The sequence below is a fragment of the Delphinus delphis genome, chromosome 18 (assembly GCF_949987515.2).
Source record: "Delphinus delphis chromosome 18, mDelDel1.2, whole genome shotgun sequence".
Taxonomy (NCBI): Eukaryota; Metazoa; Chordata; class Mammalia; order Artiodactyla; family Delphinidae; genus Delphinus; species Delphinus delphis.
The window spans coordinates 50,681,118-50,825,296 of record NC_082700.1 but is presented as its reverse complement, the minus strand read 5'-3'; the positions used below and the strand labels follow the sequence as shown (position 1 = coordinate 50,825,296).

The 144,179-nt window shown below is 39.3% G+C and overlaps 2 protein-coding genes across 8 annotated transcripts in view; both read right to left on the bottom strand.

The window, feature by feature from the left end:
* Positions 1–45,257: 45,257 nt before the first annotated feature.
* Positions 45,258–105,830, bottom strand: SLAIN1 (SLAIN motif family member 1). 2 transcript variants are annotated; one of them, XM_059995662.1, is made up of 8 exons: positions 104,998–105,830; positions 91,118–91,257; positions 67,560–67,709; positions 66,170–66,319; positions 63,192–63,533; positions 58,687–58,842; positions 47,564–47,846; positions 45,258–46,341 (listed from the first exon to the last, which is right to left on the bottom strand). In XM_059995662.1, the coding sequence occupies exons 1-8, from the start codon at positions 105,609–105,611 to the stop codon at positions 46,266–46,268; spliced, it is 1,911 nt and encodes a 636-aa protein (XP_059851645.1). In that variant the 5' UTR covers positions 105,612–105,830; the 3' UTR covers positions 45,258–46,265. The 2 variants fall into 2 exon arrangements, with proteins under 2 accessions (XP_059851645.1, XP_059851646.1); XM_059995663.1 differs by lacking the exon at positions 67,560–67,709.
* A 15,184-nt stretch (positions 105,831–121,014) lies between these two features.
* The window catches only part of SCEL (sciellin), a 147,351-nt gene continuing 124,186 nt past the window's right edge, over positions 121,015–144,179 (bottom strand). For 4 of the 6 annotated variants that reach the window (XM_059995656.1, XM_059995659.1, XM_059995657.1 and 1 more), the window contains 6 exons: positions 142,774–142,866; positions 141,976–142,047; positions 140,093–140,167; positions 136,043–136,151; positions 133,692–133,794; positions 121,015–121,532 (listed from right to left, as the gene is read on the bottom strand). In XM_059995656.1, the coding sequence (XP_059851639.1) occupies positions 121,258–121,532; positions 133,692–133,794; positions 136,043–136,151; positions 140,093–140,167; positions 141,976–142,047; positions 142,774–142,866 (727 nt within the window). In that variant the 3' untranslated portion in view covers positions 121,015–121,257. Of the gene's footprint in view, positions 121,533–127,836; positions 130,182–130,287; positions 132,232–133,691; positions 133,795–136,042; positions 136,152–140,092; positions 140,168–141,975; positions 142,048–142,773; positions 142,867–144,179 lie in introns of those variants that run through there. The other 2 variants (XM_059995661.1, XM_059995660.1) reach the window with 2 other exon arrangements.

The window sequence follows — 144,179 nt, the reverse complement described above, 5'->3', positions numbered from 1 at the left end:
CAAGTTCCTTAAATTTCCCCTCCCCACCACCCTTCACCTCCTGTAACCACAAGTTTGATCTATTTTCCTATGAGTTTGGTGTTTTGGGTTGTTTTAATTCCACACAGTAAGATCATACAATATTTACCTTCCTCTATCTGATGTGTTTAGTTTGTATAATGCCTTCACTGAGATTCATCCATGTTGTCACAAATGATGATGTTTTCTCAATTTTATGGCTGAATAAAATATATATATATATATATATATATCACAACTTCTTTATCCATTCATCTATCTATGGACACTCAGGTTGTTTCCATGTATTGGCTGTTGTAAATAATGCTGCTATGAACATGGGGATGCAGATATCTTTTCAAGTTACTGTTTTTGTTTCCTTTGGATATGTTCCCAGAAATGGAATTACTGGATCATATGGGAGTTCTATTTATAATTTTTTTAAGGATCCTCCATAGTGTTTTTGGTAGTAGCTATACCGATTTACAATCCCACCAGTGCACAAGGGTTGCTTTTTCTTCATATCCATGCCTGCATTTGTCGTCTCTTATGGTGGCCATTCTAACAGGTATGAGATGATATCTCATTATGGTTTTAATTTGCATTTCCCTAATGACTAGTGATGTTGAGATTCTTTTCATATAACTGTTTGCCTTTCATATATCTTCTTTGGAGAAATGTCTATTAGGTTCTTTACTCAGCTGTTAATTGGGTTATTTGATATTTTCTTTTTTTGCTATTGATTTGTATAGGTTCTTTATTTTTTTGATATTAACTCATCATATATGTGGTTCCCAAATGTTTTCATTCACTCTGTAGGGTGTCTTTTTACTTTATTGATGGTTTCTTTGGCTACACAGAAGCTTTTTAGTTTGATGTAGTCCCAATTGTTTATTTTTGATATTGTTGCTTGTGCTTTAAGTGTCCTATCCAAAAAATCATTACCATGATCCATGTCAAGGAGCTTTATTTGTATATTTTCTTCTAGAAGTTTTATGATTTCATGTGTTACATTTAAGTCTTTAATCCATTTTGAGTTTATTTTTGTGAATAGTGTGAGATATGCATGCAGTTTCATTCTTTTACATGTGAATATCCAATTATCCCAGCACGAGTTTTTGAAGAGATTGTTTTCTCTACTGAGGTTTCTTGATTCCCTTGTCAAATGTTAGTTGACCGTATATGCTTGGGTTTATTTCTGGGCTCTCCTTGCATTCCATTGGTCTATTTGTCCTTTTTAATGCCAGTAGTATAATGTTTTGATGAGTATATAGCTAGCTATATGGTTAGCTTGAAATCAAGATGCTAGATGAATTTGCTTTGTTCTCCTTTCTTAAGGTAATTTTGGTCATCAGGGTGTTTTGTGATTCCATATAAATTTTAGGTGTTTTTATTCTCCTCCTGTAAAACTAAATGCCATTGGATTCTTGATAAGAGTTGCATTGAGTCTATAGTTGGTTTTCATAATACTGACATTTTAACAATATCAATTCTTCCAATCCATGAGCATAGGATATGTTTCCATTATTTGTGTCTGCTTTGATTTCTTTCATCAGTGTCCTGTAGTTTTCAGAGTAGAGATCTGTCACCTCCTTAGGGAAGTTTATGTCTAAGTATTGTTTTTGATGCTATGTAAGTGGGATCAATTTCCTTATTTTTTTTTAGAAAATTATTTATTAGCGTATAGAAACATTACTGATTTTTGCATATTAATTTTGTATCCTGAAACTTTACTAAATCTGTTGGTTAGACCTAAAAGTATTTTGGTTGAGTCTTTAGAATATTCTATGTATAAAACTATATCATCTGCAAATAGAGACAACTTTACTTCTTACTTTTCAATTCATGACTTTTATTTCTTTTTTGCCTGATTGCCCTGGCTAGGACTTCCAGTAGTATGTTGAATAGGAGTGGAGTGAGTGGGTTCTCTTGTTCTTCATTTTTAGAGGAAAAGCTTTCAAACTTTCACCATTGAGTATGATGTTAGCTGTGAGTTTGTCATATATGACCTTTATTATGTTGAGATATGTTCCTTCTATTCCTAGTTTGTTAAGAGGTTTTATAGTGAATGAATGTTAATTTTTCTCATGCTTTTTCTGTCTACTGAGATGATCATATGATTCTTTCATTCTATTATTACGCCATATCACATTCATTGATTTGTGTATATTGAACTATCTTTCCATTCCAGGGATAAATCCCACTTGGCTATAGTGAGCAATCCTTTCAATGTGCTATTGAATTTGGTTTGCTAATATTTTATTGAAATTTTTATATCCATATTCATCATGGACATTGTCCTGTAGTTTTCTTTCCTAGTAGTGTCCTTTTCTGGTTTTTCAAGATAATGCTGCCCTTGTAAAATAAGTTTGAGAGTGTTTTTTCCTCTTCAGTATTTTGGAAGAGTTTGAAAAGGAGTGTTAATTCTTATTTAAATGTTTGATGAAATTCACCAGTGAAGCCATCTGGTCCTAGGATTTTCTTTGAATCAGCAATCAAAAATCTCCCAATAATCTCCTTGCTAGCAATTGGCCTCTACAGATTTTCTATTTCTTCGTGATTCAGTCTTGGTAAGTTGTATGTGTCAGAATATTTCCATTTCTTCTAGGTTGTCCAGTTTGTTGGTATATAGTTCTTAATAGTACTCTCTTATGATCCTTTGAATTTCTGTGGTATCTATTGTAATGTTTCCCTTTTCATTTGTAATTTTGTTGGTTTTGTTCCTTTCTCTTTTTTTCCTTGGTTAGTCTATCTAAGGCTTTGTCAATTTTCTTTATCTTTTGAAAGAACCAACTCTTAGTTTGGTTAATCTTTTATATTGTTTTTCTGTTGTCTAGTTCATTAATTTCTGTTCTGATCTTTTTAATTTCATTCATTCTGCTAACTTTGGACTCAGTTTGTTTGTTTTCTCCCTAGTTCCTTAAGGCATAGAGTTAGGTCAATTTTTTGGAATCATTCTTGCTACTTAATGTAGGCATTTATTACTATGAACTTCCCTCTTAGAACCACTTTTCTTGCATCCCATAAGTTCTGGTAAGTTTTCATTTTCATTTGTCTCAAGAAAATTTTACTTTAATTTCTCCTTTGATCCACTGGTGGTTCAGTAGAGTATTTAGTTTCCCTGTGTTTATGAATTTTCCAGTTTTCTGCTTATCGTTGATTTCTAGTTTCACTGTGATCAGCAAGATACTTGGTAATATTTCAATATTCTTGATTTAAGACTTGTTTTGTGACCTAACATATGGTTGTGTGGCCTAACATATGGTCTATCCTAGAAAATGTTCCACGTGTGCTTGAGAAGAATGTGTATTCCACTATTGTTTGATACGTTGTTCTGCATGTGTCTGTTAAATTCATTTGGTCTATATTGTTGTTCCAATCCACTTTCCTTATTCTCTGTTTGGATGATCTGTCCATTGAGAGTGTTTTTAAAGTACCCAACTATTACTGTATTACTGTTTATTTCTCCTCTTAGCTCTATTAGTGTTCCCTTTATATACTTAGATGTTCAATGCATAAATATTTACAATTATTTTATCTTCTTAATGTATTGACCACTTTATCATTATATAAAATCCTTCTTTGTCTCTTTTTGCCATTGTTAGTTTAAAGTCTATTTTGTGTCATATAAGTATAGCTCTCCCTGCTTTTTTTTTTTTTGGTTACCATTTGCTTGAAATGACTTTTCCATCCCTTCACTCTCAGTCTATGTGTGTGTTTGAGGCTAAAGTGAGTCTCCTGTAGGCAGCATTTTTCTTAAATTGAAGTATAATTGATATACAATATTGTGTTAGTTTCAGGTGTAAGAAAAGTGAATCACTTGTATGTATGTATTATTTTAGATTATTCCATTATAGGTTATTACAAGATATTGAATATAGTTCCCTATGTTATCTGGTAAATCCTTTTGCTTATCTATTTTATATATAGTAGTTTGTATCTGTTAATCTCTTACTCCTAATTTGTTTAGGCACAGCATCAACTAGGCAGAATTTAATGAAATGGAGTTTCTGTCTGAAAAGGCTGAGAATGGATAAACTGAGTCTTTTAACAATTATTCTTATCTGAGGCTTACTTTTTAGATGCTTATATTCATGGGTCTCCTTAATTTTATGTTTGTATTTCAAAATCACCAAAAGGAACAAAATATAATACGATAGACATCTGTGTATCTAGCCCCCCAATTTAATACATTTTAACATTTTGCCATTTTGGCTTCAGAATTTTATTTTAAAAAAATATGGCATTTATAGTTTTAGCTACAATCCCAATCCCCCATCTCCTTCCCCTCCTAGACCCTGGAAGATCAATCAGTATCCTGAATTAGGGATTTATCCTTCCTTGTAAGTATTTTCAAGTTTTGTTATGAACATATACAAATGATACAGTTTATCACTTTGTTTCAAATTAATTGACATAAATGCTATCATTTTGCATAAATCCTTTGCCACTTGCTTTCTTTATTCAAAATCATGTTTTCATTCTATGTCGATCACATTTCAATATAGCTGAAAAGATACTACATTTTCGAGATTTTTCCATGTTATTCTATGTACTGTAGGCCATTCAGTTTCACCACCATAGAGCCCACCACTGTGTCCCATGGTTTTTTTAACCCACATTCCTACTGATGCTCATCTAGATTATTTCCTATCTTCCATTATTATAAAAAATACCTCGGTGAGTGTTCTTATACTTGGATCTTTTTAATACATCATACATAAGCCTTACTTTTTAGTCATTTTAATGCCTCCTTTTAGGTATAGTTATGAAAAGGAAAATAATAAAGGAACTAAACTTAAAGGAGAAATGTTCAACTCACCCGTCTCCCTAATGTTTTCATATACGTAGGTAACAACCAACCTTCTGTGCCTTCCCAAACACTTAGTCTGAATCAAGAAAAGCTAAGTTTGCTGACAGCAACTGAAGTATCATCTGTGATAGCAGCAAAGCAACCAAGCATTTGTTTATTAACTTTCTGAGGGTTGTTATTTTCTAAGGGTTTGCTTTTCCACGACCAGAGAGATAAGATCTGCATTCAGAGAAAGTCTTCAATTTCCAGAATATGGCTCGTTTCTGGGGTTTAATAATAAGAGAGTTTTTTCCAAGGTATCTTCAAACTGTGGTTTCAAATGTTTGATTCTGGAATTCCCTAACTATGGAAACATCCACCATTCTATGTTCCTCACATGCCTGTCCTGACTGCTCTCCTTCAAACAAATGCCTACTTCCGTTTCAAGCACTAAAAAGATGATCTTACCACTGGGGTTGCTCGGACACTCTGGGCCACAGCAACCCTATTGGCCGAGCTCACTTCTGGGAAAGAGGAGAAAATGAGCTCAGAGTGGCTGGGCTGTTCCTGGAAACTGGTCCCTGAGCCTCTGAGGGGCTGAGTGTTGGTGTCACCTTTTTAGGTTCTAGGAGCTGGGAGAGTGTGTGTGACAAGAGGGATGCGATGCTAAAGAATTACAGTGAGGTGTTGTGTTGTTTTTTTTTTTTTGAGGGATTTGGAGTTTTATAATGAGGTTTTTAAAGAGTAAGAAAAGGAGCCTGCATTCTGGAGTAAAACCAGAATCAGAAATGCATAGCTCCAGCAACCTTGTAGTTTGGGGGATTTTCCACCAGGCAGTGTGTTACTCCCCCTCTGCTCCGGAACATCAGGTTCCTCCTCTCCATATGCCGCTCGGGGTCCAGGTCAAGCACCCACAAAGCAGAGCGTGGTGCTCTTCCAGTGTTGCCCTTCTCGGGGGGCACTTCCTCCCAGCCCCCAAGCAGCCAGCAGGCCTCCTGTGCTGCCTGGTGTTTGTGGCAACCGGAAAAAGGCCCCCAAGCTGAAGGCCTGATGCCTGTCCCTCCCAGAACCAAAGCAGCCAGCTGCATGTGCAACCAGTACCCCCAGACCCCCTCAGACTCTTGATGTGTCCACCATTAGCTCAACTTTCCCATCCCCACAGCTTCTTGACCTCACCTCATCGTACCTTGGATGTTGCTTCCATCCAAACACATCTAATCCCCCAGACCCCTGCCATACTGGCCCTTTCTACCTACAGGATCTTGTCTACCAACAGCCTGTCAAGTACCTTGTCTATCAAAGTTAACAAGAGCATCAGCAGTTATTTTTGACTTTTTTCGTACAAAAAATTTTCTTGTGCACCTACTAGGTGCCTGGCACCACCACAGGTCTAGGAAGAGGGCACAGCCTTGGTCTTGGGGGCTATCGTCTGTTGAGAGAGACCAAGAAGTCAACAGGCACCTATGATGCCAGCGGATGAGGGGCTGTGAAACACACCGGCCACAGGCCGCCCTTCCCAGAAGTGCTTTCAGTTGACTCCTGAAGCAGGGCATGGAGACAAGGAGAGGGCTGTAGGAACATGAGTTTCAGCAGAGCAGCAACAGAGGCAGAGGCTCAAAGGCAAGAGAAAGCAGGGCAAGTGCAACAACTCTCCACATGACACACTGGTAAGAAGAAGAGAGATGAAATCCACAAAGGTAGTTGCACGCGATGCCCTTCAGGCCCTTTAAAAATGTGGAAACACGATCTGGTTAACCCAACCTCTCCCAAAATAGAATCATCTGAAACAAATACACACTAAGGGTCAGTGTTATCACCTGTGACAATGTAAGCCTAAGTGAAACAAAAGGCAGGGATTTGTTCCATACTTAGCTAGGATGTTGGGGCCCTCCTGCCTATTTCCTAGTGATTGAGTCACAGGGTACTGTCAAATCAGACCACAATATTAAGGTGAGATCGTAGTGGGTCCAAAGTAGAGGCAAGAGAAATAGTACGTTTCCTTCTATATTCAGCATTACATTTAAGTCTAAAAGGCCTAACTGTCTAAGAACGTTTATTAGATGTGCTGACTCATCTCCAGGCAGGACTCCCCTCTCACACTAGTTAAGAGTGTGCTATTGGTCCACACAAGTGATGCAACAAGATCCACTGCTTAGCACAGGTAGCAAGCCAGGTGGTGGAGGTCAAGTTCAGCGTGGAAACTAAGAAAGGGACTTTACAAAGAATCGGAGTCGGCATCAAAAGTTTATTAATCCAATATTATTGATGGTAATTGGGTTTTACATGGACCACCTGTGCGAGAACATGGGCCAGAGACAGGACAAAAAAATGTAGGGAAAAAGAAAATGGAGTAAGAGAAACGCAAGGGGAAAGAGAATTCAATGGATTCTTTTGGATCAGACCAAAATAAATAAATAAATAAATAAATAAATTGTAGCTCTTTTGGTTTCAACAGGACTGATTCTCAATAGCCAAGCATAAACCACCTTTTGCTTACACTAGTACAGTATAAGTAATTCACTTAGAATTCCTATTCACTAGAAAACTGAGCACATTTAAGTTAAACCTAAAATATACCTGGAACAGATGCTGCCCTCCTGTGGACTGCAGTGGTATTGCTAATTGTCTTGTAATAATTTTTAGTCAACTTTTGAAGATTACACATTTGTTGACCCATCTATAATTTAGTCTATAGTAACTTACAGTATTCAGAAATAATTATTTTTTGTAAATATATTTGAGTGTTTCTTTCTATAAATAAAAATGTTTCCAGATTACTAATTAAAATAAAGTATGTCCCTTAACACTGTTTTTCCAATCATGCATCATGAAATCAATTTTTGCAATTCATTTTGTGAGTCATGATAAACTCTTTTAAAAGTTATGAAATGGAAAAGAAAAGAATAAGTAGAAAATATTAGAAAGGATTGCATAGATCCTTAGCGAGACCAGTGCACACCAAGAAACGGTCATTGTGAATGCAAGTGGTGCAAGACTCAACTGATGGAACAATGTGACATGCATATCTTAGTTAGGGAAGGTCTTTTGATCTTTTCTTCACTAGTGTCTCACTAGATTTTCTGACCTGCGATAGTTAATTTGGCCGTCAACATAATGCACCAACGTGGAAGACAGAATTCTAAGGTGGCTCCCAAGATTACCGCCCCCTAGTGTACAAACTCTGTATATCTCCCTCTTGAGTGCATTCCCAGCAGGTGCCTAAAATGGAGAATCACTCCTCTGATTAGATTACTAACCTGTTGACTTTTGAGCTAATCAAAAGAGAGATTATCCAGGTGGACCAAACCTAATCAAGTCAGCCCTTAACAGGACCCGGGCCTCCCCTTAAAAGGGCGTGGGCCTCTCCTGAAAGGCTGCTTTGAGGCAGAAGGAGGGAGCCAGGCAGCAAGGTAGGACCTTTAGGAGCTGAGGCCGACGCCAGGCTGACGGCCACCCGAACAGGGCCTTCTGTGCCCCAACTGCAAGGACCTGATTTCAGCCAACAGTATGAATGAGCGTGGAAGAAGACCCCGAACTTCAGAAGGCAAGGCAGCCCATGAGACGCTTTCATTTCAGCCTTGAGAAGCACTGAGCGGAGAACCCAGTTCAGCTGAACCTGGACTTCAGATCTACACAAACGTAAGATAATAATCTTGTGCTGTTCCAAGTCACTAAGTTTATGACAATTTATTATGCAGTAATAGAAAAATAATACAGTTCCACAATTTAATTTTACACTTAACAATTAATCATGAAGCTACAGCATAGCTTCCTCCTCTGCAAATATGTCGGGCCTTTCCACGGAGTCTGGGTTATGAACTTTCAGTATTACTTCAGGGTGCTTATCACGTCATGTGAGTTCTTAACAGTCATAACTGTGTCATTACAATAGTCCAGCTGTACTTCAAATTGATAAGTTATTAGAAGGTAAAAAGGATTACATGCAAAATACAGAAAGATGATCAGTTTCAGGTTTAACTCCTGGATCTAAAAGTATGAATTGTGTATTGTAAGATAAATATTGACTCTAATCAGCAAACTTTGACTTTATCTGCATCTCATTCTAAAAAGAAAAAAGTACAGGGTTTTATAATATTATCCCATATTTGTTTGATTTATTGTGCAATGAAAATAATAAGCCAGGCGGTATAATCTTTCAAATAGTCTTAAAAACAAAAGCTGAGGGCTTCCTGGGTGGCGCAGTGGTTGAGAGTCCGCCTGCCGATGCAGGGGACACGGGTTCATTTCCCTGTCCGGGAATGTCCCGCATGCCTTGGAGCGGCTGGGCCCGTGAGCCATGGCCGCTGAGCCTGCGCGTCCGGAGCCTCTGCTCCGCAGCGGGAGAGGCCACAACAGTGAGAGGCCATGTACCGCAAAAAAAAAAAAAAAAAAAAAAAAAACTGACACACTTCAAAATTAATGAGACACCTGGAAACACAAAATGCGAATTTATTTATGTCATTGAATATAGTTTTTAAAAAAGTAATGAAGCTATGGGAACTGTTTCTTAGCCATTCTATGACTATTAATTAGCCTCATATTTGTTGTACTTAGAAGTATATCATGTAGCAAAGGAAGAGATAAAGCTAGCAAAATAAAATTCTTCCTACATGTATAGATGTTTTACATAACTTTCATGTTATATAAGCTAATATGTGAAAAGCCATATCTCTTTTTTGTTTCTTTTAACCTTTTCACCACTTTCACTTATTTCTCTCACCCTACACCTCCCCGCTCCCATTTCTGGCAACCACCAATCTCTTTTTTATCTAAGAGCTTGATTGTTTTTATATTCTACGTATAAGAGAGAGCATACATTATTTCTCTATCTTTCTCTGACGTATTTCACTTAACATAATACTTTCGAGGTCTACCCATAATATGCCATTATGTGTGTGTTTGTGTGTATCACATTTTTTTGTCTATTCATACATCCATGGGCACTGAGTTTGTTTCCATATCTTGGCTATTGTAAATAATGATGCAGTGAACATGGGGATGCATATAACTTTTTGAATTAGTGTTTTCGTTCTCCTAGGATAAATATCCAGGAGTGTAATTGCTGGATCATATGGTAGTTCTATTTTTAATTTTGGGGGGAACCTCCATACTGTTTCCCATATTGGCTGCACCAATTTACGTTCCCAGCAATAGAGCACGAGGGTTCCCTTTTCTCCACACCCTCACCAACGCTTGTTATTTCTTGGCTTTTTGCTAATAGCCATTCTAACACGTGTGAGATACCTCATTGTGGCTGTGATTTGCATTTCCCTGATGATTAGTGATGTTGAGCCTGTCTTCATGTACCTGTTCCACATCTGCCCATCAGTGTGTCTTCTACGGAAAAATGTCTATTCAGATCTTCTGCACACTTTTAAATCGGTTTGGATTTTTGCAATTGAGTTGTATGAGCTGTTCATATATTTTGAATATTAACCCATTTATCAGACAGATGGTTTGTAAACATTTTCTCCCAATCAGTAGGTTGCCTTTTTACTGATGGTTTCCTTTGATATGCAGAAGTCTTTTAGTTTGATGTAGTCCCACTGATTTATTTATTTATTTATTTATTTATTTATTTATTTATTTATTTATTTATTTATTTGCGGTATGCAGGTCTATCACTGTTGTGGCCTCTCCCGTTGTGGAGCACAGGCTCCGGACGCGCAGGCTCCCTGGCCATGGCTCACGGGCCCAGCTGCTCCACGGTATGTGGGATCCTCCCGGACCGGGGCATGAACCCGTGTCCCCTGCATCGGCAGGCGGACTCTCAACCACTGCGCCACCAGGGAAACGCCTGTGCCACCAGGGAAGCCCCTACTTTTGTGTTTGTTACTTTTACTTTTGTTATCAGATTCAAAAAATTCATTGCTAAGACTGATGTCAAGGAGCTTAGTTCTTCTGGGAATTTTATGATTTCAGGTATTATGTTCAAGTCTTTAATCCATTTTAAGGTAATTTTTGTGTTTGAGTAAGACAGTGATCCTGTTTTATTCTTTTGCATGTGACTTTTCTTATTGAAGAGACTGTCCTTTCCCCATTGTATATTCTTATCTCCTTTGTGATAATATATTTGGGTTTATTTTTGAGCTCTCTATTCTGTACCATTGATCTATATTTTGTTTTTATGCCACTATCATACTGTTTTAATTACTATAACTTTGTAATAGAGTTTGCAACCAAGGGATTGATGCCTCCAGCTTTGATCTTCTTTCTCAAGATTTCTTTGGCTATTCAGGGTTTTTTTGTGGTTCCATACAAATTTTGGGATTTTGTGTTCCAGTTACATAAGAAAAGCCATTGAAATTTTGATAGAGATTGCATTGAATCTATAGATTGCTTTGGGTAGTATGGACATTTTAACAACATTAAATCTTCCAGTCCATGAGCACAGAGTATATACTTCCATTTCTTTGTTTCCTATTCATTTTTTTTCTTTAATGTCTTGTAGTTTCAGTGTGCAGATGTTTTACCTCCTTTGTTAATTTTATTAGTAGGTATTTTATTCTTTTTGATGCAATTATAAATGGGATTTTAAAAATTTCTCTTTCTGACACTTCATTATTAGTGTATAGAAGTGCAACAAGTTTTTAAGTATTCATTTTGTTTCCTACAACAAATTCATTTATTAGTCGTAACAGTTTCAGATGTTGTCTTAAGGGTTTTCTATGTGTAATATCATGTCATCTGCAAATAGTGACAGTTCTACTTTTTCTTTTTCAATTTGAATGCGTTTATTTCTTTTTCTTGCCTAACTGCCATGGTTAGGACTTCCAATACTGTGTTGAATAAAAGTGTTGAGAGTGGGCATCCTTGTCTTGTTCTTGATCTTAGAGGAAGAGCTTTTAGCATTTTACCACCAAGTATGATGTTACCTGTGGGCTTGTCATATTAATATATGGCCCTTATTATGTTGAGGTATGTTTCCTCTATAGCTGCTTTGTTGAAAGTCTTTTTCATAAATGGATGTTGAATTTTGTCAAATATTTTCTCTGCATCTATTGGGGTGATAATATGATTTTTACCATTCATTTTGTTAATGTGGTGTATGACATTGATTTGCAGATGTTGAACCAGTCCTGCATCACTGGAAGAAATCCCACTTCACCTTGATATATGATAACTTTTAATATATTGTTGAATTCAGCTTGCTAATTTTTATTCAGTTTTAGTGAGAAATAATTGACATACATCATTTAAGGCACACAGCATGATGGTTTGATTTACTTGTATTGTGACATAATTACCACCTTAAGTTCAGCTACCATCCATCTTCTCAAATAGATACAATAGAAAAAAAAGAAAAAAGGAAAACAATTTCTCCTTGTGATAAGAACTCCTAAGATTTACTCTTTTAGTATATGTATCATATGTCAGTGTCACCTGTAGTCATCATGTTGTACATTACATCCCTAGTACATATTTACCTTAAAACTGGAAGTTTGTAACTTCTGACCAACTTCCTTAAATTTCCCCTCCCCACCGCCCTTCATCTCCAGTAACCACATGTTTGATCTATTTTCCTATGAGTTTGGTGTTTTGGGTTTTTTTAATTCCACTCAGTAAGACCATACAGTATTTACCTTTCTCTATCTGACGTGTTTAGTTTGTATAATGCCTTCACTGGGATTCATCCATGTTGTCACAAATGATGATGTTTTCTCAATTTTATGGCTGAATAATATATATATATATCTCACAACTTCTTTATCCACTCAACCATCTATGAACACTCAAGTTGTTTACATGTATTGGCTCTTGTAAATAATGCTGTTATGAAGATGTGGTTGCAGATATCTTTTCAAGTTACTGTTTTTGTTTCCTTTGGATATATTTCCAGCAATGGAAATACTGGATCATATTGGAGTTCTATTTATAATTTTTTTAAGGATCCTCCATAGTGTTTTTGGTAGTAGCTGTACCAATTTACAATCCCCATAGCACACAAGGGTTGCTTTTTCTTTATATACATTCCTGCATTTGTTGTCTCTTATGGTGGCCATTCTCACAGGTATGAGATGATATCTCATTATGGTTTTAATTTGCATTTCCCTAATGACTAGTGATGTTGAGATTCTTTTCATATACCTGTTTGCCTTTCATATATCTTCTTTGGAGAAATGTCTATTAGGTTCTTTACCCAGCTGTTAATTGGGTTATTTGATATTTTCTTTTTATGCTATTGATTTGTATAGGTTCTTTATATTTTTGATATTAACTCATCAGATATGTGGTTTGCAAATATTTTCATTCACTCTGTAGGGTGTATTTTTACTTTATTGATGGTTTCTTTTGCTACACAGAAGCTTTTTAGTTTGATGTAGTCCCAATTGTTTATTTTTGATATTGTTGCTTGTGCTTTAGGTGTCCTATCCAAAAAATCATTACCATGATCCATGTCAAGGAGCTTTATTTGTATATTTTCTTCTAGGAGTTTTATGATTTCATGTGTTACATTTAAGTCTTTAATCCATTTTGAGTTTATTTTTGTGAATAGTGTGAGATATGCATCCAGTTTCATTCTTTTACATGTGAATATCCAATTATCCCAGCACCAGTTTTTGAAGAGACTGTTTTCTCTACTGAGTTTTCTTGATTCCCTTGTCAAATGTTAGTTGACCGTATATGCTTGGGTTTATTTCTGGGCTCTCCTTGCATTCCATTGGTCTATTTGTCTGTTTTAATGCCAGTAGTATAATGTTTTGATGACTATATAGCTCGCTATATGGGTAGCTTGAAATCAAGATGCCAAATGATTTGCTTTGTTCTCCTTTCTTAAGGTAATTTTGGTCATCAGGGTGTTTTGTGATTCCATATAAATTTTAGGTGTTTTTATTCTCCTCCTGTAAAACTAAATGCCATTGGAATCTTGATAAGTGTTGCTTTGAGTCAATAGATGGTTTTCATAATACTGACATTTTAACAATATCAATTCTTCCAATCCATGAGCATAGGATATATTTCCATTATTTGTGTCTGCTTTGATTTCTTTCATCAGTGTCCTGTCGTTTTCAGAGTAGAGATCTGTCACCTCCTTAGGGAAGTTTATGTCTAAGTATTGTTTTTGATGCTATGTAAGTGGGATCAATTTCCTTATTTTTTTTTAGAAAATTTGTTATTAGCGTATAGAAACATTACTGATTTTTGCATATTAATTTTGTATCCTGAAACTTTACTGAATCTGTTGGTTAGACCTAAAAGTATTTTGGTTGAGTCTTTAGAATTTTCTATGTATAAAACTATATCATCTGCAAATAGAGACAACTATACTTCTTACTTTTCAATTCTCATGACTTTTATTTCTTTTTTACCTGATTGCCCTGGCTAGGACTTCCAGTAGTATATTGAATAGGAGTGGAATGAGTGGGTTCTCTTGTTCTTCATTTTTAGAGGAGAAGCTTTCAAACTTTCACCATTGAGTATGATGTTAGCTGTGAGTTTGTCATATATGGCCTTTATTATGTTGAGATATGTTCCTTCTATTCCTAATTTGTTAAGAGTTTTTATAATGAATGAATGTTAATTTTCCTCATGCTTTTTCTGTCTACTGAAATGATCATATGATTCTTTCATTCTATTATTACGCCATATCACATTCATTGACTTGTGTATATTGAATTATCCTTGCATTCCAGGGATAAATCCCACTTGGCTATAGTGAGCAATCCTTTCAATGTGCTATTGAATTTGGTTTGCTAATATTTTATTGAAATTTTTATATCCATATTCATCAGGGACATTGTCCTGTAGTTTTCTTTTCTAGTAGTGTCCTTTTCTGGGTTTCAAGATAATGCTGCCCTTGTAAAATAAGTTTGAGAGTGTTTTTTCCTCTTCAGTATTTTGGAAGAGTTTGAAAAGGAGTGTTAATTCTTATTTAAATGTTTGATGAAATTCACCAGTGAAGCCATCTGGTCCTAGGATTTTCTTTGAATCAGCAATCAAAAATCTCCCAACAATCTCCTTGCTAGTAATTGGCCTCTACAGATTTTCTATTTCTTCGTGATTCAGTCTTGGTAAGTTGTATGTTTCTAAGAATATTTCCATATCCTCTAGGTTGTCCAGTTTGTTGGTATATAGTTGTTAATAGTAGTCTCTTATGATCCTTTGAATTTCTGTGGTATCCATTGTAATCTCTCCCTTTTCATTTATAATTTTGTTCATTTGGGTCCTTTCTCTTTTTTTCCTTTGTTAGTCTATCTAAGCGTTTGTCAATTTTCTGTATCTTTTTAAGGAACGAATTCTTAGTCGGTTAATCTTTTCTATTGTTTTTCTGTTCTCTAGTTCATTAATTTCTGTTCTGATCTTTATAATTTCATTCCTTCTGCTAACTTTGGACTCTGTTTGTTTTTTCCCTAGTTCCTTAAGGCATAGAGTTAGGTCAATTTTTTGGAATCATTCTTGCTACTTAATGTAGGCATTTATTACTATGAACTTCCCTCTTAGAACCACTTTTCTTGCATCCCATAAGTTCTGGTAAGTTTTCATTTTCATTTGTCTCAAGAAAATTTTACTTTAATTTCTTCTTTGGTCCACTGGTGCTTCAGTTGAGTATTTAGTTTCCCTGTGTTTATGAATTTTCCAGTTTTCTGCTTATCGTTGATTTCTAGTTTCATTGTGATCAGAAAAGATACTTGGTATGATTTCAATATTCTTGACTTAAGACTTGTTTTGTGACCTAACATATGGTTGTGTGGCCTAACATATGGTCTATCCTAGAAAATGTTCCATGTGTGCTTGAGAAGAATGTGTATTCCACTATTGTTTGATACGTTGTTCTGCATGTGTCTGTTCGATTCATTTGGTCTATACTGTTGTTCCAATCCACTTTCCTTATTCTCTGTTTGGATGATCTGTCCATTGAGTGTGTGGTTAAAGTACCCAACTATTACTGTATTACTGTTTATTTCTCCTCTTAGCTCTATTAGTGTTTCCTTTATATACTTAGATGTTCAATGCATAAATATTTACAATTATTATATCTTCTTAATGTATTGACCACTTTATCATTATATAAAAACCTTCTTTGTGTCTTCTTGCCATTTTTTAAAGTCTATTTTGTGTCATATAAGTATAGCTATCCCTGCTTTTTTTTTGATTACCATTTGCTTGAAATGACTTTTCCATCCCTTTACTGTCAGTCTATGTGTGTGTTTGAGGCTAAAGTGAGTCTCCTGTAGGCAGCATATTGGTTTTTTTAAAATTGAAGTATAATTGATTTACAGTATTGTGTTAGTTTCAGGTGTAAGAAAAGTGAATCACTTATATGTATGTATTATTTCAGATTATTCCATTATAGGTTATTACAAGATATTGAATATAGTTCCCTATGTTATATGGTAAATCCTTCTTGCTTATCTATTTTATATATAGTAGTTTGTATCTGTTAATCTCATACTCCTAATTTATCCCCCCTTCTTTCTTTCCCCTTTGGTAACCATAGGTTTGTTTTCTATGTCTGTGAGTGTTTCTGTTTTGTATATAGATTCATTAGTGTTATTTTTTGGATTCCACATATAAGTGATATCATATAATATTTGTCTTTCTCTGCCTGACTTACTTCACTTAGGGTATGATATTATCTAGGTCTAACCATATTGATGCAAATGGAATATTTCATTCTTTTTTATGGCTGAGTAATATTCCGGTGTGCGTGTGTGTGTGTGTGTGTGTGTGTGTGTGTGTGTATACGTGTATACTGCATCTTCTTAAGCTAATCATCTGTTAATGGGCACTTGGTTTGTTTCCATGTCTTGGCTATTGTAAATAGTGCTGCTATGAACACTGGGGTCCATGTATCTTTTTGGATTAGAGTTTTCATCTTTTTCATCCAGAAAAAGGTGAAAACTCTGGGAGTGGGATTGCTGGATCATATGGTAACTCTATTTTTCACTTTTAAGGAACCTCCATACTGTTCTCCATAGATACTAAATCAATTTACTTCACCACCAACTGTGTAGGCGGGTTCCCTTTTTTCCCCACCCTCTCTGGAATTTATTACTTATAGACTTTTTGATGATAGCCATTCTGACTAGTGTGAGGTGATATCTCATTGTAATTGTCTTTTGCATTTCTCTAATGATTAGTGATGTTAAACATCTTTCCAAGTGCCTGTTGGCCATCTGTATGTCTTCTTTGGAGAAATGTCCATTTAAGTCTTCTGCCCATTTTTTGATTGGGTTGTTGTTGTTGTCGTTTTTTGATATTGAGTGGTATGAACTATTTATATTTTGGGTATTAACCCCTTGTCAGTTGCATTGTTTGCAAATATTTTCTCCCATTCTGTAGGTTGTCTTTGTTTTATTTGTGGTTTCCTTTGCTGTGCAAAAACTTTTAAGTTTGATTAGGTCTCACTTGTTTATTTTTGCTTTTAATTCTTTTGCCTTGGGAGGCTGATCTAAGAAAATATTGATATGATTTATGTCCAAGAATGTTTTGCCTATGTTCTCTTCTAGTAGTTTTGTGGTGTCATGTCTTATATTTAGGTCTTTGAATCATTTTGAGTTTATTTTTGTATATGGTGTGAGGGAGTATTCTGATTTCATGGATTTACATGTAGCTGTCCAGCTTTCCTAACACCACTTGGTAAAAATATATTTTCTCCATGTATATTCTTGCCTCCTTTGTCAAATATTAATTTACCATAGGTATGTGGGTTTATTTCTGGGCTCTATTCTGTTCCATTGATCTATATGTATGTTTTTGTGTCATAACACTGTTTTGATTACAGTAGCTTTGTGGCTCTGTTCTCTTTCCTCAGGATTGCTTCAGCAATTCTGGGTCTTTTGTGATTCCTTATAAATTTTAGGATTATTTGCTCCAGTTCTGTGAAAAATGTCATGGGTATTTTGATAGGGATTACATTAAATCTGTAGATTGCCTTGTGTAGTATGGCCATTTTAACAGTATTAGTTCTTCCAAAACAAGAGCATGGGATATCTTTCCATTTCTTTGTATCATCTTAAAGTTCCTTTTTCTGTGTTTTATAGTTTTCAGTGTATAAGCCTTTCACCTTCTTGGTTAAGTTTATTCCTAGGTATATTATTTTCTGACACAATTCTAAATGGGATTTTTAAAATTTTCTCGTGCTGATATTTTATTGTTAGTGTAAAGAAATGCAACAGATTTCTGTATATTGTATCCTGCTACCTTGCTGAATTCATTTATTCTAATAGTTTTTGTGTGGAGTCTTTAGGGTTCTCTATATAAAGTATCATGTCATGTGCAAATAATGACAATTTTAACTCTCCCTGCCAATTAAGTTACCTTTTTTTTTTCTTGTCTGACTTCTGTGGCTAGGATTTCCAGTACTACACTGAATAGAACTGGTGAGAGTGGGTATACTTGTCTTGTTCCTGAATTTAGCAGGAAGGCTTTCAGCTTTTCACTGTTGAGTATTATGTTGGCTATGGATTTGTGATAAATAGCTTCTATTATGTTGAGATATGTTCCCTTCATACCCACTTTAATGAGAGTTTTTATCATGAATGGATGTTGAATTTTGCATCTGAGATGATCATATGGTTTTGTCTTTTCTTTTGTTAATGTGCTGTATCACATTGATTGATTTGCCTATGTTGAAACATCCTTGTGACCCCTGTGAATCCAACTTGATCATGGTGTACGATCCCTTTTATGTATCGTTGGATTTGGTTGGCTAATATTTTTTTGAGGATTTTTGCATCTATATTTATCAAAGATATTGGCCTGTAATTTTCTTTCTTTATAGTGTCTTTCACTGGTTTTGGTATCAGGATGATGGTGGCTCTATAGAATGAATTTGGGAGTGTTCCTTCCACTTCAATCTCTTTGTATGCTTGTTAGAATCCCCCAGTAAAGCCCTCTGGCTCTGGACTTCTGTTTTCAGAGAGTTTTTTTAAATTACACATTCTATTTCATTTCTAGTGATCAGTCTGTTCAAACTATCTGTTCCTTCTTGACTCAATTTTGGAAGGCTTTATGTTTCTAGAAACGCGTCCATTTCTTCTAGGTTGTCCAGTTTGGAATATATCCTTTTGTAGTATTTTCTTATGATTTTTTGTATTTCTGTGGTATTGGTTATTTCTACTCTTTCATTTCTTACTTTATTTAGATCCTCTCACTTTTCTTCTTGGTGAGCCTGGCTGGAGGTTTGTCGATTTTGTTTATCCTTTCAAAAATCCAGCTCGTGGTTTTATTGATCTTTTCTATTGTTTTCTTAATCTCTATTTTATTTCTTTCCCCTCTGATATTTATTATTTTCTTCCTTCTGCTCACATTAGATTTTGTTTGTTCTCCCTTTTCTAGTTCTTATAGGTTAGGTTGTTTATTTGAAGTTTTTCTTGTTCCTTGAGGAAGGCCTGTGTTGTTATGAACTTACCTCTTAGAACTGCTTTTGCTGCATCCCATAAATTTTTGTAAGGATGTGACTTCACTGTCGTTTGCCTCAAGGTATTTTCTGATTCCCTCTTTGATTTCATCATTGACCAACTGGTTTTTTAGTAGCATGTTGTTTAGTCTCCATGTAATTGGTGGGGCTTTTTTTCTCATTTTTATTTCTATTGTTGATTTACAGTTTCATATTACTGTGGTCAGAAAAGATGTTTGAAATGATTTCTATCCTCTTAAATTTGTTACTTGTTTTGTGTCCTAGTGTGTGCTCAACCCTACAGAATGTTCTATGCGCACTTGAAAAGAATGTGTATTCTGTCTTTTTGAATGTAGCATCCTGTAGATATCAACTATGCCCAACAGTTCTGTTGTGTCATTTAGGATCTCTGGTGCCTTATTGATCTTCTTTGTGGAAGAGCTGTCCATTGATGTCAGAGGGGTATTAAAGTCTTCTACTATAATTGTATTCCTGTCAACTTCTCCCTTTATGTCTGTTAGAATGTTTTATATATTTAGGTGCCCATATATTGGGTTCATATATGTTAATGAGTGTAGTATTCTTCTAATAATCACTTTATCATTATATAGTGTCCTTCTTTGTCTTTCTTTATGGACTTTGTTTTAAAATCTATTTTGTCTGATATGAGTATTGCTACCCCTGTTTTCTTATAGTTTCCATTTGCATGAAATATCTTTTTCCATCCCTTACTTTCAATCTATGTGTCTTTCAGCCTAAAGTGAGTCTTTTGTAGGCAGCATATTGTAGGTTCTTATTTTATTATCCAATCTGCCACTCCAAATGCCCCAAACAAAAGATAAAGTCCATTGACATTTAAAGTTATTATAGATAAGTATGCATTTATTGCCATCTTAAACTTAGTTCTCCAGTTGATTTTGTAGTTCTTCCTTGTTCATTTCTTCTTTTTGGTTTTCCTTTTGTAGTTTGATGGTTTTCTTTTATATTTTGCTTGAGTTCCTCTTTTGTAGTTTTTGCAGATCTATTTTTTGTTTTGTTTTGTGGTTACACTGGTTTTCAAGTATGTTAACCCATGACTATATCTACTTGCTTTAGACAGTTCGTCAAACAAGTTCAAACACATTCTAAAATATCTACATTATTTTTTACTTCCCTCTCCCATATTCTGTGATTTTGATGTCCTATTTTACATCTCCATGTTTATCTTTTTGCTACTAATTGTAGTCATAATCATTTTTACAAAATATTTTGATTTTTTATTCTATGTACTGGCTTATTTAAGTGATCTTCTGTCCTTTTATATATTTGCCTTTTCTACTGTGATTTTCCCCTTTACTATAGATTTTTGTTTCTTTTCTACTTAAAGAAATATTGAAAGGTCTTCTCTAGGTGAGGTTTAGTATTGCTGTATTCTTTTAGTTTTTGCTTGTCTAAGAAATTCTTTAACTTTCTTTCTATTCTAAATGACAACATTGCTGGGTAGAATATCCGAGGTTGCAGGTTTTTCCCTTTCAGGACTTTGAATATATTATGCCACTCCACTCCAGCCTACAGAGTTCCTGTAGAAAAAATCAGCTGACTTGCCTTATGGGTGTTCCCTTGTAACTGACTCTTTATTTTTCTTTTGCTGCCTTTGGAATCCTCTGTTTACCTTTAATTTTTGCCATTTTAATTATGATACATCTTGGTGAGGGTCTGTTTCAGTTCATCTTGTTTGGGACCCTCTGTGCTTCCTGTACCTGATATCTGTTTTCTTCTTTTAGTTTGGGAAGTATTCAGCCATAATTTCTTATATATTTTCAATCCCCTTCTCTCTTTCTTCTTATGGAACCCCTATTATGCACAAGTTGGCACACTTTATATTAGCCCACAGATCTTGTATGTTGTGTTCATTTTTTAAAATTTGTCTTTCTGTCTGCTGTTCTGATTGGGTGATTTCCATATTCTATCTTCCAGATCACTTATTCACTTTTCTACATAGTCTGCTATTCATTGCTTTTAGATTGGTTTTTATCTTGGCAATTGAGTTGTCTAATTTTGATTAGTTCCTTTTTATAGTTTATAGTTCCTTGTTACAGTGATATGCATTTCTATCAATAATCTTTCTTAATTCCTTAAGCATTTTTATTAACCTCCTTTTGAACTCATGGTCTAGTACACTAGAGAGGTCTGTTTCATTCTTCTTTCAGGGGATTTCTCTTATTCTTTTAATTGGTAGTGGTTCCTCTGCTTTTCATTTTACTTAGATTTCTCTGTCTCTATGAATTTAGGGAAAATGGTTGTCTACTGTGGTCTTGAAAGGCTGTTTTTATGTGGGAGGCTTCCTTATATACTGTGTAAGTCCAATATTTTTGGTGTGAAGGCTGTTTTTGGTATGGATGCCTGCCATGTCTTCCCTCAGAGTGTGCTGGCCATTTTCCCCTGATGGTTGTGTGGTTGGTGCTGTAGTGTCCAGAAACTGCACTGGTTGTTAGGTGGGGCCTCCTCTTTGTTCCATGGCTGTCACAGCCTTGTCGGGGGTTGGGTCTGCTCCCCAGTTGTTGGAGTAGAAACCCTGAGGGTCAGGCTTAATAAGACTCAATTGCCCTTAGGTGTGTGCTCCATCCCCAAGGAGGTGAGCATTGAAGCAAGTGAGGCCCATGTGGTCATGGTGAACATATATGCCACCTGTGCAGGTGTCTGCAGTTTTGCCCAGAAGCAGCCCAAGGTTGTGTTCCTTCCCCCTTGTGTTTGTCCCAGACCTAGTTCTAGGCTGGTGGTTGGGGTCCTGGTGTTGTGGCTGCAGGAATCGAGGTGTTTGTGCTGCTGCCACCTGGTACCTGGGCTGCCTCTATGGTAAGCCTCTCCTGGGACCTGTCTGCCCCATATCCAGCTCCAAGCTGTGGTGTAATGTGAGCAGTACTGGAGTGCTCCCACTGGGAAAGGAACCACTGTGTACTCCTCCCCAGGGGCTGTCCACCAGGGACTTGTGATTCTGTGATGGCACCTGCCACCAAGAGTGTGTGCTAACAAAGCACGCCACTGTCAGACCCTCCCCCACTGTGGGAGGGCTGTTAATGGGCTCAGATATCAGCCCTGTGCCCTGCTGTGTGCATGCAGACAACGGAGTTCCATCAGTGGACCTGTGCCCTGCCCTGTGCTATGCTGGTAATAGGGCTCCAATGGTGAACCTGTGCCCCATACCATGCGAGCTAACAATGGCAGCCTGGACCACACTGCAGACTCTCCAGGCTGTCTCCGCACACCTTGACTGAGTCCTCTCCCAGGGTCCCTCTGCCTGAGTTAGCACCTAGCTGCTACATATACTAGCAGCCCCACCCAGCACATGTTTTGGGCTGGAAAGTATGGCAAGGGGGCAGCCATCAGCACTGGTTTCACTCTGTCCTGATTCTTTTTTTTCTTCTTGCTTCTCTGACTGGGTAATTTCTAATGCCCTATCCTCCATACTGCTAATTATTTCTTCTGCATGTTGAATCTACTTTTGAAGCTCTCTATTGAGTCTTCAGTTATTGTATTCAACTCTAAGATTTCTGTTTGCTTTTTTTTATGCTTGCTATTTTCTTGTCAAACTTTTCATTTTGTTCAGGCATTGTGTTTTTTTTATTGTTCGCTAAACTTAGGAGGATTATTCTGAATTCTTTGCATAAAACTTTATAGATCTCCATTTTGTTAGGGTGAGTTATGAGAGCTTTATTAGTTTCTTTTAGTGCTGTAATATTTACCTGATTTTTTTGTGATCCTTGATTTCTTACACTGGTATCTGTACTTGAGTAATTGGTCTCCTCTTCTATACTTTACAGGTTTGCTTTGGTAGAGACAGATTTTCACCAGTCAGCTCAGTTTGGGTTTCTGGATATGTCTGTTGGTAATGTCCTTGGGCAAGTTGCACCTGATATTATGGTCTATTTTCGAGAAAGGCATATGTTCAAGCTCTGAGGATGGAGCTTGGGGGTGTGCCTCTGGCTGACTACAGTGAGATAGGACTTCGATCTTGGTTTCCTACACAAGGGAAGCTGTAGGATGGTCTCTGCAGTTGCCCAGATTCTCTGGGTAGGCTTACTAAGTGCTTGGGAATGGATACCATATTCAGTCATAGATGGGACTGTCTATAAATTAACTTCCTTGCCCTGGAAAGGCAGCACCGCCAACCCAGCACCCATACAGCTCATTGTGTGGGGACTTGCGTCAGGCCAGAGTGTACACAGAATTCCCTGATCACCAGATTTGCTCTGCAGATGGGAGAAATCATAGGCTATGCTCTCTATTCAAGTACCACTAAACAAAGGGCTATTAAATGGGCTAAACAGCTTCACGTGTGCTTTGGTTAGGTTCCCTAGTTAGACAGGCTGAAGGCTGTATTCAGTGATATGAATGTGACTACAAAATCGATTTCCCTGCTTGGGTGCATGGGGAGAAGCAGTTCTAAAGCTGGTAAAGATCTTTGTTTGTTGTCTTAATTCAAGCCAACCTGCACCCAAAGTTCCCTGGCCAAACAGGGCCACGGGCTTTACTTTGCAGACTATTGGCTCTGCCTGTCCTTCTATAGACTCCAGTACCACTGGGTCCCACAGCTTCCAGAAGTTGTCACCAGACCTTCTGGTCAGATGGGGCTGGAAGATACTCTCCATAGTGAGTGGAGCTTTGTCTCAGCTGTCTTGCCGGGACAGGAAGGGGAGGGGCAGCTCCAGGCTACTCTCAGTTTCCCAAACATACTCTCCTATTGGGAAGAGTCAGGAGCTGCCCTCAGTCTTGGCTGTAAATTAATCTCCCTGCCCGTGTGTAGCATGGAAACCCTCCACACTCCATACTGGCTTTGCTCTGGGGGCAGTCAGCTCTGCTCACCCACCTCTTGGTTGGAGCACCATTGTGCCACACAGCTTCCAGAAGTTGTTGTCAGCCCTTCTGGGGCCAGAAGACAGTCTCTACAGCAGGTGGGGCTGTGAATCCATTCCTTGCACAGGAATGGGCAAACCTGACTCTAGGGCCAGCAAAAGTCTTCATTTGAGTATACAAATCAGACAGATCTGCACCCCACCAAGTTCTGTGATCAGAGTGCATCACTGACTTGGTTCTACTGGTAAGCAAAGCCACTGGGTGTGATTATGACTTCGGCACTGTCGGTATGAACTTGGTCTGCCAAGATTCATATGCTGGTTGTTGAAAGTCCCTCCCCCTTCTCTACTAAAGTCAGTTTCCCAGTGGTCCTACAGATTCCCCTGCAGTCCCTTTGGAGTGAGATGAGAGTAGTAGCTCCCACAAATAGACCCCAGTGCTGATGGGGCCCATTGTCAGGAATGACTTATTTCACCATCTTGGTGAGGTTTGTGAATATTTCATTGAGGATTTTGGCATCTATATTCACCAGGGATGTTGACCTGTAATTTTATTTTCCTGTGGCATCCTTGTCTGGTTTTGGTATTAGGGTAATGCTGGCCTTGTGAATTTGGAAGAGTTCCCTCCTCTTCTATTTTTTGGAAGAGTTAAGAAGGATTAACCTTAATTCTTCTTTGAATGTTAGGTAGAATTCACCAGTGAAGCCATCTGGTCCTGGACTTTTGTTTGAGGGGTTTTTGATTCTGATTTGACCTCCCTACCCGTAATTTGTCTGTTCAGATTTTCTATTTCTTCTATTTCAGGCTTGGTATGTTGTGTATTTCTAGAAAATTTTCTGTTTCTTCTAGGTTGTCAAATTTGTTGGCATATAATCGTTCATAGTAGTCTCCTATGATTCTTTGTATTTCTGTGGTGTAAGTTGTAATACTACTCTTTCATTCCTTATTTGTTTGAATCTTTCCTTTTTTTTCATGGTGAATCTAGCTAAAGGTTCATCAATTTTGTTTATTTTTTCAAAGAGCCAGCTCTTAGTTTCATTGATCTTTACTATTGCCTTGTTAGTCTTTATTATTTGTTTATTTATTTATGGCTGCACTGGGTCTTCGTTACTGCACGCAGGCTTTCTCTAGTTGCGGTGAGCAGGGGCTACTCTTGGTGGCTATGCGCGGGCTTCTCATTGCGGTGGCATCTCTTTTTGCAGAGCACAGGCTCTAGACTCATGGGCTTCAGTAGTTGCGGCACGCGGGCTCGGTAGTTGTGGCTCGCAGGCTCTAGAGCGCAGACTCAGTAGTTGTGGCACACGGGCTTAGTTGCTCTGCGGCATGTGGGAGCTTCCCAGACCAGGGCTCAAACTTGTGTCCCCTGCATTGGCCAGCAGATTCTTAACCACTGTGCCGCCAGGAAAGTCCTGTCTTGTTAGTCTTTATTTCACTTATTTCTGCTCTAATCTTTGTTACTTCCTTCCTTTTAATAACTTTGGGTTTTGTTTATTCTTTTAGTTCCTTAAGGTGTAAAGTTAGGATGTTTATTTGAGACTTTCTTGTTTCTTGAGGTAATCACTCATCACTATGAACTTCCCTGTTAGAAATGCTTTAGTTGCATTGCATACATCTTGATATTTCATATTTTTATTTTCATTTGTTTCAAAGTATTCGTTTTATAGCTTTATTATTTTTTTTCTGGGGCCACACTGTGTGGCATGCAGGATCTTAGTTCCCCAACCAGGGATCAAACCCATTCCCTTGCAGTGGAAACTCAGAGCCTTAACCACTGGACAACCAGGGAAGCCCCTTCAAAGTATTCTTTTATTTCTGTTCAGTTTCTAAAATGTGGCCATCTCAATGTACCTTCTTATCTTTTTATTTTTTATTGAGGTATAGTTGATTTACAATATTAAATTAGTTTCAGGTGTACAACATAGTGATTCAAAATTTGTATAGATTATACTACAAAGTTATTATAAAATACTGGCTATATTCCCTGTGCTCTACAATAGGTCCTTGTAGCTTATTTATTTTATACATAGTAGTTTGTACCTGGTATACCCTTACCACTATACACCCCTTCCCTATCCCTAGTTTGTTTATATTTGAGTCTGTTTTGTTTTGTTATATTCATTTGTTTGTTTAATTTTTTAGATTCCACATACCAGTAACTGAGTTATTCCACTAAGCATAATACCCTCCAGGTCCATCAATGTTGATGGAAATAGCAAAATTTCTTGCTTTCTGATGGCTGAGTCATATTCCATTGTGTACATATATTGGGTTGTCCAAAAAGTTCATTTGGGTTTTTCTGTAAGAGCATACAAAAAACCCAAATGAACTTTGTGGACAGCCCAATATATATATGACTTTATCTACTCATCTGTTGATGGATGCTTAGGTTGCTTCCATATCTTAGCTATTGTAAATAATGCTACTATAAACATTGGAGTCCATGTATCTTTTTTTTTTTTTTTTTTTTGCGGTACACGGGCCTCCCACTGTTGTGGCCTCTCCCGTTGCGGAGCACAGGCTCTGGACACGCAGGTTCAGTGACCATGGCTCACAGGCCCAGCCGCCCCGTGGCATGTGGGATCTTCCCAGACCGGGGCACGAACCCACATCCCCTGCATCGGCAGGCAGACTCTCAACCACTGCACCACCAGGGAAGCCCCCATGTATCTTTTTGAATTAGTTATTTCATTTTCTTCAGAGATATGCACAGGAATGGAATTGCTGAATCATAAAATAGTTTTATTTATACTTTTTGAGGCACCTCCACACTGTTTTCCATAATGGCTGCACTAATTTACATTCCCACCAACAATGTACAAGGGTTCCCTTTTCTCCACATCCTTGCAAACATTTGTTATTTGTGGTATTTTTGACGACAGCCATTCTGACAGGTGTGAGGCAATATCTCATTTTGGTTTTGATTTGCGTTTCTCTGATTAATGTTGAGCATATTTTCATGTGCCTGTTGGCCATCTGTATGTCTTTCTTGGGAAAATATCCATTCAGGTCTTCTGCCCATTTTTTTAATCGTTTTTTTTTTATATTGACTTATTTGAGCTGTTTATATACTTTAGATATTAACCCCTTATTGGTCATATCACTTGCAAATATTTTCTCCCATTCCATAGGTTATCTTCTGGTTTGTTGAAGGTTTCCTTTGTTGTGAAAAAGCTTTTAACTTTAATTACGTCAAATTTGTTTACTTTTAATTTTGTTTCTTTTGCCTTAGGAGACAGATCCAGAAAAATATTGCTACAATTTATGTCAAGGAGTGTTCTGCCTAGGTTTCCTTCTAGGAGTTTTGTGGTTTCAGCTCTTACATTTAGGTCTTTAATCCATCTAGAATGTGTTTTGTATTTGGTGTGAGAAAATGTTCTAACTTCATTCTTTTACATGTAGCTGTCTAGTTTTCCCAGAACCATTTATTGACAACACTGGCTTTTCCCCATTGTATATCCTTGCCTCCTTTGTCATAGAGTAATTGACCGTAAGTGTGTGAGTTTATTTCTGGGATCTCTATTCCATTCCATTGATTTCTGTGTCTGTTTTTGTGCCACTACCATACTCTTTTGATTGCTGTAGCTTTGTAGTATAGTCCGAAATCAGGGAGCATGATACTTCCAGTTCTGTTCTTTCTTAAGATTGTTTTGGCAATTTGGGGTCTTTTGTGTCTCCATACAAATTTTAACATTATTTGTTCTAGTCCTTTGAAAAATACCATTGCTATTTTGAGAGAGATTGCACTGAATCTGTAGATTGCCTTGGGTATTATGGTCATTTTAACTATGTTAATTCTTCTAATCCATGAACATTGTATATCTTTCCATCTGTATGTGTCATCATCAATTTCTTTCATCAGTGTCTTATAGTTTTCCAAATACAGGTCTTTCACATCCTTAGATTTATTCCTAGGTATTTTATTCTTTATGATGTGATTGTAAATGAGATTGTTTCCTTAATTTCTCTTTCTGATAGTTCATTATTAGTGTATAGAAATGTAATAGATTTCTGTATATTAATTTTGTATCCTGCAGTCTTACCTAACTCACTGAGGAGCTCTAGTAGCTTTTTGGTGGTGTCTTTAAGGTTTTCTATGTATAGCATTGTGTCATATGCAGGCAGTTTTACTTCTTCCTTTCCAATATAGATTCCTTTTATTTCCTTTTCTTGTCTGATTGCTGTGGCTAGGACTTCCAATAATATGTTGCGTAAAAGTAGAAAGAGTAGGCATTCTTGTCTTTTTCCTGATCTTAGAGAAAATGCTTTTAGTTTTTTACCACTGAGAATAATGTTAGCTGTGGGCTTATCATATATGGTATTTATTATATTGAGGTATGTTTCCTCTATACCCACTTTGTGGAAAGTTTTTTATCATAAATGGATATTGAATTTCATCACAAACTTCTTCTTCTATTGAGATGATCATATGATTTTTATTCAGTTTGTTAATGTGGTGTATCATATTGATTGATTTATGAATATTGAACTATCCTTGCATCCCTAAGTAAATCTCACTTGATCATGGTGTATGATCCTTTTTATATATTCATTGAATTCTGTTTGTTATTATTTTGTTGAGGAGTTTTGCGTCTATATACATCAGATATATTAGCCTGTAACTAACTTTATTTAGTTATTTATTTTGTAGTGTCTTTGTCTGATTTTGGTATCAGGGTAATGGTGGACTTGTAGAATAAACTTGGGAGTATTCCCTCCTCTTCAGTTTTTATAATAGTTTGAGAAGGATAAGTATTAGCTATTCTTTGGTAGAAGTCCCCTGTGAAGCCATTAGGTCCTAGACTTTGTTTGCTGAGAGTTTATTACTAATTCAATTTCACTGCTAGTGATTGGTCTTTTCAGATGGTGAATTTCTTCCTGGTTCAGTCTCAGAAGATTGTTTCTAGAAATTTGTTCATTTTTTCCTATGTTGTCCAATTTGTTGGCATATAAGTCTCCATAGTATACTCTTCTGATTTTTTTGGGGGGGGGTATCTCTGTGATATTGGTTGTTATTTCTTCTCTTTCATTTCTTATTTTGTTTATTTGGGTCCTCTTTTTTCCTTCATGAGCCTGGCTAAACGCACATCACTTTTGTTTATCTTTTCAAACGCACGTCAATTTTGTTTATCTTTTCAAAAAACAGCTCTTGATTTCATTGAGTTTTTTCTATTTCTATTGTGCTTTTTTTCTCTATTTTATTTATTTCCTCTCTGATCATTATTATTTCCTTCCTTCTGCTGATTCTTCTTTTTCTAATTACTAGATGGTAAGTTAGGTTGTTTGAGATTTTTCTTGTTTCTTGAGGTAAGCCTCTCTCACTATTTACCTCCCTCTTAGAACTGGTTTTGCTGCATCCCATAAATTTTGGAAAGGTTTTTTTTTTTTTTCTTATTTTTCTTGAGGTATTTTCTGATTTTCATTTTGATTTCTTCATTGATGCATTGGTTTTTTAGTAGCATGTTGTTTATTCTCCACTTGTGTCTTTGCAATTTTTCTTCCTGTAATTCTAGTTTCATGTCATTGTGGTTGGGAAAAAATGCATGATATAATTTCTGTCCTCTTAAATTTGTTGAGACTTGTTTTGTGTCTAGCATTTGATCTACCCTGGAGTACATTCCATGTGGACTTGAAAATAATGTGTATTCTTCTGTCTTTGGATGGAATGTCCTGTAGATATTAAGTCCAAATGGTCTAATGTGTTATTTAAGACTACTGTTTCCTTATTGATTTTCTCTCTGGATGATCTGTCCATTGATTAAGTGGGGTGTTAAACTCCCTTAGTAATATTGTATTATTGTAAATTTCTCTCTTTATGTCAGATAGTATTTGCTTTGGATATTTAGGTGCTCTTGTATTAGGTGCATATATGTCAATGAGTGTTATATCCTCTTCTTGTATTGAAACATTTATCATTGTATAATACCCTCCTTTGTCTTTTGTTGTAGATCTTGTCTGTTTTGTCTGGTGTAAGTATTCCTACCTCAGCTTTCTTGTCATTTCCATTTGCATGAAATATCTTTTTCCATCTTCTCACTGTCAGTCTGTGTATCTTTAGCTCTAAAGGGAGTTTCTTGTAACCAACACATAGATGGATCTTTTTCTAAATCCAGTCAGCCACCGTATATCTTTTTTTTTTTTTGCTTTTTTTAAATATAGTTGATCTAGTTGATTTACAATGTTGTGTTAGTTTCAGGTACCCAGCAAAGTGAATCAGGTGACCCCACAACTTTTGATTAGAGAATTTAGTCTATTGACTTTTCAACTAGTTTTTGGTAGGTATGTACTTATTGCCATTGTGTTACTTTTCTGGTAGTTTTTGTAGTTCTTCTGGTTTTTTTCTTCTTTATTTAGCTTCTTCCCTTATGGTTTGATGATTTTCTTTAGTGGCATGCTTGTGTTCCTTTCTCTCTAGTTTTTGTGTATCTATTATAGGTTTTTGATTTGTGGTTACCATGGGTTCATATATGTTGACCTCTGTCTATTTGTTTTAAACTGACAGTCACTTAAGTTCAAACACTTTCTCCGTTTTTTATGTCCCTCCCTCATGTGTTGTGTTTTCGATGTCATATTTTACATCTTCATGTTTATCCCTTCACTGTTTATTGTAGTTATAATTGATTTTACAATTTTTTTCTTTCAGTCTTCATACTAGTTTATTTAAGTGGTTTATCTACAGCCTTTACTATACATCTGCCTTTACTAGTGGTCTTTTTCCTTCCCTTTACTTACTTCTGTTGTGGCCTCTTCTTTTCTACTTAAAAAAGCTCCTTTAACATTTATTTTAGGGTAGGTTTAGTATTGATGAACTCTTTTAGTTTGGGGTTGCCTGAGAAGTTCTTTATCTCTCCTTGAATTCTAAATGATATTCTTTCTGGGTAGAGTATCCTAGGTTGCAGGCTTTTCCCTTTCAGCAGCTTAAATATATTGTGCCACTCTCTTCTGGCCTACAAAGTTTCTTCAGAGAAATCAGCTGATAGCTTTATGGAGATTCCCTTGTATGTGATTCTTTGTTTTTTTCTTAATGCGTGTTTCTTAATCTTTAACTTTTGCCATTTTAATTATGATATGTTTTGGTGTGGGTCTGTTTTGCTTCATCTTATTTGGGACTCTCTGTGCTGCCTGGAACTGGATATGTTTCCTTCTTCAGATTTAGGAAGTTTTCAGCCATAACTTCATCAAATACATTTTTGCTTCTTTTCTTTCTCTCTTCTCCTTCTGAGACCCCTATAATGAGAATGTTGGTACACTTTGATGTTGCCTTAGAGGTCCATAAACTGTTCTCATTTTTTAAATTTCTTTTTTCTCTTTGCTGTTCTGATTGGGTGATTTCCATTATTCTGTCTTCCAGATCACTTTGGCCTTCTTCTGTATCACCTAGTCTGCCGTTAATTCCTTCTAGTGTGTTTTTTTAATTTCAGTTATTGTATTCTTCATTCTGGTTACTTATATTTTCTAGATCCTTGTTAAAATTCTCACTGTGTTCATGTATTCTTTTCTGTAATTCAATTAGCATTCTTGGTAGTAATGCTTGGAACTCTTTTTCTGGTAAATTATCTATTTCTGTTTATTAGTTGTTTTTTTTCAGGTGTTTTCCCTTGTTCTTTCATTTGAAATAAATCCCTCTGTCTTCTCATTTTGCTTAACTTTTTGCCTCCTTTCTCTGACTCATGAAGGGGTGTCCTTGTGTGGGACCATTCCTATTTAGTCTGCATGTGCCCAGTGGCTTCGGTGTGAGCTGGACCTTCTCCTCTGCTCAGTGACCAACAATGCCCTACTGGGGGGCAGTGTTTGGTTTGAACTTGCTGGAACAGAAGCCCTGAGTGTTGGGGTCAATCTGGCTCTGTGCCCTTTATGTGTGTGGTCTGTCCCCTCCTAGCATTGACATCTTTCCCTCAGAGGAGAGCAATGCTGGAGCAGAGGGGCAGCAGTAGGTGCTTAGTATGGGTTGAGGCATGGGCTGTGGTGGTCCTGGCACCAGAGTCCCAGACTTCTCTTGCACCCTTGCCTTCTTGGGTGCTAGCAATGGCTGCCATTGCTCTGTTCAAATGCTGTTCTGGGTCCAAGCCAGTTCTGTCACAACCTCACATTCCTCTCAGTTGCATCAGCCCTCACCCTAGTGTGGAGCTGGGCCATGGAGCAAGAGGGGTGAGAGCAGGTGCTTGGAGTGGGTCGGGGCACAGGCTGTGTTAATCCCAGCACCAGTCAGTGTCCCTGACCCCTCTTGATCTGTTGTCTCCTTAGGTGCCAGCAATGGCCACCCTTGCCCCATTCAGATGTTCTGGGTCAAAGTTGGCTCTGTTCCTCATAACCATTCACTCCTCTCAGCCACAGCAGCCCTTATCCTAGTGCAGAGCTGCACCATGGAATGAGAGGGGTCGGGGGTGAACTCGGCTCGGGTTGGGGCACCTGCCGGGGTTGCAGGAAACTGGTCAGAGGCCTGGGCAGTTTCAATCTGCTTCCTCCACCTTGTTTTGGGAGTAAGCAAGTGTGTTTGTACTCTTCACAAGTGGAGTCTAGGTTTCTATGGCCTCACCATCAGTCCCACTCTTTTTTAAACCAGCTAAGGGGACTTGTTTTCCCAGTGTCAGATCCAAGGGCTGGGGTGCCCAATAGGTGGTTCGCACTACTCACTCCCCAAGAAGTATCTCCACACCCATGGAGTTCCCCTCTACTCCGTGTTCCATCCCAGGGGTGCAGATCCCAACCTGATCACGTCTCTTCCCTTCCTACCCAATTCCATGTGGATTTTTCTTACAGCCTTCGTTTTTTTTTTTTTTTTTTTTTTTTTCCCCGGTACGCGGGCCTCTCACTGTTGTGGCCTCTCCCATTGTGGAGCAACAGGCTCCGGACGCGCAGGCTCAGCGGCCATGGCTCACGGGCACAGCCGCTCTGCGGCATGTGGGATCCTCTCAGACCGGGGCACAAACCCGTGTCCCCGGCATCGGCAGGTGGACTCGCAACCACTGCGCCACCAGGGAAGCCCCAGCCTTCTTTGTATAAGAGTCTTTCTGCCAGTCTCCAGTTTGTTTTCAGTGAGAATTGCTCTATATGTAGAAATATTTTTGATGTGTTCATGGGAAGAGGTTAGGTCTGTGTCCTCCTACTTCATCTTTATCCCCCTCCTGTGTCCTTCAATTCTGCATGTCAGCTTTGCTGGGTAGAGTATTCTCGGTTGGAAGGTTACGGGAGTGTCATGATATATTCAGTGTCTTCTAAAATGCTGCTGATAGTCTTATGGAGGTTCCCTTGTATATAACAAGTTATTTTTCTCTGGCTGGTTTTAAGATTCTTTCCTTGTTTTTAACTTTAGACATTTTAATCATAATATGTCTTGACGTGGGACTTTTGGGGTCATCTGATTTGGAACTCTATGGCTGTCCTGGATCTGAATGTCTATTTCCCTCAGTCATTATTTTTTCAAGTATGTTTTCTGCCCCTTTGTCTCTTCCTTCTCCCTGTGGGACCCCTTTAAGGTGAATGGTGGTCTGCTTGATGTTGTCCCTTAAGCTATCTTCACCTTTCTTTTTTTTTTTTTTCTTTTTTAGCTTCTCTAATTGCTGAGTTCCACTGCCCTGTCTTCAGGTTCACTGATCCTTTCTTTGCGTCATCATCTAGTCTGCTTTTGAGCCCCTCTAGTGTATTTTTCAGTGCAGTTATTGTATTCTTCAGTTCTATGACTATTTGGTACCTGTGTTTTCTGTCTCTTTGAAGTTTTCACTGGGTCCCTCCATTCTTCAAAGTTCAGTGAGAATCTTTATGATTGTTTTTTTAACTCTTGATCAGGTAAATCACTTACCTCCGTTTCCTTAAGGACTTTTTCCGAGGCTTTACCTTGTTCTGTGTTTAAAAACTATTCCTCTGTTTCTTCGTTTTGCTTGACTGTGTTTGTTTCTGTGCATTAGATAAAACAGCCATCTCTTCCAGTCTTGAAAGAATGGCCTTGTATAGGAGAGGAAACTTTTTGTTCAACCCTGCCCTAGCTCTAGGTTGTCACTCAAACCTTTGTGATTGTCCAAGCCGCCTATTTTATTTTTAGCAGCTCCCAGTAGTTATGGGTCATCAATGTCCCAAAGAAGAGGATCTAAGTTAGGACCTCAGTTCAAGCTGATTGAAAGCCAGACCCTCAGGCAGCAGCTTTTAAAGTATGGAAATATATACAGTTCTCTGGGATCACAAGCGTAAGTCCTGCTGGCCACCAGAGCCAGGTGACCTAGAAGTGTCCCCTGGGGGCAGCCACAAGAACCAGGGTGCCAGAGGAATGTACAAGCTCCTTACTGGAGATACTGGCAAGCTGAGGTAAGGCAGAGGAGGAGTGCAGAGGTGCTTTCCACCAGCCTTTATTTCCTGAGAGAACCTCAGTAGGCTGCTTGATCTGTGCCAGCACCTCATACCAAAGCTCCAGGACAAACAAATAAGCCTCTTTCTCAGAAAGACGGTGTGTATTTCACTTGCCTGTGTAGTGCCCTGAGGGTGGTAACTGGCCAAGAACTATGTCTCTGATTGTTACAGTCCCATGGGATCCAGGAATGCAAGCCCTCCAGCCAGCAGAGCTAGGGGATCAAGGGCATCCCCTAGGTGGCATCCATAAAAGCTGTGGCACCAGACATAAAAACCAGGGCACCAGGCACGTGTAAAATCTTCCCTCTGGAAGATACTGGCACTCTGGAGCACAGTAGAGGGAGGAGTGTGAAGATGGTACCCAACAGCCTCCTTCCCCAGAGAATACCCCAGCAGGCCCCCAAATGTGTGTTAAATTAGATGCCTGCCCCTCAAACTGATGATTTAAGATAAGCAAATAAGCCTCTTTCAGGTAAGGTCTGTGCACCTCTCGGCCGGCTGCTCTCACACTGCTTCCTGGGGCAAGTCAGTCTGAGCACGTGAGCCCTTTAAGAGCCACTTCTCAGTGCACTGTAGCCTTTTGGGTCTCGTGGACATAAGCCCCATTGGTTTTCAAAACTGGTATTTCGGGGGGTTTTCTCTGAAGTCCAGGTCTTAAGAGTATGGGTGCCCAATGTAGAGTTCAAACCTTTTTTTCCTCAGAGAGAAGCTCCCCAGCCACTGCTGACCACCATCCTCCTTTCTGTCTCGATGTGTGTGACTAATCTAGGCATCTCATATAAGTAGAATCATACAGTATTTGTCCTTTTATGTCTGGCTTATTTCACTTAGTATAATGACCTCAAAGTTTATCCATGTTGTAGAATGTGTCAGAATTACCTTTCTTTTTAAGGCTGAATTCCACTGTATGGAATTTTATTTATCTCCAGATGACCACTTGGGTTGCTTTCACTTTTTGGCTATTGTGAATAAAGGTGCTATGAACATGGGTATACAAATAACCTGATCGAGTCCCTGCTTTCACTTCTTTTGGGAATATACCTAGAGGTGGCATTGCTGGATGTATGATAATTTTAGTTTTAATTTTTGGAGGAAACTCCATAATGTTTTCCATAGCAGCTGCACCATTTTACATTCCCATCAGCAGTGCGTAAGAGTTCCAATTTCCCCACATCCTTGCCAACACTTGTTTCATTTTGTGTTGTTTTTATTTAGTTTATAAAAGCCATCCTAATGGGTGTGAAGTGCTATCTCATAGCTTTGATTTTCATTTCCCTAATGATTAGTGATGTTGAGCATCTTTTCGTGTGGAAGAGGCTCCAGAAGAAAAATGTCTTCAGGGAAAATGAAGAAAAAATGGGATTAATAGATGCCTGATAGATTTGACTATGTGGGAGAAAAGTATTTTACAGAGCTCTGTGGACTACAAAACACTCAGCCACAGGTTCGAAGAACTCTAAGAAATTTTTGTTTTAAATGAAGCAGTTGTTAACTCCAGGAAAATATAATATATGAAGTCAATAAATATTGTTTAGATTAAAAACTTGTTTAATTATATTGGGAAAATGGAGGGAAGATGCGAAAGAGCGCTGGTAGCTGTGAGCAGTGTTCACCAATGTTCCCAAATCTCTTCCACTTCTTGGACTCAGAATAGCATGTTTCATGCTTCCTGTGCAGCTAGAGAGGCCGTGCGGGCAGCTCTGGTCATATTCTGAGGAGATGGCATGTGCCCCTCTCAGTGTGGAGCACTGAAGTCTTGGTCTCTGATTCTCCGTTCTCTCTCCCTGCTGTGATGAGCTCTGGCGCCCCCTGTTGACATGGCCGTGTTATAGGAAGGGGCAGAGTGACTACCTTTGTAGCAAAACCCTCCTCTGACTCCATTGGACCCTAGAGTGCACAGGAGAAATGGCTGTTTGTAGCCTGAGATGTGGGGATTCTTTGCTACTGCAAGATAATCTACGTCAGGGGCTAGGAAACTTTTTCTGTAAGGGGTCACAAAGTTAATATTTTAGGCGTTGCCACACATAATCTGTTACACACGCTCTTGTTTTTTTAAACAACTCTAAAAATGTAAAAATCATTATTAGCTCATAAGCTGTATGAAGATTGTACGAAGATGGGCTGTGGGCCAGGTTTGGTAGTTTTCAGACCCTGATCTAGATGACTGTAGTGGGTACCGACCGCAGATCGGCTGGGTCTTTGAAGCTGGGGAAGACAGCTATGTCGCCCAACACAGAAGGCCAGGAAGACTTAACACCCACTGACTGATGGGAGCTGGTGAATAAATATCTCAGCTCTGTGTGGGAGACCCCAAGGAGTGTGTTCACACTATTTCCTAGAATATCCTTATGGGCTTAAGTTCCAGCAACTGGCCAAATAAATCCCCTTTAGTGCTTGCTTTCCCGGTTCTTCCCTGATTCCACTCACCTACAGCATGTCCTGTACCTCCCAGTTAAACTGCTGACCTTTGTCTAGAATCTGCCTCTGGGGAAAGTCAAATGAATATATCTATCCTTAGTAGCACAGCTATTAGTGCAGGAATGTAGTGCTTCTGTGCCACGGGCTTAACAGTCAAGCAGTGAAAGATGAGGAAATGGCATCGGAGTGAGAAAAGTGGTGACCCGTGTCTTGCCCACGTTACGGCAACACATCTATGATAGCTTCTTGGCTAGGAGGCTGTGGAGAGCGGACCACAGCCCTCACTCACCTCTAATCATAGGATGCGATGTTCCCTAAAATGAATCTGCCAAGTGCATGTGCTAAATTGGCTTAGCTCTGTTTAAAGTCTTTTTAGTAAGTGACCAAGCCCGGCCTAGCTTAGCTTCTCCACGTCTCCCATGTCTTTCCCTTCCGGTCTGTCCAATGTCCACGGGGCAAATACAGTCGTCTCCCCGGTGGATGTGGATATGGTGCTCCGTTGCGGGAAGCTCCCTATACTGCAGAGGACAGAAAGCTAAAACCCTCAAACCTCGGGCTTTCTTGCTGCGAGAATTCCAGATGCAGTCAGGGGTCCACTGACTTGCAGGGAAGTCTTGCAGGGAAGGGTGACAGTTCGGGAACGTCTGACGTTTTGTGGGCAAGCTGTGGAGGCACTGGCTTTATTCTGTGGCAGCGTTAGCAGAAGTCCCTTATCTGGTCACTACTTTCATGTGTGGGACACATGGGGACCCCTGTGGTCCATCTGCCTTTTGTTGGTACAGACCTGGAGGGCATGGTGACACAGCCTGAATGCAGCGTCCTGGTCTCTGCAAGGGCAGCGTGGTAGTGGAGCTAAGGGTTCCGGGGCAGCTTCTCATTCCCCTCTGCCCCATATCTGGCACCGTTAGCCCATCTCCTGGTCTGCGATGCTGTGTGACGAGCTGTTCTCAGAGGCCTATCCTGGGCTGGCCCACCTGTCTTGCCAATTATCTTATAGGCACTAATTTCTTCCATCAAATCCCTTCTGCTTCAACACAGCTAGGGTAGTTTGTGCCCCGCACTGAACCGGGGCTAACACGGTCTGAGATGGCATTCTTGCCTTCCAGTCTTCCCTTGGAGAGAGCCGGCATCCCCGCCCTGTTCTTACTTTGCATGGGCTACAAGGCCCTCCCCAAATTAGCTCCGGCCCACGCCTTCAGCTTAGTTCCCTCCGGCACTCCCTTGCACCCTGCAGGCAGCTGAAAGAAACAGTTCACCAGATTGGCCACGCAAGTTAACACCTGTTCCTTGCACACTCCGTTTCCTCGCACATCTTGCCCCCTCTACCAGGAATGCCCACCCCAGCTTTGTGCTTGCTTCCACCCTTGGCTCTCTTTAGTCCTTTCTCCATAGACCATGAGTTTTAACTTCACATTTATTCAAGTTATCTTTTGGTTCAAAGCCAGGGTCCAAATCCCAGCTCTGGCCCCTCATAGCTCTGTGACCGTGGGCAAGTTGTTTAACCTCTCTGTTCCTGAGTTTCCTCATTTTCAAAATGGGGACAATAGAAAGACAGATACCATATGAGCTCACATATATGTGGAATCTAAAAACCAACAACAAAAATGAGCTCACAGATACAGAGAACAAACGGGTGGTTACCAGGGGCGTGGCGGGGGGGAGTGGGTGAAATGGGGTCAAAGGGTACAAGTTTCCAGGTATAACATAAATCCTGGGGATGTAGAAGAAATAAATGGGAATGATAACAGTACTTCCTTCAGTGGGCGTTTTAGCTGCACTTTCTTAGATTTGTTAGGTCTGTTTTCATCACAGGCAGCTCTTCATCACAGGGCCACAAACTACCTACCGAAGTGTTGACCTCTTCCCTGTGAGTCGGCCTGCGTGTGCAGACCGTTTGATCCAAGGCCAAGTCCCCCACCCACTTCTTATCCAGTTCTCACACACCCAAGCAATATTCCCCCTGCCCTAAATCACCCTAGGACCAAGTACTGGGCAACTGGAGACCACCCCTATAGCTCGAAGCCCCCTGGAATTATTCAGATCAGCCAATCCTAGACTGTTTACTCTGCCTTGCGTTGCCTTTCCTGCAGAAACCCCAGCAAAGGCTCTGGCCTAGACTTCCACCTCCTGACCAAAACCTGCCTCTGTGTGCCGTGACCTGCCCCTTCCTTTCAGGAAACATGAGTAATAAAAGTCTTCTTTCAGTGGCATCGACCTCTTGATGTCATCACTCAGTCACTTCCACAAATTAAAATCCCACAGGTGTAATTTTAGAACAATAAGATCGTGTGAGGATTAAATTAGTAAAAACTTCTAAAGAACTTAGCTGAGTGTCTGGCACATAGGAAGAGAAGTATGAGTGTTAGTGTTACTATTAATAAACAGCTTCCCATTGAACTTGGAATAAAATTCAAAGCCCTTCCTTACTTGAGGTTCCACGGGCTCATGCCCCTCCCTCTCCCGTGGTCCTGGGACCTGTGCAGTGGCACGTAGGCCTGTGCTCAGAAGGGCCCTGTGATTTGGTTTAATGCTGGACTGTTGCCATCCTGAAATTCTTAGTATGTTCTCAAAGTTCATTTCCTACTGGACCCCACAACACATGGAGCCAGCTGAGCCACCAGCACACTAAGATCCAGCCCCACCAGCCTTCTTTTGGCCCTTTATACCCTCCAAATTCTTCCCTCTCTCTACCTGAAATAATCTGTCCCTTTCTCTTCATTTGATGAGTTCCCATACATCCTCAGCTTAAATGTCCTCTTCTCAGACAGGCCTTTCTGGAGCATCCTTGCCCCCCTGCTCCCATCCCGTTATTCTGTGTCTTAGCTCCTTGCTGCTTCCTTTATAGGAAGGACATGGCATTTGTTAGACGTGAACCTGTCTCTCTTACTAGAATCAAGAATGTCACTTCCATGAAGGTAGAACCACATCTGACTTGTTGGCTGTGATATCCTCTGTGTTTTAGCACAAAGCCTGACTAATAGTAGGCTCTCGATAAAATATTTGTTGGATGAGTGAACACGGGACCTGCTTTAAGATCAAATTGCTGACCTCACCAAAGCTGATCATTCCCTTGGTCCCATCACCACTCTTTCTCTAAACATCTTTTAGCATAGTGTTGCACTGTTTACATGGCTAATTCTGATTTCTCTGACTTTTAGACAGCCCAAAGATCTATATATGGTCATTTCTCCCTAATCCCTGGCTGAATCATGAATTTAAGGATTAGATGTAGGGAGATTTGGGGCTCCTTCTGTTACCTACAAGGATGATAAAGGTAGATTATTCTTTGACAGGTTAAGGACGCAAATTGTCATTTCTCGGGTAACCACTAAAAGAATAGCAAAGGAGGATTAGGGTATAATTTTCAAACTAATAGGAGAGAAAAGCAGAATTAAAAAAAACAATCTAAAGGAAGACAAAAATGGGGGGAAAAGGAACAGATGTAACAAACGAAGCTCATAAGAAGGTGGTAGATTTATATCTAAATATGTCAGTAATTATTTTATATACAATGGCTTAAATGATCAAGTTCAAGGGCAAAGATTTTCATACTAGGTTTAAAAAACCCTGAACTGTATGTTGTTTAACACAAGAATAAAATTTGAAAGCAAAGGTTTAAAAATATGTATCATATAAACACTAAAAGAAATATGTAGCTATTTAATATCTGAAAAATAGATTTTTTAAGACATTAAAAAGAAAGGTAAAGAAGACTAGTTCCATGATAACAGGTTCACTTTGCCAGGAAGATAAAAGATATTTAAATATGTATACACCAAATCATGTGGCCTAAAAAGACAACACAAAATTTGATAAAACTACGAAGAGTAGAGGAGCGTATAGATAAGCCACCAATAAAGTAGGAGGTTTAATCATGCTTTTGGAAGCAGAATAAACACAACATCAGATTTTAAAAACATGACTTGACTGGACTCCAGGCCCCAGTGGCTTTACCAGTGAGATTTATCACATATGTAAGGGAGAAATAACTCCAATATTACATAAATCCTCCCAGCTAGAAAAACACATAGTACTCCCCAATTCATTTTATGAGACTAATACTGTCTTCATTCCAAAACCTAATAGGGACAGTTTGAGAAAGAAAAATTATAAACCAATTTTATTCAAAAATTGGACAAAACTCCTAAATAAAATATTAGTAAATGAAATCAATCTATTTTAAAAAGGAGTAATGCAACATGACCAAATTGGATTTATCTCAATAATTCAAGGTTGAGTCAACATTAGAAAAATCCATTATAAAGTCAGCATATTAACAGATTAAATGAGATAGTCTTATTTTAATAGATGCAGAAAGTTTGTTTAAAATTCATTCTTTTATGATAAAATACTGTTAGCAAATTTGAAACCTAATGGTAAGAAAAGAGAAAGCTTTCCTTTTGAATTAGCAAAGAGATAGATATCTATTATCATTTATATTTACTACTGCATTGACGACCATAGGCAAGAAAAAGGAAAAGATATAGGAAAGAAAGAAATCTAACATTCATACATTTTGACTGTGTATATAAAGATTCTAAGTATAAATTAACATAACATAAATTTAAGGTGGTTGAATAAAACATTTGAAATGAAATTTTAAAAATATCATAAGTATCACATAGCATAAAAAAGTATCACATACCTAGAAATTAATCTTGCAAAAGGCATTTCAGTCCTCTGGGAAGAACTTGCACAATTTTATTGAGAGAGATTAAAGAATACCTCAATCAATAAAAGAAGAGGTAGACCATGTTCATGGATTTTTAAGACTCAGTATGTAAACAGTCAATTTCCAACATATTGAATTATAAATTCAATGCAATCCAATCAAAATTCCAACAGGATGTTTTTCTGCCTAGTTTGTTTAAAAATACATGTGGAAATGCAAAGGGACAAGAATATCCATGACACACTTGAAGGAAAAGATAGTAAAACTACTCTATTTAGCAAAATGTAATTATAAGTCTATAGAGATTAAAACAGTATGGTTCTGGTACAGGAATAGACAGTTCTGAAATAGACACATACACACACAAAGACATCTGATTATGACAAAGAACAGTGAGGTAAGGACAAAGTTTTCAGTAAGTGTTACTAGGACAACTATAAATCCACATGAACAATATAAAATATAGGTGAAAAGTAAAATAATAAAACGTTGAGAATACAGGAGATTATAGTCACGATTCCAGGGTCAGGAAATACTCTTTAAACAAGACATAAAACGGCTAATCTTTAAAAAAAATGGTAAATATGTACTATGTTAAAATTAATAATTCTATCAGAATACCTCATTAAAAGAATTAAAAGGTAAGCTACACAGGGTGAAGATATAGTTTTAACACATATAATTGACAAAAGGTTTGTAGCAGACTATATAAGTAACTACTACAAATCGGTAAGGAAACCCCAATAGAAAAATGGACAAAAGACCTGAACAGGAATCCATAAAAGATGATACGCAAATGTTCAATAAACAAATCCAAAGGTATTCTATCTCACTACAACCAAGGAAATGAAAATTAAGACCATGAGACACAACTAGATACCCACAGACTTAAAAGTTAAAGATGTTTTAACAATACCAAATATGTGTAGTAACAGGAATTCTCATAGCCTCCTGGCAAACATGTACAGTAGTAATACAACTAATGGGAAATTAGATTGGCATTATCTGGTAAAGTGGTTGGCAGTGTTTTGCAGGCAGCTTCTAGGATGGCCCCAATGACCTTTGTCTCCTGGTATTAACATTTTTGTGTAATCCCCTCCCCTTAAATGAGGGCTGGACATAGCGACTTGCTTCCAATGAATAAAACATGGCAAAAACGATGGGCTGTCACTTCTAAAAATTAAGTTACAACAGAAAAATTTCCAGCTTTCTGGCTCACGCGCGCTCTCTCTCTCTCTCTCTCTCTCTCTCTCTCTCTCTCTCTCTCTCTCTCCCCCCCCCTCTCTCTCGTGCTCATTCTGATGAAGCAAGCCACTATGTTGTAAGCTGCCCACGGAGAGGTCCATGTGGCAAGAAAGCAATGGTACCTTCTAGTCAATAGCACACAAGGAAATGAATCGTCCCAACAATCACGTGAGTGATCTTGGAAGCAGATTCTTCCCTAGTGAGTCTCAGGATGACTGCAGCCTTGTGAGAAACCCTGAGCCAGAGGACCCAGCTAGGCTGTGGCCAGGTTCCAGACCCACAGAAACTGAGATAATAATGTTTTAAGCCACTTAGTTTTGTGGTAACTTGTTATGCAGCAATAGCTAACTAATACAAATGTCAGCCAGGGTAGACTGTCTGTGTTAACTCAGCACCATAGCTCCCTTTCATGTTGCAGAACTAAGCATCTCAGGATCCCTTTTCCTGTATGAGTCCTGGTTTGTTACAGTCTGAGGAATGCACATGAGATACAGGGCGTAACTTTTTTTTTTGGAATGTGTCACATGGCTTATGGGATCCTAGTTCCCTGACCAGGGATCGAACCCAGGCCCTGGCAGTGAAAGCACCGAGTCCTAGCCACTGGACTGCCAGGGAACTCCCTAGAGAGCATAACTGAGCTCAGCCAGAATCATGGTTTTCCAGCCTACTCCACCCACAGCTTCCCCGTCTCTGTTGGAGGAACTCCATCCTTTTAGTTGCCAGCCCAAAACACCTGGAGTTTTTCTTTTGGTCTCTAACACAGTATATCCAATCCATAAAGAAATCCTGATAGCTGTAGTTTTAGAAGACAGCCTGAATCTGACCATTTCTATCTCCTCCATTGCTATCCTGTCACCTTCACGGCATCTTCATTTCTTAAGAGTCTAGTCTCACCAAATGCGAGTGATGCTTTTAAAAAGTCAAATCATAAACTCTGCTGCTCAAAACCATGAATAGCTCCCATTTCCAGAGGAAAATCAAAGCCTTATTGTGGCCCACATGCCCTACGTGATCTTTCCCTGTCTCCCTTCGGACCTCATCTCTACTGCTTCCCTCCTTGTTCCCTCTGCTTGCAGCCACAATGGCCTCCTTGCTCTTCCTCAAACACCCCAGGCACGCTCTGCCCTAAGCCGTTGCCTAGGCTGCTCCCTCCTTTCCAGCAGCTTTCCTCAAAGGGGGCTCTGTAAATCACCTAGATGGCTGATTCAATAGGTGTGGGGTGAGCCTGAGGATCTGAATTTTCTAATAAGTTTCCAAGAGATGCTGCTGCTGCTGATGTGCGGACCATACCCTAGGGCATCTATTGATGCAATATATTAAATTCTCTCCTATGCATCTAGAATAAATGTTACTACCATCCTGGGGAGAACTGTGAAAATAATCGCCAACACCATTTTGTCTTTGTTCAGGTGTCACCTTCTTAGTGAGATCTACCCAGATGATCCTACTTAATACTGTGATCCTCCCCATCTCCATTTTCTCACCTCCCCCCTTACTTTCATCTCCTTTTCTTTTTTTTGCCATAGCACTTAAGACCTGTACTGTGATGTACTTACTTGTATGTGGTTTACTGTCTCTCTACTAACTAGAATGTAAATTCCAAGATACAGGCATCTTTGGTTTTTATTCCAAGGGCTGAACAGACTTTTTTGAATATAAATGAAATACTTGATTTGCAAATGAGTTGAATCCTTTCACCTTCTCAGAATATAAACTCATTTTTAAAAAATGTACTAACTGAACTACATATGTTCATAGGAAGAGCACAGTTGTGGCAAAAACAGACTTTTGAGATCAGATACACCTGGATTCAAAAGTCAGCTTCACTATTTACTAGCTAGATGTTTACACTAGGTTAATGTCACATCCCTTGGGCTCAGGGTCTTTACTTTTTAAATGGTGGTAATAGGAGGTGATTGTTAAAAATTAGACAAATATATAAAAAATTTCTAGCACAGTCACTAGCAAAGTGACTAAGAAAGTGCTTGTCACTAACAAAGTGCTCAATAAGTATCACTTCTCCTTTGATACCTCACCTCCTCTAGCCCACATTTCATTTAAAGGACAGGCTAATTAAAAGCCAGTCTTTTAGTTCCCCATGGAACTATGTAGAAAGGCACATTTCTTAAAAATAAAAATCCCTAATGACCTTCAGGAGAACTCTGTTTTAAAACTTAACATTGACACCTTTTACCTAACCTTTCCATAGCAACTTGAGGTGAAAAGTTTTCCAGTGTACATCAAATATAGTGTAGACTAATGATAATACTTCTGACACTGGGAAAAGAAATACTTCAAGTTCAACCCCCCAAAAATATTGGAATCTCCACTGACAGTATTCATCCACAAATGGGTTTCTGGGCAAGAGGCTCCTTGGGTTCTAGTGACCATCCTAAGTGGTACCGAAACCCCACTGCAGAACTAAAACCTCACATCTCTTCTCCCAAGCATTTTAGAGAGAGAGAATTGTCTACAAATGTGAACATTCTGCCTACCCGCCTCAGGTATAAATGCTCTGTACGAGAGCATAACAATGACAATACTTTCACAGTCGTGGTGAAACGTAGGCGTGGTATTCGTACTGTTTATGCTGCACATTCATGCGTGACCTGATACTGCTGAAATAGTCTTTATTTCTGAACATTCCAAAACAGCAGTGTACACAGTAACAAATATGAAGTCATATACCATAAGAAAGCATTCATTAGTGCAAATGGATTTTGTAAAAGGTCTATCAAAAAGATTTATTTGCTTTAAAATGCGTTCATTTCCAGAAGCATTATTAATAAAATGTTACAGTTTCATCTTCTGTAAAAGTATTGAAAATCAATTGTAGTACAGTAGCAAACATTGCAGGTATTAAGTGCAATGAGCTTGTGATGCCATTATAAATATGAAACCCACGTATGACAATAAATTAACAATGAAAACAACAAGACCATTTCACTCTGTTGTCTGGCTGTCTCAGTGTTCAATGCTTCAGATTACATTGTGCTCATTCAACATAATTTTATGTCTCTCAAATTGTTATGATGGATTTTTGCTGATATATCCCTAGAGCTAAAAAAATAGTACCTTACCACAAAAATATTTTTATGGCACAAAATTTAAGTTGTTCCACAGTGGTTCACGTAGGTGTAAAAAGAAATAGGCACAAAAAATAAAATTCCTGTAAACTATAAAAAAGTGAATTTCAAAGCATACGTTATAGAACCTGGTTGTAAAGATGCAGTGTATTAAAATACAGAACATGTAATGGGAAGATGTTTAGAACATGTAAGTAAATTGAACAAGTTACTTTAAGAAACTCAGATGGCAAAGAAAGCATTATGGATACATCTCAATTCTCTCAAAAAGGATTCAGGTACATATCAGTTCTACAAAAACTTCCTAGCTCTAAGTGTCACAATACTGCAACCATGGATTTGTGAACGCTGCAGTATCTCAGGCAAATATTTAAGTGCAATAATTAGTCTCTGGTGATTGGTCCATTGAAAAACAATGCAGTAAATATGTTAAAACGCAGAAGGGAAAGAATATCCCGACACCCGCTGTTACCCAGCCAGCTAGGTAACACGACCCTCATTTCCACTTCTTTCCAGCTGTTCAAACGTACATAGAACTGCATCAGTAGCAACCATCTCTCCAGTTTCCATCCCTCAGAGTGCTGAGTGAAGACAGAGGCTTTGGAGGCTGAAGGAAACTATAAAGGAATGAAAAAAGGACACGGCTTGTAAGTAATCCCACGAGTCCCATCACTTACTTTGATCTACTCTCCGCCACTCCAGCAGTGACAACGTGCTGGCACCTTCCCAAGTGTGCCTTGTATTTCTGGGCCTTCAACATGCTCATCTGATGGAAAGCCCAGTTCTCGGCACGTTGCCACGCATGTTGTATGCACAAGCAGATTTGCAACCTAAGTGGAAAATGATCAATACCCTTAGTGTATAAAGAATATTTTAAAATCAGAAACAGATAAACTCAGGAGAAAAATGGCCCAAAAACATAAGTGGTTACTTCATTGAATACAAATTGAAAATTTCTTCATGTTATTCTGTCTTACAAATAATCAAAGATTTGCCTATTATATTGGCTGAGAATTTGAAAAGAATGATAATACCCAATGTTTGCCTAAGTTTGTGGAAACAGACCCTCTCATTGTCTGGCAGTGACAGCCCTTCCAAGAGGTTAGTTTGAAGACATATATCCAAGGATAAATGGACTGTCCACAATGACCTACATATATCAAATTATGTGATTCTATTCAGTCACAACTGCAACACAGCCTGGCATTGAACAAACATGCACCAAAATGATTTCTATCTGGAGAGTAGGATTATTTACTTTTCTGTGTTTGTTTTACAATAGTTTCTGAATTTATTTTTGATCTGAGCACCTATTTATCGGAAAGGAAAAACTATTTATAGCTACCCGATGCATAAAGAAAAAGTACTTGTTCTCACATCCTGCCTCTTCTACTCTGTCCTCAACTCGCTTTTATGGAATTGTTTTTAACCATAAGACACTCCAGGAGATCCAGTTCAAGAAGGGCACGTCACAACCATAAGATCATTGAACAGGTGCCCTGCAAGCAGGCTGGAATGTTGAAAGAAAAAAAAAAAATTCTACCTGGAACATACCAAACTTACACCAACATAAGCTAATAAAGCCCCAGTTAAATATCACTAAGATGCTTTTAAAATCACGACTGTTGGGGGAGGGTGTGTATGTGCATGTGCCTAACGACATTTTTGCCCATTTTGATTACAAATTGATTAAAAAGGTATTAAACGCAGAGGCAGGAGGTCACGAGTCAGGCCAGAAGGCGCAGAGTGACCTCCCAGGGTTAGACAAAGGCAAAGTCAGGATGGTTCCCAGAGCAGTTTCCAAGTGCAGACTGCAGACGAACGAGCAAAGGTTCTTACCTTCTGACAGGCTGTGCAATTTTGCTTCGAGGCAGGTTACTCCCGTTTATTGCCAATGAAGGTCTTGGGAGTGCGCTGCGGCCCACTATCCCAGAAGCTGCAGCTTTGTTGGGGGCAGGGATCCCCGTGTTGGAGTATAACTGTAAGCCGTTGGATAAAGGCATGTTACTGCTGCCTTGAACGGTTGGACTCACGTAGGCTGTGGCTTTAAGAGGCTGCCGGACAGACACTGGGAAATGTCCCACGCTGTGGATTCTGTGTTGAAGCTGCCCCGGTGACGGAACTAGAAGAACAAAGGACGCTCACGTGAGAGAACGCCTACCACTATGTACACGTGTGTTATGTTCAAAGCAGCTGATACTGTTGAAAGGGTTTTACATGTATAGAAATTTATCTACATATATGCATGTAGATAAATGAAACACGAGTTCCAGACTGCATTTAGTATTGGAAAATTCTACTTCGTGACAAGCGTCTCCTTCTCTGTCAATCAGCAGCAACATTTTTGAGTGCCTGACTATATTTAGAAGCCAGCTGGAACAACAACCTTCTTTCCTTTAACAAATTTGAGCATCTCTGAGTTCTCACAGGATTTCTTCCTTGCTTGCTTGCTTGCTTGCTTGCAAGACATTAGGATTTCTTGATGGTTGCACCGGGGATGGTTTCATGAGGATAAAACAAGGGGACAGGGCTTCCCTGGTGGCACAGTGGTTGAGAGTCCGCCTGCCGATGCAGGGGACACGGGTTCGTGCCCCGGTCCGGGAAGATCCCACATGCCGCGGAGCGGTTGTGCCCGTGAGCCATGGCCGATGAGCCTGCGCATCCAGAGCCTGTGCTCCGCAACAGGAGATGCCACAACAGTGAGAGGCCCACGTACCACAAAAAGAAAAAAACAAGGGGACAATTTAATAGCAGTAATTATAGAAGGGTAGACAGGTGGCATTGGTAGGCACAAACAGCTTATTACAGACTTTTTTTTTTTTTTTTTTGCAGTACACGGGCCTCTCACTGTTGTGGCCTCTCCCGTGGCGGAGCACAGGCTCTGGACGCACAGACTCAGCGGCCATGGCTCACGGGCCCAGCCACTCCGCAGCATGTGGGATCTTCCCGGACCGGGGCACGAACCCATGTCCCCTGATCGGCAGGCAGACTCTCAACCGCTGCGCCACCAGGGAAGCCCATACAGACATATTTCTTAAATAATTTTCATCATGACATTTATCTCATAGGGTTGGTGGGAAGACTAAATGAGTTAATCCACATAAAGCCTTACAATGGCTGAGTAACCACTCAGCAAGTACTACCTTGATAACAGCAGCAGAATCTGTGAAATGAAGGGAGCTCTCTGGGTAAGAACCCTTAAGAACTTTATCAATATACTGGCCCATCATTGTGCACTATTTCACATTAAAAAACAATGAACTGTTTGGCAGAAATTTTAAAATTTTATAAATCCTTTTCTCCAAGGAAAAAACTGAATCACAAATTTAACATAAACTTATACATACAACATTACCTGTTGTTTACTAACCACTCTAGCCTCTGCTGCCTAGTACACCTCTGATGCGGTTAACACAAACAGACCCTGTTTTCTAAAACAGTTTAACTGATTTTGAACTTAAGCACAGAATATACAACAGATATCTCTGATAAAAAGTGAGGAGAAAGACAAAAAAGTCTGTTTTTTTTAATATCTCTTGAAAGTATTTCCTTAAATTAGCTTTGTTCAAGTATACATTAGTGAAATCTATATGTAGGAATGCTGATGTATGTGTATGGTAGCCAAAAAATTCGATGAAAAGTGAGGTCTCTAAGATTCTGCTATAGTTCTGTTTCCATCAAGCTTTAGGGACACAGTAAACTTGTGTTGGCTGGCAAATCATCTCTAAGATCCTTTCCAACCAATTCTGCAATTCCTTAATTTAGTAGCATCTAACTGTGAATGTTCCAACATATTGGCTTATCAACTGTAACAAACATACCCCACTACTGCAAGATGTTAATAACAGAGGAAACTGGAGGAGGGGAAGGGGGACATGCGGGGATATATGGGAACTCTGTACTTCTTGCTCAATTTTTTTGTAAACCTCAAACTGCTCAAAAACAAAGTCTTAATTTTTTAAAAAAACTCAACAGGTGAATTCGGCCCAATTTCTTCTGAAACACAATATACATAAAGTACCTAAACGTTAAGCCTAGAGCAGAATGAAATTCTGAAGTGAACACACGCGTGTAACCATATCCACAACAAGACGTGAAACACTGCCAGCACCACAGCAGGCTCTCACATACCCTCTCCCAGGCAGCACTCCCCCAAAGTCACTGTTATTTGCACTTTTATCACCACAGACTAGTTATTCCTATGTTGAACTTCATGGAAATGGAATTATATAGTATGTTCTCTTCTTTGGCTCAATATTATGTTTTTGAGATTCATCCATATTTGCATTGCTATGGGTATTCCATTGAATGAATGTCAAAATCCATTCTTCTGATGATGAAAAGCTTGGTTATTTCTAAGTTTGGGGTTTTATGAACATTCTTGAATATGCGTTGGTGTTCAGATGCATTATGTTATGGGTATATTCCAAATTTATAACTATTAGGATAAATGAAGTTATTAGCAAAACTGCTGAATACAACATCAAAATACACAAATCAACTGTATTTCTAAACACCAGCCAACTAGTAGAAACTAAAATTTGAAAAAGATACTATTTATAAAAAACATTTTAAAGGCCTGTGTCCTTGCCACTGAGCCACAGCCACCCCTGCCGCCACAGAGGACCCTCCTAAACTAGTAGATACAATTCAAGACTGAGTGAAAGATCAAGTGGCAACAAAATCTGAACTTGCCGTGTGGATGAAAGGCTCTTGGTGCTGCAGCCAGGAATCAGTGCTGTGCCTCTGAGGTGGGAGAGCCAACTTCAGGACACTGGTCCACAAGAGACCTCCCAGCTCCACATAATATCAAACAGCGAAATCTCCCAGATATCTCCATCTCAACACCAGCACCCAGCTTCACTCAACGACCAGCAAGCTACAGTGCTGGACACCCTATGCCAAACAACTAGCAAAACAGGAACACAACCCCAGCCATTAACACAGAGACTGCCTAAAATCATAAGTCCACAGACACCCCAAAACACACCACCAGACGTAGACCTGCCCACCAGAGAGACAAGATCCAGCCTAATCCACCAGAACACAGGCACTAGTCCCCTCCACCAGGAAGCCTACACAACCCACTGAACCAACCTTAGCCACTGGGGACAGACACCAAAAACAATGGGAACTATGAACCTGCAGCCTGTGAAAAGGAGACCCCAAACACAGTAAGATAAGCAAAATGAGAAGACAGAGAAACACACAGCAGATGAAGGAGCAATATAAAAACCCACCAGACCTAACAAATGAAGAGGAAACAGGCAGTCTACCTGAAAAAGAATTCAGAATAATGATAGTAAAGATGATCCAAAATCTTGGAAATAGAATAGACAAAATGCAAGAAACATTTAACAAAGACCTAGAAGAACTAAAGATGAAACAAACAACGATGAACACCACAATAAATGAAATGAAAAATTCTCTACATGGGATCAATAGCAGAATAACTGAGACAGAAGAACAGATAAGTGACCTGGAAGATAAAATAGTGGAAATAACTACTGCAGCTCAGAGACCTCTGGGAGAACATTAAACGCACCAACATTCGAATTATAGGGGTTCCAGAAGAAGAAGAGGAAAAGAAAGGGACTGAGAAAATATTTGAAGAGATTATGGTTGAAAACCTCCCTAATATGGGAAAGGAAATAGTTAATCAAGTCCAGGAAGCACAGAGAGTCCCATACAGGATAAATCCAAGGAGAAATACACCAAGACACATATTAATCAAACTGTCAAAAATTAAATACAAAGAAAGCATATTAAAAGCAGCAAGGGAGAAACGACAAATAACACACAAGGAAATCCCCATAAGGTTAACAGCTGATCTTTCAGCAGAAACTCTGCAAGCCAGAAGGGAGTGGCAGGACATATTTAAAGTGATGAAGGAGAAAAACCTGCAACCAAGATTACTCTACCCAGCAAGCATCTCATTCAGATTTGATGGAGAAATTAAAACCTTTACAGACAAGCAAAAGCTGAGAGAGTTCAGCACCACCAAACCAGCTTTACAACAAATGCTAAAGGAACTTCTCTAGGCAAGAAACACAAGAGAAGGAAAAGACCTACAATAACGAACCCAAAACAATTAAGAAAATGGGAATAGGAACATACATATCGATAATTACCTTAACTGTAAATGGACTAAATGCTCCCACCAAAAGACACAGATTGGCTGAATGGATACAAAAACAAGACCCATATATATGCTGTCTACAAGAGACCCACTTCAGACCTAGAGACACATACAGACTGAAAGTAAGGGGATGGAAAAAGATATTCCATGCAAATGGAAACCAAAAGAAAGCTGGAGTAGCAATTCCCATATCAGACAAAATAGACTTTAAAATAAAGACTATTAGAAGAGACAAAGAAGGACACTACATAATGATCAAGGGATTGATCCAAGAAGAAGATATAACAATTGTAAATATTTATGCACCCAACATAGGAGCACCTCAATACCTAAGGCAAATACTAACAGCCATAAAAGGGGAAATCGACAGTAACACATTCATAGTAGGGGACTTAACACCCCACTTTCACCAATGGACAGATCATCCAAAATGAAAATAAATAAGGAAACACAAGCTTTAAATGATACATTAAACAAGATGGACTTAATTGATATTTATAGGACACTCCATCCAAAAACAACAGAATACACATTTTTCTCAAGTGCTCATGGAACATTCTCCAGGATAGATCATATCTTGGGGCACAAATCAAGCCTTGGTATATTTAAGAAAACTGAAATTGTATCAAGTAGCTTTTCCGACCACAACTCTACGAGACTAGATATCAATTACAGGAAAAGATCTGTAAAAAATACAAACACATGGAGGCTAAACAATACACTACTTAATAACGAAGTGATCACTGAAGAGATCAAAGAGGAAATTAAAAAATACCTAGAAACAAATGACAATGGAGACACGATGACCCAAAACCTATGGGATGCAGCAAAAGCAGTTCTAAGAAGGAAGTTTATAGCAATACAAGCTCACCTTAAGGAACAGGAAACATCTCGAATAAACAACCTAACCTTGCACCTAAAGCAATTAGAGAAAGAAGAGCAAAAAATGCCCAAAATTAGCAGAAGGAAAGAAATCATAAAAATCAGATCAGAAATAAATGAGAAAGAAATGAAGGAAACGATAGCAAAGATCAATAAAACTAAAAGCGGGTTCTTTGAGAAGATAAACAAAATAGATAAACCATTAGCCGGACTCATCAAGAAAAAAAGCGAGAAGACTCAAATCAATAGAATTAGAAATGAAAAAGGAGAAGTAACAACTGACACTGCAGAAATACAAAGGATCATGAGAGATTACTACAAGCAACTCTATGCCAATAAAATGGACAACCTGGAAGAAATGGACAAATTCTTAGAAATGCACAACCTGCCAAGACTGAATCAGGAAGAAAGAGAAAATATGAACAGACCAGTCACAAGCACTGAAATTGAAACTGTGATTAAAAATCTTCCAACAATCAAAAGCCCAGGACCAGATGGCTTCACAGGCGAATTCTATCAAACATTTAGAGAAGAGCTAACACCTATCCTTCTCAAACTCTTCCAAAATACAGCAGAGGGAGGAACACTCCCAAATACATTCTACGAGGCCACCAGCACCTTGATACCAAAACCAGACAAGGATGTCACAAAGAAAGAAAACTACAGGCCAATATCACTGATGCACATAGATGCAAAAATCTTCAACAAAATACTAGCAAACAGAATCCAACAGCACATTAAAAGGATCATACACCATGATCAAGTGGGGTTTACTCCAGGAATGCAAGGATTCTTCAATATACGCAAATCTATCAATGTGATAAACCATATTAACAAATTGAAGGAGAAAAACCATATGATCATCTCAATAGATGCAGAGAAAGCTTTTGACAAAATTCAACACCATTTATGATAAAAACCCTGCAGAAAGTAGGCATAGAGGGAACTTTCCTCAACATAATAAAGGCCATATATGACAAACCCACAGCCAACATCATCCTCAATGGTGAAAAACTGAAAGTATTTCCACTAAGATCAGGAACAAGACAAGGTTGCCCACTCTCACCACTCTTATTCAACATAGTTTTAGCCACAGCAATCAGAGAAGAAAAGGAAATAAAAGGAATCCAAATCGGAAAAGAAGAAGTAAAGCTGTCACTGTTTGCAGATGACATGATACTATACATAGAGAATCCTAAAGATGCTACCAGAAAACTACTAGAGCTAATCAATGAATTTGGTAAAGCAGCCAGAAACAAAATTAATGCACAGAAATCTCTGGCATTCCTATACACTAATGATGAAAAATCTGAAAGTGAAATCAAGAAAACACTCCCATTTACCATTGCAACAAAAAGAATAAAATATCTAGGAATAAACCTACCTAAGGAGACAAAAGACCTGTATGCAGAAAATTATAAGACACTGATGAAAGAAATTAAAGATGATACAAATAGATGGAGAGATATACCATGTTCTTGGATTGGAAGAATCAACATTGTGAAAATGACTCTACTACCCAAAGCAATCTACAGATTCAATGCAATCCCTATCAAACTACAACTGGCATTTTTCACAGAACAAAAAATTTCACAATTTGTATGGAAACACAAAAGACCCCGAATAGCCAAAGCAATCTTGAGAACGAAAAATGGAGCTGGGGAGGAATCAGGCTCCCTGACTTCAGACTATATTACAAAGCTACAGTAATCAAGACAGTATGGTAGTGGCACAAACACAGAAATGTAGATCAATGGAACAGGATAGAAAGCCCAGAGATAAACCCACGCACATATGGTCACCTTATCTTTGATAAAGGAGGCAGGAATGTACAGTGGAGAAAGGACAGACCTCTTCAATAAGTGGTGCTGGGAAAACTGGACAGGTACATGTAAAAGTATGAGATTAGATCACTCCCTAACACCATACACAAAAATAAGCTCAAAATGGATTAAAGACCTAAATGTAAGGCCAGAAAGTATCAAACTCTTAGAGGAAAACATAGGCAGAACACTCTATGACAAAATTCACAGCAAGTTCCTTTTTGACCCACCTGCTAGAGAAATGGAAATAAAAACAAAAATAAACAAATGGGGCCTAATGAAACTTCAAAGCTTTTGCACAGCAAAGGAAACCATAAACAAGACCAAAAGACAACCCTCAGAATGGGAGAAAATATTTGCAAATGAAGCAACTGACAAAGGATTAATTTCCAAAACTTACAAGCAGCTCATGCAGCTCAATAAGAAAAAAACAAACAACGCAATCTAAAAATGGGCAGAAGACCTAAATAGACATTTCTCCAAAGAAGATATACAGACTGCCAACAAACACATGAAAGAATGCTCAACTTCATTAATCATTAGAGAAATGCAAATCAAAACTACAATGAGATATCATCTCACACCAGTCAGAATGGCCATCAACAAAAAATCTAGAAACAATAAATGCTGGAGAGGGTGTGGAGAAAAGGCAACCCTCTTTCACTGTTGGTGGGAATGTGAATTGGTACAGCCACTATGGAGAACAGTATGGAGGTTCCTTAAAAAACTACAAATAGAACTTCCATATGACCCAGCAATCCCACTACTGGGCATATACCCTGAGAAAACCATAATTCAAAAAGACTCATGTACCAAAATGTTCACTGCAGCTCTATTTACAGCAGCCCAGAGATGGAAACAACCTAAGTGCCCATCATCGGATGAATGGATAAAGAAGATGTGGCACATATATACAATGGAATATTAGCCATAAAAAGAAACGAAATTGAGCTATTTGTCATGAGGTGGATAGACCTAGAGTCTGTCATACAGAGTGAAGTAAGTCAGAAAGAGAGAGACAAATACTGTATGCTAACACATATATATGGAATTTAAGAAAAAAAATATGTCATGAAGAACCTAGGGGTAAGACAGGAATAAAGACACAGACCTACTAGAGAACGGACCTGAGGATCTGGGGAGGGGGAAGGGTGAGCTGTGACAAAGCGAGAGAGAGGCATGGACATATATACACTACCAAACATAAGGTAGATAGCTAGTGGGAAGCAGCCGCATAGCACAGGGAGATCAGCTTGGTGCTTTGTGACCCCCTAGAGGGGTGGGATAGGGAGGGTGGGAGGGAGGGAGATGCAAGAGGGAAGAGATATGGGAACATATGTATATGTATAATTGATTCACTTTGTTATAAAGCAGAAACTAACACACCATTGTAAAGCAATTATACTCCAATAAAGATGTTAAAAAAATTTTTTTTAAATAAAATACTTAGGAATAAATTATAGATGTATTAACCTCTATATAGAAAGCTATAGAACTTTGACAAGATGATCTAAATAAATGAAAGAATGTTCCATGTTAACGCATTAGAAAACTAATATTTTTAAGATACCAATTCTAAAATTTATCTACAGATCCAATAAAATTTCAAAATCATTTGAAATGAAATTATTCATGAAGATACTCCCATTAATTCTCCTACACACAAGATAGATAACCACCCTTGAGTTTAAAAAAATAACAAAGAGAAACTAGTTAAGATCAATAGACAGAATCCTAATTTTACAAATGAGAAAACAAGAATCAGAAAGGATATGGAGCTTTCCCATGAACTTATGATTAAGAAAAGACCCAGGGACTTCCCTGGTAGCACAGTGGTTAAGAATCCGCCTGCCAATGCAGGGGACACAGGTTCGAGCCCTGGTCCAGGAAGATCCCACATGCCGCAGAGCAGCTAAGCCCGTGTGCTACAACTACTGAGCCTGCACTCTAGAGCCTTCAAGCCACAACTACTGAGCTCGCATGCCACAACTACTGAAGCCCGCGTGCCTAGAGCCCGTGCTCTGCAACGAAAGAAGCCACCACAGTGAGAGGCCCGCGCACTGGAAGGAAGAGTAGCTCCCGCTCACTGCAGCTAGAGAAAGCCCGCGCACGGCAACAAAGACCCAAAGCAGCCAAAAATAAATAAAATAAAATAAATTAAAAACAAAAACACCCAAACTCAAGTATTTGACTGCTAACCCAGTGTCTTCCTTCTATATCAGGCTGCCTCTCCAACTTTCTGTATCCTACCTTTGTTAACTCCAGAAAGTATAATGGCCCAGAACTAGGAATCTTCATGATACACACTTAGAATGTACAAAGATATTCTCTTACAATGCTTAGGAATAAAAGTCAATGAGAGCAGAGTCCTGATATCTGAAACAAGTTCATGACTGACCTCCTCTTACACATGAACATTGTTCTCGGGTTTTTTTGTTTTCTCTCATTATTATGCTTGACTTACAATGGTTTTTCTATTTTCTTCACTTCTCTTGTGTATCAATTGCAATTCTTCTATAAAGAAGAATTTCCCCTCTTCTCCATTTATTTTATTCAATTAAGTATGGACCCACAGTTAAATAACCTATGGGTTATAATCCTTTAATATAAATATTTATTCTGCGGCTCAAACTGTCCCAGATTTGGTCTCTGGGAGTTTCTTCAAGTTGTTTCCTATATCCTTTTGACATGTTCCCGTCATTTCTTAAGCACTTCCGTCAAAACCTGCCATGGTTTGTAGTGTATGTTCTATTCTATTTTGGGTTACGTGCATTTTTCTGGCACTCGAATCGTGCTATTAACCCACACTGAATTAGAGTTCACAAAAACTCCTAATCATTACCCTATTTGCTACCATCACAACTGTATTTTCCCTTCTATGCTTATACTATTGACTTTTGTACTGAAGTGTAGAATTTTTATCTCAGTTAAATTTCATCATGATATATTTGGCCAATTGTCCTAACCTCCTGACATAAAATTAGTAGTCTTCTCAGTTTCTCACCATTAGTTCACAGGTTGTCTTCTCTGTCTTTAAACAAGCCATTAATTCAAATATTAACAGATCAAGCCCTAAGATACAGCCCTATGGCATTCATTTATACATTCGTTCAAACATTTACTGAGAGTTCAATGTACCCGGCAGCATGCCAGGTGCTGGGGACAGAAAATCAGATGCACTATGGTCCAAGCCCAGAGGGAGCCAGTAGGCTAGTATGGAAGACGACATAATGACAGTAAAGTGTAACACTTTACTGAATGACAGAGGTAGGCACCAAAAATCTAACCCATTCTAGACATGTGTTGGAGGTACACAGGGTAGTCTGTTAGGGCCACCAGGGAGTCTTCTGGGTGCAGACTTAAGACATCTGGTTGATGGCGCTTGGCCACACACTGAACACACTTCAGGCCTCCCGGGTTTGGGCATATCAATACTGGGACTGTGACCTTGGATCTGCCACCCAGGGGTCAGCCTCAGACTTAACCCCAACTACCCCTACAGACTGCATGAGTAGGAGGTGGGGGGGCGCCCTGGAGCCAGCACATCCCCACACAAAGCGAACACACACACACACACACACACACACACGATTTTACTTTCACCGTGCTGCTCATCACTGGGTAAACTGTACAGAGGATGAATGACACACTGTGGGGCAAACTGAAATGAAGTAGATGAATCCTACTTTAGACACACTAAAATAGAACTTCATTTGCCAGGGGAAAGCTCTGGACTGGTGAAAAATAAGACCAAAGTAACAGCTAGACAGAGTAAGTGTGCTTTCCTCAAAGTAAATAGATCAAGTACACAGCTAAAAAGAGGCAGATCTGCAAAGAAAACATTTTTGTATGATGAGTAAACAAATCAATCACCATTTAGTGCTTCTACTGCTATCCCTGGGTATAAAGGATTGCATATAATTTACTAATTATTAATTGGTGACATAGGCACCAGTGAAAATACCACTCAATTATCATGGTGAAAGACAAAAAAAAGTGTCACAAGGAGAAAAGTTTCCTGTAGTGTTCTTAAGAGAAAGAAAGAAATGAAATAGTAAGATTTTCCTAATGGTGTTACAACTAATTAAAATTACATATAAAAATACTGTCATACTTACTACAAGACTGTATTCTTGAAATTCCATTTGCAGCTCCATGCAAGCTTGAGTCAAAACTCTGACTATTCCGCACGGTGACTGGAGAACTACCATTGCTACTAACAGCGGTTGTACTTGGCATCCGAGCTAGATTAGGCATACTTCTTCGGAGCTTATCTAGAAAGGAATTTTACTAAGTTAAAAATCACAACTTTTATGCCAATTAAAACACTAGCTTTCAAAATTAAATACAAATAGAAATTATATTTTGTTCAATGACAAACAGAAATTATCACGTGTGTTATGAACTCTAGCAAGCTAATTAATTACCCCCAGTAGAGACAAACACACTCCATGTCTCCAGAAAGGTTCCACCAAAGAGACTGCTAAAGTAAAGCACTTGTTCTATAAAAAGAGGGAGGAGTTAGGTAATCAATTAGCTGTTTGTTTCTATACAATAAGTGGATAAAACTGAATCGAAGTGAGGATAGAAAATAATCTTACAGTTTAAAAGGAAAAAAAAAAGCTAGGAATTGTTACATGTTAATAATAATAAAAAAACCTAGAAGTGTCAAACCAGCAATTACTGAATCTTTTGCTAGCATATCAAAAGAGGAAGAAATTCTTAAAATTCTAACTTGAGATGTTTTGACATATCCACTCATCACATCAACATGACCACATTAACTTCTGGAAAGTTTTAAGGGGCATGAGTACACCACCAAACCTTTGGAGACTTGAACAAATGCTTCCCTTTCTTTTTCCTTGCTGAGAACATCTTCCGCCACTAAGGGGCAGCAGAGAGTCAGTCACGCACAGACCTCAGTGCTGCTGAGATTTGAATTCAGCCACAAGAGGGCAACTCTACAATGTAGACAGTTTTCTCTTTAATACACACCCCGCCAAAACTAAAGTACACATATCAGGTCACTCAAGCTCAGAAAACACAGGATACATCTGAATATTCAGTAAAAACCCATTCAATTACAAAACCAGATTCATTTTTCTCCCCTTCACACACAGCTCCTTCTGCATCACTTAGATCCCTTGATCCCTACTCATCAAGTCACCTAATCCAAAAAGCGGCGGAATCTTCCAAGTCTCACCTCCCTTCTTCACCCTCAACTCCCAAGTCCTCTCAATTCTGCCTCATAAATATTTAACAAATCTCCCACTACCACCTAGTTTAGACCTCATTATTTGTCATCCACATTTTCACAAAATTTTCCTCTTAACTGGTCTCTGTACACCCTGTCTTGTTCCTCCCCATCTTCCATACAGCCAGTGACTTCTAGCCAGCCACTTGCTAAAAACCCTCCAGTCACTGTCCCTCCCCTTCCTCTGAAAGCCCAAGCTCCTGGACTGAGACAAGATCCTTCTAAGATACAGGCTCTGCAGCCATCTCTAGACTCATCTCCTGCTGCCCTCGCCACACAGCCTACTTGCCAACCACAGTGGAGAACGGAATTTCCAAATACTTCACACTCTCTTGTACCCGTGAGCGTGCTGGTCCTTTCACTTGGACACCCTTCCCCACTTTGTGGAAGGAATGAATGAATGAACGAGTATTTCCTGTGTATATATACTATACTGTGTGTTAGACAAGGGAGTTCCCGACTCTCAGTGGGGTTATAGTCTAGACCATTGTTTCTCTATCTTTTCTTCTGCTATCAATCTTTAGGAATCCTTTAAGGAATAAAGGCAGCAGCCAGCTACCCACCAAACATCTAAATCTAGCCTTGCAGTAAGTACAGGGTTCAGGGGAGGTCCCCAGGCTAACACTGATTACACCATGCCACTGATAACCCCTGCCATAGCCTAAAAATCACAGTTAGCAAATGTTCTGCAAGCTTTAAGCACTTATCATACCTGGCAAATTATTCAAATACAGTAGCCCTACCCTGCCCCACCTTATGGGCAGGGGATACGTTCCAAGACCCTCAGCGGGTGCCTGTAGCCACTCATAGTACAGAACCTTATATATACGATGTTCTTCCTATACAGGTGCTGACAGGCAGGAAGCACACACAGCGTGGATACACAGGACAAAGGGATGATTCACGTCCCAGGTGGGACAGAGCAGGAAGGCACAAGATTTCCTCATACTACTCACGACAATGCACAGTTTAAAACTTACGAATTGTTTATTTCTGTAATTTTCCATTTAACATTTTCAGACTGCAGTTGGCCATGGGTAACTGAAGTCACAGGTAAGAGTGGACTGCTAGGGGCTTCCCTGGTGGCGCAGTGGTTGAGAGTCCGCCTGCCGATGCAGGGGACACGGGTTCGTGCCCCGGTCCGGGAAGATCCCACATGCCGCGGAGCGGCTGGACTGGTGAGCCGTGGCCGCTGAGCCTGTGCGTCCGGAGCCTGTGCTCCGCAATGGGAGAGGCTGCAACAGTGGGAGGCCCGCGTACCACCAAAAAATACCAAGAACTTTCAAGAGCCATCCCTTTGGAAACCAGGCAATGTAGGAGCTATGGAAGTAGGAAATATTAACACGCACTTCTATTTATAATTATTTTCTTTTATCCATATTATTTTAATAATTTAGAAAAATATTTGAGAGATTGGTTTCAAAGTTACGCCTCTCATTCCACAAATTTTGTTCAAATAATCCTCTGGTAACAAATGAAGGCTCAGATATCTGAGCCACATTAATAAAAGTTTAAAAAAACAGTGGGGCTGGGGAGACCACCTTTACTTTTTCAGCACTTTGAACTTTTCCAGCGTTTTTATTCCAGGCAATGGAATGGTCATTATTTCATTTATTCCTTATGACAAACTTAGGTTAAAGGATTACATGTTACATAAAGGAGAGTGTACCGGATGATCTGATGTCCAATTATACCTAAGTTTTCTAAGAAAGGGATGTTATTTGTTTACATTTTGTAGCCAAATAAGTGAGAGCTCAGAGGCATGAGAAGCCTGGGAAAGGTGTAAGTGGTAGGCCAGGAGGGAAACTCAGCTCGTACTGGCCTTCAGAGCCTGTGTACTCAGCCATTAAATTGATTAGTCAGAAGTCCAATCCAGAGAACTGCTGTTGTATTCCATTTTCCTTTACGTGTGCAGACCAGACCTTTTAGAGAAATAAAACTACCACAGTCAGACACCAGGCTGAGAAATATTTCCACTCTCCTAACAGGAACCATCATAACACAGATTTAGGGACACCTAACCCTTTTCATAATGGTGTTGAATATAAGTTAACACCACTTTTCTAAGGTAGGACAATGATCCCATTGACAGCTAATCAAGATGCAGAGGGAGCATCTGCTTGACAGGCAGGATGTGATGCTCTAAGACACTTGACAAAAAAAGCCTTTGCAGAAACAACTCTGTGCCCTCTCCCGCAGTTTTAATGATGCTGTAATTTTCGTTAAGCACATAAAATATTGTCTTCGATATTATGGGCTTTAATAAATTACTCACTAGTGGCAGTCACTTTACCTGCCACTGTTTTCTGTTAAATTTGAAATCTGAAGGTATTAAAAAAGAGAGACTATAAAACCTTAAATATTTTCAAATGGTCTCTCAATTAGCATGAATAATACAAGTGCAGAGGAAGAAAAAGTAAACACTAAGTACATGATAGCAGGTGATGACTAGTATGATTTGTATTTGGCCTTGCAATATTTTTAAATAATTTGTTGGATCATTTCTGGGCCCAGGTTTGAGAAATGCTGCTGTATAATAATTAACAGCTATAACTCTATAAATATCGTTGGTTTCTCCACACTCTACAGGATTTGTGTGTGAGGGTCAGACTGATCATCAGTGCAAAAACATACCAGGCTTAGAATATCACATGATTATTCTCCCTATAGTTCTTGTAAGTCAAGATCTATAACTCCTGGGAGTGGGGAAGGAAGATAAATGATGAAGAGGGAAATAGAAAAAATTACAAAAAAAGAACGACACATATTCCAACCCACCGTGCTGCCATCAGGACAAATCAACTTGCCGTTACCACGCCAAACATCAGCTTCCATAGCCCCACTGCTGCACAGATCTTAATTCTAGATGTCAGGACACCAGAGGGAAAGACGCATCCCAAACTTCCCCTAAATCTCGATGTGCACAGCAGCATCCTCTCCAAGCACCACGGTCCACACTTCCCATCCATCACTGTGGGCTAGGAGCAGGCCGTCAGAGATGGGGGGTTTTAAGAAAGATGAGAGAAGATGCGGCTCCGTGCCTCCGACTCCATGGAACTAGGAACTCCTCGACTTCCACAGCCCTGCTCTCCTACAGCTTTACCAGCCACAACACGAAGATACTCCCCCATTTCTGACTCAGTCTGGTACCTCACAACGGTTTTCCTGAAGCTATAAATCTGGGACACATAATCAGAAGCTGGTCAATTATAGATTTAAATGTACACCAACCAAACTGATAAGGTCTTAAGGATGTACTTAATAAGTCTTGGAAACATTTACCAGTTATTTATATTGACCTTGAAACCATTTCTTGACCACGTATGAAAGATCCAAGCACATCGAACACCAACGGCGCGTACAACTTACCTCCGTTGGTCCTATTTGGTTGCTGATCTGGAGTTTGGGCTTGAGGTGAATAATACTGTTGCTGCTGGTAATTATTCGAAGGAAAATACTGGGACCCGGGGCTCCTCCTACACTCCCGAATGCTGGAGAAAGTCTGTGAATGGGGGATTCCTCTTTGGAAAGGTGAGCATCTTGGAAGACGAGGCTGAGGTGGTGGCAGGTGATCAAATTCCTCCTCGTCCTCCAGGCTGAATCGATCGTATTCTTGATCACTGCATGTCCCTTTTTTTCCTGAATTCAGTGACACACTGGAACTAGGTCTCGACACAGATGCTGAAGTAGAAGCATAATCTTGCCTGAGACCTACGGAACAACAGGGACTGGTATTTTATCTTACGAGGCATTTCAATCTGGCTTAATTATTAAGTTCCAATTCATCAAATATTTGAGGAAAATTTGTGTCAAGCAAGTGATTCAAGTGGAGACCCACTATCTTGTTCTTGGTTTATTAAATCCCAAGAAAACAGACAAGTTTACCTACCAAACAGACAGCTAATACTGGACTATTCTGTTCTGGAAAAAGATTGCCCCAATTCCAGTGAAGATGAAATATACCGCTACAGTTCATCTATCAGTATCTGTCGATTTCCCCGAGCCATTCCTTCTGGAATCTGGAGAGATACTTAGGAAGGCTACTTAGGAGACACTATTCATCATCATCTGGAAGTTTCTCGTTATCTCGTTGCCAACCCACACCTTTTTTTTTTTTTTTTTTTTTTTTTTTGCGGTACGCAGGCCTCTTCACCGTTGTGGCCTCTCCCATTGCGGAGCACAGGCTCCGGACGCGCAGGCTCAGAGGCCATGGCTCACGGGCACAGCCGCTCCGCGGCATGTGGGATCCTCCCGGACCGGAGCACGAACCCGTGTCCCCTGCATCAGCAGGCAGACTCTCAACCACTGTGCCACCAGGGAAGCCCAACTCACAACTTTTTTTTAAAGTAGTCTATGCCTGACTGACTACTTAACTTCCGAGACTGACATCCAATCTTTCAGCCATACGTTTTTTTAGAAAGAGTTACTGTTACTGTACTGTTACTTAATAACAACATAAAATAATCGTTTTTCCTCTCAAAATGTATCTTATTAAATCTTGCATAAGCATTACAATCTTTCTCATAGTAGCCTTGCCCAATTCTGAAAGCAGGAAATTGTTATGCTTAAATGATACTTGGCTGTTTCTACTTATGTTGGCCTCAGAAGATAATTCCAAAATAAGCTTAGCCCAGGTCTGTGATCTACATCTTCTTTTGCCTTTTGATACCAATAATAACCTTGAAGTAGTTCACTCTCAGATTAACTGTTGTAACCTTATTGCAGAACCAATAACTCAATGTTATTGGAAATAACATTTCCAATTATCTCTCCTGCAATAATTATGTATCTTGAAAAGTACAATTTTTATGGAAGTATAGTTGACTTAAAATGTTTTGTTAATTTCTGCTGTACAGCAGTTATTCAGTTATACATATATATATATACACATAATTTTTTATATTCTTTTCCATTATGGTTTGTCTCAGGATACTAAATATAGTTCCCTGTGCTATACAGTAGAACCTTGTTGTTTAACCATTCTATATATAATAATTTGCATCTGAGAATGCATTAATGCATGTTTAATTGAATTTTTATTAAGATAAGTACACACTCACATGCAGTTCTGGGAATAATAGAGATCTTTTGTGTACTCTGTCCAGTTTCCCTTGATGGTATCATTTTGCAAAATCATAGAATAATAGGACAACTATGATATCGCCACTTATATAAACCCATCTGATTTAGATTCTCCAGTATTACTTTTATATGTGTACATGTGTTAGTATTAAATTCTATACAATTTTATCACCTGTAGGATCATATAGCTATCACCACAGTCAAAAACAGAGCAGCTCCCTAAATCCCTCATGTTGCGCTTTTATAACCACATCTACCTCCCTCCTGAGAGCCCACGCCATATCCCCAAGCCCCGGCAACCACTAATCTGTCCTCCATTTCTAAAATGTTGTCATTCCAAAATGTTATATAAATGGAATTATACAGTATGAAATCTCCTGAGATCATCTTTTTCACTCAGCATAATTCCCTGGAGATTCATCCAAGGTGGTAATGTCTATCAAAATTTATTCTTTTTTCTTGCTGAGTAGTACTCCACAGTATGGAGGTACCCCCAGCTTAATTAACCACTCACCTACTGAAGGACATCTGAGCTCATTCTGGTTTTTGGCTATTATTATAAATAAAGTGCTATGAACATTCATATACAGGTTTCTGTGTTTCTGAACACAAGTTTCCATTGCCCTGGGATAAATGCCCAAGAATACAATGTGCTGGGTCTTATGGAAACCGCATGTTTAGTTCTCTGAGAAACTGGCAAACTGTTTCCACAGTGGCTACACTGGTGATGTTTTACATCAATGTATTTTGCCCAGAGTATGTGCTAATATTTTACAATGGTCATGAGACTGTGAGAAGCATTTAATTGCGCCACCTACAAAGTAGGATGGGAGGAGAGAACAAATAGAATTGTTTGCCCATTACCTGGGGAGAAATCCCTGAAACCTCCCCACCCCCTTAGATTTCAAGTAGAAGCCTCTAGTTTAAAACGTTTTCTAGTTTAAAAAGAGGAACCGGGGCTTTCCTGGTGGCGCAGTGGTTGAGAATCTGCCTGCCAATGCAGGGGACACGGGTTCGAGCCCTGGTCTGGAAAGATCCCACATGCCGCGGAGCAACTGGGCCCGTGAGCCACAACTACTGAGCCTGCGCGTCTGGAGCCTGTGCTCTGCAACAAGAGAGGCTGCGACAGTGAGAGGCCCACGCACCGCAATGAAGAGTGGCCCCCGCTCGCCGCAACTAGAGAAAGCCCTTGCACAGAAACGAAGACCCAACACAGCCAAAAATAAATAAATAAATTAATTTAAAAAAAAAAAAGAGGAACCTACTTTCTTCTTGCAGACGAGCCATGATCTGAACATCAGTGAGGTCCTGTAACTTATATCCCATGGAGATAGAATCATCCTCCAGCTCTGAAGTACTCAGCTCACTGTCTATGGATGACTGGGGACTGAGAGGGGAGCCCCTGGATGTGTAACCTAAAAACAAGGGAAACATGTTTGTTACTTAGTCTAAAGAACTGCTATCTGCATGTGCTTTACAGTTCACATATCAACAGTCAGCACTTCAAGGCATTCTCCAATCAAAAGGCACAGAGTGGCTGAATGGATTAAAAAAAAAAAACAAGACCCATCTATATTTTTCCTGTTTTCATTAAGTCACCAAAAAACAACCAACACACCACTATGACAGGAGAACGGCAAGACAGTATGCACCTCTTCACATGTTCATAATTCATATATACAAAACCACTTGTTTTGTTTTCTCAAATTCAGTTTTCATAATTCAAAAATCCACTCTGTGCTGTACACTAAAAAAAATTGTTGAAAAGGTAGATTTCAGTAGATTTCATGTTATACGTTTTTTTTTTACCACCGTAAGACAAGAAAAATCAATAATGCTAAATCTGCATCCCATTAGCTTAAGTATATATCTAAAGGCATGGTATAAGAATACATATCCTGTACACTTTCGATGAAGAATCAGACATGCTTGTCTCTGGTAGTAATGGAGTATATATTTTAAACTAAATTTTAATCTGGTCCATTTTTTAAACAGGTACAAACAGCAGTGCTATACATGGATAAGAATATCACACATAAACGGCACACGTCCATACAGGGAAGCACATACAAAACCTTCATAATTTAGAACCGTCACAGGAGACTTGTAGTCACTCATGAAAGTGAGAAAGTAATGGCCTGAGATAGGAGAACCAAGGAAGAAAGGGCTGAAGGGAGAAAATTATAGGGATGGAATCACCAATGCTGAGACAACTATGAGACCGTCATCTCATAAAAAGCTACTATGACTATTCTTTCTACACAGCCCTGACTTAATAAAAAGCACCAACAATTTTTTAAACAGCAAGATATAATAAAAGTCTGATAATCTTCAATCATAATGAAAATCATAAAGACCTTTATTTTGTTCAACATTTAATTTTAAAAGCACATTATGCATTTGGAAACACATAATTATATATATATGCATTTGATAGAGTGAAGGCTGCCTACTGTACACAATTGAGAGCAGATTAATGACGTTAAAGTACAAATTAACCCTCGCCTTTGTCATTACCCAAAGTAAGCGTGCAGCAGACTCCCCATTGTGATAAGTAAGATTACCCTCAAGCTTTTCAATGAAAGGTGGATATTTAAGCTGTGTTTAGTGACTGATTTATAAAGCAAGCCGCTAGACGAGAAGTTGAAATATTACCTGTTCTTTCAGGTGTTAGTATTGCTTTATTTGAGGTTTTAGAGAAGCTGGGAGTATTAATGCCATTGCTATAAGGGCTGAGTCTTGCCACAGGGCTATAAGGAAAAGCCAGTGAGACATTTGAAGGGAAGAGACTCCGCCATCGGCTAGCTGTCACAGAAGCAGAAAATAAACAGCAGCGGTTAGCTATACAGAAGCAGACGTTGACTTGTCAGAGGGAGAAAGGGAAGAGGTTAACAAAATGAAGAGACAAAGCAACTTTTCATTCTTAACTGGCTCTCACTTATCTAAGGGAAAACATATGTAAAAGCGGGCTATTTGTGAAGCAGGGCCCTATTTCTACCTTCATTAAGAACCATTCAATCAGTGCCACCTTGATTACAGTCAGTATGTCTATATAACAGTGAAAAGTTGTTTTTAATTTCCTCATTACGAATATTTTCTATTTCTGAACAAAAATTTAACTGTTTTAATAATATAAAATGTTAATGTCAAAAGAAAAACTCAAGGAAACTTATCTTTAGAATTATGGGAAATAGTTCTTAATATTAACTGTTCATAGTCCTATTTTTTTCCCTAAGTTTTATTTTCAACCCATTTAATATTAATAAATGTTGACCAAAGAATTATTATGGAAACTTGTTCTTGGATTATGGAAGAAACTTAAAATGACTACTGTATCTTACTGCATCTCTGCTTGAGTCCAAAACAAGCTTTATGGAAAAATGATCTACAAAAATCACAGAAGGGTATATATACACCAAAACTTAGTGATAGTTATTTCAGGTGGCAGGCATAGAGGTAACTGATAATCTGCTGGATTTTTTCTTTATAAAAAATGTTTTCCACATTTTCTGCATTGAACATGTGTTATTTAGGTAACTTTTAATGGTAGGATTATACCTATTATTAATTTAATACTATAAAATAAGGAACAAAAAGGAATTTTACCTGCATTGGCAGATGATCTAATTGCACATTATCTCTCCTGTCCTAATTAACATATTTCCCTCCTCCAAAATTACCAGCCCCTTGGATCTTGGGATCATAAAAAGACCCTAACTTGTAAACAAAACAAAACAAAACAAAACAAAAAAAAACTTCAAGTCACACCTAAAATCACTTCCTCTCTCTTCATGACATACAAATTACTGTGCTAGTCAAAATCCACTTTTCTAAAAAGCAATGTGCTAAAGCAGGACAGGAGGGAATAGATGAAAAGTATAAATTAGGTTAAGTTTCACTTTGAGCAATAACTTCGTTACATTTGCTGGAAATTCGACAAAACTTGAAGAAACAAGTATAAAAGGAACTGCTTTGAAATGCACTCCCAGGACATTTTTAATGAGAGATGCTAATGAGCAAATAGCTAAAAAGTGTTCAAAGATGGGCAGTGGGGTTGGAGAGGAAGAAACTGTGGGCTGTGGGCAGGCAAAAAAGTAACAAGCTCCAATCCTGAGACTGGTAAGGTCCTTGCATATTAGCACCACGGTTATTTATAAGAGCAAATGCTTCCTGTTACTTCAGCAAGAATTCTTGAGAAACAGCACCATCCCATTCAAACAACTACTGAAGAAATAACCTTTTCCTTATGCAGATGGAAGAACTAGTTGAGGAAACTACATTCACAGTGATTCTGCTTTCAGAATCCACAAGTTTCACGAAGGGGTCACTGCCAGGAAGCCTCATTCCTAGTTGACACCAGACACGTCACTTATCCAACATGCAATTCCCAATCTGTGCCAGAGCAGAGACGTGCAGAGCTGGCACTCCCTTCCCTAAACCACCAGATATGTAAACCTGATCCCAAAACACACTGAGAAGTAGGGGTTAATATGCAACACACACCAGGTAGCTCTTCTCACATCTTCAATCTCTATAACTCAAAGTTTCTCATTAAAAATTCTATATTAAAAAAAAAAACCAATAGTTCTTTGTGACAGCTGACTTGCTTAACAGTTGACGTTATGTTACACCAATATGATCACTCGCCAGGCAAATTACAGTGACTGCGTGTTCTCACCCACAGATGCAGGCGACAACGCATCACCACTAACCAGCATTCATTACTCTACACAATAGCTACTGTGACCCGGGCCTCCCAACACGATGGCACAGCGACTGTGGCTATGACAGGAAGATCCCAACGAAGAACACAATTAGCATCTATTCCAAGAAAGAATGCTTTGCATTGTCCTTTGGCATGGAGGCTTTTAAGAAGAGGGAGGAGAATTATTGCAGAGGCAAGCTAACAAAGTAACGATGTTATATTAGTGCCCGAGGTTGTGGTGGAGAAGGAGAGTGGAGGGGAGCGGAAACCTCCGCATCCTAGTTATTCTTCAGTGTGTAGCTAAAGAATTGTAAGAACTGCAACAGGAAGCATTTCCTTAGAGGATAAAAACAAACACAAAGAACTTTTCATAGGGCAATTTTGTTTTTTCCATTTAATTAAATGGATTTTCTGTATACACGAGGATGTCAAATTTTTTGAGAGGCTTGATGATGATCAAAATGACGCTAAGAAAGGAGCAAGACAGCTTCTGATAAAGGAGAAAAAGGGTGATGAACTTCTGAACAGCTAAGCTTTCCTATCCTCCTACTCTAAAGTTCTATCGGTAAGTACAGGGCTTCTCCAACTTGGATCAAACGTATCATACTTGGCAGGGCTTTCATTCCCAAATACCTAAGTTAAACTCTCTCCCAGAACACTTCTGTCTGCACACTCTCTGTGGTCCTACTGCCACTTCCTTCATCAAGACCTCGCCATCTCTCACTAGATTATCGCAATCTATTCTTCAGCCAAGTTCCGGCCACCAACACTGCCCTCAGAAAGCTTGCTCTGAGCATCGCTACCAAGCTTGTGTTGGTCATTGATTATTTTAACTGTGTTGCTCTCTTCCTTTCTAAAGTAGCACAGTGGCTTTTCATCCAATACTAGATCTCAGGTACTCCAGATCACCTCACTAGGACCCTTACCCAATGCCCTATACCTCACTTCCCACATCTAGAGTGTTTCTAAAGCTTCCTTGTTAAGAATACAATTGGTATTGGTTAAACTTTCGACTTTGCCACCTTCTGTCTAGTAACCATTTTCTATTGAAATAAATGTGACAAAGTACTAAGTTGTGGACAGATACCTCATCTTTCGGCAAGAAACTAGTTTGAGTGTCCAATGGTCTACTAGGTTATTTTTTTTGTACACCTTCAAAGTTGTCTAACTTAAAAAATAAATTACACTGTATCTGTGAAGCTATTTTTTGTACATTAGGCAAAGTATAACCCCCCTGCAAAAATCAATTTGATAAATGCTCCAGTGATGATAATATCAAGAAAAATCATAAAGGATAGGTAATGGGATAGGTTTAAGAAAGAATCTAATTTTTTTAAATTTTCCACACTAAAAATTATTCCTAACAAAAAAGTTCCCAGAAACCATGACCCTCCTACCATGCCTTGATCATCTTTGCCTACACTCATAGTATATATAGTAAATATTCAAATTTTTGTTGAATATATATATCCATGCATATAATCAAAATCTAATTTAAGAATGCAGTATGGCTTAATTCACATAAAATGAAAAAGAGTAACTGATCTAATATGTAAACCTTAGTGATAATCCTCAAAAGGACAGTACTGCATCTACCTAAAGGAGTTCAAAATAAAGCAACACTCTATTCTGGAAATAATCATTTTCACACTTTCCCCTTGTTATAGACAGAGCCAGTTGAGTACCTAATACAATGTCTGGCACATAGTATATAATTGATAAATGTTGAATGTGGTCAAAATCTTGGCAGGTTCACTAATACTCCCCTATTTCAAACCATTCTACCATTCCTACCTTGACATCTAAATGATTTTGCCAAATTTCTTAAACTTAATATAACTATAATTTAGTATATCTTTGAAGACAAAGGTGAGTCTAGACATTTCAGCCTAGCTTGAGGCCCAGTGAAGAAATATACCTGTAGCAGCACTTCGTTAATACTTCCCAGTAACCGCTAAATTGTTGAACTTTATGTGTGTGAATCTTCTGGTTTCGAGCTAAATGATTTTATATCACTAACGGCCAGGTCCTGTGCGGAGTAACTGATGCATCCGGAGTAAACAGGCTTCACCCTAGATGAGCTAGTTCCTACAATGCACAGTTAAAGTGAAGGATTGTGCCAGGAACACTAGTTGGCAGTAAACCGTGCAAGAAGGCTACAAAGCTTCCTCAAATTCTTGAGATGCCAACATTTCTTAAAATCAAAGAAACCATATACAAAAGAGCTGAAAGTGTGTTCAGTGGAATTTCTGTACACCCCACTATCAGCGTAGCATCTGAGTTGGGTGAGTCCTGGACTCTTACTCTGTCTAGTGGCTTCTACCAGTACAGACACACTTCTAACCAGGTGCTGTGGTTTGATTTTTTTTGTGTCCCCCTAACATTCATACGTTGAAATGCTAAACCCCAAAGATGATGGTATTAGTAGGTGCGGCCTTTGGGAGGTGCTTAAGTCCTGAGGGTGGAGCCCTGAATGGGAGTAGTGCCTTATAAAGAGGCTCCAGAGAGACCTGCCATGTGAAGACACAGGGAGAAACCTGCAACCTGGAGAGGGCCTTCACCAGACCACGCTAGCACCTGATCTCGGACGTCCGGCCACCAGAGCTGTGAGCAATAAGTTTCTGCCATGTATAAGCCACCCAGCCTGTGGTGTTCTGTTATAGAGCAGCCTGAACAGACTAAGGCATGGGAAGTTATCCTAAAAACAAGCCCTACTCTGCTTCTCCCATCTTTTTTTTTTCTTTCTTTCTCATCCAAGAATAAGACTTTAAAAGTCAAAACTGCAGTTTGCAGAGACCATGGCTCACTAATTTCCCACATCCTGTTACTTGTCTCTCTCACAAAGCAGGTGATCTGGAACATCACTCCAGAAGGTTGGAATGATCCCAGCAGTGTGAGGAAATCAGTCTAAAGCAGCCCTAGAAATGTTTTCTTTCTGCAGTTTTTAATAAGCCCGATGAAAACTCATTAACAGCAAATCTGAGTTCTGTTTTACTAAAATTCACACAACTGCCTTCTACATTAAGTCATATTTTTGCATCTCCTTGCTCGTGGCTCTTCTCAGCTACCCAAATTTATATTCTCCATCATTCCCTAAACCAGGAGCTGCTTTGAGGCCAACTATCTGTGTACTCCTGAGCCAAAAAAAAAAAGGGCCTAGTGCTCCAGAATAATTCAGACGCCCAGCATTTACAGACCACACCCAGAGTCCGTCCTTTATTCAACATTTACCAACAGATACCAAAACAGTAAAGGTCAGTCTCCTGGAGCGATCTCTTCCATAGGTACACACAGCACAGAGTTCTTTTCCTGCTCAATTCCCAGTCATTCTGGGAAATCTGCCTGGCCCCTATGCTCCCACCTGATTCTCTAAAATTCATTTTTCTATTCATTTGAGTAGGCACCCACCATGGTGGCTCTCCAGTGCCAGATGCTACAGATACTGAGCTGTGTAAAATATGGTTACTGTTCTCCCGTCCTTCCCACTTCAATTTCTAAAGACCAGTAGTGCAAAAGACAGGCAAGTAACAAGAGTACAAGCGCCATGACAGCACCATGAAGTGCATGCAAAGTGAGGAAAATGGTCACCTTTGAGGGAATCCAAAGACTTCACCAGAAGACATGATGTTTAACATGGCCCTTGAAGGTTGAGGAGCTTATCTCCCAGGGTACAATGCCATTCTACATATTCATTCTGGATAACACATGTGAAGTCATGGAGGCATGAACAAGCAGTGCATATTCAGGGAATGGCCGACGTTAGGACTGAAGCATAGGGTATATGTGGAGAAGAGTTAGGGCTGGAGAGCTTGGGAGGATCCGTTTCTGCACTGTCATGTATAGTAGAGGCTTTAATATTCAAGTACTGTCTTGACTTTGAGAAGGAGAAAGTCATGATCAGATTGTATTTTCTGACGACATATAGAATGATGGACTAATTGGGTAGAGATTGATGATTGGGGGACCAGTTAGGAGGCTTCACAGTGCAGCTGGTGAGACACCACAAGGTACCAAACTAAAGTACTGGCAGAACATTTGGTGAGAACATGTTAAGCCACATCTGAGCTGAAGTGGAAATATCTGGTGAGCCAATGAACACAGGGAGTGGAGAAAAGGAGTAAGGCAAAGCTAACACCATGGATTCTAAGACACAGATGCCATCCACTAAGACAGGAAACATGAGATAAGCATGCTTAAGAAAAAAATGAATTAAATTCGAGATACTTGTAGGACATGCCTATGTGCTCGTGTCCAGTAAGGAGTCAGAATTCAGGAAAGAGGGCAAGAGACAAAGAGATCAGGGTACATCAACAAGTAAGTGTTAGATGAAACCGCAGGCATGAGTGAAATCACCCAAGCAGAATATAAAGAAGGAAAAGAGAAGAGGCCTAAGGAAGGAACGTTTAAGAGTGGGTATGGGGAGGATCAGTGGAGGTGGCGGGAGATGAAGGTGGGTTTTGTGGCCTCTTACCTGTAGATCAGAAGGCAATAAACATGCTGAGAAGGCAGAGGCTGGAATTGAGAACCTGGCAAGTATTAACAGTAATGACCAGCCCACCACTAAGACAAGCACAGATTATTACCTAGGTGAGTCTGGAGAGCATATCTCCGTGATGATACTAATCTCAACAGGCAAGCCTAAACAAAACACCTGAAGATGTTAGCAAGCGTCCTTTTTATGATTCTCTAAAGGGCATTTATGTCCTACTGCTTTAGGTTTAGATAGCTGAAGTGTGGTGGCCATATTACTCACGGAAATGTCAAAGTGACACCACCTGTGTCATAAATAAGGGAAAAAAGCCCTAGTGATTGAAGGTTATTTGCCACTGGGGAATTTTAGAGATCTAGGGTAAGATCTTGGTAAGAAGAGTTAGATGTGGGTCTGGAAGGGCTAGGTGGCTGTATTCAATGCCTATGAAAGTCAGAGATGAAAGTCACAGCAACAGGCCAACACAAGAGTTGGCAAACATTTTCTGTAAAGGGCCAGGCAGTAAACATTTTAGGCTTTGCTGTCATATGGTCTCTGCTGCCACCACTCAACTCCGCCAACTCTGCCATCACAGCATTAAAGCAACCACAGACAATACATGCATGAATGAATATGGCTATGCCCCAACAAAACTTTATTTATATATATACCAAGAGCTGAATATCATAGAAATTATGGGTCATGAAATATTACTGTTCTTTTAATTTTTTTCAACCGTTTAAAAATGTGAAAGAGGCCATATAAGAACAGGCAGAAGGCCAGGTATGGCCATAACTTGCCAACCCTTGGACTACTATACATACAGGTTTTGTAATATTCCCTCTGATAAATGCACAGGATTCTATTGCAAGGGTATGTCAAGGGTTAAGACATAACAATAGCCAATAGCATTCTTCTCTACTGTCACTTTTCATAACATACTGTAATAAAGACCAACAAAAGACTAAAAAGACATTGGACACCAGAGTTCCAGTCTCCATCCTGCCACATGCTAGTTCTCAGATCTGGGGCAGATCAATGTAACATCCTTGTGTTGCAGCGTTCTCATCGGAAGAGAAGGTATGTTTGTCAGAGGGTAATAAGCAGGGCTGTGGTGAGTATAAGACAAAAGTTTACACCATGTATTCACAAACTACAAAGCATTTTTTTTTTTTTTTGCGGTACGCGGGCCTCTCACTGTTGTGGCCTCTCCCGTTGTGGAGCACAGGCTCCGGATGCGCAGGCTCAGCGGCCATGGCTCACGGGCCCAGCCGCTCCGCGGCATGTGGGATCTTCCCGGACGGGGGCACGAACCCGTGTCCCCTGCATCGGCAGGCGGACTCTCAACCACTGCGCCACCAGGGAAGCCCCAAAGCATTTTTTAAGGAAAACTAGTGAAAAGTTACAGCAAGTTGGGGCAAAAACGTCTTCTAAATTCTGACGGAAAATGTTCTGGAAGCTAGGTGGGAGAAAGGAGAGTGCAGAAATGATCCGCTCTTCCACTCTTCCTAATACTCAGGCCGTTTAACCTGCCTTCTCAAAATGATGGGCATGCTTTTTACGTTCTAGCTCATCTAGACAATTTCACAGGCTTAATCTTTCCTCAGCTGTTAGCAACTCAGAAGCAAAGTACTGAACCTTGAACTTTCAACAGTTTGACCAGGATGGGTCAACAGTTCTCACTTATTTACCCAAAGGCTATCTCAGAGGAAACAAACGTCCCAAATGACACATTTTTAAGAAATATGGTTTCTTCAAAACCACAAGCTTCTAAGTCATATCTCTGAGTCTTAAACAATGATGTTCTTTACCACAGAGTCCCGGAAAGTAAAGGAAAAGGAAGCAAGGAGAGATTAACAATCATTCAATCCTTCCGCTTTTATTCTTTCTTTTATACAACAGGTAGGCAGGCAGGCCTCAGTTCCAAGCCAAATAATTAGAGGAATTCAACTACGTGGCCCTTTACTAACACCAGGTACAGAGTGGTTTAGGATCAGCGAAGGACAGGCGACATCAGCTCTTTTAATACTTTCTGTTCTCCTTATATTGGCAGGAAGCTGTATCCAGACCACAGCATTTTGCTCTAAGCCCACAAACCACCGGGGCAGGAAGAACTCCATTTTCACAAACCATCCTCTCCAGAATAAACTTCCTAGGTGATTATGTTACAGCTTTACATACCTACAGCCTACAGAAATGCTTGGACTAAGCTTAAACGGGGGAATTAAGAACCCTAGGAAAGACAGTATTTTATTGGTTCACTCTTACAAACTCTGACTGCACAGACTGAGGTAAAGGTTTTCTGGAATAAGTTCACAGGAAGTAATAAGCACTGCTGACTTGGCTCCAACCCGCGCCAGCCCCCTGAAGTAGTAACATATGGTTTGCAGCTTATCTGATCCACTATTTTTACTGGGTGAACCTGAGCAGCATTAATTTCTCCACAGCTCTCCCCGGCCTGATAAATAAGCATATGGGATCTAGGAGGTCCTTCTACTGCTCTGAAACAGGTGGTCATACTGCTCTTTCCAGACATACAAAAAGTAAAGAGGATTCAACTATTATGCACACGCCAGTGCACTGATATAAGGAGAAAGGCTAAAGAACTAGCAGATGAGGGCCTTAATTGGTGTAACTGGTATTCTTAGGGGCTTTTTTTTTTTTTCTTTTTTCTTTTTTTTTTGCAGTACGCAGGCCTCTCACTGCTGCAGCCTCTCCCATCGCGGAGCACAGGCTCCAGATGCGCAGGCTCAGCGGCCATGGCTCACGGGTCCAGCTGCTCCGCGGCATGTGGGATCTTCCCAGACCGGGACATGAACCTGCGTCCTCTGCATTGGCAGGCGGACTCTCAACCACTGCGCCACCAGGGAAGCCCTCTTAGGAGCTATTTAATCAGAGTAAGTTACTCATCACCCCCAAGTCTCTCAATCTTCAAATTACAGCTAGAAAAACCTACTAAGTTAATTTGAATCTTTTCCCACAGGTTCAGTCCATTCAACCTACAATGACAAATGTAATGATTTAAAATTATATGTTTTATATATATATGATACATATACACCTATGATCCTGGAACATTGTAGATACTCAGTATTTAAACTTCCAGTTATATTCAAAATGTAATAATTTATAAAAACATGACTTACATACCACCTTCAAAAAACATCTAATAAAACAGTTCATTTACGCATATAAATAATACCTAGAGCTAATCAAGAAAGTCACTTTCAACATTAGGATTAAGTTTAATATATTAGGTTTGAAAGTAACTAAAAGATGGTGTATACCCTCAATGATTGGCATATAAATGTTTAATATTTGTTGAATGAGAGTTACAAAATTTCACCACGAAGGAGTGTTACTTGATAACATTTATTCCACAGGGATCAGAGTTTTATAATTATTCTTGATCTGAATTTCATCGTTAAAGTAATCTAGCTGGTTAAAGTATCTCATCATCATGAGTAAGGCACTAGACCTTTTCTACTTCTCAGACCCTAACCAGTCCCGAGACCACACGCCGAATGCTCTTCTCTCCCAGCCACTACTGGATCCTTCTCAGGTCTTCTCTAACCAGGACAATGGTCTAAAAGTAAAGCTGGAAAATGAGACTTGGGAAGGGAAATTCTGTGGACTGTCCACTTGTTTCCACTTAATCACTGGTCAGAACTGAAGATAAGCTGTCAGCTTTAGGCACACATGGACCAAATCCAGTGTTATCCGGGACTGGAGTGACCTCTATGACTTCACAAGTCACCATCGTCATCAGACTTCCCATCTGCAATTAACAGGGGAGGTTAAAAATAAATCTAACTTCAGTAGTAATTAGACTTCAAAGGCATGTTTAAAAATTCCCTTGTACAGAAGTCATTTCTCCCTTGGGCCTGACTGCTATGGCTTACAGCAAATTTAAGGACAGTGAAAATGGCCACAGAATGTGAGAAGAGGGCCCATGTGAAAGTAATAATGTAACCTGCAAAGAACAAGGGAAAAGAGTGACCTAAGAATCTGTCAACCATGCGATGTTGTCATGCGGATTGCAGACGGCTGCTCTCAAGTTAGACTACAGCCACAACGCAAGCCGTGACAGCCGGCTGGAACAACTTCCACGTTCGACACGGCAATAATGAGAGAAGGAAGATGCTACAGAATCCAATTCTATGAAGAAATAGGCTAGACGATCTTGACCTTTGAATATAGTGGCTTCCCCCCAGCGAACTCTAAGGATAGACTAGATCACCAATAAGAGTCCCCCTGCCCTTGAACATGTACAGTGTGGTAAGAATCCAAGCCCAGTAGGCTAACAGAAAGCACTAGAAGCTCCTGAATAGAAGAGTGATGGAAATGGAATTTGAACCATCCTTCCTTTTAGCATCTCCTGCGCTAGGGTACTCTTCTGCCAGTAAGGGACACAATGTGTGTGGCCTACATTCCAGTGGCAGAAAAGGCCTCTGACCTACCAGTCTTGAGTGGTAGTAGAAAGTAAACATATCAATATAAATAGCTTTGACAAAGCAAAAACTTTTTTTGGCCCTAAAACTAACCACTTCCATGATTTTATTAAAATACCTGCACGTAGAAGAACATTCAAATATACATAAAGGTTATAACAACCAGATCCATTTGGCAGGAGTTTTGCTTTGGAATTTGGGGACAATTATATAATTCGTATAAAAGCGCAACTTTAAGTAGACAAACCAGCACCAGCTTGTTGGTGCCTGACTCCCCGTGGTGAAAAGGTTAGACATTTCGTGCATGCTCCCCCTCTCGTACCTTCCACCTCGGTTTGACGGTTCTATCTGGACACTGTCAAGGTTTATTGTATTTTCGTTCTGTGCAATAGCTGTGCTTCGGACAAGCTTTAAGGTGATCACTGGATGTCAAGCCACATAAACGTGGCATTTCAGTGTTTTGGTGTAGTAAGTACAATTAACTGGAGAACTGAGCATTGTGAAAGGACAGCAGCCGAGAAAAGTAACTGGACTAGACCCCAACAACTAGGGGAAGGACATCGTAAGCCCTCAGAGTCAAATCACTTTCTTATTGTATCTTTCTTGGTTTCTCCTAGGTCATCTTGGTGACCTAGGGTTTGTAGATCTCATGGATCTCTCTCCTGGTACTTTTCCCGCCATTAAGCTAGGGTGCATGAAGTAAAATTTTCTAAATCTTTGCAGATCCAAAACCCTCTCCCACTTGTCTCCACAATTTACTATTTGCCTGGGTACGAAATCACAGTTTGAAAATAACTTCCCCTCAAAACTTTAAAGACAATATTGCCCATCTAGCATCCAATATTACTTATGAAATATCTGAGGTCTGTTACTGTTGTAGATAACCTATTTCTTCCTTTGAACATTTTTAGGATATTCTCCTAAGCCCTGGAAAATCTGAATTAAACCAGGATGTCTAGGTGTAGGTCACTTTTCATCTATCCCAGTTCATGCTGAGGGCGTGTCTTTCTTCAGCTCAAAGAGATCTTCTTCCGTAATTAACTGATTCTTTCTTCCTCTAAACTATCTGTTCCAGCTTCTAAAACTTAAAGATCAGAGGTTGCAGATCTGTCCTCCAAGTGCCCTAACTTCTCTCAATTTTCTCTCTTTTGGGGCAATTCCTTTGTCTAATTCAGATAAGCAGCTTGGTTCTTAGCCCTGTCCATTTTTATTTCAGTACTTCCAAGAAATTAAAAATGACTAAAAGTAGTAATCATTTGACTACTGCTCTTCCTAGCAATCTGTTCTTGTTTTAAAATTGTATTACTACTCTCTTGAATCTGAGCACACTGAGCTCTCTATTCCCCTAGTTACTTCTTTCCTACAAAGTCAGCTGACCTTTTTATTTTGTTCATGCTATTAGTTTTCTCAAAAAGCAAGTGAGACTTGGTTGCTGGTTCGTATTTATGAATAAAGGCTAAGTTCATCTGAATACAGGTAACTGGCGTTGAGTTTCTTTTGCACCAGTGTAGGTATTACACCAAGAGGCCTCTAAGGAAACTAACAACAGACAGTATGTAAACAGGTGGATTATTTCATAAGCAAGTTCTCCATACGTGCCTGGACATGCAGCAGTAGAGTGGCTGAGATCCCAACAGCACAAAGGAAGGAGGTCTCTATCTTAGGGTGGAAGGTAGCAGGCTTCCAAAGTTCATCTAATACTCCTCCCACTCTCTGCTCAGTCTAATGTAGATACCTGAAGTCACCTCGAGCTCTGCTTCTCAATCAGATCTCTCTGCCATCTTTAAAAATAGGTATCTGGGGGCTTCCCTGGTGGCGCAGCGGTTGAGAGTCCGCCTGCCAATGCAGGGGACACGGGTTCGTGCCCTGGTCCGGGAAGATCCCATATGCCGCGGAGCGGCTGGGCCCGTGAGCCATGGCCGCTGAGCCTGCGCGTCCGGAGCCTGTGCTCTGCAACGGGAGCGGCCACAGCAGTGAGAGGCCCGCGTACCACAAAAAAATAAAAAAAATAAAAATAAAAATAGGTATCTGGTTTGACCCTGAAGATTAGACATCCCCACCACTTGCAGTCATCATCTTTAGCACATGCCAGCAACTCCTACTGCTAGAGTATCCTTTTCCTGATCCCACTTTCCTTATTTAAAAATGCTATGAAAATGGAAAATCACACACGATTACACTGCATGTGCATATATACACACGTATATGAATACACAGGCACGCACACTAAAACCTGAATTTCAAAAACTGATACTTTTACACACACACCCCGTTCACTGAAATATATCTTACAAGTGGAAAAATATTAAACTCACAGGTACAAAATGACAAGAGCTCCAAAATTCAAACACATGAAACTTGTCATTATATAAAAGTATAAAGCTCCATGTATTATAAATAAATGAGACTATCAAAGCCTTATATTTTCAAAGTAAATTAAGCACCATGAAGTTTGGCCACATTTTAAACTACTGCTTCCCATAGGCGGTCACGCAAGAAATTCAGGATATTAATGAGAGAAACAGGAGAAAACATTTCCAAGTCTAACTAAGTTAAAGAATCATCCTAAAAAATGCTAAAGCCCAACTGCAACATCCCAAAGAATTTCTAAAATCACTATTTCAACTCTCCAAATTTTGCCAGATTTCAAAAAAGGGTCAGTCTTGTAAGACAATTCAGGTAATACCCTGTAGCTTTCCTGTCCAAAGTCATGTCACTCCTTTGCTTAAAACTATTCAAAGGTCTCCCAACCATCTCAATAGAAAGTCCAGAGTCCTTAACTCTAGTTTCCTTTAGAATCACTCAGCTCAGGTTTTCTCCCTGCCAGTGGTCTGCCAGTTCGTCTCACTTCACGAGTCTCCTCCCATCTCAGGGCCTTTCCACATGCTGCTCCTATGGTCTGAGCTGCTCCCCTGCCCTCCTCTGCTACAGAGTTACCTGCTGAACTTTTGCTGACTCTTCAATATGTCACATCCTCAGGAAAGCATTTCCTGGCCATACCCCTCAGACTCAGGTCCATGAACATCATCATGCTTGTTTTAAGGGAAAGGAAGAAAAAAGAACAAGAGCTGCCATCTGTGTCATCTGTTCCCTGTACTAGACTGCTTGCTCCAAAGGCCAGATGCTGAGTTCATCTTGCCACTGTACCCTTAGTCCTTAGCACTGAGCGCTAGCAAGTGCTCAATACACATTTACTTCATGGTTTAGCATCTGAATCATCTCTCTGGTCAAGGCCCAGTGTCTCAGGAAAGGTTGTCTACAAATTCTTCCAGAAATTGACTGTTTGGTAGAGGTCCCAAGAAACAGGTAAAATAAAATTTTACTGCCATAAAGGCAAGTGTAATCAATCATCAGAGTAGTGTGAAAGCAGGAAACAACTGCTTTGGGAGAATCTCTATCATTTCTTCTCATTGGGGTGGGTAACAAAATAGCATGCCAATTATGTGTTCATTATAACAAACATCATGCACTGTCATAAGTTATTGCTTATTTTGATAAACACCTTTCTAATCATGGTGGAAATGCAAAAGAAAAAACAAATAGAAACACATGCATAATTGGCAAAAGAAAGGAAAGGACAATTGTTTAGGAATATCTGGCAAATACATATCTATGTTTGTTGGCTATAATGGTATAGAAACTGTGAATTTCATGGGAACACAGTCCCTAATTATGTGTTACTTTACTGTACTCAACACCATTCCTAATAATGAAGCAAATACACTGATGCTATTCGGAGCCTAAGAGCAAAGCAAGGATGTGATGGAAGCACACAGACGTGATGTATCTTCAACTTCCAGCGCACAGGGATAATAGCAAATGTCAAGAAACCCTGTTTCTGCACAAAAATTTCAGTGTGATTCCAGATTACTTTTCCAATGAGAAAGGGAATCCTTTACAGAGCTTACCTAAAATGAACCGCACAGACTAAGTTTTAATTTTGTGTTCCAAATGTGACAGAGCACCTCAAGACTGGAAACACGAGCTGGCGGAGATAGCATCTTGGGCCCCGCAAGGAGAGACTGGGCAGGCTCCAGGAGACAAGACACTCGATAAGCTTCTTAATGTCTCAGTTCAATCTGTGTGGCTTTTGCAAATGAAAAAGGCCACCTTCAGAGCCCTGGGTTAGTCGACAACTTTCTTCTTCATTGGCTAAATTTAGAGAGAAACACTCCATCATAACAACTGAGACAAGAATGGGAACTGGTGTCATATGAAGATAAGAGAAAAACTCAGCTAAGAGGTAATAGCTATTCACATTTGCTTAGTATATAATCCCAGAGGAAATGAGAGATGGTCCCAGGGAAACATGACCCAAGATAGCTAAGTGTGCAGAGCTACACTATTGGTGCAAACTATACCCACACTCCTCAAATGTGACCTGTCCTGATTCAATAGTTATGGACATTCAAGAATCTTAAGGCAAGATAAGCTTTTATTAACTGGCCCCAAATTAACTGAGCCACATATTGGGTGTTTCAAATTACTTAGATAAGCTTTTGGATCATTATTTGGTTATCTAACATCCCAGCCTCATGACATGGACTTAACAAAAGAGTCTAGATTAGCCTTATTCCAATTTAGAATATCATGTGAGTTAATGCTACCCGTGAAAGTTCTATGGGTATTTGTTATTTACATTCTAAAGGGGTGGAGGAAGTGGGGAAGAAGAAAGAAAAGCATGTCAGAAATGAAATATTAATACATATAGATCCGAGAAGCAGCAGGAGAAAAAGAATAGACCACAGAGGTCCTCTTGAATTTTCTACTATTCTTGAATAAACTACACTCATAAAACTTCAATTTGAGATCCCTAACTCTACCAAGTATCTTTATTTATAGGGAGAGAAAACAGACCCACTCCCCCAAAGAAAAAAATACTCTTCGCTTTCTATAAATAGCCGAACTAAGAGGATTCCCTGTATTTTTTTGGGTTCAATCTCTGAATAAAGAACTGTGTATTAGGAACGTGTCCCTGTATTTACATGACACTTCACGTTTTTCAGACTAATTTCACATTCAGCATTTCCTGAAATCTTTGTAACAGCCCTGTGAAATCTGTTAAACGTCCCCACTCATAAGCAAGACATTGGAAACAAGTGATGTGCTCTTAACCACAGAGTCAAGTAGGGCTGAGGCACTAGATCTAACTACTAGATCAAAAACCCTTCCCCCATGGGGCTTCCCTGGTGGCGCAGTGGTTGAGAATCTGCCTGCCAATGCAGGGGACACGGGTTCGAGCCCTGGTCTGGGAAGATCCCACATGCCGTGGAGCAACTGGGCCCGTGAGCCACAACTACTGAGCCTGCGCGTCTGGAGCCTGTGCTCCGCAACAAGAGAAGCCGCGACAGTGAGAGGCCCGCGCACCGCGATGAAGAGTGGCCCCCGCTTGCCACAACTAGAGGAAGCCCTCGCACAGAAACGAAGACCCAACACAGCCAAAAAGAATAAATTAATTAACTAAAAAAAAAAACCCTTCCTCCAAATTCATTCATTCAACTATCAGCATTTAACGCCTACCAGGTGACATTCCAGGCACTGGGAGGGTGACAGCAGGGAACCAAACAGACTCAAATCTCTATCCTCAGAGCTAACACTGTAATGAATATGACTACATAATTATTTTGTGTGTGGCTTTGGCTAACCGGATGCCATTTACAACACCAAATGTTCAATTAGTTTCTTTGCTCTAAGGAATTTAAATGTACTCAAATTAATACATCACAGAAACCAACCATTCAGAGCTTAAAACTTAGTAATAAGCACTGGCAATTCAAAAGGAAACTGAGGTACAGGTCCCCCTAGCCTCAGATGCTTAATCTATGTGAAAAAAAGGGATACACATGTTAAAAATTCAATTAAAAGATGTTCACAAAACAGGGTGCTTCCAAATGTAACATAACAAACATTGTTAGGAGCATTTTCAAAAAGGAAAAACCAACCAAGAAAAAGAGAAAATATTAGTTTAGGCTTTCTGAATTTTATACGAATAGATTGTAGATTTAGAAGTACTGAAAGATTTAACTTTCAGCAATTAGTTATTTTATTTCTATCATTACTTTCTGTACATTATCCAAAAAAGTCATTTATGTTATTCCAATATATTATATATATTCCTATATATTAGGAAAGAGACTGAATATTTAAGCCTTTATTATGTCTCCTTCACAAACATCTTTATTTAACCCCTTATAGCAACTCTATAAAATAAACGTAAATGTAGAAGAGGCTGAGAAAGCTTAAGTAACTTGCCTTGCTGACTACTTGATACATAAGACTTTACAGATTATACAATTTGAATAGTAAGACCAGTTTGGAAAAGGGAAAAATAAGTTTCAGGAGCCACAATAAAGTTGCAATTAATTTAATTAATATTCAGTTAAAATATTAGTTAATATTTTAATTAAAGTCAATTTATATTCCCTATGAGAATTTAAGAGTATTGGATACATATTGATCATCTGTAATATATATACCCTACACCAAAAATGATTATCCTATTGTATTTTGAGTGCACTTAACCAATTAGCAAAATTATAGCTGTGACAACAAAGGTTTTCTTTTAGCAATATCTTACAAGCAGTCATAATGTGGGTGCTCACTCCCTATAAAATTAAATCATATAAAACATTTCTTTTCCATCATTTTCTTCAGAAAAACAAACCTTCTTCAAAGGGCAGGATCTTAATAAGCCTGTTCTCACAACCTCAAGGCAAGACTTGAACACCTCCCATATATTCTCCCAAAATCTACCAAGTTTTGTAATCTAGAACCAGGGTCACAAAGTTGTCAGATATGAATGAAGGTTATTAGAGGACCCTCCCAAATCGAGAAGGTAGGCAACAAGAGTTAGGCCCTTCAAGAAGTTATAATCCAAACGAGCTCGTTAGCAACTACACAATTAGAGACAATTCTAAGAGAAATGCTACTCTGTGTACCTGCAGAAACAGAGGTTGACAAACCCTTACTCAGATGTGCTCGGGGATGTGTGGGCCTTAAGCAGAGAAGACAGCTAATTTGCAACTGAGAAAATAGCACAGGCTAAGTTCCTAGGGTACAAGAGGGAATGAGAAAGAAGAGATGTAAGACCAAGGGGCCCAAGGGGACATAAGGCCCACCCACTAGATAGACTCTGGCTCCTCATAACTATGGCCCTCTTCACATGTTCTCAGGGAATTCATCTTTAATTGCTGAGCAATTTTCTTCCCCAAAACATCAGGGTCAGGAAATAAAAACCAAATATCTAAAATACTTGTTCTCTAATAAGCAGCATCTTATCTGAAGTTGCAGGCTGACGTTAAAGAACATTTACCTATCCCTTGGTAAAAGAGAGAGAGAGAGAGAGAGAGACAGAGAGGATAACTTTACCTTTCTTCAAAGCTCATCTCTAACTGCTCCTTTTCATGGCACTGGATGGTCTAACTGAACAGTCTTGGGTGGGGGAATGGCTGGGAGAAGCATGTACAACCACTAATCATTTTGCAACAAAATGCAGTAAGGTAAGTAAAAACCAATTATTTTAAAGTAAACATGCTTGTGAATGGAAAAGCAATGCTGCAAGTTGATACTTCAAGTGACGCCAGTCTTTCTTCTGAAAGAAAGAGATGGCTGGTAAGGAAAGTGGTGCAAAGACTTCACCCCATCTTGAAATATTCAAAAGCAAAACTGAAATTATAACAGTAGTAATTGTGACATTGGGTTCATAAAGAATTAAACAAAAATTCATTTATTTTAGCAACAGTGTCTAATACATGTCAGGTTCCCTTCTGCAGCTGGTGTGATCAACAAAAGAAAGTCCCTGTCCTTGGGCAATTTATATTCAAATGAAGACACAACCCTGGTCTCAAAGAAAATGCTCAATGATGTCTGTTACTTGAAGATGCTGATTGTTCCAGAGAAATGAAGTCTAAACAAAAACAAAATACTTTATTAGGGAGTTACTTGAAACTTCTAAAATACGTGACACACATTATTCCAATTAAACATTTATGCTATATAATGAATAAACTTTAAGTTAAAACTGTAATTAGGGGCTTCCCTGGTGGCGCAGTGGTTGGGGGTCCGCCTGCCGATGCAGGGGGCGCGGGTTCATGCCCCGGTCCGGGGGGATCCTGCGTGCCGTGGGGCGGCTGGGCCTGTGGGCCGTGGCCACTGGGCCTGCACGTCCAGAGCTTGTGCTCCGCGGCAGGAGAGGCCACGGCAGTGGGAGGCCCGCGTACCACAAAAAAAACCAAAAGAAACTGTAATTAACTGATACCAGTTAATTAGCTGTCACTGACAAAGAATCCCTTAACTGGAATCCAGTAAGAATTCTTTGCTATAGAGGACTAACTATGATTTCTTCTCTCATTTCTACAAAACCACACTAGAATGACAGCTAACTCAGGTCTTCTAAACCTACATGGAATATCAAACAGGAGAGGAGATACTATCAGACTAAGACTGTTTAGAAATGAAAAAACAGATAAACATTAGGTGATGGACCCAGTTGGGTTTTGATATTCTCTGCTCTGAGGGTCCACAGTGGGAATAGGTGAACAAAGACCTGGAAAAGCTCTGAAACTGATGGTACAGACACCACAGAGGGTAGGGAGTTCTATGGTGAAACGAACACAAGATGACTGCTGCAAAGTCTATGGGAAGAGTACCAAAACCCTTGGGCTCCCTCCCCAGCCCAAGCAGCTGCTCCTCTCGTGCTTTACCAAAGACAGATTTCATCACTTAAACTGAAGCAGAAAGCTGCTAGATTTAAGATATCTCACACATACAAGGGTATCTTACAAAAAACAGAAGGATTAAGTGAAAGTTTGCAAACTACATGGTAAACTCAATGAGGGCAGGGACTGTTTTGGTTACTGCTGGATCCCCGTTACCTACCATGGTTCCTGACACATAGCAGGTACTTAATAAATATGCAGCAAGAGTTTAGCAGACGAGTTTTTTAATCTCCAAGAAAGCAGAATGTTCAAAGAAAAATCAAGAATAAACAAAAGAAGAGAAAAATATAAAATGTGAACATCAATCCAGGAAATTCAGCATCTGACTAAAAGGAGTACCTAGAAAGAAAGAATAGAGAGAACTGGAGGGGAGGGGTGGTTACAAAGAAATAATGCATGAAATTTTGCAGAGCTAAAGTTTCCAGGCTGGAAGTACCCACTGTCTAACACACACACACACACACACACAAATGCAATTTCAAAATACCAGGAAGAAAAGATTCTAAAATATCCAGTGTATTTTACACAGAAAGATCAAAAATGAGAATGGTACAGGATTTCAACAGCAATCCTCAAGCTAAAATATAATGCAACACTGCCTTCTAAACTCTGCTGGAAATGGTTTCTAAACTAGAATTCTACATGTAGCCCGAAGAACAATCAAGTGTAAGAGCAAAGGTACCATAAAGACATTTTCAGACATATGACGTTCTCACCACTGACCTCCCACATATCCTCTTTCCACTTCTACTCCCCACAAAAAGCAACAGGAGAACGTATTCTGCTAAACTAGAGAATAAGGAAAAGGAAGTCTCTGCATTTAGGACACGAGCGATACAATGCAGAAGACAGGATGCGGAATTCCTAGGATGAGAGCAAAAAGGAAGTCCCACCATGACAGCTGCGCACAGGCCTACAGAGAACAAGGTACGACTGCAGTAAGAATAGAAGGCACTACCAGGAGGAATGGTTAAACTAAATAAATAAAAACCCTTGGTGGGTGTCTATGTCTAACCATACTGAGGATGTTTCATTTGGAGAGTCTAAGGGTAAATTAATGACAAGGATCAAGAAAAATGTCTTTTTACAATTAACTCAAGGAAAAGCATAGTTAAATGAAAAAAGAAACATAATGATAAAATACTGCATGGCTTCGATGTGAGTCTTGCTATCATAATCCACACTGATGTATCCTAAAATTGGTAAAAAGCTACATGACGGAATATGCGGAGAAAAAGTATAGTGGGGGGAGGAAGTTAAAAATGAAACCTTCACCACCCAAAGTAGAAAGCCAACCGGTAATGATTAAAATTGATTACTCAGGCAATAGCCATACAAGCCTGGAATTTATAAAGGGAGGGTAGACAAACAAAACCAGAACAAATAGTTTTTGTTAAGTAACTGCATCTGGGTAATAAAATGGGCATGAGAGAATGGGGTAGGAATTTGCCCTTTTCCTTATAATGTCTGTAAGACTAATGCTTGCTAAACTATAGATGTACTGCTTTATAAAACATGTTAAGTTTCAAAAAAATTTTTTTCACCCATTGAACAACCTATTCTAATCCATTACTTCTTATCTCATAATGGGATTACGGATTATGGATCTTTGGAACAAAAGCATTTAGCCTCACAGCAAAAGAGGATTTAGATTTACATACAAGTTTAGTAAAAGACTAATTTTGAATTTGAAAAGCTAGTTCTCTGCTCTAACTCTTTTATATTAAATTTAAATAAATTACACTATGAATAAAACTGCAATTCATGTCCTCATGACCTCACAATTTTGCTTTAGCCCCTTGCCAATGAAAGGAAAATTAGGCACTTAGTCTAGAATCTCAAAAGCAACCACCAACTATGATTATTTTTAAATTACATTTATGTTACATTGCGTTAAATTAACATAGCCTCTCCTCTATTTTTTAAACCAACCTTGTATGTAGATCTACCTTGTGTGCAAATGAACTATAAAGCAGGGGTCAGCAAACCTATGACCTGAGTGGCCCAAATCCAACCTGCCCCTGTTTTTATAATACCCACCAACTATGAATATTTTAACCATTTTCAAAAAAAGGTAAAAACCAAAATTAAAAATAGGAATATATTTCTTGACACATGAAAAAAAAAGTCACATGAAATTCAAATCTCTGTCCACAGATAAAGATTTACTGGCACACGGCCTTGTTCATTAATGTGTGCATCTATGGCTGCTTTCTAGTGATGGCAGAGATTGGATGGCCCACAAAGCCTAAAATATTTACTATCTGATCCCTTTCATATTGTTGACCCTTGAACTAAAGGATTCTAATTCCATTTGAATTTTATTTTTATTTTATTTCAAATGAAATTGAGCAAAATTCATATATAAAAATATACATATAAAAAGTCCTTGAATCAGAGGTATTTGAATAAGAAAACTTAGGGATGGCCTACACAACCTTTGAAAGAGAAAATAACGGTCTGCTTAGGGCCACTCAGGGAAATGGGCCCAGAAACAGGACCAGAGTCTTGGCTCTGAGATGGCTGTCCTCTTAGACATGCATCTGTCACCAAAGTTTTAACCCTAGTATGCCTCTGTTCCTACTCCACTCTTCAACTTGCTATTACTACATCACTTATTTCATTTTAGTTAAAATGCTAATAAAACACGCTAATTTTTAGTTTGGCCTTCCCCACATATTTAAAACAGATTTCTGTTCATATTTACTGTTGACTGTGTCAATAAAGCAGGATGGAATACTGGTTAAGGACAGTCTCTGGTGTCAGGGAGACCCAGGCCCTGGCTCTGCTCTCAAGGACCACTCTGCCCTCATAATCCTCTCAACTTCTCTAAACTTCACTTTTCTCACCTCTAAAAGTGAGTGTAGTACCTACCTCAGATGAGCAGTTAGAACACAATGAAAAATGTCAAGAACTTAATGTTCTGACTGTCAGAATTAAGAGCTCGAGAAACGGTTCCTATTACACTTTGTCTTATCATGTCCAAGTATTTGATAAGCATTCATTATCCTTGAAGAGTTTCATAGGCAGTGTTCTCAAACCTCAGTGTGCATAAGAATCACACTGGTGACCTTGCCAATGCAGATTCCCTTAGCCCTACTCTCAGCTACCCTGATTCTTTCATCTGGAGGGTTAAGGTTAACCCTTAACCCCATTTTCGAGCTCAAGTGTGATTTGGATGCGAGTGATCCATGGAGTAAAGTGTACCTAGATAATGAAACCGATACCAAGAGGTTAAGAGACAAGCAAAAGCCTAAATAATTACAGCCTTAAGTACTAGTCTACTTTATCAAAATAGCAAGGAGCTGAGTACTACTCATTCCTTTTGCTTTTTTTTTCCCCTGCTACAACTATCCTAATTATTATTATTTTTTTTTACTTAAACTTATGTTGGGCTCCATAATTAAATGTTACATACAATATGAAGATTATCTCCTAGTTTGTAAAGGTTAGGACTTCCAGTTATACATCCAAATAAACAGTTAGGGAAGGCAAAAGGTCAGTGCCCAGGTCCCAGTGGAATCCCAGTTCACTATCTTGGAATTCAGCGACACAACCTTGTAACCATCCCCAGAGAATGTAAAACTGGCCCATTTTATGTATTGGTACATTCATAAACAGAAAGAAAAAATAGAAAAATAATATGTATTCCTACAACACTAAAAGAAGCTGAAAATCTGGCTAAAAACAAGCACAAATCTAAATATATTCTATACCGAGAAACCCTGATGTGTAAACATATGAAGTGAATCACATGCAACAGCTGCACCTTAGGGTAAAGTTTTTCAATTAAGTGTCTATACCAAAACCAGCAACAAAACAGTGGACAGTGGCAGGAGTTTGAGGATGCAGGTGTACGGGTTCGCGGTTACCTTGCTCCAGTCTAAAGCACAGGGAACGCCTTGCTGCTTCCATCTCCGGAGTCGGATTATCTAGGACATGTCTACACCACTGCAAAGGGCTCAGGGATTTCTCTGATGACGGGAATGTCTTTGAAGAGCCAACGTATAACCTTAAAAAAAGAAATCTACATTATAGGGATTATATAGCTACATAGAGATTACCTCGCTTGTACTTGAGAAAACAACATGTATTTAACAGTTTCTATCAAAACAGAACTCACATTTGATTACTTCAAACACCAAAATCATTTTTAACAGATAAATACCCTCTGGTAGAATATGACACATTCTGTAGCTTGGTGGCAAGGAGGACTTCAAAAAACTATAGAACAATGTCTCAGAGAGTCAAAGATCTGGGGCTTTGGCTACTGAACTGACCTGGGGCACCGTGATGATCTGATCAGCTCACTTATATTTCTAGAAGTGAACATTTTCATCTCTCTTTGACAACAGAATCTTATGTGAACTTGGGCTAATATACATAAACATGATGTGGCAAACAAGGCAAGTCTTATTTGCATTTAACAAAAGTAAGTCTAAAAACAAGTCAGCTGTTTGATTCTCTCAACCCTTAAATAATCAGATATTTCCTGTCTTAAATCTATACCAAATTTGATATGTGCTTCTTTCTCATTAAAGCCAAACAGCTTTCAAAGATATGTTTTAGGAAGAGTTCACTTTCAGCATCTTCACCATTGCACAATAGTTGGCAGGATTCAAAATAACCACCCTGGGGCACTACAAGTCATAACAAAGGTTTTCTCTCATTGATGTACTGTTTTAAGGTAGGTTTTAGAATATTTTCAGTGATAGGGTTATACAAAAAGGTTTACCTTGAGAATTAACCAACAGTTGACAGAAAAAAGAAAGAAAATTATAATCACAGGCTCTAGTAACTGACCTTGCTATATAAAGCTTTATTCTAATTACAAATCTCATTAAAGTAATACTACTTCAAGCAAAGTTACCATAATTCTAAGGGGCAGGTATTCTTGAACTAACATACTTCATTATTCACTTTTACTGTTATCGTCCAGCCCACCACCTATTCGAGTAATCTATCCCAGAGGGCTGGGGAATGTAGTATTTAGCAAATTCTTCTTATAGTTCGGGGTTGGCAAGCTTTTTCTATAAGGGCCAGCTAGTAAACATACAGGCTTTGTGGCCACATAGTCTCTGTCATAACTACTCAACTCTGCCTCTGCAGCCCCAAAGTTATCACCGACGATAAATAATAAGTACGGCTGTGTTCCTATAAACTTTATTTATAGATACTGAAAGTCGAATTTCCCATAATTTTCACGTGTCAAAATAGCATTCTTTTGATTTTTTCAATCATTTAAAAATGTAAAAATCTAAGCTGATCAGCTACATAAACCAGGCAGTGGGCCCAATATGCCCACAAGACACAGTTTGCTGACTCCTGTCAGGAGATGAAGATTCTAAAATCTCTCTCCTAATCAACTTGACAGTAATCCTAATATGTCATTCTTCCCTTAGAGTGTGGACAACACTCTAAGAGAGTATGTTGGTTAGTTAAAAATTCTTATTCCTAGGTCCCACCCTGGCCTACTGTGTCAAGATTATCACCAATCTATGTAGATCCTTCCCTTTTGCCCTTCCTTGCTGTCAGACCTCTGCACTGTTACTGTGTAGCTCTCTCTAGACCCCTGTCCAGGACTGGGTAGCTCACTCTAGACCCCCAACTAAAGGTTAGTCTAAGCCAGTTGTTCTCAATCTTTGACATATTAAAATCTCTCAGAGGATTTGTTAAAACACAAATTGCTAACACCTGATTGCAGGCAGCTCTAACCTACCTGATTCAGTAGGTTTCCGGTAAGACCAAACAATGTGAATGTCTAACAAGTTCCCAGGTGATGCTGATACTGCTACATGGAGACCACGCCTTGAGAGGTATGCACTGTGCTGAGCCAACGGTGCCAGTTCCATTAATCCCATTTGCCCAATGACTGGTTTAGGCACAAGCCTTGGACACAGTCCTAGACAATAAAAACTGAGGGGAAATATTCTGATGGGCATGTGAGCAAGTTTCTCCTCATGTTTAAAGGGGTCACGAAAGACCCAATTATATGTTGCCTACAACATGGGTACTTTAAATATAAACACACGGGTTAAAAGTAAAAGGACAGACCATTGCAAAGACAAATGAGCAAAACCTACCCACAAAGAAAACCCCAGGCCTAGAAGGTTTCACTACCAAATTCTACCAGATATTTAAAGAAGAATACCAATCTTCACGAATTCTTCCAAAAAAACAGAAGAGGAGGGAGCACATCGCAACATGGTCTATGAGACCAATATAGCTATGAAACCTGATACCCAAACCAGACACAGACATTACAAGGTAAGAAACTAAATACCAACACCCCTCATGAACACAGAAGCAAAAGGTCTAAATGTTTTAGCAAATTTGGTGCGACCATATATAAAAGGGATACTTCGTCATTACCAAGTGAGGTTTATCCCAGGAATGAGAGGTTGCCTTAACATTCAAATACCAGTGTAACTTATCACATATACTAAAATAGAAACACCATATGATAATCTCAATATACAAAGAAAAAAAACATATGACATCCATTCCTGATAAAAACTCTCAGCAAATTAAAAAAGGGAGGAAACATCCTCAATCTTATTAAAGGCATCTACGAAAAAGGATCCTTAACAGTGAAAGACTGAACACTTTTCCCCTGTCAAGAGCAATACAAGGCCTGCGGGTTTTAGCTAGCACAATCAGGCAATAAAAGCATTTGGATTGGAAAGAAACAACTCTGTCTTTATTCACAGAAGACATGATTGTCTATGTAAAAAAATCGTCTATGTATAAAGGAATATACAAAAAAAGACACTAGAATGAGTTTAGCAGCAAGACTGTAGGATACCAAATCAAAGTACAAAAGTATTTCTATATTAGCAACAACCAGTATTTTTGAAATTTCACTTCCCATTTACAACAGTATAAGAAAAACCATAAGATGCCTAAGGATAAATCTGACAAAAGATGTCAAAAACCTGTACACTGAAAACTACAAAACATTCTGAGAGAAATTTAAAAAGAAACAGAGAAACGGACCATGTACATGGGTCAGAAAACTAAATATTGTTAAGATGTCAATTTCCCTAAATTGATCTATTTAACAAAATTCCAACCAAAATCTCAGCATGCTTTTTGTAGAACGTAAAAGCTAAAATTCATATGGAAATGCAAAGATCCTAGAATAGCCAAAACAATGAAGTTGGAGAGCTACCGCTAACTGATTAAGACTTATTCCAAAGCTACAGTAATAAAGACAATTTAGGATGGCATGAAAATAAATAGATCAATGAAAAACAATAGATGGTCCAGATACAGAAATACTAACATGTGGAATACTGATTTTTTTGACAAAGTACAGAAACAATTCAATGAAGAAAAGATAGTCTTTTGAACAAACGGTGCTGGAACAAATGGATACACATATACAAAAAGTGAACCTTGATCCATACTTTACACACTATCCAAAGTGAACTCAAAACAGGTCACAAAAATATGAAACCTAAACTGTAAAACTTTTAGAAGAAACTACAGATGAAAAACTTTGTGTCCTTGGGTTGGCAGTATTTCTTAGATACATATTTTTAGACTCAAAGCATGATCCATAAAAGAAAAAAAATGTACCAACTGGACTTCATCGAAACTAAAAGCCTTGCTCTTTGAAAGACTGTTAAGAGAATAAATGACAAACCATGGATTGGGAGAAAATATTTGCAAATCATTTATCTGATAAAGAAACTTATAAGTGGAATATATAAGAAATTCTGCAAACTTAATAAGCAACCCAGTTTTAAAAAACTGGTAAAAGATTTAAACAGATAGTTCACCAAAGATGAACTATGGATGGTAAACAGGTGTATGAAAAGAGGCTAATCATTAGCCATTCGGGAAATGCAAACTAGAACGCCAGCGAGATACTATCACACAGCTGTTAGAATGCCTGGATTAGCCATAGCAAGCCTTCCGGACGACATCGTGCAACTGAAACTCCTAAACTGCCAGCAGAAACGTAAAATGCACAACCACTTTGGAAACGATTTTGGCAGCTTCTTTAAAAATTAACGTACACCTACTTTCTGTTACAGCCACTCAAAAGTCATGACGTATTTACCTGAAAGACACAAATGCCATGTGTCTATGCAAAGACTTATCTGTAATAGTCCGAAACTGAAAACAACTGAAATGTTCATGAAAAGATGAATGGATAAAACAAACGATCGTTGTGTCCTTACAATCTAAAACCTTCATGATAAAAAGAAATGAACTACTGATTCATGTAACAACAGAGGTGGATTTCAAAATAATTATCTTGATTGAAAGAAGCCAGACCAAACCAAACCAATGAAAAAGAGTACCTACTATATGATTTCACTGATACAAAAGTATAGAAAACACAAACTAATCTAGATTGACAGAAAACAGATCAGTGGGTGCCTGAGCTGGACGTAGGCAGGATCAGGACAGGAGGAGATACAAGGGGCCACAAGGAAGCTTAAAGCATTGGGCCATCTCCACTATCTTGACTGTGATGATGGTTTTATGGGTTATACATGGGCCCAAATCTATCAAACAGTACATTTTAAATATTTGCAATTTATATTGCACTTATACCGTAATGAAGCTTTACGAAAAACTCACAAGACAGTAAGCAACTGACTTCCCGCCCTTCAGTGAGCCTGGAGCTGCCATCCACCAGGCAGCTGAATCACAGAAGCAGGTGCCACAGCCCTGACAGAAAGGAGCCACAACACTAGGCAACTGTGCAACCTCCTTATCTTTCAGCTTCTTTTAAATTAATACATTTTCCTCACTGTTTAATACACACACTGGTTCATGCACTCTCTGAGCATCTGCTTGTTTGCAAACCTCTCTCAGCTGCCATGTGAAGCACTGCTCTGCCCATCACCTCCAGCATCCCATGGGATGACCGCTGCTTTCTCCTGCCGCTAGGAACCTCCACCAAGCAGCTTGCCTGGGGATTTCACACACTCCCACCAGTTTGGGGGTTTTTCTGGTAGAGCGTTTTGCTTTCTGCTTGCAGGGAACCCCTCAGGAAGATGTCCTTAATCTATTAGGGCCTAAGTAATATGGTTCTCTCGTTTGACCATGCAGCCTCACAGCACATTCAAAAGCAGCTTCCCAGAGGACCATGTAATGGCTCTGGGACCCACTCTGCCATATTCACGTACAGGGACTTCTCTCTTTTCTCCTCCGCTGTCCACGTGCTATCTGCTACTGTGGCTCACCCCGACCCTGCAGTTCACAGAATATGGGGGTGATCATGCGACTGAAAGCAGGGAATTCGGCTGAAAGCCTGCGTGAGGAATAGGTGGGACCCCAGATCGCCTCCTCTACTCCACACTGCCCATCCCACCACCCCTCCTCTGCCACAATCTAGGACCAGAGGCTTACTACTGACACGTGCATAAGGCTGACCCAGAGAAGCTCTGACTTCAGGCACACAGAACTCAGCTGAAAGACAGATGAAGTACCCGCACTGAACCAGAGAGGCCGACCAAAAGTCTACTTGCTGAATGGTTAGCACGCTAGCCCCATTTTCCCCTTTACATTCCGAGAATCGACTGCCTTAACTCCTATCTCCCAGAAGGTTTATGTCTGGAGACACAGATGAACCCAAGAGAAGACCTAAAGATACTGAAACCTGAGCTGGCCACCCACCCAATCTCTGGTAAAGCCTACCAGCCAGAGTTCCACCCATGCAGAGGCCTTAGATCAACTTCGATATCGCCTTTGGGTATGAACAGACAACCCACGACACCAGATATCTGGAATAATCCTTTTAAATAAAACCCTGAGACTAAAAGTATTGATAGAAGGGAAAAAAGAACTGAGGAGGAAAAACAATGCAGGGAACAGATGAAAAATCCAAGACAATTATAACTGATACCATCTGAGAGAAAATGTTGTATTCACAAGACAAAAACAGGATATTTAAATGGGACAGCTTCTTCTTTCTTGGCAAGTGAAACAATTAAACTGTTATAGAAGAAACAAAAAATTCAATAAGTGAGTTTGGAAGATCAAGCTGAAGAAGTCTCCCAGGAAGGAGCAAAACACAGACAAACATTAACAACCAGAAGAGAGGGATAAGAAAATTAAATGACTGTACCAGCAGGCCTCCATCTCATTATTATAAGTTCTAAAACACACATGAAAGTGAAGAGAAAGTTATTTGTTTTAAAGGCAAAAAATTTTCCAAAGTTGAAGGCAGGCCACCAGGTTCTAGAGTGAGGCACCCACAAATGCTCAGTGCAACAAACAGACAGGTCCATACAAGGTACAACATGACATTTAAGAACCCTAGGGATAAAGAAAGAAACCTAAAGAAAAAGTCACAAATGCCCTCTAACAGGAGGAAAAATAACTTAGACTTTTATACCCAGACCAACCATGAATCTTGTATGAGGACAGAATAAGGACATTTTCAAATACACAGGATTTCAAAGTGTACTTCTCATGCATGTCCCCTTTCTCAGAAAGGTAACTGAGGCTGCATCCCACCCACAAGAATAAATGAAATTCCAAGACAAAGGATTTATGAAATAGGAGATCCAATATTGGCAAGAAACCCGAAGGAATTCCCATGGTAACAGCATTGTGCATCCAGCCTGAGGAGCGACAGTAAAGACTGGAGCAATGGGATTAAGCATTCTAGAACGGATGGCAGGACAAAACAAATTTTTAAAAACAGATTTAAGAGATTATCAAATACGTTTGACCTTCTTGAGAGATGTTATGGCTCCAGTATTTACAGAGATAATTAGTAATAAGGGATTAAAGAAAGTGAAGGGGGAAGAGAGAGGCCATTATTGACTCTTGGAGGAACAAGGAGATTAGAGAAAACAAATGTAACATACAATTAACAGGACTCAGCTAATAACAGTGATAACCATGACACAGGTCATTACGATGATTTAAGAGAAAAGTTATAAAAACCATTACGAGAAGGGAAAGAAGATATGGTAGCTGGAGGATGAAGGGAAGAGGCCTTAGTCCTCATTTTCCAAAACAAGTCTATATCTGTTTAAGATCATGTAGTATAAAGACTGTTTAGAAATAAAGAACAAAAGAAACTGCCAAAGGAGTATAAAGTAATATCTATGTCGAGGACTCAGAGGCAGGAAAGAGTTGGGAGAACTGCTGCTTTCTGTAGTAAGCCTTGGTATAGAAGAGTTTTTGAACCATTTACATCCTACTTATTGTATTACCTTGATAGAACTTTGGAAGTACTAAGCAAATATGTGGAATTAAGATAGAAGGGATCATTTTTAAAGTCAGTCTCCAAACAATGTTCCCAGGATAGTTTTGAGCCTACTACTTCTCTGGGTAGGCCTAGAACTGGATTTAAAGAGAGAAAAAGGGCAGTGAGTTATGAAGATCACGTAGCTACAAACTCCCTGAGTATAACATGTCTCCAAAATTAGATTAGCAAGGTAAAACCTGTATTTCTCCTAAATGGCTCTTATCTTCTAAAAAGTCATAAAAATCACCTCTTTCATTGTCATTACAATGCCAGCAACATTTACAATATCCTAGTTTGCCATTGTTAATACACATACCTCCTACTAACTGCTCTTTCAACTTCTACCTTTCGTTGACAATATATTAGAATATGGCAAGAATATGTGAAAAGCCTTAGTCTAAAACTTGAGAAGCCTTCAAATAGAAAAGCTATCATTTAAAATGTCACACTTTAATTTTCCTTCACGTCTCTTCAAAACTTCCAAAAGCACATGACTAGAAACTATTGTCCTTCTCACAGAATCTTTTCCTTTTCATACACTTCATTTTCTGGACCCCCTGACTGCATACACGCACTAACACTGGGAGGCTGGAAATAATACAAAGTCCATCATAATAACCCTGAATGCTTCAAATGAAGTATTTCAAAATGTCTAGAAAAATATCTTGGTTATTCTCAACGTTTGGTTCTAAAGCCATCCTTCTGCAGATAATTCAAAAATAATTACAGTAAGTCCCCTACATACGAACGAGTTCCATTCCAACAGCACGTTCATAGGTCCAATTTGTTCGTAAGTCCAACAAAGTTAGCCTCCGTTCCCAACTAACACAATCGGCTATATAGTACTGTACTGTAATAGCTTTATAATACTTTTCACACAAATAATACATAAAAAACAAACAAAAAATAAAGAAAACATTTGAAAAGTACTGTACAGTACCAGCCACATCACTGCCGCTTTTACGCTTGCTTCTGGACATCCTGGGATTGATTGAAATAAAGATGCTGTACTATTGGACTCTATATAGTATTGTACAGTAAAGTACACAAAAGCACAACCACTTGTAGAGGATGCATGCACATGACAAGGTACACCAGACAAGTGAACTAACTTACGCGATTGGACATGTGAACACACATTCGCATCTTTCAAAGTTCACAACTTTGTTTCGTTTGTAGGGTACTTACTATACATGTATATCATAGACCTGTCACTGAAAAGTAATATGTGTCAATTTTCAAACAAGCCATTTTAAGAGTCTTAAATCACCATAAGTTTTATTTTAAGGAAAGGTAAAACACCAGCACTGATTAGCACAATCAATCAATCTTAGTCAGCTTAGATTCACTAGCATCTGCTAGGGTCAAGCTGGTTAGCCACTGCAAAAGAAACTTACCCCCAATAAGCTATTTAAAAGGATACATTAAGTCTAAATTTTAGTTACTGAAGGTCCCATAGCAGACTCTTCCCCCTCCCTCCACATTTATATCTAAACTCTATTTCAGTGTCTCACTGCAGTGTTTCAAATTTACTCATTTGAAAGACACATCAGCATAGGCTTCAGTCAACTCCACTTGCTCCTAGAAAACACTGTGCATTTTCGATCAGCACTGTCAGAAAGTGAAGCACCCTCTGGTCTTTCCACCGAAAATCAATTATGCAAAAAAACAGCCTAGGTGGTCTAATTTAGCTGTGCCATATGTATAGTACAAGGTGTTCAACAGCTCTGATGAAAAATTGGCAATGACTTTAGCCAGCTGTCCAGGGTCTTGGTGTTACACATGGAAGATGAATATCTCATTCATTAAATTTTCCTTAATTTATAGATATCACCATTTTCCCCTTGTATCATTAAGAAATTTTCTCCTAGAATGGCATGGACTAATATATACACTACCAAGCGGAAAACAGATAGCTAGTGGGAAGCAGCCACATAGCACAGGAAGGTCAGCTCGGTGCTGGTGCTTTGTGACCACCTAGAGCGGTGGGATAGGGAGGGTGGGAGGGAGGCAATATGGGGATATATGTATACGTATAGCTGACTCACTTTGTTATAGAGCAGAAACTAACACACCATTGTAAAGCAATTATACTCCAATAAAGATGTTTAAAAAAAAAAAGAACATTTCTCCTGTCCTTTCCAGTTGGGCAAGTTAAAGTCCCTGCCACATCTCTTTTAAAAATAAATGCCTCCTTTTACAGCTGTATTTTATACCAGTTGGCATGTTTTAATCTTGGCATTGTCTGAATACAGACTCGTCTTCTGGTTGAGGTGAGCAGGTTCTGACCTACCCCGGCACTACACTATCTTCAGGGAGCCGTGTTCTTCTACCTGTTTTCTCCAAGTCCGTTTTGCTTTGAACAGTACAAACTGGAGTTATTCTAACTTTAGCCATAATGCACAAATGCATTAACTATTTCAACCCAGGACATATACACATAAAACTGAAATAAGTTTAATCAAGACACATTTGTATTATAAGATACAATGTACTCTGGTCCTGATTTTATATTCCACTGAACTTCATAAAAAAATAATACTGAGTCAGTCCACTAAACTGACTTTATAACCTATTAATGGGTCACAACCATGCTTGGAGGAAAAAACATCAATGGTTGCAAACACTTCTGAATCCATATAAATAAGTCGAAATTTTAGTCAATTCTTTCAGTAAATAACTGAAGAAGTTTACCTAAGTTATTTCTCCTTGGCGCTTAACACTGAAATTAGGGAGCTGAAATAGGTCACAGAAAGGTCTAGTATGCAGTTAATGATTTACTGCTCCCATTGCCACTTCATACCAATCTGGTTCCCTCTCCTTGTACCCTGGTTCTTCTTAGCCTAGTGCTTCTCAGCCTGGTAACACTGGGACAGAGACCTTCAAAACATCCTTCTGTACAGACTGGCAAATCATCCAGTCACACCATGTGCCACGTATGCATCAGGACTTTAGCGCTTCTGAACTTTTTAAATTTGCTCCTGGTACTCGGTTTCTCCCCTGTACTTTCTGGCCTATGGTCTCCTGGAGAGCTAAGGCTGTCAAATTAGTAGTAAGATAATGGAAGAACTGATACAGCAGGATGTGAAGTTTACTATGGGATTATAATAATTGGACTTAAGAATGAAGGTTCTGAAACCACAGTCAACTTTAATTTTCTGAGACACTGAATTTTAGCAGCACTGTGCTAATATAACCAGATTGTATTAAGGCAAAATTACATACTTTAAATTCAACTAAGATAAATATTTGAAGAAATAAGACAATTGTTTTGTTTCAAAGCTTTTCATCAAAACAAAAAGCAGAATACATCATTCTTCTTGCATCAAAGTTTTTTTTTCAATGAACAGAAGAAACTTACAGGTTAAATAATTGTTTGGAAGAAAGGCCTATGAGACCTGACTGATCATTCACTAACTAATGAACTATCATCAAGCAAACACTCTTCTATTATTCACTTTTTTCTTTCGCACATAACTCTTGAGCCAAGTGCTGTCCAGGCTATACATTCTAAGATTGTATTAGAAAAAACAGACTTACATGAAAGAACTTCTAAAATATTCAATGATTAACCTACATTTGTGAACTTCCTTTCCTAAGGATCTGACATTTTAGCAGGAAGTGCTATTCTAAATAAATTATTAATTTTGTTTAACCCATTAGGATGAAATCATGATAAAAATGTATGAAGAATTGTAGGTAATACAGTTAAAGTAACATTATTAAGGACCAAGTTACTGTTAACGGTGATGCAACTGTTATAGGGAAACAAAGATGTCCAAGATGTGTCCAATGAAAGGTAAGTGTAAAAAAACTGATGTGGATATATTTGCATATTGATTTGCATAACTATGTTTTTACCTTGAAGGATCTACAGAAGGTTAACAGGGTTCACTCTGAGTCACAGTAGTAAATTGAGGACAAGACGGAAGACTTTTGTGACTTTATAAATTTATAAATAATTTAAAATAATCAGGTACATATTATCCACTTTATAAAGTTTTAAAAAGTTATAATTTATAAATAATTTAAAATAATCAGGTACATATTATCCACTTCAGTTGTTTCTTAATAAACAGGGAAGATAAAAATAAGTAGCCTTCCTGCAAACATTATCAAGGAAGCCAAATGAAAAGCACTCTATTGACGACAGCGTCAGGCAGGGACACGCGGTTTGCAGTGATGAAGGAACATCAGAAGGCTCTGCAAGCATTAACAAGTGGGTTTAGCTTTGAAAATTAAACCCTGTTGACTGGTGATGAACAAACAGGCCAAGTACTGCAATACAAATATATCTCAATGTATAAAAATGTTCTGATAGAAAGTTTTCTATAAATCAGGTGACCTTACAAAAATTTTAAGTCCATCCCACTAAGATTAATGATCCCTCCCTGTTTTTCCACCTGGGATTCTAACCCTGGCTTTGTTTTGAGGAAGATACGGTATAAACAGTGTGCCATTTGTCTACAGAAACATCTGTAAGGTGTCAAGGCATTGATTTAGTCATTCACAGATATACCTGATGAGTGAAATTAGTAGAACCTGCTGCAAATCAAACCTGGTTAGATTTGCTTCAAACCATCTGAAGCGCTACTGGGCTAATCTCACCAAGTAGGTGATTTTTTTTAGTTATTTTAATGATGTTTTAACAAAAAATAACTACAAAAGGAAAGCCTAAGATAGCAAAATACTAGCAATAGTTGGAGGATAACTAAATATGGTAGCAGTCCATTTAAAAAGAGAAAATATTACAATTATATTCACCGTGTATGTACTAGCACAAATCTAATATAAAATAGTGAATCATGATAAATTTTAAAGTGCTAATAGCTTTAAAGCACAGGATTGATCCTCAGCCAAAATACAGCAAGTTTCCTTCTGTTACTTAAGTCCGTATCTCCAGAAAAGGCCAAGTGGGGACTAAATCAATCTAAAATAATTTGAAAGTGGCATAAGGGCTTACAGTTATTAGTAACAACCTAAGCACCATCATGAGAGCATTTTCTGGTACCATATTCAGGCTGGATCTGAGATTACAACACAGCCTGGACTTTACAAAAATAAAGGTGCAGCTTCTAAAGAATGGCTTAAAGTTCCAGAAAGTGGCGAGTTGTTTTGATTTTTACAACCTGAGTTACCTGCCCAGTTGCCAAAAAGTACTAAGCAGAAGGATGACTATGCCTTATTATAGCTCCCTGTATTTTGATTCTCAGAATCAAACCAATTAATGTACTTTACAGTTAGAGTTCTCAACATAAAAAAGTGCAAGAGAAAAGGACCACCACAGTTCCTAATGGGAAACCAGCAAGGTTCTCCATCTCCCATTCCCTCCTGAGCAATCACTCAACATAAACACAAAGAAAGTGAGGAAGACCCAGCTTTGAAAACGGGAAGAGGACCTAAGATTAAAAGAACTACAATTACTCTTCATGCTACTGCTACGTACAGGTGAATGCTGTTCATTCTCCCTGAGTGAACCTAAGTCCCACCTGATCTGAAGCTTCTATTCATCTGACCACATCACACTACCTCTAACGACTGAGGAAAACATGCGAACCAACCAAAAGAAGTCATGAAGTGACTGCTACCCTATGAGCAAGCACTATTAAAAACAAATAAAGGAATCAGAACACCCCTCTTCCCTCCCCCCCGCAAGGTACTCACTGAAGGAAAGCAGACAGAGCTAACCAGATTTCAACTGAATAAATGCTGCCAGCCTCAAGTTTTCTGATAACCAACTTCAAGTTTCTAAAAAATAAAAAAAAAGTTTCTCTAATCTCACTTTTCTTCAATCACCAGTTTAATTTTTTTAATTAAAGCAAGTTCCTTGGGTCCTACGTAACAGAGTGCCTTCAAGCTGCTCACTCCATTCCCCGAAAAGCCTTCATTTTTTTTTTACGCCGTTACTGATGGGAAAGCCAGTGAGGTCAGCACACTGGAAAAAGCGAGCCTATTTCTGAAGTGAGAAGCTATCAAAGAAGATGCAGCGAATGAGGACAAACCACTGAACAACTCAAACAGTAAGAACGAATCTCTTAAGGAGAGATTCACCACTCCTCCATGCATCACTAGGCGCCCTGGGGTGCCGAGGAGGTAGGGACAGCACGCAAATCCAGTCCGGCCTTGGTTTGGGAGGACAAAACAGTAACAGTCGCAGATGGAGGCCAACCCCTACCCATCCCCCGTCACTCCCAAAAAAGACTGAGGAAAAAGAACACGACTGAGTGACAAAAAGACAAGATAGCATGGATTTTGCAGTTAATGCTAACGAGGAGCGTGGCACCCAATCATCAGCAAAGACGACAACACAGGAGAGGAAAAGGACCAGTTCATCCCCAGATGGGTCGGCCTGAGCTGTAACAAAATAGGTTTCCACCCCGGTGAACAGCCTCCGCTCATCGCCCGGCTCGGCACCTGCCAGGTCACCCCGTCTGGGGGCAGTGGCTGAGGTCCCCCTCTTCCTTCCAGCCCTCGCCCTCCCCGGGCGTCGCAGGCGAGGGCCCCAAGGGAGGGAGCAGAGCTCGGCAATACCAGGTGCAGTCGTCCTCGTCCCGCCAGGCGGCCACGCTCTCCAGGTCCAGCGGCTCCACCTCGTCCAGCAGCGTGGGGGGCGGCGAGGGCGGCGCGGCGGCGGCCCCGGGAGGTGTCCCCGCGCCCCCCGGCTCCGGGCCGCAGCCGCCCCCGCCGAAGAAGCCCGCCGCCTGCTTGAAGTAGACGAAGGGCGCCTCGGGGGGCTGCGCCAGGCTGCAGAGCAGGGAAGGCGCCGGGCCGGGCAGGCAGTAGGTCCCCGGGAACGCGGGGCCAGAGCCACCGCTGCCGCCCCCGCCTCCGCCCCCAGCGCCCAACGCCAGCCCCAGCCCCAGTCCCCCCGAGGCGGCGGCAGCGGCGGACGGGGGGCTCCGCGGAGCCAACGGGCTGCAGGCCCCAGCGGGGGGCGGCGCGGCGGGGGGCGGCGGCGGCAGCAGCAGCAGGTGCGGTGCGGCGGCCGCGCTGGCCGCCCGGCTCCGCAGCTGCTCGTTCTGCTTCTCTAGCTTGCGCACCAGCTCCTGCAGCTTCTTCACCTCCAGCTCCGCGTTCACCACCGGCCCGGAGCCCGCTCCGGAGCCGCCCCCCGCCGAGGCGCATTTCACCTGCTCCGCCATCATCGTGGTCCCCGAGGGCGCCGCGGCCGCCGGGGGTGGGGAGGGGCGGGGTACGCGCCGACGCGCCGGCTCCTCGGGCCGCGGGGAGGCTACAGTTCCTTCCCTGCCGCCCCGGCCCGGGGGGCCGACTACGCTGGGGCAGAGACCGAGGCGGCTGTTCGCATCAGCACCGGGCCGCTGCCTCTCGCCGAGGCAGCCGCCGCCGCGCTGCTCTGCACATGCTCAGAGCCTCCCTCCAGTCCCTTGGGCGCTGCTGCGGCTCCGGGTTTTAGCCGCGGCCCCCGGGCGGGGCGGGGCGCGGGCGCCGGTTGGGCGGGGCGGGGGTATCGGACCAGCCGGGGGGCGAGGCTTTCCCGAGGGGCGGGGCCGGGAGCGCGGGCTGGGGTCCGGGGGCCACCGCCCCCGGCCGCGCTACCCAATCCCAGGTGCCTGATTGGACCTGGCCCGAACTTTCCCGCCACCGGCACTTCCTCCCGCCGCGGGGGAGGGAGCGAACTGAGCTGACTTCGGAGCTAGGGGCGGGGTTCTAGAAAAAGCAGCCGCAGCAGGTGCCTGCGCTGCAGGAGGGCAGCGTTTGCCCGCCGGTTCGCTACCTTACAAGAGCACTTGGACTTAACCGTGTCGTCTACCAGCCGCTAGCTAGTTAAACCTATAGAAAACCAAAGGACCAGGAAACGGTATCTTAAGAACCAAAAAGTAAAAACGTGGAACGGAAAGGCTTTGAGGTGATGCTATTAATCCCTTGATTGGTAATACAAAAACAAAATGGTGGGAGAGAAGAGGCCGAGGAGAAAGAAAATCTCCCTCTCACTAAGAGGGGGGAGAGTGGCCTTCCCCCCACTAAAGAGCCAGGTGTTCAGTTTTTTCTAAAACTGTCCGGTTTGAACTATTGTATTACCACCAATGTTTGCCGCAATAAAAGAAAAACATTTTTATACTATATACATTCATTAAACAAAAGATCTTTGAGCACCTAACTCTGTGCCAGATACCATTCGAAGAGCTGGCCATGCATTCAAGTGAACAAAACAGGCAAAAGTCATTACGGGAGAAACATGAGTAAAGTTGAATGGTGTTCCATCTGTTAAATAATTTACAAGCTATTAGGTCAGACTTGCTGGCGTGAGGTTGGGGAAGAAAAAGAGAAAACCTCAGAGCTCGACCCCAATACCCCGAATCGCACCTGCAAACTTGCCTTTTCTTACACCTTCTGGAAATTATTGGTAGATCTGCTTGTAAAAGCGGGGTGAGGGGTGGCTTAAGCAGAAGAATTGAGTCTTTTCATTCAATTGATATTGATGTAGCATTTTGGGGTGTTTAACACAGAGAAAAGTCTGAGATTTTATTATGAGAAACTTCCACACAACTGGTTCTCATCCTCAGATGATATACTATCTAGTGAAGGTCCCTGCTCTGGGACTTTACATACCAATCTTTGTGTCAATGTACCACATCCCTCTGGAACTGGTTATTGTATCCGTTGGTTTTAGATACAGCTCTGTGGCTTCCTGCTCAGAAACACTTGTGTCTTGTCAGTTGTCAATCTATATCTCCAACTTCTGTGTGTAGGGTGAGTGATCTGCATTTAACTAGCTTGGTGAGATCTTCCGTAAATTGGATAAATATGTGTGATAACTACCCTGAGCCTTCCTATCTGGTGTCCCAGCTTGCTAGACCACCACCTAACCACCTGTATCACCCATCACCTTTCCAAGTTTCAGTCTATCTTCTAGATATACTGGTTATTACTAAAACCTGGAGAAGTGGAGTAATACTACTGAAAGTCCTAAGTAAAGAATCTATTGAAGGATTTTCCGCATGCTCAGTGGCAGATGTGGGTAGCAGTATCCCTGCAACACAAAGAAAGGGAGACAACAGACACAATGAGAACAAAGAGCTGCTGGGTTCCACATTAGCAAAAGAAATCGGGAATAGGCACAGAACAGCGAAGACAACAAGAATTAAGATGTAAAGAAAAGCAGTCATTTTACTGCGAAATTTATAATAAACATCCTTCTTCTCCTCCGTTTACTCAGTATGGTCTATAGAATACATCCAAGCAACCAGTAGTCAAGCCTTAGAACTGTGTTTTCTAAGTAACAATTAGTATTGTAAAAAATCTTTGTTGTTTCAAAAGAGAGCATTCACTGAAATTTAGACCTAGCAAAGAGGTGAAACATTTTGTCCTAAATTTCTATTCTGTGTTCTTCTTCTGAAAAGAAAAATTTGCCCTCTTCCTAACTGTTTTTAACCTGTGAAAGGATTCACATCTAGAGAAATTTTATATCATCTCTTTCTTTTCTATGTCAGCACCTCTTTTTTCCCCTTCCGTGAATTACATATGTACACACAACAGAAACCCTCAAAATGTACCCTGATTTTAAGTTGGTATCCCCAGGATGCCTGTCTCTTTAACACATAATTAAAGAGGTTGATGGTGTCAAGGTTTCAATTAAGCAGTCTTGATTTTTTATTTTGATGCAAATTTGTAAGCTTTGTGTTTTGAAAGAAATTGCATGCATAGCTTCTCAATTTTAAAATATTTTTGTTTTAAATGAAATACATGAGGTGATTTCAGAGGTTTACAAAGAAGATATGGAAAATAAAAATGTATGTCTCATTAAAAAATTTATGCTTTAAGGATACATTTGAAACACCATAAATTGATGAGAAATATCCATATATCACACATACAAAATCAGATAAAGAAATACATATTTCTCTGGTGCCCCTCATTCCTTACACTCCAGAACTATGGTCTCTGGGTCACTCTAGTGAATTTCAAGAGAGAAAGTAATTGATTTGTATTTTTCGCATATACCTCTAATAGTATCTATGGACGTCAAATTGATCCATCCACAAAATTGGAAAGACAGCATAGTTTCTTCCTGAGTTTGTAAATCTAATTCTCCAAGGAAATCTAGGAACAGTCTGTTATTATCCCAGTTTTACAGTTAAGCTAACAAGGTTAGGTTACTTGCCCAAGTTCAGTCTTGAAAATGACAATAATTCTTAGCACAGTTTCTTGTGGCCCAACCACTCTTCTCTTTATCCCTTTGTCTTAGAGTGAAATTCCTCTTAAGAGTAAGCCCCATATGTTTTAAATGCAGATTTTCCATCACTGCAATAGACATACCCTAATATGACCACTACCTTCATTCAAGTTGATAGATCCAATTACCACAAAAAGAAAAAATCACTAGTGTGTTAAACTAGGATCAAAGATCCCCAGCTCTGTTTCCAAATTCATTCAGAAGAACCACAGCGTTTGTTTTTGTTTGTTTGGCTTTGTTTTTGTTTTGTTTGGGTTTTGTTTTTTCTTTTGGCCTCTTAGTTTAGATTCCTGTTTATCCATACAAAATACTTGTCTTGAATACTGTGGATCCCCACTACCTTTGGCCAGTGCCCAGCAAGTGTCTAGCACATAGCAAAAACACATTGAAATGATTTTTAGAATACATGGATAAATAAATCCCAAGTTCTAGCTGAAATTTAGACAAGAACCTAATCAGTTACTTCTATAAGCCTCATTTGTCATATGGTAACAACATGGGAGGATTAGAAGGCTTTTTGCAGACTTCATAATAATTCACATCTGATCCAATTAAAAGCTATAAGAATACTTGCTGCATTAATGTGTGGATTTTAGTGTCAGGGAATAATGCAAAGAGAAAACAAAAATATATGAAGCCAGAATTTATGTAAATAATTCCCTGTGTGGGTTGCTCCGTTCAAACCCCACCCAGCTCTACTCGAATTCATGCCAACAACCCATGTAATTATGCCCTGTAAAGGCACATATAGGAGTAGTTATAATAATAATAATAATAATTCTGCTGACTTGGCAAGGTATCCTTGTCAGAACCCTTTTTAACAAACACTTATTACATGTCTATTATGTCCGTCACAATGCTAGATGGCTTTTTAGAAGTGAGTAAGACAATTTCTCCACCACCAAGACCTTATCTGGTCGGAGAAAAAAGCATATAAACAGTTGATTATCGTTCAAGACATTGTGCTAAGTGTCATGACGAAAATACAAGTCAACAGCTTAGGGAGTGCCCAAGAAGGAACAATTAATTCTGGCTAAAAATTTTCGGAGGGGCTTCCCTGGTGGCGCAGTGGTTGAGAGTCCGCCTGCCGATGCAGGAGACGCGGGTTCGTGCCCCGCTACGGGAGGATCCCACATACCGTGGAGCGGCTGGGCCCGTGAGCCATGACCGCTGAGCCTACGCATCCGGAGCCTGTGCTCCGCAACGGGAGAGGCCACAGCAGTGAGAGGCCCGCGTACCACAAAAAAAAAAAAAAAAAAATTTCGGAGGACTTCGTATAGAAAGTGTATATTAGGGGCTTCCCTGGTAGTGCAGTCATTAAGAATCCACCTGCCAATGCAGGGGACATGGGTTCGAGCCCTGGTCCAGGAAGATCCCACATGGCGCAGAGCAACTAAGCCCGTGCACCACAACTACTGAGCCTGCGCTCTAGAGCCCATGAGCCACAACTGCTGAGACTGCACGCCACAACTACTGAAGCCCACGTGCCTAGAGCCTGTGCTCCGCAACAAGAGAAGCCACCGCAATGAGAAGCCGGCACAGCACGACGAAGAGTAGCCCCCGCTCGCCACAACTAGAGAAAACCTGTGCACAGCAATGAAGACCCAATGCAGCCAAAAATAAATTAATTAATTTTAAAAAATGGTTCAAATAGTAAATTAAAAAAAAAGTACATTATTTCATTTGGTTCTCCTTATCAAGCTATGAGGCATTGGGGCGAGTATTGTGATATTCATTTATCAGACAGAATATAGGATGTATTAAAGCAACAATAGAACTAGGATACCGCACCCAGCTCTAATTCCTAGTCAATACTGTTTACTCCTGTGGTCAATTTGTTTTGTTTTATGAATCGGTCACACATGTGCCACGCTCATTAAAATGAAACTTTAAAAATTTACCTTAATAATAGCTATTGGTGCTTATTAAATGCCAGCAACTGTTCTATGCCCTTTACTTGTATTAACACATTTAATCATCAAACAGCCCTTTGAGGTAGTTTCTATAATTACTCCTGTTTTATAAATGAGGAAACTGAGGCATAGGAAGTCACACAATCTGCCCAAAGTTACCTAACCAGGAAGTGGCAGAGGCAGGAATTGAAAGCTAGGCAGCCCCAGCTCATTCATTGCAGTATCTCTTTTCTGATCTTGGGCAGCACCTAGCAAAATACCCTGCTCTGGTCTTAACGGTTTATCAATAAAAACTATTGACTTACGCAAACTCAATAGCCAAGAATGCCTTGAACAAAGTCTGATTCATTAACAAGCAAATATTACTGGAACTTAAAAAGTCACCAAGCACAGATCAGAAAACAGTAGGTTTCCAAGATCAACAAAGTTGCTGGTGCTGGTACAACATTTCTGACAGTACAAAGGCTATTCATTCAATGCTTATTTCTGCACAGATGACGAAACAGCGTAAACTATCACTGCTTTGTTTTGTATTTCTAGCCATTTGGATTCTTCAAATGTCAATACCACTCTTAAGAATACTCAGAAGGAACCAAGTCACAGCCTATGTTGGATCTAAACAGATCCCATGATGATCTTGGATGTATTTAAAATTTCAAAAGTATAAAAATAAATTTTTTTGAAGTTCAGAAACTTATTTCAAAATCTGAAACTTTTTAAACTAAAACAAATAGACATTTTTGAACAAGTTGCTCTTTTTGAAAGAAAGTATGTAAGATTACTTAAACGTTGAAAAAAATAACATACTTAAACCTTGAAAAATAAGCATCTTTACAATTTTCCCCCAATTTTTTAACTTTATAAGAGAAAAATGAATCTGGTATGACGAGTCTTGCTGGCAAAAATTGGTACTTTATATTACCATCACACTGGATGTCTACTCTAGAGCTTTTGAAAGCCTTTGGAGTTCGAACAATCTATTTTCTTGTTTTCCTCAAATGTTTCTCTCATCATAAAAGTCAGTGTGGTAGAGTTTTTCTTTCATTCAAAAGAGCTCTTTTTTCTTTGATAATTTCCAGAGCTCTTACAAAAATCTTCCTTGCAAAAAATTGCGATCACACTGAAGTGTTACAAACCAGTCAGAAATCATTTGAAAGTCTGACACAGCAGGCTTAGAAGTCCTCCTATCACAGTGGGTCATTTTAGTTCTCCGACTTACTCGCATAGCTGCAAGGACATGATGGGAATCTAAGTAAAAGGCAGTGGAAGGCAGCTCACAGGAAATAGTGCAGCATTCTCTCGGGCAAATCATCACATTCTAGAAATTATAAGCCAGCCTCAAAGAAGTTGCAGCAGGTTTACTCAAAACAAACGTCCAGTGAGTGCCTAACCATGGTCTGTGCACATAATGAGCTTTCAGAAAATAGTAATGATTATATCATAACGGGGTTATCTGTGTTTCAACTATACTATTTTGCTCATCCTAGATCCTGCACAGAGACAATGATTATAATCATGTGACTGAAGGATTGTGTCATTAAGATTACAGATATGTTCTTACTTCTTATCTTCAGGAATATTTTTTGTTTGTTCAGTTTCAGAAAGGAAGTGTAGATTAATAGAAAATACTTTATTAAAGGCATGGTTGCCTTCATCAAAACAAAATGTAAAAAATCTCAGAGGTGAATTTACTCTGAGAACTAAAGAATAGCAAATGGGTAGGATGGGGGAAATTAACTACTGGACAGTTTTCCAGCTTTATAACCAGTTTAAAGCCTCTGTTTTCAGACTCCAGGCTTTATTTGACAGTAATTGTACTAGTCCATGGAAAACACTTGTCTGAAAGCTCCCACTTGCTACTAAAAACCTGGGAACAGAGAAAACAACAAACAATAAAACATAATTTTAAAAGATCAGGTTCAGTAGGTGATGAGACCAACAGATTACAAACGCAGCTTCAAAGAAGAAAGACCTAAACTAATTCAGCTTGTAGAAGACAGAAATCCAGAGAATAACTGTGGAAACCTAACTTGAGATGGTGGCAGTCTGTCCCTAGGATGCTGTTGCATTGCACATGTGGACACACAGGAAGAGAGCCAGGGTGGGGGTCAGAAGACTGTCATCCTTACTCAGGTACCTGGGCTAAGGTAGTCTCCACCTCCATGCTTCTACCATTGCCAAGGTAAGAACAAAGGACCTGGACAACTGCATACTAGCTGGACAACTGCATACTGGACATAAAGAACAAAGGACCTGGACAACTGCATACTAGCTCATAAAGCTCCTGCGTGACAGTGGCAAAAATTCCTTCTACTCACATTTCATTGACCAAAGCAAGTCACATGGTTACATATAACTTCAAAGCAATAGGAGTATGCAGCGGAGAACTGGAAGTACAGCACTGCCTACCACAATATACTTTATGTAAATGTTTCCTGCTACTAAATAAACTGAAGGCTAAGATTTACCTTAAATATTTTGGCTGATTCCCTTAAATTTTGGAATCTCCTGCTTTTGTGGTTGTTTGGCTAGAAATTGATTGAGATTATGTCTCGAGTTCATTTGTCATTTAAAAATACAACAACTTTAGGGCTTCCCTGGTGGCGCAGTGGTTGAGAGTCCGCCTGCCGATGCAGGGGACACGGGTTCGTGCCCCGGTCCGGTCCGGGAGGATCCCACATGCTGCGGAGCGGCTGGGCCCGTGAGCCATGGCCGCTGAGCCTGCGCGTCTGGAGCCTGTGCTCCATAACGGGAGAGGCCACAACAGTGAGAGGCCCGCGTACCGCCAAAAAAGTAAAATAAATAAAATAAAAAAATAAAAATACAACTTTAGTTTGAATATATATATACAATACTTTTCATCATCTTTTACTATTGATTCCTAATTTAATGACATTGTGATTAGAGATCATGGTCTATATAAATCTGATTCATTGACTTTTTAAATTGAAATATGATTGACATATAAGATTATATTAGTTTCAGGTGTTCAACAAAATGATTCAACGTTTGTATGTATTGTGAAATGATCACCACAATAAATCTAGCTAACATCCATCACCACACATATTTACAAATTTTTTTCTTGTGATGAGAACTTTTAAGATCTACTCTCTTAGCAACTTTCAAATATATGTCATGATATTTTAAACTACAGTCATCGTGCTGAATGTTATGTCCCCATGACTTATTTATTTTATAAATGGAAGTTTGTGCCTTTTGACCACCTGCACCCATTTCGTGCACCCTCCCCACACCTTCCCCCCTCTTCTAGAAACCACCAATCTGCTCTCTGTATCTGTGAATTCATTTTTAAAATTTTTTTGTGTGTTTTGTTTTTAGGTTCTACATATAAGTGAGATCATACAGTATTTGTCTTTTTCTGTCTGAGTTATTGATTCATTGAAATTTGATGAGACTTCTTCTGTATCCTAGGACACTGCCAATATTTGGAAATATTCCATGTGTACTTGAATAATATGTGTAATTCTATTTGTTAGGTGCAAGATACACATTACATAATTTATCTAAACTTCTAATATTTATAAAAATATAAAATGTATGTATATTTATTTGAAATCAAGTTGCTTACGTTATTCAAATCTTCTATAGTCTTACTAGCTTATCTATCAGTTACAGTTTGAAAAGTGTTTAAATGTCCTATCTTGATATTGTATACATAAACATATATGTTTGTTGTGTTGTATATTTTATGCACACATGTTCAGTTCATGATTTATATCTTCTTTGTGGATAATTCAATTTATTATTGTGTAACGTTTCCTTCATCCTTTGTAATGCTTTTTTGCCCTAAGATATATTTCACTTAACATTAATAATATTAATAATGCTATACCAGCTTTCTTTGAAGTAGTATTTTCATTTTTCACTGCACGGCCTGTGGGATCTTAGTTCCCCAACCAGGGATGGAACCCGTGCCCCCTGAGGAAGCGTGGAGTCTTAACCACTGGACTGCCAGGGAAGCCCCTTAGGTAGTATTTTGTGTGTGTGTGTGTGTGATACGCGGGCGTCTCACTGTTGTGGCCTCTCCCGTTGCGGAGCCCAGGCTCCGGACGCGCAGGCCCAGTGGCCATGGCTCACAGGCCTAGCCACTCCGCGGCATGTGGGATCTTCCCGGACCGGGGCACAAACCCGTGTCCCCTGCATCGGCAGGCGGACTCTCAACCACTGCGCCACCAGGGAAGCCCGTGTTTCCTTCTTCTTAAATATGGAATTTTGCCTGTTTTGTTTTATTTTTCAATAAGAGTCGGTGGGAAAATGTCTTCCTTCATCCTTGAATGAGCTTTAACTTGATATAAAATTCTGGATAGATAGATTTTCTCTAAGAGCTTTGAAGATAAAATTTTATTTCTTCTGGTACCTACTGGTAATAAGTCTAACTGTAGGCCATCTGGTCTTTTCTCTATGAGTAGATTTTAAGAATATCTTTGTGTTTTGCTCTTTTATTTTAATGTGTCTAGTTGTGCATTTACCTTTAATTATCTGGAGTATATTTTCAGTCTGATAGCTTACGTCATCAACTCTAAAAATTCTCAGGTTTTATCTTTCCGACTGTTCCTTCTACCTTTTCTCCTCTTCTCTTCTGGGATTCCCTGTGTGTGTGTGTGTGTGTGTGTGTGTGTGTGTGTGTGTGTGTGTGTTCATTCATTTATTCACTCGTTCATTGATTTTTAATTATCTCCTTATCAATCTATTTCCATATCTCTTAACTGTTCTTTCAGAAAATTTTTTCTCTTTGCCTTTCTGCTATATTCCGGGTGAATGCCTTAGTATTACCTCCCATTTCATTCATATTACTTTGATCATTCCAGGTTAGAGTTTATCCAGTTTACTAAGTTTTAAAAAGCATCTTTTTGCATAATTTCTCACTTCTTTGAAATGATGCTATTCCTTTTTTGCATGTCTTTGATAACTCTAGATATACTTATCTTAAAGTTTTTTTTAAGGTGACACATTTATTTTTGTTTTGTCTAGAATGATTTCATTTCCCAATATTTGATTTTACTTGGTGTCTTTATTTTGTTAATTTTCTTTTTTGGTTTTGAGGTCCACCTTGAGTTGGTGCTACTTTTCTTTTTCTCTCTCTTCCTCCTTTCTATTAAGAGGTTTTGTGATTGCCTCAGCTCAGCCCCTAGGACCTGTGTTTCAAAACCTGGTCTTCTCTTGATGCTTAGGGTTCTTATTCGACCATGATATTGGGAAGAGGTTAAAGTCAGATGATATGCTGGCTAGACTTGGTCACCAAGGTTGAGTCTGTCCTGGTGTCTGCCTTGGCACTCAGACTCTTACAAGCTATAGCTCTGGGCAGCAAACAGCAGCACTTTTTTTTTTATTCTTCCCAGGATGGAAAGAGGGAGGAAAGTGTCTGGACACTGCACCCTACTTCTCTGTGGTCCTGGGGAGTTGTACCCCGCTGTCCGCATGCTTGCTGGTGAGAATGGCAGTCCTGTGACTTCAGACTCGCATTTCTCTTCAGTTCCTGGTTTATACATTTTTTTTTTTAGATTTATTTATTTATTTGGTTGCACCAGGTCTTAGTTGCAGCAGGCAGGCTCTTTAGTTGCAGCACGCATGTGGGATCTAGTTCCCCGACCAGGGATCGAACTGGGCCCCCTGCATTGGGAACACTGAGTCTTAACCACTACACCACCAGGGAAGTCCCAAGACTTATTCTTTTAATTTAATTAATTTATTTAATTTATTTATTTTTGGCTGCGCAGGGTCTGTTGCTGCACGCAGGCTTTCTCTAGTTGCGGTGAGTGGGCGCTACTCTTCATTGCTGTGGCTTCTCTTGTTGCGGAGCATGGGCTCTAGGTGCACAGGCTTCAGTAGTTGCGGCATGCAGGCTCAGTAGTTGTGGCGCACGGGCTTAGTTGCTCCGCAGCATGTGGGATCTTCCCGGACCAGGGCTCAAACCCGTGTCCCCTGCATTGGCAGGCGGATTCTTAACCAGTGTGCCACCAGGGAAGCCCTATACATTTTTTATAATATTTTTTCTCCCACTGTTGTTTGCTTGGATGTGGAGTTTGTCGGTGGCTCAAAGTGTGAACTTTGAATGTCATTTTGATAAGAGGGCTACACTCTTTTATCATCTGCTTAAAAAAAATCCCCCAACTCAACAGTGCATCCTAACCCCACTCTGGCTGCACGGGGTAGACGTGTGGCCGCGGACTTCCTCTCTCTGCGCGTTCCCGCTCCCATCAGCCGCGGGCGCGGCGCACGGCACCCCATTCAACCAGCGTAGCCCATCCCTGAGCAAAACATAAGCAGAAGCTGCAGTGATTTTAAACTTCTCTCTCTTATGTAAGGACTGAAAGGTAAATTACATAAACCATTTTCTCGTAAAAATAAAGATGAAAAATGTTCATATTCATTGAGGTATAGTGATAGGATTTCTTGTACCAACTGGGCAGTGGAGGCAGCTCACCTCTCTGCTACTGCCTCCTAGAAGTCTTTAGTCTCCTAACTCTATTTTCCACATCCTGGTCATCAGCCAGGGAAAGCTGATAAAATGAGGCATTGCCTTACTAAAAAAACAAAAACAAAACAAACAAACAGAAAAACCCACCACCACCAACAAAAACAAACCACTGTTTACTATGGGTTGTAATAGATTTTGAAAACTAGGATAAATGATACTTTAAAAATAAACATCTCAGAATCATACTTGTGATGTTTTTCACCCCCTTTTTGGGAAAGAGTGGAATGGAGATGATGAGGGAGGTTTCATTTAGATTTGTTTTAAATTTTAAAAAGCTGTTCTTTTAAATTTACCATCTGTTACTTCAGTGCTTGCAAGTGGCTATGGTAAGTGTTCGGGGCTGCCAGACTGAACCATGGTATAATCCGGTATGGCTTGACCCCTACTGGGCCTTTCTCGTGGAGGGAGACCAACTTATTGTGAGTCTTGTCACATTACAAGAGAGTTTCTTTGCAAATATGTTAGCCTTCTGGTTAATGCACAGCAAAGATAAGAATTAGTTATAGCAACTACGGTGCTAATTCTGTGAAGAAAATTCTATCATTCTCCTGAGAGAAACTTCTATACATACCCCAGTACATCAACATTTTTACACAGATCTTAAATAACACCAAGTAAATATGCTTAAGGCGTGCAATTAGTCTTTGCTAAGAAAGAATGATTCATACTGTCAGTTTTCACTTGCCATCCCTTTCCTAGAGATAATTTTATTTGAGTTGAAGAAATTACTAGAAATATATTGTTGATAGTGGTGTTGATATAGCTATCTGGAGACTGTGATGTGTGTGCTATGATATGGTATATGGGAGAAAGGAGATATTCACTAAGATGAACGAGTTTAACCTTATAACCCTGAATTCAATTAGAATATCAGTGAAGACTTATTTATATTTTTTAGTGAAAAAAATATTTTTCTTTAGCACTGTGCACTGAAATTACCTAGAGATATTGACCGACCCAATAGCAATGAGTTACCCGAGTTCCTAGAATTTGGTCTTTAAATACCATTTTCCAGAAAAAGAGATCTGGGTCCTTGAAAAAGGAGGCTGATCGTAGGTCTAAGGTAGGAAATGTACTAGATAAGTTTGAAACTTCTTATCCAAGGCTAGTAGGATTGTGTGAAAAAGACTCAGGAGCCAACTTGAATAAGCTCCCACTGTCTGAAGGTTAGATGACCTAAGCGTCAATAAGGACAATAATTGCCATGGATTGAAACACATCAAATATGTTTAAATCCACGAGTTCAAAATGATATTTAAATACATAGATCATCTTTGGAGAATACTAGGGCTTTGAGTTATTATTTTGGAAACTGGTAAATAAAGGATAAAATCTTTATCCTGCCTTTTCTCTAAATATTCAGAGTAACCAAATTATGGTTGAGAGAAAGTGTTTTTTATACATGTATTCAGGTTAATAAATGAAAAAGGGAAAGTAGAATGAAAACATCACGTTTTGAAATCCCCAATAAATTGTTAATACCACCAAATGAAAGACAGTATGTGCTTCTGATGAAAGTACCCAATATCACTTACTAAGTAGTCTTCATATATACACACATACACATACACATACCATCACCACCACCACCACCAAACCTGAATTTAACCACATGTGAAGACAGAGAAATACAAGGGCCAAAAACACGTCTAAAACAAGACAAAACAAAAATATGAACTGTAGGAAACTTTACGAGACAAGTGACTCAGCTTCTCTTTCTCCCCATTCTCTTCCTCCTCCTTCTTCAACAACAACAAAACTGCAAGAGGAAAAAAGAGATGGAGAAAAAATTCTATAGATTAAGAGTCAAGAGCATATTAATCCAATGCAAGGGACAGAGCTTTTGTAATCGTGATTCAAACAAACTTAGAGAACATTTATAGTATAACTTGGGAAATGGGAGCACTGCCTGGATATTTGAGTAGATTCAAGAATTGCAGCTGATTAGGGAGATACATTGATAATATTGTGTCATGTTTTAAAAATGTAAACATAGTAAATTGCTGTATTGAACCAGTCTCCTGAGGCTGGAGGTAAGCGGGAGTCGGGTGGGGATGGAGGGGTTGGAGGGGTCATGGAGGTGGGAAAGGAAAGTCTGTTGCCTCCTTTTGCCAAAAGAATAAACTGTAACTTGTATTTCAAATTTGGTTTTAATTCACCCTGAAGCATGTGTGTGAGCAGTTTAACAAATGAATCGATGATACTCTTAAGGTACATAGATAGTGGGAAAAGTTTCTAGCTCATTTTTCTCTACTATATATAAAGAAAGTGTATTGAAACTTCATAACAGATTCAAGCATCTCCATATATATGACAATTGACAGAATAGAAGCCTCACTACCTAATAAAAGAGTTAAAAAATATATATGCCTGCATTTTAGTATTTTGTGTTTGTTAAAATTTGGTAGAATCCTAAGATTTTTTCCCTTTTCCTCCCTAAATTAATTATCCAATATTGAGCTAGAAGACAACCATAAGAGTAAAGAATAATAAAGAAAGAAAAAGGAAATTTTGAAGCTGAATATTTTGATACTTACATAAACAATTTTTCCCCCTATGGTACATATTTCCTTTACCACAACAAAGTATCATGGAATGACGCACTTCAGCAGTAATTCCTATAGTATTTCTTGAATGACTTTGCCTCCACTTAAAATTGTTGAAAGTTTTCCTAGGTTGTGAGATCTCTGAGAAGGTAACATATTTGATCCAGAAACACATATATGTGAAATGCCTGAAACACAGTTGATGCCTGGTGACTGGAAGTTATAATTATTATGTCAGAAAAAAATAATATTAGCATACGCGTTGATTGTCCCCATTTCCCTGCCTGTCAAAGAAAATCTGCATTGGTGAGCTCAGTTTTCTACCTCTTCCCACATCCTAAAAAAGGATGGATAATTTTGTGCTGAATTTAAGCCTAAATTAATCTGCTGAACAATGTGATAAGAAAGAAGAGAGAGAAAAGGAGGAGGGCAATATTAGGTAGGCTGGGAGTTTAAGAGGGGTTTTTTTGGGGGGGAAGTAGGGTTGGGGATGAGGGAAGAGGAATTTAATAAAAGCGAATGTGGAGTATGTATTTGGATCCTCTTGAATGTCCTTTAAGAGTCACTAGTAAATGATGGAATTCTTCTTAATTACATTTCAAGAGTTGAACTACACTTCTTGAATAAATGCAGCACTGTTATGGGACTGAACCCTGAGTATCTCTGGATTTACAAGGTTTACAGTATTATTTACTTAAAAGATGAGTAGTAAAGGATTAACAGTGCCCAAAGAGAAGTTTGTCCTTTTCCTTCAATTCCTGGGAGATCCCTGGAATGTCCTGCCTGCTAAGTGTGTTTTTGTTTGCCTGGGGGCCTTGGGCCACTCCAGATATTCTATCTGAACTCTGTGATTTATGGTGAAGGCTTTGGGCCACACAGTATCATCTCTACCTGGGGAGAGGCAGGGTTGGGGGCTATAGACTAAGGTCAACTATGTGAGCAGTCAACCAAGTCTACCTGACTGAACCCCCATAAAAACTCTTGACACCAAGGATGAGATGAGCTTCTCTGGTTGTCACAGCTTAGTGTGTCTTGTCACACCTAATTGCTGGGAGAAACAGGCATGGGCCACACAAATTCATTGGGAGAGGACAGTTGAAGACTGGTGCTTGGCGTTTCCTGGACACTGTCCTATGTGCTTCCTCCCTTGGCTGGTATTAATCTGTATCCTTTCACAAAAATAAACCATAACCATGAGTAGGACAGCTCTGGGAGTCCTTCTAGTGAATTATCAAGCTGGACGGTTGTCTTAGAGACCTCTTGAACTTATGATTGGCATCAGGAGTCTTGGGGACTCACAAACTTGGCAGAAGTGCATGGTGAAATAATATTTCTACACACAAATGCAAAGTGAAAGAATTTATGGAAAATCCTAAAAGTGAAAAAGGGAACTACATTTAGAAGGGAACAAGTCTAAAACTGTAGACCAATAAGCTATACTTCCAGAAGAAATATTAAAATACATATTCAAAACAGCAAACTATGGAAAATAAAGCTTTTAAAGGAGTAAATCCTAATCTAACTTTTTTTTACAATAGTGATAAATCTAGTAAATTGGGGACATATAATGGGTATAATACATATCAACTTTAGTAAAATTGTGATTTGGTCTCAAGGTTTGACCTTTAAAGCATCTCATGTTAAATGGGATCCAAAAGGGCTGTTAAACTCATCTAATTCAAGTGACAAGTGACATGTGCACAGTACAAAAAAATAACTCATGGGCTTCCCTGGTGATGCAGTGGTTGAGAGTCCGCCTGCCGATGCAGGGGACGCGGGTTCGTGCCCCGGTCCGGGAGGATCCCACATGCCGCGGAGCGGCTGGGCCCGTGAGCCATGGTCGCTGAGCCTGCACGTCCGGAGCCTGTGCTCTGCAACGGGAGAGGCCACAGCAGTGAGAGGCCCGCGTACTGCAAAAAAATAATAATAATAAAATAAAAAAAACACAAACAAACAAACAACACTCATGAAAGAGGAAAGCTACACAAATGCAAGCTAGGACAGAATGTGTTTTGCAAATTATGGCATAAATTGATCCAGAATCATAAAAACCACAAGTTAAGTAGGAGTTAGTAATGTGTCATTGTAATTCTAAAAGTTAATAAAATACTGAATTATCTAAATAAGAGAATGGCATATGAAGCTTAGTCTGTCACTGTGTTCTATTCTGGTGAGATCATTTTTAGATTATTGCATTCATTTTTAAACCCCATGGTTAGTGAAAGAGACTTCAGCATTTCGGGTTCCAATCCTAGCTTTGCCACTGACAGACTGGATCTATAATGGAAGTGTTCAGGAACTGAGATCCTCAGTTCTCCTCAATTCCAGATCCTGTTAATTGAGAGTATTGGGTCAGAAACACACTTAAATGGCCACATAGATCTAAAATCCTTAGTTCATCAAGAAAAGACGTTATTAAAAGGGATGGGTGTTGGGAGGTCCAAATCACAATGTCTTTGTATACAAGGACATATAGGAGACCCTGAGGTACCATCATCCACTGATAAGCTCTCACAGGGGACAAGTCAGGCGCCTGAGTTCACAGGGCTCTACAGATGCCAAGACTACAACCTGCTCCCACAATCCATTTCTCTATCTTCCTTTAGTAACAGAAACCTCGACATGGGTTAGCAGGTGTCTGGCTAGGAGATACATGTCACAACCTCCCTGCAGTTAAGTGTGGCCAGTTGAATATGAGCAACAGGAGTGGAGGCAGATTCTTCATCACATCCTTTCTTTTACTCTTCCTTCAGGCAGGGGCACAGTTATGAGAGCCAACTTTGATCATGAGATGCTAGAGGATGGCAGTACAATACGCTTTAGATAATTTCGTGGACAGAGCCTCCTTCTGTTGTGCTATGAGAAAGAGAAAAAGAATCTTTTCCTGTTCCAGTCACTGTATTTTATAGATGCTTTGTTACAGCCACCTCGTTGTGTCCTAACTTATCTAGAAACTGGTACTGGAAATAGGATGCTATCCAATAAAAGCCTAAAACAAGTATAAGGAATGAGGAAATGTTGCAGGCAGGAAATCTGATGACTCTTGTTATGCCATGGCCAAACATTTGGCAAAGTTCTTGCTTATTTTAGCTCCGGAACCCATGATTCTAGGAGGAGAGATTGAGAAAACTCAGGATGTTAGTACGTGTTTGCTGCTCCTTACTGCATTGAACAAGATACGATGAGAGAGATGAAGCAAGGCGTCCATTAGCCAGTCTGCAAGCATAAATGCTTAGGCATTGCACTTCTGTCCTGACTGAGACCTGCAATCTAAGTTGCCTGGGAGTCCAGTGATTGAGGGCTTAATCAAGCTAGAAAAGCCAACTGCAACTTTATGATGAAGAGCAGGAGATAGTAATGTTTCTCAGAAGCTGTACCGGGCCTGCCATTGAATGCTCTTCCTCAGACAATGGGAATCAACTCAACTGCAAAGATCATTTAGTTGAAGGAGAAAGGGACAGCCAAGCACATAGGCCAGTAAATAAAAGAGGGGAAGCGGCAGATGAAAGAACTATGACCACCCGAGGCCTTTGCTAATGTTAATTTCATATGGAACTAACTAGAAGCTAATAGACTGAAGCATATTAAGTTTTTGAGTAAATTGTTCTGCTGAAAAACAAAACACAAACCAGGCTTACAGAAGTCTATGACAGTTTTCCATGCCCCTTCCCCAGTTTGCCATGCCCCTTCCCACCCTGAAGCAACCCTGGGTCCCCAGATCCATACCTCCAATGTCCACTTCAGATGTGACCATGGTGGACAGTGAACAAGAGGGTGCCTCCCAGAGAACAGACCGGATGAAATCAAGGATCCTAATACCAGAGGGGACTTTCCATAACTGATGCCCAGCAAACGTTGTTCACTGCCATGGACCACTCACTGGTCCCATTCTTCCCTTTTCTGAATGAGAGTTTTACCTGTGATTACCTCGTTCCTACTCCACAATTGTGTATTGGCTGGTTGGGGGATAGATCATGCCCTTTCTGTTTACGGGTCCCTGCACTGGAGGGGGTTGTATCAGGACCTGACAGAGGACACAGAGTCAACCAGAATTCCTGGCCTCTGAGCTGGATGAGTGATCAAATGGGATTTCAGGATGTACCCCTTTGAGGGGTGTGCTCTGTGTATGGGAACAAAGGTGCGCTTGGATAATTGAGCAGGAAGCCAGGAGAGATTTGTAATGGATACTAGTTTTATTCTGGCTTCTTCCTTTAGTAATAGAAACCCTTCAGATTTAATTGGCACTCATGGCTAGAGATTACAGTTCATCCTCCTGTGCAATCCACCTAGCCAGGAGTCCCAATTTATTTCAAAAGGGATGCAAGTAGGAGTGTTTTGTGAAAGTTTTGTGCCGCATCTTTAAAAAAAAAAGGAAGGTGGTTGTCTCCACTCTCCCTTCCATGGAGCTGGAAGGCGGAAACAATGCTGGTGAGCCTGCTTTGATCCTGGAGTAAAAGCAGCCCTTTAGAGCATGGCAGAGTAACAGGACAGAAGGAGTCAGCAACCCTGGATTAGAGCTGCTCTGCTCACCTTTTCTGGACCACAACCTAACCCAGGGCTGTCATGTGGAAGAGGAAGAAATTTCCATGTGTTTGGAACCCTTGTCTTTCTGGATTTCATTGTTTTGAAGCTTAGTCTGTATTCTAACCCCATATCTATCATTTGACGATGTTTACATGCCCAGCATTAGTGAGCTATAGTAGGGTTTTAATAACTTAATTTATTAAAAAATAGTGTACTTTAGAGTTGTTTTAGACTTACTGTAAAATTGTGAAGATAATACAGAGTTCCCATACATCTCACACAGAGTTTCACCTATTATTAACATCCTACATTAGCATGGTAGCTTTGTCACAGTTCATGAATCAATTATAAACTAAAGCCTTAGATATGAGGGTGATCTGGCTGCGACATCTGTCACCCTATTGATCGCCAGGATTGATGTGGCTGATCTTGCTGGCTAGGAAGGTGACCTCCCTCCCTCATTGCTCCATATGTGTCCCTCCCAAAACTGCCCACTTGGTCGGCCTTCCCCAATAGAGGAGGACCATTCTTGGGTTAAGGGTCTACTAATTGCTGTGCTCCCCTGCTAGAACCTGCACACAAGATCTCAAGGTCCATTTGTAGGAGAATGTAGGGTAGACAAACTTCCAGGACTCCAGACACATCCTAATGAGCCTGCATGTGGCAGTCTGCCTTTCTTTAAAAAAAAAACAAAAAGGAAAGAAAGAAAGGAAAAGCAACACTAGAGCCTATATTTTATTCAGAATTCTTTAGTTTTGACTTAAGGTCCTTTTTTGGTTCCAGGATCTCATCCAGGAACCATTTAGTTGTCATGTCTCAGGCTCTTTTTTTGCTGTGATGGTGTCTCGGACTTTTAAATTTTTGATGCCTTTGTTAGTTTTGAGGAGTATTGTCTCCTCAATGAAGATGTGTGCTTTTCTCATGATTAGACTGGAGTTCTGGGTTTTGGGGAAGAAGGTTACAGAGATATTGTGCTATTTTTATCACATCCTATCAAGTACATGCTAGTAATACCATTAATTACTATTGACGTTAATCTTGATTACCTTTCTGAGGTAGTGTTTGTCAGGTCCCTCCTCCATAAAGTTACTCTTTTTTTCCTCATCCCATACTGTGGTCTGGAAGATATGCACTATGTAGCCCACACACAGGAAGTGAAGAGTTATGTTCTACCTCCTTGAGGATGGAGTAGCTATATAAGTTATTTGGAATTCTGCATGGGACATTTGTGTCTCCTCCATTATTTATTTTTTCAAATGTTTATTGATGCCAGCACAGACTCACAAATCTTTATTTTATACTTTGGGTTATAATTCAATGCTAAATTATTTATTTAGTTGCTCAAATACCAGCTTTGGCCATTGGGAGTGCTTTCAATTGACACTTATGTCCCTTTGACTTATCCACATCATTTGTGTGTACATATGTGTGTGCATGTATATGTTTGAGCACTTCCTTATTTCCTGGCACTATAAGATGCTCCGGGTTCATCTTCTCTACATCCTGCCCCAGCCCTAGAACCAGCCATTTCTCCAAGGAGTCTTGGTCACTTTTATTGGAGAATCGTATTAAAAAATCAAGATCTGGATTCATTGATTCTAGGCTCTGTCAGCTGACAGAGCAAGAAAATATATGTGTGTATACTAACACATGTAAATGCACATACCTTTAGATATTTCTATGTGTAACCATCTGTATCTATATTAAACTAAACACGAAATCATACGATGTCTCTAACTCACTCATTACCACAGGGACCATACCTGTCTCTTCCCCTCCTTATCTGTAACCTCCCACTCCAACGGTGAGAAATGTGGCTCCCACCAACCACTGTCTATTTACTGAATTATTCAATTCCAGTATATATGTATGTATAGTGGTTGCAGAATTGTTAACCTGTACTCCATGAAAAACAACTTGGTCAACTAGAGTACAGTGACCTGTACAGTTGCTGTGTCTTTAGTCTTACACACTCCATTCATTTCCAAAGTTACTGTTCACTCATTTTCAGAGCTACTAAGGTCATCCCCTTTTCCCCTCACCCCCTTTACTGAGACTGTTCCATACATTTGCAATACCACTGGATCCTTTGCAACACTCTGCATTCCATCCTGGGATCCCTTGCCCCTGAACACCTAAGTGAGATTTAAAATTTGCATATATTAAGGTTCATTCTTTGTACTGCTAAGTTCTGTGGGTTTTGACAAGTGCATAGTGTCATGTATTCACCATTGCAATATACAGTATAGTTCGAGTGCAGTAAAAAAATTCCCCATGTTGGGCTTCCCTGGTGGCGCAGTGGTTGAGAGTCTGCCTGCCGATGCTGGGGACACGGGTTTGTGCCCCGGTCTGGGAAGATCCCACATGCCGTGGAGCAGCTGGGCCCGTGAGCCATGGCCGCTGAGCCTGCGCGTCCGGAGCCTGTGCTCCGCAACGGGAGAGGCCGCAACGGTGAGAGGCCTGCGTACCGCAAAAAAAAAAAAAAAAAAAAAAAATTCCCCAAGCTTCACCTATTCAGCTCTTCATCTTCCCAGGCCCACTCCTCCTGAAGCCCCAGCAATCACTAACCTACTTACTGTCTCCATGGTTTTGCCTTTTCCAGAATGTCACATAAGTGGAACACATAGTATGGAGCCCTCTTCAGACTGGCTTTTTCATTTAGCAATATGCATTTAAGAAGTATCCATGTTTCTGCAGATTTGATAGTTCATTCATTTTCATTGCTGAATATTACTCCATTGTATGGATGTACCACAGTTTTGTCAAGACATTTGTTTATTGAAGGGCATCTTGGTTTCTTCCAGTTTTTGATGATTATAAATTGAACTGCTATAAACATTTACATGCAGCTTTTTGTATGGACATAAGTTTTCAAATTAGTTGGGTAAAAACCTAGGAGCACAATTGCTGAATTATGTGAAAGAATATGTTAAGCATTGTAAGAAACTGCCAAACTGTCTTCCAAAGTGGCTGCACCATTTTGCATTCCCACCATCAATGAATGAGAGTTCCTGATGCTCTGCATCCTTGCCAGCAATTGGCATGCTCAGTTTTTAGTTTTTAGCCATTCTAATAGGCATAAAGTAGTACCTTATCCATGTTTGAATTTGCATTTCCTTAATGAAAAGTGATGTTGAGTATCTTTCATATGTTTATTTGCCATCTTCTTTGGTTAGGTGTCTGTTTAGATCTTTTGCCCATTTTTTAAAATAAGTTTTTTGTTTCCTTATTGTTTAGTTTTAAGAGTTCTTTGGTATGGAGGACAAATTCTTTATCAGATATCTACTTTGCAAATATTTTCTCCCAGTCTGTGGCTTATCTTTTCATTCTCTTAACAGTGCCTTTCACAGAGCAGAAGTTTTTAATTTTAATAAAGCTGACTGAAATTTCTTTTATAGATTGTGCTTTTGATTTTACATCCAAAAACTCTTCACCATGTTTAAGGTCATGTTGTTTTTCTCCTACTTTTTCTTCTGGAAGTTTTACGGTTTTGCATTTTACATTTAAGTCTATGACCCATTTTGAGTTAATTTTTGTAAAAGATGTAAAGTCTGGGTCTAGGTACTTTTTTTTCTTTTTTGCATATGGGTGTCCAATTATCTCAGCACCATTTGTTGAAAAGACTATTCTTTCTCCATTGAATTGTCTTCATGCTTTTGTCAAAAATCAGTAGACTGTATTTGTCTCAAAATAATTTTAATCTGTTCATGAAACCAACAGTAGTCAATAATATTTTAATGACACAAATTTAAAAGGCATAAATGAATTTTATGAAATGCCACCATTCATTTGATAATCTATATTTTTAATAATCCATTATGAAACAACCATGGCCTGTATCTTGCCTGCTTCTTTAAACTCATCTCTTTGTGTTCACTAATTCCAGCCTCCTGGCAATCTTTCTGTGATCTCTTTAAATCACATCAAAGCTGCACTTGCCTTAGGGACTAAACACTTTCTTGTGGGAGACTTTCAATCCAGTTTGCCTTTATGGGCCTGAAGGGTCCTTGAAGTTCATGATCTTTCCTTTTCTCTTGGGAAAGGAGATAAAATTAACAAATTGTGCCTGTCAAGAAAGTTATATCAATATCTAAATGTTCCTTTCCACCAGATACATTATTCATATTGCAACAAAGGACAAGAACATGTAACATTCATAAAATTCCTGTGGGAAGTCTCTTCTAGATCTGAAATTATGCTGCCTAATTGTTTACTGTTTCTATTTGGAAAACAGAAAGGAATTTGATCCTGAGTGCTGCCTCAAATGAGGCGAGGAAACGTCATGCCTGGCCCATTGTTTCTACTTCAGGTGAACGCTGGTTCAGAACCACCTTTGACAAAGTCACTCCTTTATCCAAGTGAGCAACTTCAGCCTGAGGACCAGGACAAAGTAGCCATTTGCTGTAACCCACCCGTTGGCAGAGAGCTGAAAGCTATCTAGGTAATTTCTGAATATTGTTTTGCGTGAGGAATAGAGGAAGCTTAAAAATGCTTTGACAATTCTCTGTCTCTTGGCATCTGTGAACTTCTATCTCGTGTTTAAGAGAAGCACGGACACATTTAGCCCAGAAAGTGGTCTGATTTTGGCTGATCCTAAAACGTCTCCTCCTGGAGTGCTTTTCCCCAGCCTGGTTCCTTCTCATCATTCAGCTCTTATTTGAAATATCATCTGACAACATTATTTTTAAATACTACCCCTTGACCTAGTCGCTGCATTTTATTTCCTTCCTGGTCTTATTTACTTTCAGAAATTATTGTGTTTATTTATTTTTTGTCTTTCAAACTGTGCCTCCACCCTTCCTTTAGAATTTAAGTTCCATGAGGGCAGGAGCCTTGGTTATTTTTGTTATCACTCAGATCTGGAACACAGTTTCTCAATGAAGATTTTTAAATTATTGTATAACAGAACAAATGAATGAGTGAATGAATGAGAGACAGTAGATTATGAACAATGCATTTTTTCCTACAGAGTCTAGAATGATTGGGCATTTCAATGTATTAATGAGAAGAATGTTTCAAAGAGGCAATGAAGTTAAAATATCTTTCCCAGATGACATTTATAAGGCAATGATAATGATCAGTTTCCTCTCTTCTAGTGAAAAAACAGAAACTATTACCTAACTCAGGAGACATCTGAACATTTCAGTATTATCTCAGAAGCCATACGTCTCAAATGGCAGGACAAAGATCCAGTAAACACGATCCAGAATTCACTTTGTGTTGTGACAAAGTTAACATGCAATTCTGCAGCACATTCAAAACATTCACCAACTCTTAGGCATCTAACAAAGGAGATAATCTAAGAATGGGGTAAGCAGCAGGAATAGATTCATAGATTCTTGCAGTGTTTGCACTGGTGGGTACAATAGCAAGCCAATGTTCTCAATCCCACATTTTAAGTAGCAGGAAATTGACCCATGAGGGAAATGGCCTATCCAAGTTAATACAGATATTTATGGGTGCCTCTGGGAACTGTTGAGTGCTATGGAATAGGTGGAATGCTAAAAACAATTTATTTACATTGTACCAAATAACCAGTATATTCAGTAGTAACAACTACAACAACAAAAAAATCAACATCATCATGATAAGTTTGCCTCTACGTAGACCAAACGGTCACTTGTTTTGGTAGAGCTCTGAATCAAGCTGAAGAGGAAAATGTTCCAAACACTCATGATTTTCGATCATAGTAAACAAGTCAGAGAGTGCCCCAGCAGTGAGAACTGGACTCTCTCATCACTCCTATCTAATTATAGGAGTGATTGCAATCAAACAATTAAGGATGCATAGATTACTTCTTGAATAAATTTTTATTTCTTGGCCTTAGTAAAAGAAAAAAGGTTTTTAACAAATTCTATTTCCAAGATTACTAGATATATCTTTGTTTTGCTTTTTGGAAGGATACTCTCATAGTGGAGCGATTAATTATTTTTTAGAGACATCTCTTCATTTGTAATAGAATTCAGGGCCTGGTATTCTGAGATTTAGGCAGTTGTGTCCAGGAAAAGTATGCCAATCATAGCATAATTAGTTAGCTGCAAAAAAAAAAGAATGAGATCTTACGAACTGTTTTAGGAATCTGTCATTCCTATGGTGCAAGTAATCCCAGACATGATGAGGCAGACTTGGTAAATCAGGAGCCCTTCTCTCTCCACTCTGTATTTATTCCATTTTTACAACAGCTTTTGGTTTAATTTAATACATTATTGTAGAAGAAAGGGTCCATTAAACAGCTACAGAAAAGTGAGAATTACGTTCCTTTTAGGTTTTTTTTTAAATTAAGCATTCAACAGTAGACTCCTTTAAAAATGATATTCAAATGATTTTTAATTACCACAAAGGCATTGAGATGTTAATATACTTTATATAAAAGAGAGGGATACTATTTCATTCGTCCTTTCCTGCCACAAATTCCAACTCTAAGAAAATTATTTCTTTTGATCCAGTCTGATAGCATGTAATAAGAGAACAATAAAACATATGGCTCAATTACCACCGCTTCTCATCAAGCATGAATTAATGAATATCAAATTATTATTAATTGTTTTTTCTGGCTCCCTCTCCATAGGACAATGATTACACATTTCTGTATTTTAATAAGCATTAGTGTTTAACACTTTGTGGACCAGTGTCTAAGAGGAACAGATGCTTGAAATCATTATACAGAAGAATAACTCTACATTTATCAACATTTAGAAAATACATGATTATCTTTTAATCTCCCTAGTTTGTCAGTTTTTTACAACTGCCTTAAACTCCCTTAGAATTCCACCCTCTCTCAATGTTCCATATGCTTTCCTTTGAGAAGCAATTGCTATGTGCATATAAAGTAGTTTATAAGTGCAATGTCTCAATTTTAATAATAATAATAGTTCCTCACAAGATTACTGAATTTTCAATTCCTTAAGAAAAAGCTCTTTAAAAATCAAAGTTATAGATTGAGCAGTTAAAAAATTACTTTAAGCAGCATGGCACAGAATATAATAAATTATGATCATATAACCGACATATCAATGTCAGTGAGTAATATTTATAGACACTGTACAAGAAGATTCTGTATAACTGACAGTTCATTTATTTTTATAAGACATCTGTAAATATAAAGTGCTACGTAATAGGAATAGATACAGCATGCGAAAGAACATGTCTTTGTAGTCCATAACTTTCATTATTTCTCATAGATCATTTATGAATCCAGATTTTGAAATGCAGGCAAAGAAAACCTGACAAATTACGTAAACACCATGTCATATGATTTTACCCATTACCCATAAATGCAGGTCTTTCTGTTTTTAAAACACATTCTATAAAACTTGTATCAGTGATAAACTGAAGGATGATACCAAGGTTAAATTGTTCAGATATCCTATCTAGTTCAATAGGCCTCACAAACACAGATTCAGGTATGTTTCTAAAGAGCAAACAAAAACTTGCTTTAGAATCTGATAATTTTGGAGCAGAAAGCGACCTTAGAAATCATTTTGTCCATTGGCCCTCATGTTACAGATAATAGCACAGAAATCTGAAAGGTTTAAGTGATTTTCTGAGGTCCATACAACTTTATACGTTAACATCTTTCTGCCAAACTTTATCTTTCTGCCAAAATTTCTATCAACATTACTTTTGTACATAAATGAAACATATCTTGCTCCCATGACAGTTTTATCAAGACTTCAATAACGTCTGTAAATCCAAATTCTTAGGGAAACAAAGGTGAGAAGATGGTAAATTTGTCTATAATGGAAACCGTGACACACAGCCAAATACTGAGCAGAGATGGACCTGGTGAAGGCTGGCAATGCTCACTGCCATCAGAAGCATGCTTCCTTTGACACTGGGTGCTAGAACCACTTGAATTTTTGATCTCTAAATCTAACCAGATACCAGATGGTTCCCTTTATGTATGTGACCTTAGTGGAGGCAATTAGATTATTTATGCAATAGCAGAGTTGTTAATTCTATACCAGAGTCAATCTTTGGTGTAAAAGCTTTTCTAGATTATATGTTCTTACAATAAAAATTTTAACTCCTTAGTGAATGCTTTCATCTTGATTTTCATGTGCCAGAATTACTGAATCCACTTTGCTGAAAAATTTAAAGAAAATAAGTTAGATATACAAATTCAGTACAAAAATAAGACTATAACTAAAGTTTTAAAAATAAATAATTACTCATCAAGGGGGTAGTGGTGGGTTAAGCATTTTACTTTCACCTCCTACTGCATTCATCACTGTGGCATGGCTTTTCGTCCCACCGTGAATACAAAGTACCAATGCCCTGTGCTCATATTTATGACATGCCTGAGAGTCATGTCTTGATAACTTAAATATACTATAAAAATGCACACCGGGAAGAAAACACAAAGACTTCTGAGTGTTTTGGTAACCACATCTCCTAACCCGTATCATGGACTCCCGGGACTGCAAGTTTTAGAGCTGCACCATACACATCAAGGCCCCTTGATGTAACAATGGATCCTGATAAGGCTGCTCGATTAGGAAAAAAAAAAAGAAATATGAGAACTGGCTGGGGAAAGCAGAAAATAGAAGGCCAAGTATGAATATAATTAGCTTTGTTCTTGTCATTGATTCTGCAGCCTGATGGAACATGGCTTTCTGAATATTTTTCAGAGTATTTTCCAGATGTAGCCTCTCAGTACCTCATTAATATCACACACTTGTCTTTAAATTCCATATTTTGGATCCCGTGTAAAAATCGCAAATGCTCCTTTTTCATTCACCACCAGCAGGCAACTTGCCTTTCACACAGTACTGTTGACCAGCTCCCCGATATCATCGTGGTTATTCTACCTACTTACTATTGAAGCAAAAATTAAATGTTGATACTAGTTTTACAATGAAGTTTCATAGGATTTTATATTGCTAGCTTACTGTGCACTGTACACATCTTTTAAATCAACTTTTACAGCTTTCATGCTAAGCTTATTGAAAATATGAGTTAAAAATGCAGACCCTTAATGTTTCTTCTCACAACATTTATGCTAATTAGGTATCCAAATTATAGTAAAGTTGGTCTTAAAGGTAAAAAAAAATACTCAAATGTTATATGCAATATAGAATTCTACACCATTAACTCTAAATTTTCCGTTTAAAAATAACATTAATATAGAATTGTACACCATTAACTCTAAATTTTCTGTTTAAAAATAACATTAAAAGGCATTTAGTATAATAACCAAATTACGTTTAAAAAAAGTATATTCCAGTGCAAATGTAAAGGTCATTCACAGAAATGCACTTCAACTCCACCGATCAGTAGAGCAAAGAAAATCTGTTTTTGTTTGGAAAAAATGGAAAATTTCCTAAAATAAATGACTTTTGCTTAGTTGTATCTATGTCTGCTCTGACATCAGAAGAAAATATAAATGTTGACTGATTTTTATACCATAAAGTGAAATGCCACCATGTTATCTGCAGCTGAATTTTTAATATAATTAAGAAAATACTCTTTAGTTTTGAGATCTTTCATCAATATTAAAAGTTCATTAATGTTAGTGATGGTTCCTTACAGAGCTTAACACTTACCTACAACTTGAGAGTAGCAAGATTCACAATGTATTGTCTGTTTATAAATCCAAACACTGTCACCGGCTTGTAGGTTTTCCAAAGGTTGTTTGCATATTTCACACTAAACAGAATGCATAAAGTTTACATTATATATGAAGTTTAGATTCTTGGCGTAACAGGATTAAAAAAAAAAAATAAACTTTTGGGGGCTTCCCTTGGCGCAGTGGTTGAGAGTCTGCCTGCCGATGCAGGGCACACGGGTTCGTGCCCCGGTCCGGGAGGATCCCACGTGCTGCAGAGCGGCTGGGCCCGTGAGCCATGGCCGCTGAGCCTGCGCATCCGGAGCCTGTGCTCCGCAAAGGGAGACGCCACAACAGTGAGAGGCCCGCGTACCGCAAAACAAAACAAAACAAAACAAACAAAACTTTTACTTTATTCAGTACCATCCTTCATAGCAACACTCAGATGAAGCCTCAAGAGAACCCAGAGGGAAAATAAGAGTATACTTACTTGTCTGTGATCCACCGAACTTTTCAAATAAATCCTGTCATAAATCTCTCTACTATGGAGGTGTGCCTTTCAGGGCATATATACCACTGAAGTCTCTACGTAACTCACAACAGAGTAGATATACATTTTCAGAAACTGGTTATGCCAAAGACAAGATCACCACTGGATATTGCAAACAAAAACACAAAGTGCATTTATTGTTTGCTTACTAAGGGAGAGCTATGCTGTCCGGGTATAGTGTCATTGAGCAAAACGAACTTCTGAGCCTATGCAGGGTTTAGGGGGAAGTTTGTTTCAAGTTGTGTTGGTTAAAGAGGAAGGAAAGGGTTGACATCTGCCTTAGACCTGTGCTCACTGGAGCAAGTTCACTGCCAACTGGCTGATTTTCAAGTTCACTGACGCAAATTGTCATAGATCAGTTTGACATGTTTAAGCCAGTTCAGATGGTTCTCTACTATTATTGCTATAGAATAATCTGTCTTTTCCTAGGAGTGTGGGGACATTTTTATTCTCAGTAGTATTTTATAATTAAATTGAAAATGGAAATAAATCATCCAAAATATAATAAATGGAAATTATTCCTATTTACCAAAAGCAATAATCAGGAGAATTTTCTTCTTTTAAAAAACTTTCTGCATAATAATTTTAAATGAGGAGCTATAGACTAACTTTTGTTTCGTTGAGTAAACTTAATAATTAAAAGGAAATTTTACTGTCATAATTAAATAATTATGAAATTTTCAGATTACATTTTATATAGAATTCTATATATGAGGGCCTTTTGGATTTTATTTGCTCAAAATGAGGCATCATATTTCTTCTTGCTTTGTGTCACTTTCTGAAGCTAATTTAAGGAGAAGCAATCAATTGTCAAAGTATTACATCTACTTAACTGAATTAGATAATTTGTATCAGTCATAGAATATCAGCACTAGAAGGGACCCATAGATTTAGGCTGTGGTTCTTAAACTGGCTGCCTGTTAGATCTATCTAAGGAGATTGTAAAAATACCAATGCCCAGCAGTCATCTCTAAGATTCTTGATGTAATTGAGGCTGGTCCCAAGCATTCTATTTTTCTCCTAATCTCCCCAGACAATTATAATATGCATCCAGGGTTGGAAACCACTGGTCTAATCAGCTACTTCATTTTACAGATGAGGAAACTGAGGCTAAGCTAATTTAGATGATGTCCAAAGTCACATGGCCTCAATTAGTGTCAGTTAGAACTCCAGCTCAAGTCTTCAGGTTCCTAGTTAAGTGCTCACCCAGTTACACCAAAATCTACATTGTTGACCTACGGAATGTTTTTGTGAAAAGTAAAAGAAATAGCATATAAAAACACAAACTGTGACGCATTCTACTATGTACGCTTTATTATTATACTAAGCCACATTTAATTAGAATTAATCATGCTCTCAAAAGCAGACTGAGTTTCAACTATTGTTAAGCCCATTGGTCCTAATTTCATAATGTAAGGAGATGCTAGCTTTCTTCTCAACAATTTCTTTGCCTTTTCAGATTTCATTATATATTTTATGTAATGCATGATTTATGAAAATGCTGCAAAAACTTTTCTAAAGAGAACAAGTGTTTATCTTTTTACAGATTTCAATCTGTAGGGTAAGAGTTATAAATGTGTCAATAATCAACTTTTAAGCCTAAAGCCAAGAGAGTAATTATAAACCTTGGAGGTTTAGGCTGTAGAACTCTGAGAAATGTTTAAATAGTGCATTATTAATGTGCATGACAGTGTTTCTGAAAGCTTTAACTTCATCTCATATATTTCATTAAATAATTATTTTTATTCCAATCATTATGCAATTTTATATTGAGTTAAATGCAATAAACATAGCCTTACCTTGAAGCAAGTGGAATGGCAGCAAATTTGTAATTCATTTAAAATCATCTTAGCTTCTGTGCCCAAGGGTTTTCGACAGTAAGTGCACATATCCATTTCAATGACAGACCTATAGAGATGTAAGCAATTAAAAATAAATTTGTCATGATGCAAAAGACAGATGTATTCCCCATAAAGTCGTATGGAAATGATATGTTAATTGTGTTGATACTGTAGTAAATTGTGTAAAAATCAAGGAAAGCTGAGGATTTACTTATCCTAGGATAGCAGGATAAGTGATTGATTCTTCTAGTTATTTCAAAATGATATCAAAGAATTAACATGAAGGAAAGTCTCAGATTATTAATTCATTAGCAATCAAAAGTGCATCTGGGCAGGACAAAGATGTTCACAGTTTTCTAACTGAACTAGGTCATAAGTACCCCTTGAAGCTAGAAGAGGGTTTTGAATTATTAATGTACTTATATCATAGAAAATTTATGCTGCAGATTAATATAAAAATTTAACTCTCAAAACATTCAATAGGACAAAAATAGAAATCCATTCAAGAATGTGTTGGTGAATTCACAAATGATGGATAACCTAGATTCTAGGGTCTAGAGTCACTAAAACGCTCCCCTAGGCCACTTCTCTTGGTGTCATTGTAAGACTCAGAATATTGGGGGCCCTTTCATGACAAAAATTCTCCAATATGATATAATCTCACTACAAATTTGATGGGGAAAAAAGAGCTTTGCTATTTACTTTGGAAAAATAATGTTCAATAATAAATAAATGATCAGTAAGTCCAAAAGACCATGGGTCACGCCAGAGTCTTAAGAAAGACCAATAACTACTTGATTCTTTTCCATTTGGAAGGTCTTAGGACAGTCTTAATTAGCACCTTGCAGAGTTTACTAGTCTCAGGGTGTTAGCAAACAAGCCTGAAATTTCCAAAGTAGGATACATACCGGGGTGGTGAAATAAAAATAGCTAATATTTGGGCTTCCCTGGTGGCACAGTGGTTGAGAGTCCGCCTGCCGATGCAGGGGACACGGGTTCGTGCCCCGGTCCGGGAAGATCCCACATGCCGCGGAGCGGCTGGGCCTGTGAGCCATGGCCGCTAAGCCTGTGCGTCCGGAGCCTGTGCTCCACAATGGGAGAGGCCACAACAGTGAGAGGCCCACGTACCACACACACACACAAAAAAATAGCTAATACTTAATAGTGCTAATATACTTAATATGTGCAGTGCATTTTCCACGCACTTTGCTTTCCACGCACTATCAACTCGTTTATTCTTCATAACATCTCTGAGAAGCAGGTACTCTTATTTTTATCATTATTTTACAGAAGAGAAAGCTGAGGCACAGAAGGGTAAGTCATGCAGCCAGTGAGTGGCAGAGGCGGGATCTGAATGAAGGCAGAGCGGCCACAGAGCCCTATGCTACCTCTGGGCCTGCTTGTGAGATTGACTGGGCTCGCTGGGTTAGAAAGAACTAGTCATGCCCAGAAACCACAATCGATCCGGTCATCGAGTGCAGGACTAGAAGCAGAGAGGAGGGAAAGTTGAGGGGAGGAGGGGGTAAGAGAGGAAAGGGATTGGAGTAGATAAACCTTGTTTCATTTTATACTCTCAGTCATTCTAGTAATCTCTTCTTCCCTTATGTACATAAATAAATATTTCCCTCTTTCAATGATCTCTCTAGGTACTTGCTTACATATTCCGGGCAAATAGTTCCCTATGCATTTTTCACATATATGCATACGTAGGTACCCACACACTTAAATTTCCCATGTTAGACTGTAAGCACTTCCAGAGTAAAAACTGCCACTCTCTAGCATTCTTCCATTCCAGAGACACTGAGACAGGAGCTGGGAATATAAAGAAGAGTGAGAGAGTCTCCTCCAATGAGAAGCCTTCTTTCCACTAGGGTAGCCAGGTGTGTGATTGGATGGTCACCACATATTTATGGATGTGTGACAAGAGTTAGGAGAACACAGCCAGTGGAGCAGCTTATCCCTGGGGTGAAGCAGGAAAGGCTTGTCAGCATAAGTGCCATCTGAGTTAAAGCTTGAGGGTGAAGGAGCTCTCAAGGGGAGCTCAGTGAGGTGGGGAGGGGCGTGATGGAGGGGTTCCAAGCAGAGTGAACAGGATGTACCAAGGTGCCACACAATGAGGGGGGCTGGAGTGATTGAACATCAGTCAGTATTCAGCAGGATCAGATTCTGAAGGCCCATAAATCATGTACAGAGGAATTTGGTATTTACCTTGTAAAGGGGCACTGGTCACGTTATGGGACTGATGTGCTTAGGTAAGAACTGTGGGGATGCAGCTAATTTCACACAATGATCAACAGAAAAAGTTTGCTGGACTAACCAGTTTTAATGGAGAATTGACTTTTGCTCTGATGACTGAAAAAATTTCAAGGATCACTTGAGGAACAGGAGTGAAATTCTTCACTTCGAGAGCAACACTTTAATGTAGAATGCTTTTCTTCCTTAACAATAAAAATATGAGCCCAGGGAAAGCTCTGGTGTTGGTGTTATCCTTATTAAGATGATACTTAGTCAGGAATTCTCTGGTGTTCCAGTGGCTAGGACTCCATGCTCTTACTGCCAGGGACCTGGGTTTGATCCCTGGTCATGGAACAAAGCTGTGCCTTGTGACCAAAAAAAAAAAAAAAGATCATACTTAGTCAAAGGTCTTTTCAGAGCGTTATGAAAAACCTAGCTCTGGTGTTTTGGTTATCTAAGCAGTACTTGTGGTGCTCCTATAGTCACATCAAAGAGGTGTGACTTAAAGGCAAGACACTAAGAAGAGCCTTGGTAATAGAAGATATTAACAAAAGTGACAAAAAGAGGATGTAATTCTGATGCCTGGCCCACCTATGTTTCCCTTAGTAAATGGAACATAGGTTTGTTTATTCAGGAATAATTTATTGAGTATCTGTTAGGTGCCAAGGACGGCGTTACAAGCTGAGGCTGTGCATAAAAATAAGATATGGGGGCTTCCCTGGTGGCGCAGTGGTTGAGAGTTCGCCTGCCGATGCAGAGGACACGGGTTCGTGCCCCAGTCCGGGAAGATCCCACATGCCGCGGAGCGGCTGGGCCCGTGAGCCATGGCCGCTGAGCCTGCGCGTCCGGAGCCTGTGCTCCGCAACAGGACAGGCCACAGCGGTGAGAGGCCCGCGTACAGCAAAAAAAAAAAAAAAAAAAATGATATGTCGTGACCCTCAGTGAGCCATATTTCCACCCCCTGCAATAGAGAAATACCTTCCATAGAATACCGGACATTTGTATTAAGCTGGTTTCCAGTGGTTGGACTGAAATGCTAATTATTTTTATTTCCTCCGCTGGAAGTCTGCAGGCCACAGTCTCAGGAGTGTCACCTATTTATCCGACTGAGCATAAAATGGTAAAAGAGAGTAATCAAGAGCAAAAGCCTGAGGTCAGTTTACCGGCACTAAATTGATGCTCACCCTAACCTCCTTCCTGGGAACTGAGCATGGGCCCTAGTGGGTCACAGCGGCACATCCACGCAGCTGTTTGTAAGGTGAGCTGGCTTTGGAAAACCGCAAGGAGGGAGGGCTGAGGGCACGGTCTAGGGATGCAATGAAGCCTAGATGCTAATAATGTGGCAGTACTGGGGACTCCTGGGATCACCAACAGCAGAGACACTTGCCTGGGAGGCAGCTGTAAGGCACAGAAAGCTCTACTGGAATAAAGTACATCAAAATCAAAGAACAACAGCCAGGAAGTCAAGGAGCAAATTCCTAGATGCAGAGGTTGCTGTTCTTTGTTCCACTCATACAATCACCAATATAACCGCTGTCAGGAATGTCATCTCCAAGTTCAATGGACTACAAGAATGTGTACATATATATTTCAGTGCTATATACATAATGAAGATATGTAAATATATATTATATATAAATACATATACGCATACATAATAAAATGTATATTTATAAAGTATGTACACACATATATTATCTATAATATATAAAAATACATATGTTTATATGTGTGTGTATATACTTTTATGTATGGAAATACAGACATACTCACCTATCTGAAGTCGAATAAATGGTTTGTATGTATTTTCCAGAGATACTCTCCTGATATCTATCCTTTGGTGATTTACTAGAAACAAACACATATGGACATGTGAGAATTGGGCTGTTCCCCTAATATTGAAGTATATACCTCTATGCAGGCAAGGAAGCACACACACACCCACTCACACAGCCTCATTATTATTATTCTTTGGGATGTTACAAGCCAGGACAATGTACTGACTCTTTTTTTTTTTAAATCTGGAGAAGTATTGATATGCAAGAAACCTCCAAGTTGACATAAGTTGACATATTCACCAAGATAAATAAAGAATGGGGCAAGGAGAGTGCAAGAACAAGTGTAAGCAGGAAAAGCAGTTATATTGTTTTTCATGAAGTTTATACTTGCACCTCCCTTATTTTTACTAAAAGAAAGCTATCTGTAGCCTCACATAAAGAATATACACAAAGCACGAGCCAGTGCAGGCAAATATAGACAGACACCATTCACGTAGAGAAACACTCCTGAACTTTTAGAGAAAGCTTTGGAAGTTTTTATATTTGCTTGAAAACATCCAGGAATCATTTAGAATGAAAGCAAAATATTGTAACTTTTAAAAGTCCTCTTTGTTCCCTTTCTGCTCCAGTTTGTAAACGTCACTTTCTCCTGGAGACAAATGAAGTTTGCAGTGCACTAACCAGCTGACTGTCCATAACTGCTTCCCCAGTACCTACACTACCTGGGAGCATATTAGGACCAGAAGCAATATGTTCCTATTATTTCATACAGTGATAGCCCTCACTTGGGATTTTTTAATGAGAAATCCTTCTCTCCCTCCAAACTGCCCGTAGGCAGACTGCTGTTAGAAATAGAATCTACTTTACGGAACACATAGCCCACAATGCTAAATAAAAGTTCGCACATATTTATGCCTGATACATATAAAATTATTCCCATTTTATTGGTCAGAAAATTGAGACTTGAATTGAGACGGAAAACTGAAGTTAAGTAGTTTTGCTGAGAGCACATAGTCAGTAAATGACAAACTAAGATTCAATCCCAACTCTGATTCTAGGGCCTCTGGTCTAATACATACTGCACTGTCGGTGTAGATTTTAGGGAGAATTGGATTAAGCAGCAAAATCAAAGTTGAGGTTGCATTTTACAAGGTAACTTACTTTGGGGTTTGAGGAATCCCTTTTGGGGGGAAGGTTGCTCAAATCGAACACACCTCGAATTTCTGGGAGCCCCGCCCCCATACTCTGCTCTCTGGCCTCTTTGAAATGGGCGATGATTGACACACGCGTGTGTATTTCCACATCTGAATGCCCCACCATTACCCTACAACACAATTAGGCCAACTCTTGTTTTTATACTCTGCAAAATCGAATGACTTGTGAATCCCTGACCTTGTGTGACATTTTCCTCAACATCCATCACATCAAGCAGCAGATTTTGTGGGCCAGAGCTTATTTACTAAAAGTTATACCCCTTATTTCAGATTAGAGGTAAACAACAGTCGATAGAACCATTTAATTAAAGTGTGACTCCAAATTAGCATAGCAATACTTGTGTAATTTTATAAAGCTTATTATGGGCATGTATGTTTATGTGACAACTTTCAAATAACTATCCTATTATGTATACACGTGCTATATTAAAATATTTTTTAGTCCATTCAATGAAATTGTATGATTATTTGACAACTACTTAATAGTGGAAAGATTATAAAGAATTATATATTTATTTATATAAAGAACTTGATATACTCTTAAACGTTCTGCTATTTGAAAAAAGCAAGCATACCCTAAAATAATGGCTTTCCTTCTTAAACACAGAGTATTTCAAAATTATAAAATATACATAGCAAAATACTTCAAATAAATTTCCAGTACCTATTCTCCGCATACGTCCTTGTGTACACAACAGTATCCTTTGGTCCTGCATGCCTGGTTTCAGCATTGGAGCTGCAATACAAACCATTTTACTTCATGTTTAAAGTGTGTTTACAGGATAATCAAATTCACAAGGCAATTATCCAATCCAATGAAAACAATAATGCTCATATAGTCCTTCTAAACTATTACCTTTAAAATACGAATGTTAAAGTGGTATCAATCCATTTCTGCAAAATTTATTTATGTCTCCCATTTTGTCTTAACTTCCAGAAGTACCTTGGCCTACTTCCAGAATACTATTATGAAAATCGGTCACTCAATAAGTCTGTTGTAGAGCACGATGATTATTTTGAATATTCCTGTAACATGTTTTAGTGTCTATTTCTCTGATGTCCCATTCATATTTCCAAACCATTGCTTTCCCCACAAATCTCAAACAAAAAGTGGACCTTAATTAACGATCATGATAACATCTGATTTAATGAAACCTTTAAATCTACTTAAAGAATGTCAATGCCAATGTCTCAATCATGCTTTTTTAAAAAAATATAGACTTTTTAAGGAAAAATCACAGTTTACACTCATTATTCATAATTGACAACTTACCAGTGACCAAGTTGTTTACTCAACACCTTTGTATAAGCCTGCTTAGCCACTGGTAAAATTAAAAATTTCTGCATTTCAAAGGAAGGATCAGGTTGTATGTGGATGTTTTCTTTAAAACACAGAAGGAGAAAAAAAAAAAAAACAGAAGGAGAATAGTCCTGTCAGTTGTTTTATAATTGACCACAGTACCTGAGCATCTTCGGTGCTTCATAAGAGTAGGCAGTGGTTCTAGAAGATGGGCTGATTAAAGCCTCAGTAGACCCACTAACTTGGCCATCTTGCCTGAGAAAGCAAATGCAAATATTTGGCACTTAAAATCAAGGCCACATAGAAGGTTTTTGTTTTATTAAAATTCTGTTCAATGAACTTTTAAAAATATACAGTGAACCTCTTTCTTGTTTGCCTGTTTTCTGCACAGATACACAAATAGAATACATGTACGACTTTACTCCTCCACAGAGACCACTATCTTACCTTTAGGAATCATCTACAGGCATGTGTCACATTATCTAACACTAAGACAGAATACTTTTTTATCAAGGGTAGGAACCATCTGAAATTGGTTCCAGTAATATTTTCACAGCAGCAGTGCCATCTTAGAAAGCTTTTCATGTACAACATATCTGACAGTTTATCAGTTTAATGAAAATTATCCAGGGGTTCCTCTGAGAAATTCCAGTTTCCATTTTGTTTTTAATGTAAAACAGTACTTTGAAGATTGCAAAAGAACTTTGACCTAGATTTCTGCTAATCTAAAAATGTCACTATGCTTAACAAAGTGCAGGCATATTTGCTTTTTCCTATGAGACAGAGGAAAATTTTAATGCAGGAGTAGTGAAAGCTTTAGCTCTTTTTCCTCCCCTGTGTTAGTAAACTCTGATATAGGAGAGACATAAAGACCAAGAGGAGGATTTAGATCTTGATCATGATTTATCATTCTTGGCTGGCCTGTTCCTTCCATTTCCAGGTAGCTCTTAAAGAAGAAGAAAACATCTGTTCACATAGTATCAACTCTGGCATACGGAAAACCATCTTCTAGTTTTAAGACAGATATTTCACAAAACAGATGTTTTACAGCTGAGTTAAAATGACACTAAGTAATGAGAAAGTAGATTTTCTAATACAATCATTAGAATATGTCATTCCAGAAAAATGAAACTAGCTGTGAATTGTTTGGAAATATTCAAATCATATAGTATATAATACAAAACCCAATTTTAGCAAATAGTTTCAAAGGACAAAGGTTGTCAATGAGTGTGAAATGTGTCTGTATTGTCCTCAGAAAGATAAAATCAAATATCACCAATTTGCAAAATCTGCAGATAGGAAAGTGAAATAATTTGTAAACAGTTCTGATAAGGATTGAACTGTGTCCTGCCAAAATTCTTATGTTGAATTTGGTTTAATTGGTTTGGCATATGGCTTGGGCATTTGCAGTCTTTTAAACCTCTCCAGTAAGTCTCACATACAAGTCAAGATTGAGAACCACTACCTTAGAGGCAGCCTGACACATCTTACCCAAAAGAGCACTGGTTCTCAAAGTGTGGGCCCTGGATTAGCAGGTGAGTCTGATGTAAATAAAATGTGGGAACCAG

Excerpts from the sequence above, each read along its gene's own strand:
- SLAIN1 (XM_059995662.1), bottom strand. The coding sequence starts at position 105,611 with ATGATGGCGGAGCAGGTGAAATGCGCCTCGGCGGGGGGCGGCTCCGGA. Across the intron at positions 66,320-67,559 it reads ACTAACACCTGAAAGAACAG|GTTACACATCCAGGGGCTCC; the intron begins GTAATATTTCAA and ends CCTTGTTTTTAG. Across the intron at positions 63,534-66,169 it reads GGCTCGTCTGCAAGAAGAAA|GTCTCAGGCAAGATTATGCT; the intron begins GTAGGTTCCTCT and ends GTTGTTCCGTAG.